General features: G+C 42.7%; 1 protein-coding gene and 1 pseudogene across 4 annotated transcripts; both read left to right on the forward strand.

Moving 5' to 3' along the window:
• Positions 1-1,205: 1,205 nt before the first annotated feature.
• Positions 1,206-2,139, forward strand: LOC113195073 (small ribosomal subunit protein eS4, X isoform-like; annotated as a pseudogene).
• A 4,658-nt stretch (positions 2,140-6,797) lies between these two features.
• Positions 6,798-117,123, forward strand: Ctdspl (CTD small phosphatase like). Of its 4 annotated transcripts, XM_077795661.1 has the most exons (9): positions 6,798-6,895; positions 82,361-82,515; positions 92,997-93,029; positions 99,758-99,859; positions 103,145-103,201; positions 106,617-106,709; positions 109,593-109,778; positions 113,461-113,582; positions 114,582-117,123. In XM_077795661.1, the coding sequence occupies exons 1-9, from the start codon at positions 6,817-6,819 to the stop codon at positions 114,646-114,648; spliced, it is 894 nt and encodes a 297-aa protein (XP_077651787.1). In that variant the 5' UTR covers positions 6,798-6,816; the 3' UTR covers positions 114,649-117,123. The 4 variants fall into 4 exon arrangements, with proteins under 4 accessions (XP_077651787.1, XP_077651788.1, XP_026262131.1 ...); XM_077795662.1 differs by lacking the exon at positions 92,997-93,029; XM_026406346.2 differs by lacking the exon at positions 114,582-117,123 and having other exon boundaries at positions 113,461-114,563.
• Positions 117,124-127,432: the final 10,309 nt, after the last annotated feature.

The raw sequence follows: 127,432 nt of genomic DNA on the forward strand, positions 1-127,432 counted from the left end.
GTGGATGACATCCTTGGTGATAAGGATAGGAGAAGATAAATAGGAAGCCCTAGGTGCCGTGGACATAGGCATTTGATTGAAAGAACCCGTATGTGATGGTGAGGGCTAGTATTGGTAAGGAAGGATAGGGATACTGAAGAAACAAGGTGTCAAGGGCAAAACAATAGCTGTTGGAGACCCCTTAGAGATGATGTCCTATAGAATATTGAGTGGGAAGACTAGGTATCTAGGTATCCGTCTGGTTTCCTAGCAACACTTCAATCTTCCTGGTCCAGCTGGAGTTAATTTCTCGCCCCTCACCCACCCACCAAGGACTACCACTTCCTTGTTTCAGGTATACTACTTCCAGACCATTCCAGCCTGGCATATAACCATTCTTTGGTGACATGAGCTAACAGCATCCCCACGGTTGCTTAACTGATTTGAGTTTTCACTTCAACCCACAGATCTGCTCTAGTTTCTTAAATGGTACCTGTTCTTTGATCAGGAAATCATCAGAGGCTCCATATTATGCAGGTTAAATTCTAAAGTCAACTGGATCTTTGGGACCCCAATCTCTTCCTTTATCATGTTGTACTGCTCCTTGATGCAGTCTTCTCTGTGGATCCTGGATGAAAAATTCATCTCACTGGGAAAATTGAGTCCTCTGAAAAGGACTTTTAGCATCATCTCTTCTATGGTGACTCCCTGAACTGCCAGAATAAATCAGCTCTACTCTACTGCCCACTGATTTTTTCCTCTGCCTACTCTATCCACTAAGCTGTGGGCCCCTTGAGTGCTTTGTGCACTGTATTTGACCCAAGCCTGGCATACTGAAGGCACCAGATGCATATCCCTCTGGGACTGACTGCAGACTCTGGGCCTAGTGCACAACAGGAAAGCAGGGTTGCTGTCTACAGAACCTCATTCATGTCCAAAAGTGACTCCAAAATAGAGACCTGTGGGCAGGATCTGTTGTGTATCCACTTGACTAACCACCAGGAGTCTCTGCCTAGATCTTACTTCCCTCCTTTCTCAGCAGGAGACCTGCTGCCTCCTCTTGAAAGGATCTGGGAAGACTAATCCAGCTAGTTAGTCTAGTAAAGCTAGTCCAGAGATCCAAAGACAGAGTAGCACACACAAAAAACAGAGAAGAGACAAAGCAGATCAAGAACAGCATGGAGCACACAGGAAGAAGGAGGCCTCTTTCTGTGCCTAGAGTAGCCATGGCTCATGGTCCCAAGAAGCATCTGAAGCAGTGGGTAGCAGCTCCAAAGTATTGGATGCTGGATTAAACTGACTGGTGTGTTTGCTTCTCATCCATCCACTGGTCCCCACAAGCTGAGAGAACATCTTCCTCTCATCATTTTTCTAAGGAACAGAGTTAAGTATGCCCTGACAGGAGATGAAGTAAGACAGATTTGCATTCAGCACTTCATTAAGATTGATGGCAAAGTCCAAACTGATATAACATACCACACCAGTTTTATAGATGTCATCAGCATTGATAAGACTGGAAAGAATTTCTGTCTGATCTGTGACACCAAGGGTCATTTTGCTGTTCATCTTATTACACCTGAGGAGGCCAAGTACACATTGTGCAAAGTGAGAAATTATCTTTGTGGGCACAAAAGGAATCCCTCTTCTAGTGACTCATGATGCTCGAACCATTTGCTACCCTGATCCCCTAATCAAAGTGAATGATACCATTCAGATTGATTTGGAGACTGGCAAGATTACCAATTTCATCAAGTTTGACACTGGTAACGTGTATGGTAACTGGAGGTGCTGATTTGGGAAGAATTGGTGTGACTGCTGAGAGAGAGAGAGAGAGAGAGAGAGAGAGAAGGGAGGGGGAGAGGGAGAGGGGGAGGAAGGAGGGAAGAAGGCAGGGGGGAGGGAGGAGGGGGGACGCAGGGAAGGAGAGAGAGATAGATAGACAGAGATATAGAGATAGATAAATAGATTGATCCTGGCTATTTTGATGTGGTTCATGTGAAAGATGCCAGTGGCAACAGCTTTGCCACCGGGCTCTCCAACGTTTTTGTTATTGGCAAAGGAAACAAACCATGGATTTCTCTTCCATGAGGAAAAGGAATCTGCCTTACTATTGCTGAAGAAAGAGACAAGAGACTGGCAACCAAGCAGAGCAGTGGCTGAAATAAATGATCTCTAGGTGATATGCCTTTGTACTTAATTAAAGAAAATATAGCAGGATGAGGGGAAAAAAACAACATGGAGGAGAAATTCAAGTATGGAGGGTAGTCAGGAGCAGTCTGGAAATGACAGATGCAGTGAGCATCTCAGAGGACCCTCAACTCTTTACCTGGGTGCCCAAGCCAGAAAGCAGGAAGCCATTTCCTCCTTGCTCATCCCTCATTCCTCAAACCCAATTGTAGGCAAGACTTGTTCATCTTCCCTCCAAAATATATCAGGAGTCTACCCAGCCCTTTCCATCCCCACAAATGTCATCATCTTCTTTATATATTAATGCAGCATCTTCTGTATGTTTCCCTGCCTCTTGCATTGTCCCAACACACTCTGTTAATCTGCAGGAATTTTCTAAACACTGTCTGATTATGTCACTTCCATCCCCCACTCCCTAAATCAAGCCCAGATGTGTTTCCTGGTGTAGAAGGCTTTGCTTGATCTGGGCTCTATCCATCACCAAAACCCTAAACCTAGCCATTTCAAATTTTGATCCCAATGTCCAGTGTTCTTTCCTCAGGGACAACCTCACTCACTGCTCACCCTAGTGTCCTTACAAGAGTCTTATATCTACTTTAATAGTTCACCTATCCCACCCATATCAGAGCTCTACTCTAGGGTTCTAACAGTCTCTAGTCCAGGATGCCATCACCAATATGTCTTACCTTCCTATCTGTTCCTATCTTTGGCCTCTTGGGACCAAGTTCACCAGCCCTAGCCTTATGTTCCCCTGTCCTTGGCATCCCAATCTCTTCTCTGTCACTCTTTGCAGCACTTTCTTTATAGGGTCATGGTCCTTCCTATGTTTTCTATTTGCCTTTTTTTTTTTAAATGTTATCTGCTAGTTTTCAGTTTGAAAATATACTTAAATAAAAATTAAGTTAAACATGACACCTGTTCTTGTACAAGTGGAGCAAGGTCACTGTATGATGGGAGTCTGGGAATTGTGACTTTCACCAACACTTTGGTGATCTTTCTAGAGCCCCTCAGACCCTTTTTACTGTTTCTGGGCATCCCTCTCTGGGGATTGTTATGTGTTGACTTCCAATGGCTGTCTTCTAGTTGCTGGGGCCACTTTGCTCAAATTCCCAGAGAGCCCTTAAATGGTTGGAGGCTTAAGCCCCCAAATGACCCTTAGCCATGATGACTGACTTGTGTGAGGGAATGAGCCCAACTCCTTAATTCTCACTTTGGACAATGCTAAGATTCTCAGTGCCTAGAACAGAACCTACCACACAGAAGGCACTCAATAAATGTTTATTGAATGAACAATTGTCAATCCTATCCTTTAAAATTTCTGGAATTTTTATCATTCTTGGGTCTTTCTCATCCAAGATCAAAAAGAATTTGCTGAAATCTATTTTGGTATATTTGCTAATTTTTATATTTAATTATTTGATTGATCTTGAATATACAGTAAGAACTAAAGTAACAACATATTTTCTCTTCATGGATAATCAAGTTGTTCCAATAAATTTTAAATGTTTCCTTCACATATAAAACCAAGATGTTGTGTTATTTAAGACCCTTTTAGTAAGGTGTTATCATTTATAATGACCTTTTAGTAAGGTGCAATCATTTATAATGACACTTAACCACGATTATGTCACCATATGGAAAAATGTAACCAAGAATTTTAAACACATTATAGCTACATAAAAATTTAGTCAGCATACAATTAAGGACAAGGGAAATGGAGGAAAATAAAGATAGATTTAAGGATAGGATAAGATTTTTCTTTGATTTCTATTAATATTTATAAAGTAAATAATAAATTGAAATTTTAAATGAAGCATATGGAAAGGAACAAGGGCTTTAAAAGACAGCTGTTTTCCTGCATGGGCCTGAGATGAAGGTTGAGAGGTGATCTCATGAAGGTGAGGATGGTGGAGGTTGCAGGTGAGGGAAAATTGTTACTAAAGTGTTCCAAGGAGTCACTGCTGCAGAAAAGGCCAAACCATACAGACTCCACAGGTGAAAATCACTTCCTGTGGCTCTGTACTCCTAAGGATTGTCGAGTTCCTTCCTACCCTTGGTAAAGTGAACAGAACTTTTGGAAGTACCTTCACCCTCCTGCTTCCAAAGGCATACCAGCCTTATCCACATGGACAGTGAGTCCCAGTGTTCCCATCAGCTGACTCTTGCTGATGGACTATTTGGGATGCCTCATCAACCAGAGAGCAGAGACACTGATCTCTGTGGAGATATACCCAAACTTGTAGAACTGTATCCCTAGAACCTCCCCAAACACCTATCTCTGTAAGGTCCCCTTCTGACTCCTTAGAATTCAGTAGTCTTTTTCAATTTAATTCAGAGAACATCTGAGTTCACCAGGCCACCAGTCACACCCTCAGAACATGAAGGGGCATCAAAAGCTGGGACAAAAGAAGTCCTGGGTGTCCTGCACCTAATTCAGTTTGTAATTGGGAAGGTTAGCGAGGTCATGCCCTCGAGCCTTGTCTACTTAAACCTAGGCTTCTCTTCCTAACCAAAAGGGCATTTCAATCTTCTTGGCTCAGCTGCCCCAGGTTACTCACTGGGATCCCAAAGTTGTCCTTAGAAGAACAGCTACTCATGGGTGAGCATACTTCAAGGGCAGTTGTCATCAGCCCTCCATCCCCACCTCCATGCAGTGCCAGAATGCCACTGTGGTCTTGGATTTGAGGGCAAAACACCCACCTCTTGACTAACAATTACATTTTACAGCAGGTCTGCTTAAGTGCTTTCCTACCTGCCTAATCTCTGCAGCCTTGTCCCAGGTCTCTCTCCAAAGAGGAGAGTGAGGTCTTTGGACTGACCTCTAGCAGAATCGCTTCAGGAAGTGTCTTGAAAACTTTGGGAAGGCTCACTGGTCCCCCGGGGGAAGCACATGACCGGACTGAGTCCAGATCCAGGCTTGCGGGAGGCGGAAAATTTGGAAAGGTCCCGTCTGCCTCGCCTGCTGAAAGTCCCGGGGCTCAGGCAGGACTTGCCCTCCAGGCCCAAAGCGCGCGCTCTAGGCGGCGAGCGGAGGCCTGGAGTTCTCTGCCAGGCCGCCCACTCAGCCCCGCCCAACTACGTCACGCTCCGCCGGCCCGCCCAAGCTCTCTTGATTGGTGGAGAGTGAGCGAGAGCGCACCCCCACCACACACCACCCGCCCTCCTGCGGCACTGCCCCGCCCACTGGCTTACTGGGCAGCGAATGTGGCCCGCAAGTTGGAACGAGAATGCGCTGATGCCTTAGGGATGAGACCCTCCGAGGCGGAGGGGGCGCTTTCTTGTCCTGTCCACTTTCTGGCCGTCGACCCAGGCCTGACTGTGGTCGGTTTCCCAGCACATGCACCTTCCTTGTCCAGCGCGGCCCACCAGAGGCCCCTTTCACTCTTGAGCCCTCAACAGGGCCCCCAGACCACCTAGCTGCGGATCACCCGGAAATGCCCATTGCCCAGGTTTTTTCGGTGTCGTAGATCCTCGAAGTCCTGCCGCCCCGCAAGCGGGCTTGGCTCGAGTGCTGATGCGGGTTCTGCCCGGGTCTACAGACTTCCCGGCGGGACATTTCTCGCCCTCGCATCCGGGGACCCTTCTACCACCCCACGTCACTCCCGGGTCTCACCGAAACTTTCCCGCATTCCCCTGATGCTCAGCGTCCCAGAGTCCCTCTCGCACCCCTCCGCGGGCCGCCCAGGTGTGAAGGACCACTGCCTTGCAGCCCGGGCCTCCGCGCCCACGCACCTGGCGGGTCGGTTGCAGTGCCAGGACGCCCCTCACCCAGCATCCCCTACCGACCCCAGATGTCTACGAGACTCTGGCCTTGTCCGGGTAAACACCCGGTCTCGGCTGCCCTCGCTCTTGCCTCCTCGAGATTCCGCCTCAGCCCCCGGGCCCCCACACCGCGCCGAATGCCACCCACACATCAGCGGGCCTCTGCCAGTCCATCCCCACGCCCCTCGTCCCACGCATCTGCCCCGGGCTCATCCCCCAGCCCTCACTCCATTCGTTTGCTCAGGTCTCCCGACACCCATCCCAGAACCCCTCTGACGCCCCCTCTCCCCAAGCCTGCGCCCCACCCATCTGCCCCAGACCCCACCCCCTGCGTGGGGACGCCCCCTCCCGCCTCCACTCACCGCCCGCGTCTCGGCCCCGCGCCCCTCTCCCCCCGGGCGGGCGGGCAGCGCCGGCGGCGGCGGCGGTGGAGGCCGGTCCCCGGGCCGGGATACACCCACCAGCCCGCCCGCCCTCCTTCCTTCCCTCCCTCCCTTCCTCCCTCATTCCCTCCCTCCCGCCCGCCCGCCCTCGCTCCTCGCTCCTCGCTCGCTCCTTCCCTCTCGCCCGCCCGCTCCCGCTTCCCGCGGCGCTGGGCCTCCCGCTCCGCCTCCTCGTGCGCGGCTCTCCCGGGCGCGGCTCCGGGGTTCATGGTGACGAGGCGGCGGCCGCTCAAGCCCAGCGGCGGCGGCGGCGGCGGCGGCGGCGGGAGCTGGGGCGCGGGCCCCGGCCGCCTCTTCCAGAGCGCGGGGCCGGGCGGCGGGCGCGCCCAGGCGGCGGCGGCGAGCGGCCCCCCGCGCCGCGCCCCCGCGCGCCCCCCGCGCCGCGCCCCCGTGCGCCTGGCTTGCGGGGGGCCGGGCCTGCGGGCGGCCGCCGCGCCGCGCACCCATGGACGGCCCGGCCATCATCACCCAGGTGACCAACCCCAAGGAGGACGAGGGCCGGGCGCCTGGCGCGGGCGAGAAAGGTGAGGAGGGGCGCGGGCAGCTGCGGTGGGGGGCGTGTGCACACCCGCGCTGCCGGAGTTCACTGTGTGCGCCGGCACCGGCCTGGGGGAGGGTGCACCCGGCCAGGAGGGTGCGTGGGTGTGGGATGCGCTTGGAGCAGAGTGTGCGTGTGCTGACTGAGCTAGTGTGCGTGTGCATGCGCTGGCAGAGAAGTTGTGATCAATCGTGTGTGTGCCCGGGTAGATTTCATGTGTGTACCTAACAGAACCATAGGCAAGGGTGTGTGTGCACTTAACAGAGAGGTTGTGGGTGTGCTGAGCATCTGACAGGTTGAGTGTGTGCACTTACATGTGTGTTTGCACATGCCGTAATAGAGATTGTAAGGATATGTGTGTGTGTGTGTGTGTGTGTGTGTCCGCGTGCATTCACGCGCGGGGGTGGGGTGGGGGGTGGGGGCTCGCACCTAACAGGTTTTAATGCATGTTTGCCTGACAGGCTGAGAGTTTGTGCATGTATCTTATGTAGAGGTTTGAATGTACTGGTCAAAGAGCTTGCGCAATGTGTGTTCAGTAGTGGGAGCCTACAGAGACATTGTATGTGTCTTCACTTCTGACAGAGTTTGTGTATGTGTGTGATTGTATGCCTGTACCACCCAACACTTGGCTAGCAGATTGAATGTGTTATGTCCCTTCACTGGGAGGGTGTGTATATCACTCATCCACAGTGAGGCTGTATATGCGTCTACATGCCTAACTATGAACCTGTGCATACAGATGTATGTGCACAACAGACAGGCCATGTGTCACTGTATATTTAGTTGGCTGTGGAAGTGTTAGAGTGTGTGGGGGGAGAAGGGGTAGTGCTGAGCCATACCTTCTTTTGGGCTCTTGTCTGGGGGCCACCAGTCTGTTGGGAGGATCTACAAGGCCTAACCCTCCCACAGTCCTTTATTGACCCAGCTCTAACAGGCACTTGGGGAGTCCTTAAGGTGCCAGAAGTATCCCCTCCCAGAGATCTGACCAAGGATTCAGCCAGTGCTGTGTTGCAGTATCTGGTTTGATTTTGGCCCCAGTCCCCCACTTCTGTTTTCTTCCTGCCTTTTTATATTTGTCTCTGCCTCTTTAGAGACTTGGTGCCCCCCCTCTCTCAAGTGCCTTGCTTACTGTCCCTCTGGTGTCCTGAGGCTTGGACATACTGTTTTGAAGGGCCAAGCAATCTGGCTTTTTTTGTCCTGTTGACTAAAGCTTGCCTCGCTCTTCCTGCCCTGTGCTGTGCAAACACCTGGACCCTCCAGGGCCCCTTGCCCTCTCCAGGGCTGACCTGGCCACAGCGGACTTTGGAAAAGAGTCAGATTTCTTTCCACATGCTTCCACCCTTTCTGTACCAGAGAGCTAGGAGAGTGTCTACTACTAGGAATCTGGGTGGGGGTGGGAGGAATGTTGAACTGCCTCTTCCCAAACAGAGGCCCCTAGACAAGCCACCAGAGAAATAGAAGGAATTATCAGAGATGCCCTCAGGATGGGGATTTGTCAATCCATTCGCACTTTTGTAGACTGTAAACAGATGTGTCTGCAGATTGGTGTTCTTTCCTACAAAATAAAGAATTAAAACTCTCCCAAGTAGTTTTCTATGTCTTAGAGATAGGCTAAAAATTTTGCAAGAAGGTGCTCTGGGTGAAGCCCATGTCTCCCTGGGGTCCATGTGGGTAGCACCTGGGTGGTCTGGCCTTCTGCCACAGGGGCTGTGTTGCGGAGAACCCAGGTGGGTGTTTCTCCCAGGAAAGGTTTGGCAGGATGCTTGCTGCCTGTGCTCCTTACTTGGTGTGGATTGAGTGCTTTGTGTGATGCTTTGCCAGAGGATCCTCAGGTCTTGTTGGGAGAGGTGTGCATTGTGCAGGGAAATATTTAGAACCTGAGCCCTGCTGCTGCCCCCACCTGACTCCAGGAGCAGGCGCTTTTGCCACATTTCCCTTTTCCTCTGACTGCTAAGATTTTTAAAGCAGAGTCAGTCAATCCAAACTCTATCGTGCTTGTTTTCAGCGTATTTACATTGTTTTTCATAACAATCTTTAAATATCTTTAATAGCCTATTTTTGTTTTCCAGGGTCAGACTGGTTGGTTGTTAACTGATTAGGGGAATTCCTTACCTGCTGTCCTAGGGTGGGATGGTTAGCTAAGTAGATACTTCTTGTTGAAGCATTAAAATTCTACTCAGCCGAAGAGGTAAAATTTTTACTTTCAAAAGTAGGTATAATTTTGGTTATATGTAGTGTGACAATAAACCTGAGTGAAATTTTGAAACAGTTTATTCAGATTAATAAGAACAGGCTCAGGGCTGGGGATGTGGCTCAAGCGCGCTCGCCTGGCATGCGTGCGGCCCGGGTTCCATCCTCAGCACCACATACCAACAAAGATGTTGTGTCCGCCGAGAACTAAAAAATAAAATATTAAAAAAATTCTCTCTCTCTCTCTCTCTCTCTCTCTCTCTTTAAAAAAAAAAAAAAAAAGAACAGGCTCAGCAATGTTTCTAGCTTAAGTATATTATATCTCCAGACAGGCATGATACATTTTATATCATTTTAAATGGAAGTAAACAATTATTTTATTTTAATATTAATATTTTTATTTAAATATTGGGCCTGGAATGTTTGGAAGTTTTATGGTAGGAAAGAAACAATTGGTTTGAAATCATTACTTTTATCATCTATTCTGTAAAATAGGAATAATAGTGACCATCTCTTGGGTTTCATGTGAGGGTCAAAAGAGATGTGTCCGTTGAGTATGGTGCCTATTTCACCAATATGTCACTATCCTATAAACCCTTCTGTCAGTGTAGATTTACAAAGGAAGTATGAAGTACAAGCTATAGTGTTTTGCATGAGTTGAATTTCTTCTTGACACTTTGCCACATGGTGGTGGCCCCGCTCAGAGATGACAGTCACTGTCAGCCTCGCCTGTCATGCAAGATTTATTTCTTACAGTCATGTTTGATTTGGCTGATAGAGTTAAAATGCAAAGATGAATTTCCCAAAAGTTTAACTCAGGGTATTTTGCTATCTGAAAATTTCCTGTTTAAATCAATGAGAAAAAGTCAAACAGTACAGTAGATAAGTAGACAAAAGATATGAAGGAAAAAAATAATGGGGGAGGAAATCTGAAAGGCCAATAAATATATGGCCTTCTGTTCATGTGAAATGTTTTTCATGTGTCAGCTTGGATAAACATTTAAACCTGTCATTGTTCAGTAGATAAAGGTTTGTGAAATAGGTACTCAATAAACGTTTGTGATAAAATAAAGCAAGTACAGACTTTTAAAAGAGTAATTTAGTTTTGAATTAGTTAGGAATGCATTTGGCTGCAAGTAATAGAAAGCCAGACTTAACTGTGGCTTAAACCAATAGTTGTTTCTTCCTTTCATATAATAAGCAGTCTAGAAGTAGGGTGCTGCTGGCTTTGGTTTAGCAGCTCATTGCTCTCAGGGCCAGTGTCACAGTGATTCTCTTTTGACTTTCCCTCAAGTTGTAACATGGCTGCAACCCCTCCAAACACTAGCCACCTTCAGGGCAGGGGAAAAGACAGTGCTAGTCATGTTTTTCCCTTTTTTCTGGAATGCAAAAAGATTTCTAGAGACTGCCCAGCAAATTTTTGTTCATGGATCACATGGCCTCCCCTGGCTGCAAGCAAAGTGAGGAAAGTGTTTCCAGCTTTCCCTTCCTTATAAGAGGCAGGAGAGAAAGTTAGAAATGGGAGGGAACAGTTGCAGGTTCAGCCAGTTGACAGAGTTGGCTATGCTTCGAAGCCCCAGTTCTCCTTCTAAGTTTCTCAGAGAAATAATCTCATTTTCACTGAAAGAAGTATGTGCAAGGATTTTCAATGATGACTGCATTGCTTAACAATAGCAAAAACTGGAACCATTCTGTGTCAACAGGCAAATAATTAGACCATGGTACCTCAGTTCTTCAGACTACTATGAGGCTGTTGGAAAGAATGAGGTAAATTAGATCTAAACATACTGACATGTGAATTTCCAAGACATTTTAAAGGGAGAGAAAGAATTTGAAGAATGATATAAACAATATGATCCTATCTGTAAAAAAAAAATCACTCATAACTGTATATATGTCAAGAAATACACAAAAATAATCTGGAAGGATATAAACTGACAACTACCATTATCTCTGGGGACAGAACTGGGCTGGGAAGTGATAGAACTTTGCCTTTTTATTTAAATATTAATGAAAATATACTTGTGTTTGACTTTTTATTTTTTTTAATTTTTTTTTTTTTTTTTTAGTTTAAAGAGGAAATTTCCATATTGGCTGCATCACTTTACCCAAAGGACTTAAAACAGCACACTACAGAGATGCAGCCACACCAATGTTTATAGCAGCACAATTCACAATAGCTAAATTGTGGAACCAACCTAGATGCCTTTCAATAGATGAGTAGATAAAGAAAATGTGGTCTATATACACAGTGGAATACTACTCAGCATTAAAAAAAAAGTCATGGTATTTGCAGCTAAATGGATGGAGTTGAAGAATATTATGCTAAGTGAAGTAAACCAATTCCAAAAAACCAAATGCCGTATGTTTTCTCTGATATGAGGATGCTGATCCATAATGGAGATGGGGAGGAGAGCATGGGAGGAATAGAGGAACTTTGGATAGGGAAAAGAGGAGGGAGGGGAGGGGGCATGGGGGTAAGAAAGATGGAATGAGATAGACATCATTACCCTAAGTACATGTATGAAGACACATGTGGTGTGATTCTACTTTGTGTACAACCAGAGACATGAAAAATTGTGCTCTATATGTGTAATATGGATTGCAATGCATTCTGCTGTCATGTATAACACATTAGAATGAATAAATAAATAAATAGGAAATTTCCCATAGCTCTTTGGAGAGAAATAGTTTGAGGGAATTGCACAATAATAAAACAAAGCCAAGAAACCTCAATTAGTATGCAATATTAGCAAGAACATATCAGTGCTCATTAAACAGCTAATTATTTGGTGAACTAATACATTTCCCTGATGAGATTTCTGCAGGCAAGTTTGTTTGATACATTGGTCCAATGTGGGAGGTACAAGCAAATGTTTGTAGCTCTTAACCTTAAACCAGAAACCTTTAACATCTGGATGCCAACAGAATTATAGCAAAGAGAAGACTCTTAGAAGTAAAAATTATTTCAGATGACAGAATAGATCTGAAGTAGGTTCAGTTTGATTTAACTTTTTAAAGTTGAACTTTTAATTTAGAGATCATGTGGATTCACATGCAGTTATAAGAGATCACACAGAGATTCCCCTATCCTCTCTACCCAGTTTCCCCCAGTGTTTCCGTCTTGCAGAACGATAGTTAACAGCATCACAGTCTGGATGTTGACATTCACATAGCCAAGACAGAAAAATTCCCCACCTGGAGGATCTTTCATGTTGCCCTTTCTAGCCAAACCTGGTCTCTTCCTGTCCCTAACCCCTTCCTAACCCACTTGCAACAATTATTCCGTTTTCCACTTCTGAAATGTTGTCATTTTAAGAATGTTGTTTAAGTGGAATCAAACAATATGCAGCCTTTTGGAATTGCTTTTTTTTTTTTTTTGCCTCAGCATGATTCTCTGGAGATTCATCTAGCTTGTTACTTGTATTAAGAATTTGTTCATTTTTTATTGCTAAGTAGTGTTCAGCAATATGGATATGCCACAATTTATTTGACTGTCACCCTTTGAAGGATATCTGTGTGTGTGTGTGTGTGTGTGTGTGTGTGTGTGTTTAATTTTCTAGATTTTGGATACTATGAATAAAACTGCTATAAACATTGGTAGAAACTTTTTTGTGTGAACCCCAGTCTTCATTTCTCTGAGGTAAAATGATCACAAGTGAGTACGGTTCAGTTACTGGGTCACATGGTGGCTGCATGTTTACTTTTTAAAGAAACCACCAAAATGTTTTCTTGGGTAAATGTACCATTCTGCTACCTAATAGATGTGTAGGGGTAGCTCATTATGGTTTTACTTTGCAATTCATTGATGACTAATGATGTTGAACATCTTTTTGTGTGCTTATTTTCCTTCTAAATATCGTCTTTGGTGAGATGGCCCCTCCTATCTTTTGCCTGTGTTCTAATTGGATTTTTCTTCTTTTTTTAACTGTCAAGTTTTGAGAATTCTTCACATATTCTAGATATTAGTCCTTAGATATATGGTTTGCAAACATTTCTCCTAATCTGTAGTTTGTCTTTCCTCCTCTTTCTTTTTTTTTTTTTTAAAGAGGGGGGGGGAGAGAGAGAGAGAGAGAGAGAGAATTCTAATATTTTATTTTTTAGTTCTCGGCGGACACAACATCTTTGTTGGTATGTGGTGCTGAGGATCGAACCCGGGCCGCATGCTTGCCAGGCGAGCGCGCTACCGCTGAGCCACATCTCCAGCCCCTTTCCTCCTCTTTCAAAGTCTTTTACAGAGCAAAAGTTTTAAAATTTGATATGGTGCAATTTATTGATTGTGCTTCTGGTGTCAAGTCTAAGAACTCTTTGCTTAGCACCAGATCCCAAAGATTTTTTTTACTGTTTTTTTTTTCTTTTTTTCCAAAAGTTTTGTAGTTTTACATTTTACATGTAAGCATATGATCCGTTTTGAGTCCATTTTGTTTGTTTAATTTACTTTGGTACTGGGGATTTAACCCAGGGTCACTTTGCAGCTGGACTATATCCCTAGCCCTTTGTATTTTATTATTTTTAATAAATATTTTGAGACAGGATTTTATTGAGTTGATTAGGGCCCCTTAAGTTAGAGACTGGCCTCAAACTTTCGATTCTCCTGTCTGAACCTCCAAGTCACTTCTTGGTCTGGTTTTTTTTTTTTTTTTTTTTTTTTTTTTTGCGGCAGGGGAGGGATACCAGGGATTGAACTCAGGGGCACTGGATCACTGAGCCACATCCCCAGCCCTATTTTATATTTTATTCAGAGACAGGGTCTCATTGAGTTGCTTAGCACCTTGTTTTTGCTGAGGCTGGCTTTGAACTCACAATCCTCCTGCCTCATCCTCCCAAGCCGTTGAGGTTACAGGCATGTGCCACCTCACCTGGCTTCTTAGTCTGTTTTTTAATAAGCTATGAAACTTAGGTTTAGTTTTTCCCCTTGTATTTCTAGTTGCTTCATCTGCATATCTGGAAAAACTGTCTATCTTTCCTCCTCTGAATTTTTTTGTATCTATGTCAAAAATCAATTGAGCGTATCTGTGTGGTTCTGTTTTGGGGTTTTTAAATTTTGCTTCACTGGTCTGTGTATCTATCCCTCTTTCTGTAGCATGCAATATTGATTACTGTAGCTAAGTAATAAGTTGTGAAATAGGGTAGACTGATCCCTCCAACTCCTGTTCTTTTTCAAAATTATTTTAGCTGTAAAAATTGCTTCATTTTCATACACCTTTTATAATAGACTTGTCTATACTTTAAAAAAGAGATTTTTATAAGAACTGAATTAAACCTGTATATTAGTTTGAGAAAAATTGATATCTTTATTATTTTATGTCTTCTAATCAATGAACACATCTCTTTATTCATTTATATCTTATTTGATTCTGTCATTAGGGTTGTATGGTTTTCATTAAACAAGTCCTGTTAATTTTTTTTGTTACATTTACATCTGGGATATGCACCCCAACAGTTATAAATTGTACTGTATTTTAAATTTTGATGTTCCATTATTCAGTGTTAATATGTAGAAATACAATAGATTTTTGTATACTTGTATTCTTGTGGAGCTCACTTACTAGTTATAAGAGGTTTTTTTTGTAGATTCCTTGGGAGTTTTATGTAGGCTAACATGTCATCAATAAGACCGATTGCATTGCTTCATTTCTGATTTGTATGCCTTGATTTTGTTTATTTTTTCTTTCTTTCACTAATTAGAATGTCCAGCAGTATATTGAATAATACTGGGAGAGTAGGCATCCATGTCTTGTTCCCAGTTTTAAGGGGAAATCGTTCAATCCTTTAAGTATAATGTCAACTTTAGGGTATTTTTAAATATCTTTACCAATTTGAGGAGGTTCTCTGTTTCAAGTTTTCAGAGAGTTTTATCAACAATGGATGTTGAATTTTATCATGCTTTTTTTTCTGCCTAAATAAGTATAATGTGATTTTTTCCCACTTCTTTAGTCTCTTAATATAATAGATTGAACTAATTTGTGGTTATCAAACCAGCCTTGCATTCCTGGAATAAGTCTTACTTGGTTGTGGTATATAATTCTTTCTACAAATTGGTGAACTCCATTTGTTAGTATTTTGTTAAAGGATTTTACATCTGTGGGTGGTATTGGTCAACGCTTTTCTTGTTTTGACTTTGTCTTTAACTGGTTTGATATCAGCCAGTTAAAGAGGAATTAAAGAGGACTTGTTCCCTCTTTTTTATTTTCTTGAAAAGATTTTGTAGAATTGGCATTAATTCTTCAGTGAAATCATCTTGGCCTGGGGAGAGTTTTAAAACTACAGATTTGAGGAGAGTTTTAAAACTACAGATTCAGTTTTCAGAATACTTATAGAGCTTTTCAAGTAATCTCTTTTATATTTTGTATATTGCAATAGTTTTTTTTTTGTACCAAATACTGATCTATATCAAAGATGCTTTACCACTGAGCTACATCCCCAGTCCTTTTTATTTTTTGAGAACTAGGTTGCTTAGTGTCTCACTAAGATGCTGAGGCTGTCCTTGAGCTTATGATCCTCCTATCTCAGCCTCCTAAGCCTCTGGGATTACAGACTTGCACCACTTTGACAGTCTTTATTTCTTGAGATGTGATCCATTTCATCAAAGTTGTCAAATTTGTATGTATAGAGTTGTTTGTGGTTTCATTAAGTAATTATTTTTTGAGGCATTTAGGACCTGTAGTAATAAGCCCATAGGTAATTTGTGTCTTCCACCTTTTTTTTTTTTTTTTTTTTTGGTCAGTCTTACTAGAAGCCTCTCTATTTTCTTTATCTTCATAACAAAATAGCTCTTTGTTTAATTATTATTTCTGTTTTAAATTTTATCGATTTGTTTATGTCTTTATTTTCTGCTGCTTGATTTGGGTTTGTTTTCTCCCCCCGCCAACCACACAGACACCTAGGTTCTTAGAGGAAAGCTTCCTCTGGTTCCTAATATATGCATTTAGTGCCTCAGATTTTTTAGTACTGCCATAGCTGGTGTCCCACAAATTTTGATACATTGTATTTTCATTTTCATTCAGTTCAGTGAATTTTTTAAAATAAACTTTATTTTTTAGAGCAGGTTAGGGTCACAGCCAAATTGAGCAGAAAGCAGGATTCATTGTTGCCCCTGACCCCACATCCACACAGCCTCCCCAACTCTCAACATCCTGTCCTGCATGGTACATTTATTACAGTTGATGAATCTACACTGACATCCAACATCCAAAAGTATTTATTAGGGCTTATTGTTGATGTTATACATTCTGTAATAACAAATGTATAATGACATATATCCACCCTTATAGAATCATACAGAATAATTTCAGAGAATTACCCATGTTCTACTTATTCATCCTTTTCTTCTCCCAACTCCCAGCAACCACTATTTTAGTACTAGGAATTGAACCTAGGGATTCTCTATCACTGAGCTACATTCCCAACCCATTTTTTTATTGTTGTTGTTTTGAGAACTCATATCACTTACTTAGGTAAGCCTCAAATTTTCAATCCTCCTGCCTTAACCTCCCAAGTAATTGAGATTATGGGTGTGCACCTTGGCACCCAGCTTGATTTTTCATTTTCTGGAATTATCATACAAACTGCAGTCATCCGGTATGTTGTTTTTTCAGATTAGCTTTCTTCATTTATATGCATTTCAGTTTCTTGTTTTTTCATGATTTGATAACTCATTTCTTTTTAATGCTAAATACTATCCCATTATATGGATGTACAACCATTTATTATACCTAAAGACATCTTGGTTGCTTTTAAGTTTTAATAAGTATAAATAAAGGTTCTGCTATTGAAATTTATCAGCAAATTTTGTGTAGTTATAAGTTTTCAACTCATATGGCTATATGCCAGGTAGCCCAGTTGTTGGATTACATGGTAAGAGTATTTTGTTTAGTTTTGGAAGAAATTGCTCTTGTTCAAATTGGGTAATTTCTGTTCTATCTTCAAGTTTGTTGATTTTTCTTTTTTTTTCCTGATTTTTTATTATTGCATTCATACCCTGAGATTTTTTAGTTCAATTAAAGTTCCAAATTTTCTATTTGTTTATTCTTGATGCCTTCTGCCTTACTAAAACTGTATCTTTGCTAAGACTTTCTATTTTCATTTGTTTTAAGAATGCTCCTGATTCCTTATTGAAGCATTTTTATCCTGGCTGCTTAAAAATCTTTGCTAGATAAGTGTAGTGTCTTTGTCATCTTAATATTGGCATCCATTGATTGTCCTTTCTTGTTCAGTTTGAGGTTTCCCCATTCTTGCTACAACAAGTGAATTACAATTGAGGCCTGGATATTTTTGTATCATGTCATGAGACTCTGGGGCTTATTTAAACCTTCTGTTTTTAGTTGGTTTTCTCTGACGTGGCTCCAGCAGAGAAAGGAAGCCCTGCCTTGTTGCTGTCAGGTAGAGATAGACCTCAAGGCCCCCCACTCCCACCCCCGACTTCTCTGACTTCTTGCTGGGTGGGCAAGGGAGTTCAGCCTCCATAAGGTTTCTACTAAAGTGCAGTGGTACTGATCTCATTGCCAATGGTGTTGCAAAAGCCCTGACTCTGCTTAGGCCTTCTCTGACACTATCTCAGTGGAATAGGGAACATGGTTACTGCCATGTGGGGGTAGAAGTCCAAGCTGGCCATACATTCTCCACTTAACACTGCTGCCAGAGGAGGGGGCTTGTCACCAGCCTGCTCTGACACCTAGACCTTCTTTGACAGCACTCCAGCAGGGGTGGTGGGATACCTTGTTGCACAGTGAGAAAGGTGGAATTCTTAGTACCCTTGAAGTGTTCGTTGGCTTGGGTCAGGATGGGCCTACAGTTCTGGGGTGGGGAAGTTGGTTGCAGCAGAGTGGTTATTATCAGAAAGATTTCAGTCTTGCTAGATTGCCCCTTGGTTATAGGGAGAAAGCTTTTTGTGTGCAACTGTTGGTTTTCCCTCATAGCCAACTTCTTCAACTCCAGGGCTCAGATCTACATTTGAGAAAACCCAGAGAAATCACTGTCATGTTGTTCCTTGGGCCACAGGTCCATAGCTGATCTGTCTTCTTCTCTTTACCTTTCAGAGTCTTGTTATGTTTGCTCAGTTTATAATGTCCAGGGTTCTTGGTTGCACTTAGTGGAAAGAATAAAAAGAAGTATGTCTGCTCCATTTTTTAAATCCCTTGGTTAATTTTTAGATCTATCCAAATTAAATATTTTAAAGACTAGGGCTGGAAAGTTGTCATTTTAAAGATTATTTAAAGATTATTTAAAGATTATTTAAATTATTAAATTATTTAAATTATTTAAATAATTATTTATTATTTAAATAAAGATTATTTAAAGATTATTTCAATATTGAGCTAATGACCAATGTAAAAATCAAAATCAGTTAATGCTTTGAGACTCTTGGTTATCTCCTCAAAAGAGAAATAATAGTGAAATCAAGTCTATATCAGTAGGGCTTCAGTGACAACTGTTATTTCACCAGTCTTAAAAGGATACACTCATAAGCTTTGGTCTTAACACCAAAGTTTTAGCTTCAAGTTCATAAGTATCCTAACTTAAATGCATTTTGATCTGTTATTCTGTTTGTTTGGCAAATATGTCCAACCTGATATCTTTCATTTTATTTCTCAGTTAGAAAACATCCATGTAAGTAAATACAAATGTTTTCTTGGGGTAAACAAAAGACCTTGTCTCTGGATTTAAACAGACAGGGCTTGCTGACCAGTGACTAGAAAGGCCTGCTTCTAGTCCGGACTGCCCTGGAAACACATCTGTGGGCTCCAGAAACCTATCCCAGGCTACACTTAACTAGAGCATCTCAGGATGGGGAGAAATCCTCTTCAGATAAGGCAGGGCAGCGTTTTTTAGAAAGGACAACACAACTTCAGGCTTAATCCAAGGCTCATTGGCTTTTTCTCTTTTGGTTCCCTGGGCAGTAGGGTGGAGGGAGGGAGTTACCTGATAATGCTCGTGGGTTCACTGGGCCTTTCTTTTTAGCCCTACCCTGGCAGAGAACAGGAAACACTCTGGCCACACATGATTCCAGAAACACGTACAGCGTCTGTAATTTTTTTCACCTCCTTTGGCAGTAATATCCTAAGGTCAGCAGCATCTAGCTTCAGAAAAAGCAAATGAAGGAATTCTCTTAGGTAATATTGAAGGGATAATGTATACTTTAGAACTTATTTTCCACATCTAAAATCCTAACTCTTCAGACATTTAAAAAGTTCAAGTTTTTTAAATGACCTGTCTTTCTTTTAAAATGTACTTTCTTCAAATAGTTCTCTCTTTGCTTTATCCCCTAACATACATTCTCTTGTTTTTTTTTAAGAAATGGAAATGCATATTCAGTGCTTTATTTAAAATAAAATTTAGCAACTGTTTGTCTTTATGGCTCTAAAATAACAGCACAGTGGAGCCAAGGCTCAGGAACTGCTTGTAGCACTGAATTGGCATGTGGACATTTTTGTATTTGGGATCAGGACTGGAAACACTGGTGGTATAGTCCTCTGAAACCAGGGCCTAATAAACAGTGGTCTTTATGGGTGCTAAGGATTATGTAATCACATAAGTAACAGTTCATGTTGATTCTAAGTAGCTGCTTCAAGTTAAAAACTGAAAGGTTTCTTTGTAATTATACTTTGTATTAAGGCTATTTGCCAAAATGTTCCAAAATCCTGGTACAAAATCACTTTAAAAATTTAAAAGAAGCAGCTTAACATTTGATGACTGATGCTATTCTTACTCTTCAAAATTAGAGTTTAACCTAAGCTTTCAGTGCTGCAGAGTATCTTGAACAAACTGCACCACTTTGTCAACATGGCTTGAATAAATATAGCCTTTTAGTACCAATAAGAATTAAGCCTGTGCTTTAAATTGTATATCTCTCTCTGTTCCGATCAAGATTTAGCTTTCATACTTAGCATATCATAAATTTGTTCTAAGTATTTGGCTCCTTGTGTGCAAGTCAAAAACCATGGACTTCAGTTCCAAAGACCTCAATCAGGGCCATATTTTCTTTCCCCTTTTTGAGGAAATAGCTGAACATATTTATTTTGTTTTTGTTACAGCAATATATTTCATAGCAGTCAACAAACAAGTGTAAAATCCTCAAATGTTTTGAATATATTTATTGAGATAGATTCAAAGTAAAAACTCACTCTTTTTGGTATAACCCAAGGTTACAAAATTTTGTGAGTTTTGACAAATTCACATGGCTGTATAACCACCAGCACAACTGAGATAGAATGTGTCTATCACCCGTAAGATATTCTCTGTGGCTCTCCATTTTGCATTTCTATCAGCCACTATGACAGTTCCAGCTGATCTGCATGCTTTTCAGAACTTAGTATTATCAGTTTTTTAAAACTATTTTAGACAAAAAAAAATTTTAGACATTCTAATGGCTGTCCAGTGGTATCTTGTCATGGTTTGTTTTGTTTGTTTTGGTTTTTTGTCTTTCCTAAACATCTGTTAGTGCCATGCCTCACCCCCCACCCCTGCTGGAGATTGAATCCAAGGTCTTGTGCATGCTAAGCGCACACTTTACCATTGAGCTCCACCCCAGGGCCCTGATGGTACTGAGATTCTTTTTATGTGCTGGTTTGCCATGCATACAACTTATTTGGTAAAAGTAAAAGAAAATTTTGATTGGATTGTTTGATCTCTTATTACTGAAAGTTTTTTAAAAATACATAATTCTGCTTACAAGTACTGTGTTGAATATATTTTGCAAATATTTTCTACCAAACTTTGATTTGTCTTTTTATTCTCTTAGCAATGTCTTTTTTTTTCTATTTTGTATTGTGATTAAAAAACACCTAAGATAAAACTTATTATCCTAACTATTATTAAGTTCACAGATTTTAAGTACATTTATACTATTGTGCAACCATCACCACCATCTAGCCCCCAAATTCTTTTGTATTGCAAAAATGAAGCTACCCATTGAACAATAACTCCCCCTTTCCCTTTTCCCCAGCCCTTGGCAGCCACCACCATACTCTGTTTCTGTGAATTCAACCACTATAGTTGCTTCATGTAAGTGGATTCATACAGTGTTTTTATGACTCCTTGTTTCACTTAGCATAATGCCCTCAAGCCTCATTCATGCTGTAGCATATGTCAGAATTTTCTTCCTTTTTAAAGCTGAATTGCATTCCTTTATATGTGTATACCACAATTTGCTTGTCCATCCATTGGTCAATGTTACTTCTACAGTTTAGCCTTTGTGAATTACGCAGCTATGAATATGGGCATCTGAGTCCCTGCTTTCAGTATTTTAGGGTCTATACCCATAGATAGAATTGCTGGACCTCATGGTAATTCTGATGGTAATGTTTTGAGGAACCTCCGTATTGTATTCCACAGCCTTGCCACTAACAGTATACAGAGGTTCCAGTGTCTCCACATCCTCACCACTCTCTTATTTCCTGGTTTTTTATGGTGTCCATCCTAATGCGTGTTAATAATATCTTTTGAAGAACAGAAATTTCTAATTTTGGTGTCCATTTTACCAGTTTTGTCTTTTATGGATCATGCTTATGGTTTTGTATCTAAGATATCTTTGCTAAACTAGGATTGCAAAGTTTTCTACTGTGTTTTCTTCTAGAAGCTTTTTTGGGAGAGGGAAAGGAGGTTTACATTTATTCCATTTTGGATTAAGTTTTGGTTAAGATAGGAGGTCAAGGTAAATTTGTTTGCACATGGATGTCCAATAAACACTACACTGTTCTTCATTGTATTGACTTTGAATCTTTGTTGAAAATCAATTGTCTATATATATGTGGATGTACTTATGAACTCTCTTCTCCAGTTATGGTTACCTTCCTTATTGTGTAGGGCTGTGAAACTTAATATTGTCCCAGCTTCCCCTCTTGAGTAAATTTTTGTTCATGATTTAAGCAGAAACAAAAACAAAGACATTTATAATCTGACAAGGCAGGTTTATTCATTTTGCAGTGAGGGGATTCTGAAAGGCAAGACCTAGGACTTTATCCATTCTTGGTTTTGAGAATTTACCCAAACAGATTTTGTAATAGTGTATTTTTTCAGGCTTAACATTGTGGCTGAGAATTTGTTCTAATCTCGAGTATCCTTCTGTAGAACATTAATACAAGAGTAAAAGATAAGATAAATAGGCACTTGAGTTTAAATATCGTTATACAATAGTACAAAAATAGTGACTGTCTTGATAGGGTCTAAGAGAAGGAAGGAATCAGATATCACTAGAACAGAAATAAATGTCTGAAACCCAGCTCTGCAGAGAGGGACTGGGCTCTTGAGGGCATGTGGGGCACCTTTCAGATTGTCCACAAAGGTCTGCAGGAGAAAAAAAAAAAAAAGTGGTTACATCACAGCCTGAAAGAAAAGGGAAGAACAAGAACCAGGCTCATCCTCTCCGTGGCTTGAGTTCTGGCACTACCAGGTATTTAAACCAGGTGAAACTTTCCTGAGAATGCACTCCTCAATCAGAAATGTGACCCAGTTTGTATGGAGCCACGATTTCTACCAGCTTTAAGACAGATGTTAAAAAATAACATAGAGACAGCCAGAATCTCTGAGATGGCAAAGACTCGGCAAATGGCTAACATTCTTTTCTACCTATCCTCCCACCTCATCATGGCTCTCATTCCTGTGGCTGCTGGCTGGGAATTTCTAAAGCATAGCTCTGATCATGCTGCTGTCTGACTAAAGCTGTTTCTCAGTGACCCCAAAATAAAAACATGCAGTTGCACAGTTCACCGACCAATAAACATTACATTGTTCTTCATTGTATTGACTAACCCAAGACCACCTGTCCAGCCTCCTGTCCTGGAATCTCCTTCCATGCCATAGTGAACACTTACTGAAACCAAACATACTGTGCTTCTTCACTCCACTCTATATGTACTGGTTCTTTTTCCTGGGATGCCTTTTTATTATGTGCTGATGGATTCTTAGTCATCCTCTAAGATCCAACTCCTGTCATCTTCTTTTGACACCTGCTGCCTCATCTATGCAGGACATGATGAGAAGAGCATAACATTTCCGGGCATGGGCTTGTATATGGATTCCATCCATCCATCACCTATGAGTTACATGAATTCTACAAGTTACTGAATCTCTATAGGCCTTAATTTCATAGCAGTAAATACCTTATATGGTTATTATTATGATTTATAATATATAATGCATATCAAAGCACATAAACACTTCCTATTACTATTATATAATATTAATTAGCTAATGTTAATTAATATTATCTCAAATTCAATTTTTCAGTAAACATTTGTTGAGCAACACATATCATTTGTACTAGATGCCTGGGATGCATATGAATGAGACCTGACCATTGCATTTGAAGTGCCTAAGCATGTTCTCTAAGGAAAGAACATTCTAAATGCCACAGGGGCTCTAATTTTATAACTATCATATGCCAAGTTTTTTACATGTGTATCTCATTTCATCCTTCACCTTAAGATGTTGGTGCTATTTAACCACATTGTACAGAGGAGGAAATTACATACCAGAGAGGTTAACTTGCCAATGATGTAGCTGCATGCCTACCAAATAGTAGAGCCAGGAGTTAAACCTAGTTTGTCTGTTACAAGGAAACTCAAGGAGTGTTTGGAGACTGTCACAAGCCCTTTCATATTTACATCTTGAAAGTTAGTAACTGCGTTTTCCCAAAGGATGCCTCTTTCTGTTTCTGCCATAGGCAATATATGTAACAGGAGATATTCTAGGGCATGTCCAAGATGACAGGCTACATTTTCTTACAATGCATGTTGTTCTGTTATTTATATAATAAATCCTGTTTCCTTGAGTCTTACTGTTAACTCTTGACACTCTTCATGCTCACTTTTATACTATGAATACTAGAAGTGAGAGAATTCAAAATTTCCCGCAAAAGTCAGGAATTCAGTAGCACTGAAAGATGTGCTAGGCCTCACTCTTCTCACTCACACACTATTTCTGGGTGTATAACTAAATAAAAGTGGAGCTTTAAAATGCTTTTAGAAGGGAAACATACTAAGGAGGCCCTTAAAGATGCTTGAATTCTGTTATATTGGTCAGGGTTCTTAGTTGAAAACCATGGAATCCACTTAACTATATTTTAGACAAAAAAAAAAAAAGTTTTTTCCGAAGATTTTTGGTATGACCAAAGTATCATACATGGCTATTCTACAGCCATAAAATATGCTCAGCTACACCATGGAACTATTCTAGTGAAATAGTTCAACTGGTTATGATTCAACTTAAAAGTATCTCCCTGTTAATCCTTATGTTATTAGAAGTGAAATAACTTAATTATTACAAATAAACAAAACTAATTCTTACAGGCTGACTTGATTGTCTTTAGGAATATGCTCTTTTGAAGGACTGAGTTGAGATCTACTTAGAATAAATCATATAAGAACAAAATCCTAAATAAATAAATTAAATCATGTCCAATGAAATTAAAGGAATAAATTAGAATCATGTCTGTTAACATGGCTAAAACTAAAACATGTAATGGTGAACCGAAAAACAAGTTCATCATGACACATAGATACCATACTTATAAAGTTTGAAAATATACAAAATATTTTCTATATAGCACATTTGCACCTTTAATGTTTGTTTTTTTTATGAGTTTTTCTTAAGACAAATAAAAAACAACATTAAAATTTGCTACAGCTAGGTGGTAGAATAGTCCAATACGTAGTTGTTAAATGTGTTGTCTATATTTCTCTGTATGTTTAAATATTTCATAATGAAAAATATGAGTTCTGGACTCTAGTTGAACATTAGCATAAATTTTAAAAAATATTTCCTCCTTTACATAGAGCTGAGTTTAAAAGTAGTAGTAAAATTGCAGTTGCTGCATTTAATTGGTTTTTCACCAATAGGAGAGTGTCCAGAAAGATAACAAAAATGCTAAGTAATGGAGCTTTCTAAAGGGCATTCAAGAGGTCCTTGGTGCTCATTAGGCTGTGCCAGGTGTGCAGGCTGGAGCCACATCAGGCCCCACTGTTGGTGTGCTTCTTCCAAGTGAACTTCTAAGGGTGGCTTGAAGGTTTAATCTGAAGCTAAATTGGCTTTGTACAGAGTACTAGCCACAAAATGGTTTTTAATGTCCTATTTACAAGTATGTAGTTAAATGGTACAGGTATCATCAGAGGAAATGGGTTTGCTTGATTTGCCAATTCTACCCTGTTATCATGGGAATTAATTTTGGGGATAAAGGAACTGAAATGTTTTAGTTCTTTATATTAATCAAAGTAAAATCATATTGGAAAGAGAACAAAGAAATATGTAAAATGCAGAATCAAGAGGAGTCATCTTAAAAGAAATCCAGCTGGAAAAGTGTTTGAAGGTGTGTGGCAACCCTAGCACAGAAGCCCCACTAAGGCTTCCACCTGGTGGGATTTCTGTTTGGATTGGAGCTCTGGTTCCCAGTGGTCTAGGCTGCCTCCAGCCCTGTGTATCTTTAACCTGGAGTTCACAGATTCCCTTAGTGGTCCATGAATATTATTCGGGAAGTCCATGAATTTGGACAGAAAAAAATATTGCATCTTAATTTTCATTAACCCCAGACTAAAATTTTAGCATTTTTCTCATTTTAAAGGTAGGCAACAACCAACTATAGTATTTAATAACCCCAGTAACTTTGTCATCATGTTCAAAAGAGACTGGCCTGAGATTTTCCTCTTTTTATGTCCTTATTGGGGTTTGGGGATATAGCTTAGAGAGCGAAAGGCCCTGGTTCTATCTATAGCACTACCAACAACAACAAAAATTCCTTGTGAAGTTTTGGTGTCAAGGCTATGCTGGCCTCAGATAACAAGTTGGGGGATTTAAGTGTCTGCAAAAATTTGTGTACAGTCAATGTTATTTCTTCCTTACACATTTAGTAGAATACATTGATGAAGCCCTTGGGGCCTAGAGTTTCATTGTGGAAAGATTTCTAAATAGACACTTAATTTACTTAATGAATACAAGATTGTTCAAGTCTTCTATTTCTTCTTGTATCAGTTTTGGCAAGTTTCTTCGCAGCAATTTATGCAGTTCATATGCATTTTAAAAATAATGGTGAAAATTGTTCAAAATGTCCTCTTATCTTTCCCATCTATAGAATCTGCTATCCTATTTTCTATTTAGGTTAAAACCATAAACATTAATAAATATCAGAGTTCTTAGGGGTTTAGGGAAATGGTAACCATTATAGGAGTCTAAATTAGTATAGCTTTTCTAGAAGACTCTTCTATAGTGTGTATCAAACATGAAATATGAGTGTATTTTGTCTAAACAACCTCTTTAAAGGAATTTTTCATAAATATTTATTTATCTCAGATGCAAAAATATTCAACACAGAGTAATCTACAGTAGGAAGAAATGGAAATCAATAGGGGACAAGGAAGTAATTTTGTTATTTATATTGATTTGAATAACTTGCAGTCACAAAATTTAACATATTGACATGAAAGAGCACTAGGGACTCCTTCTTGGTTACAAAATCAGGTCACAAAGTGCAGCCTCTTCTCTGTGAAATGGGATACATCCTCCACACAAATGTGCATGTAGAGGATGATTTGGAAGCATGATCACGATTCTCACAGCAGTTATCTGTGGTTGGTAGGATGTTGGGTAATGGTTATTTTCTTTTTGCTCTTCTGTATCATTTAAAGTGTTTGCATGAGCATGCATCATTCCTACAAAAATAGCAAAACTTTCTAAAGAGCTTGGCAAGAGCAAGAAGATGAGAGGGTGGTAGAGGAGGGGGGTGTCACACCATTTTTGTCACCTCGTGGGGAACAGTCAGGGAAGGAAAATTTGAAGCTGCAAGAAAGAAGAGATAATCAATTGAGTGAAGGCTTGAGAAAGAGGCGAGGGCCTGGAATCAGGCACCTAAGTCACCCTTAAAGGGGCAGGATACCATTTCTTTCCAGAAGGGAAATGATTGAAGATACAGGGATGTTCAGAGCTAGAGAGAAGGGGAAATGAGAGTACTTGCTTTTTTATCTATTGGTGAAAATCAGAGGTGTGATGATTTGCCAAGTGTGGGGACAGTGAGATTAGAACAGGATGCTGAGGATCTTCAATAGAACTGACAGACAGCAGGAAAGGAATTCAATGGGGTGTGGGCAGCTGAGCTGACCAGGGGGCTTTACTGGAACTGTAAACCTTGCATTTGTAAGGGAGCCCAACAACATAGCTGGGCAGCTTTTCTCTGAGGAAGAGCATGACTGGTTCTGGATTGCGGGTGGGGAGCACAGCAGGCTTAGCAGAGCTTCCAAGGATGAGAGAATCCAGGATACTGATGAGGGCAATTGAAATGATTGAATCAAAGATGTTTGGGATAAAAGTGAATTAGAGAGAGTGCCAAGGACTGGATAATTTTGTTAGGATATGCATATGTAAGAAGCCAAAGGTTAGGAGTTCGGGGTCAAAGTCAGAATTTGCCATGTTGTAGGAATCCTGGGGACGGGGGGACACCACGTCAGCTAGGAAGCAAAGGAGCAGTGATAGAAGTTGGGCAGGCCAGAGGCTCGAGATGCGGGAGGTTCAGTGTTCTTCCTCATGGATGGGAGCATTTTCCAGGTGACTGATAGATATCCTTTTGGAGAAGATTTTGAGGCAGATCCTAAGGGATTAGCTACAAAGATGAAAAGAAGCTTGACTTCTCAGAGAAGGCTTGATGAAGAGAACTGGTAGAGTGCTGGGCTACCACTCCCATATGTCCAAAGTCAGAGCTCTGGAAGAAATTTCCCCTTGACACCAAAGGGCAAAGCCAAGTTGTAGTCCAGGAGGCTGGAAGGAGGAATAGTCTAGAAAAAGAAGATGCTCTGCAGAACTCCTTAGCAAAGGGACAAAGATTGTGGGATGCAAATGAGTGGGGCAGGGAGGACTGAGGAGGTTCTAAATGGAAACAGACTGATGGTAGGAAGGTCTGCACAGTGCAGAGGGTAGAGATTTGTAATGCAGGTTTTCTAAAGGAAATGCTGAACCATATATTTATTTTTCTAATCACAAAGCAGTATCTGCTCACTACAGAGAAATTATAGATAAGCAAAAGCAAAAAGAAGTAAACACAAAAGCAGGAAGAATTCCCCACAATCCCATCCTGGAGGTTTTCCCACTGACATGTTCTTTCCCTCCAGCGTCCACTGCCATAACTTCAGGTTTAGAATAAGCCTTTCCTCCAGCTTACTAGCGTCTGTACCCAACTGGGAGGCCCACGTGCATGCCCCTTTCCCCATCCCAGGCTTCCTGTCATGTGTGGGTGGCCACAGTCATCTTCCCCAAACACCACTTTTCCTTTGTCACCCTTCTTAGTTTCTGTTGTATTCCAAGTCCCCTCCCTGGCTGCCTGGGCATCTGTAACCCGGAGCCTTCTTGCCTTCTCACTCTTGTTTCGAGCCTTTTTTTCCCACTTAGCTGTGCCTTCTCCTTTCCTTCCCAATTTACTTCTCCCACAGCCTCACAACAGTTTCTGTCCCCTTGCTAGGACATCCTCCCTAACGCCATGACCACCCCAGGGCAGACTCTCCCAGTTCCTCAAAGCCCTGTACCCACTTCCAGACCACTCCTTGATCTTCACCCTTCTGGGTATTCATCACTCCTGGGACTTTCATCACTTCTGTTCCAGTAAATGCTTGGGAGGCACAGGATTTAGAACTGAGAAGAACCTCATGTCCTGATCCCACTGATAGGAAGCCTGAGATTTGGAAAGGCTGAGGGACATTCTCAAAGTCAACCAGCAAGCTGTTAGTATTGCTGAGACCAGAACCCTGATTCTCAAACCTGAATGCTATTTATTGAATTGAAAATTACATTTATAATACATTTTTTTTTCTGATGCCTAGCTATGAAGCCCTAGAGTTCAGAGTATATAAGGATTACCTGAGGAGATTTCTACCAATCTAGGCCTAAACACAATAGAGAAGAGCCTTGATTCATAAAGTCTAAGGTGGGACCCAAGTATCTGCAAACAAAACAACTTCCCTGGATGATCCTCATATAGGGAGGTCTCAGATTAACCTTGGTTTCTGGTTCTGTTCACTGCCCTTGCAGACTCTGTTAAGGTTTTTGGAAGCATTCCCAGTGCATGGGGGCAGCTCTGGGTGACTCTGCCACCATATTCCCAAACAGATGAACAACCGAGTTGTACCTTCTCAGGCAAATTGGCCTGGGTCCACTCCTATCTTTGCCCGTTATTAGGGACTCTAGGAGCCAAATTACTTTTCAAAGTATTTTTAACCATACCAGAGCCAAGTGTTGAGTATAGTAGAGTTCTTGTTAGAAACCTCCCATTTATTCAGTTATATGTAAGCACCTTCTGAGGTGTGGGTGCCCCAGCCTTTGGTCTGCCAACTATCGCACTCTTGCATAGCCAAGTAAATCAGACCCAAATATGTGCCTCAAGCTCAAGTCCAGCAAAAGCAACCCTAACCAAGGGGAGGGGACATGGTTTGTGTTGTGATGGGGGTAAACTCTGGGGCCTACTCCCTGGGTTTGTATTCTAGTGCCCCCATTTCCAACAGCATGATCTTTGACCCTTTGCCTCTGTTTCCTCATTTATAAAATGAGGTTAAAAATTATAAAATAATTGTAGTTATATTATAAAAATAAAATAATTTCTATCTAGCAAGGTAGAATAGTAACTAATTAATGCAAATTAATGCCATTACTTGGCACATTGTAAGTGTTCCGTGAGGTCTTACTATTATAATTATTTCATGAAGACTGTGAGAAATGATGAGACTCTAAAGAGATGACTCACTGCACTACACAGGTACCCATCTAGAAATCATCAATCCCCTGCTTGTTGTGTGAGCATTCATCAGAGGAATGATGAGCAATGTAGTAATAGCTCTTCACAATGCTGCCTAGACCTCTGAGGACAAAAATGCTAGGCATTTGCCAGTGAGAAGGTCAAGCCTTGCATAATTTAAGACATATACAGCATTTCTGCATTTTGGTGCTTCGATAAGGTGGCAGTTACATAATAGGCTGCAACCACGCAGATCAGCAGAACCAAAGGTCGGGGAAAGGATGCTTTGAAACGCATGTTGGTGAAGGGTGTGATGGATGAGGGACAGACAGCAGCTACAGTCTTGGTAAAGTGTGGGTCTAGAAGATCCATGCGCGCCCCGTGCCATTAGACGTGTTGGCTTGGCAGGGAAGACATCTCCTGACATTTACTGTCAGGCAAATACCAAGGGGAGGGATGAAAGTGTGCTTATATTTGCCATATTACCAGTGTTTTCTTACTCACTGGTCATGTTTTTAAGCTACAGTTAAGATTGCCTCAGTCTTTAAAGTGACAGAAAGCTCAATTAATCTAATAAATTGAGTGTTTTATCAAACTCCTGTAAAGCACTCAACTTATGTGTCGCCAAAGCATCATCTTCCCATATCAAATTGCCAAATTAGCCTTCCTTGATGCCTCAGACTCAGTGATGCCAGCCTCCAGATTCCAAGGACTCTGGCTTTCAAGCCCTGGAAGGGTGTCAGGAAGCAGGCTCCCTTGGCTTATTTCGTTTTGGGGGTAGGAGATGCAAATCTGAGCACTTAGCTATAAGTGATCCTGTCTGCTGATCACTAAAATACTTAGACAGCCCTGTCTGAGTCATATAGTACCTCCTCAAAAAGAACCAACTGGTTTAAATAAACTGCATTATCGTCGCATAAGGCTCAAACTTTTAGAGAACAGAAAAGTGCTTTATTTCTGGAACAATCTTTAGGCCAAACATCATCTTCAACTCCGAGGAGTAGCTAGAACAGTCCAATTGTTGCTAAACCTTTTTGGAGGTGATTCTTAAGCTGGGGCCCTGTAAGCCAGGTGAGGAGGGTACTTAAGGGGATGGTGACCCACAGAGCTGGGCTGAAAGCTTTGGCTCTGCCCCAGCACTAGGAAACAGCCTGCCATTTGCCTTAGCAAGAAGCTGCTGTGGAATTAGTCTCTGGGAATGGATGGGGCCCAGAAAAGTCTTGTTGGATTGAAACCCATAATCTTACCTTTGGGTCTTATAAAATAAACAGTTTTTAGTATTTACAAATGAGAGCAAAATTCAGAATTAATATTTTCTTTTTCGTTGCTGCTTGTTGAAGCAGTGTGGGAGATCAGAGCACTCGATGGAAGGCTGGGTGGCAGGCAGTGGGTAGGCAACCTGAGCTCGCTGCAGGTTTTTATTTAATTCCAGACTGCCTCCTTAGTGTGGGGCATGGGCCACACTGTGCTGCAGAGAAAGGACAGTGACCATAACAGTCTGGCTGAGCACATGTATGCAGGGAATTAGTTTGAATATCAAACTGTTTGAATTATTCAGAATAACGTTTTTAAAAAGTGACAGCCAGGTTGGGGTTGTAGCTCAGTGGTAGAGGGCTTGTCTAACACATGTGGGACACTGGGTTCGATCCTCAGCACCACATAAAAGTGAATAAACAAAATAATAATAAATAAAATAAAAATTTACAAAAAAAAAAAAAAAGGTGACAGCATTTTTGAGAACAAGAAGGAAATCTTGAAAAATAAAGACTACAACTGACCAAAGAGTTTTAAAATGGTGGAAAGGCCAGAAAACAAAATCAGGGAATTTATAAAAGGTACAATGAAAAGCTGAAGAAATAAAAAAAAAATAGAGAAGAAATAATAAATAAAAAGCTTAAATAGCATATCCAGGAAGTTCAGTATCTGGGTAGTAGGATTCTAAGGAGAAAGAACACAGAAAATAGAGAAAAGAAAAATAATAAATAATACAAAAAATTTTTCAGAACTGAAAGTCAAGTCACTTTCTTTTGAAAAATGCTTTCAATCTAGAGCCCAATACAGTATACAAAAAAATAACCCATACCTAGGCATATTTGTGATTGACATTCAGAATTCTAGAAATAGTGAATTATAAAAGCATCTGAATTAGGGGAAACTTGTCACAAGCACAAAGGAAAACCAGAATGTTGTCAGGTTTCCAAACATCAGTACTGGAAACTGGAATATAGAATAAAATATATAAAATTCTGATGGAGAATTATTTTCCATCTATATGTATACTTTGTTGAAATTTCAATCAAGTGTGTAGATAGAAAAAACACATCTTTAAATGTGCAAGGACTCAAAATTTTTCTTTCTGTGGATCCTTTTCTAGGAAGTAACGGGAATAAGTACTTCAACAAAATGAAGAAATAAATCAACAAAGAGGGAGAAACAGAACCAGGAGGCAGGGAACAATCCTAGGAAAACAGCCAAAAGCAGCCCAGTGGTTTGTAAAATAGACCAGCTACTCTAAAATTTGCAGATGATCTGATATGCTTGGTGATTTGGGAAATTATATATATATATATTTTAGATATATAATATACGTAATAAGTATTTTATATATATATATATATATACATATATATATATAGACGTAGAATATTTGGAAATTTTGCATATAGGTCCTATGTTAGGCAAATAAAGAACAAGTGTTAATGCTAACAGAAAAAAATTATTCAAGGAAAAACAAAAGAAATTTTATTGGCTTTTTAGTGACCAGTTCTTAATTATAGCAATATAAGGGAAGAGAAATGTGGTAGATGAATAAACAAATAAAGAGTTAAAATGTAAACAAGTGTAACAGGAAGTTACAGATGAAGGATAAAATAGATAAATCAAGAAATGGTGACACCAGCATATTATTTGGTTAAAAATAGCTAAAATTGTTGAAAGTTTGCTTCAGGATAAGTTTTTTTTGAGCAATTTGATATAAACCATGTGATTTTATTTACTGAGATAAAAATGAAAATAATTTTTAAAATAAAAGATTAAAATTTGGCCCTAGAAAACTTAAGCCTAAATCATCCACAAAGTTTTCGCCACCACAGGCATCCCCTGCACAAAAAGTCTTGACCAGATCTAGGTTCTCTGTCTTGAGATTCTTTGTCATAAGGATGTTCCCTGTCCATTGAGAGGTGATTGGACTATCACCTGTTAGAGTCATATCACTATGGTATATGCTTCATAACAGGAAGGGAGGGAAGAGGAAGGAAGGAAAGAGAAAATTCCTTTCATAGATGGATTTAGAAAACAATTTGTCACTTTGTTATTGAGACAACTCCAGGGAAATTCTATCCAAAATGTGCCAACCAGCTGAATATAGCATCAGATGACAATGCCACTTCTTCACCATCCGAAACTTGCCTGATGTGACTTAATATGTATCTCTAGACCAGCTCCAGGAGTAGAGCTGACCATGAGCACATTGGAATCTCCCCTTTCTGCCCCTGTTGCAAGAGGGAATTGGATGTGGTCAACAATCAGTCTAAGAACATAGAATGTCCCAGGTTCCGCTCCATTCCTCCCCCTCCCCTAGGCTGGCCTTCTCTCCATTCGTCACTACTGCTGACTGCAGTGCCTTATCATGAGTTTTTGACCTATCCCAGATCAGGCTGATCTATGTCTGGGCTCACTGAGTCCAGTTATGATCAAACCTCCCCCTCCCAACCACAGGGCATTCAAGCAGCCCTTCGCATCTGTATCCCCTACGCCTGTTGACCTCACTGTCTGAAAGAAGTGATTGTAAAGGGAAGAGCTGCTCTACTCCTACGCACAGGTGTGCAGGGCAGTGGGCCAGCCACAAGCTAGGACACAGCTGTTTGTGGTAACGGCTGCATTAAAACCCAGACTGTCCTCTTCTCCAGGCATGGAGTGCCATTTTACAGTGGGAACTATCGTACCGAATTCCTACTGGGGGAGGACCCCCTGTACTGTCAGTTAGCTATTCAACTTCTTCATGGAAGCATTTTCCTTTGAAAAGAACATTCCTTTCTTTTTTCTTTCTTTTTCTTTTTAAGTAATGAATCACTTTAAAAATCTTGTTTATTACAGAAGGCATGCTTGTAACATATTGAAACAATACAAAAATGCATTTAAAGTACAGTATTAGGGTGGCCCTGCAGGTCCTGTCAATTGGACACATTTAAAAAAAAAATTCAGTTCATAGAGGAAAAGGATAGTGTGTCTATATGTCTGTGCAACTTTGTACAACATTTGAATGCAACATATGAATGCATACTGTGTACCTTCACAGATGTCTGTGATGATTCACAAGTTTAAAAATGATATCATGGCAACTTGTTTTCTCTGTTGACATAGATATTTTTTCGTATCAGAACTTACAGGTTGCCTCATTCTCAGGAATGTTCTTTATTCTTATGCATGTCAATTTGTCTAAATAGTCACTGTTATTGATGAGCATTTAGATTCCCCCAGAGCTTGATGTTAGTGTCATTGCTACAGTAACATGCTTACCTCTGAAGTCAGACTTAGTTCAGATTTTAGGCATTTCATTTATATACTTTGTGACCATTAGCAAGTTATTTAAACCCTCTGTGCCTCCGTTTCTTGATTTATAGAATGGGAATGAAATTGTTCTCACAGTGTGCCTAAGTGGAAAAAATCTAAGTGAGATAATACATATAATGCACTTAACATAATATATTAGTGATAACTGATATTTATTAGGTTCTCACTATCAACCAGTCATTATGTAGGTAAACATATAGCACCCTGTTTGTGATTTGGCCTTATAACATATTTCTTAATTTCTATAAAGACAAGGGCACCATCATCATTATTATTAAAATGGCTTTTGCTGTTCCTATGCATTTACTCTTCCAGGTTAAATTTTAAAATCAGCAGTGCACCAGGGCTGGGGTTGTGGCTCAGTGGTAGAGCATTTGCCTAGCATGTGTGAAGCACTATGTTTGATTCTCAGCACCGCATATAAATAAATGAATAAAATAAAGGTCCACGAACAACTAAAAAAAAATTGTTTAAAAAATCATCAGTACATCAACTTTATATCAATTGGACACATTTTTTTTTAAACTCCAGTTGGAATTGTGGATGGTATCTCTACTTTTGAAAGTTCCCAGTGTAGAAAGACCCTTGAACTTGAATTACAGAACTGGAGGCTCTCTTGGCATCCCTCCAAAGCCACATGGCTACAGACAGTTCATTTAAACACTGAGCCCTGAGGCTTTCCTACCTGTTGAATAGGAAGGCTGGTCCTTACAGGAGTGAGAGGATAGTGTAAGAAAACCCTGGAATAGTGCCTGACAGCTAGTAAATACTTAGTAAGCGTGCTTACTTCTGAGATGAGGGTTTTAACTCTGTTTTGTGGTCCTTCACCATCAGCACCATTTTCAGTGGCGTCTTTGGTGAAAAGCCTTAATATGAGAGCCAGAGCAGCAGTGAACGTGCAGGATGAAGTTTAAGGCCCCCACTTCCTGTGCAAGGCGAGCTGAACGTTTATGACCAGTGAAGAGTAGCCAAAAGGGAGGAAAGGGAATTGGGACAAACACAGACTGTTCCGTTGTACCGGCATGTGCCACCAACCGTGGAGTGGACTTCCTGCTGCAGGACACAGCTGACCTTTGGAGAGTCACTGTCTGGGTGAGGCTGCCCTTTCACAGGACAGAACACAGCTGTTGTTTAGATGTCAGGGGCTAGTTAATAACAGTTTGGCAGTCAATTCGGATGTTAACAGTTTGGAAAACAGTCTGCCTCTAGGTTTAAGGAAAGCCAGAAGAACAGTATGAAGGGAATCTTTGTGTTCCCAACAGGTTGTTTAGTAATCCTTCTTTGAACAAAAATTAACACTTAGCAGCAGCTTTAAAAAGTATTAAGAGAACTCATAAAGGCCAGAGCAGATGTGCAGGAGATCACACTTCCAGAGCTCTCAGGGGAGCTGTTCCTGGACCAACAAACATGTTAATTCAGGTTGAGATTTCTAATGCAAATATTGACTCAGTCTCAACTTTTACAGTTAATTCTCTGACTTCAACGTGTCTTTTCAGGACATCTTGGCCTCTCTGTTTTCTTTTATGTCTGGTCACTTGCCTTCCCTTTATTTTGAACTCTTAGCAGGTGGGCTTTTTAATGGTCAGTTCTACATTCTTTCTCTAGGCCTGAATAACATTTAGAGGAGGAATACAACTATTCCTTCATTTTCTTAACATGTAATTGCAGAAAAGAGGGGAGGAAAGAGGTAGTCAGGATAGTCTAGACCAGGAGACTTCAGCAGAATGTAAATGAGTCTCAGTCTTAGTTCAGATCACATCAAAGTAACTTCTTGCCCATATATTCACTATTAAAGAAAAAACTGAAGGCAGATTGTTGTGCTGATTTTTTTCCCCAGCCCACATATTTTTAGTTACCATCAATTTTAAAACATGTATTTTAAAGTTTGTTTGAATTGGTGTGCAAGCTGATGCTTGGCTAACCAACTTTTAGTATAAAAGTTTGACAAAAAGACACCATGAAGTATATTTACTTCACCTTCATTCTTTTTTAATTTTTTTTTAGCTGTAGATGGATACCATGCCTTTATTTATTTTTTTTTAATTTACTTATATGTGGTGCTGAGTGCCTCACAAACCCAGTGCCTCACACATGCTAGGCAAGTGCTGTATCACTGAGCTACAACCCTAGCCCTTCACCTTCATTCTTGAAGGATATTTTCACTAGATATACAATTTTGTTTGAAGATTTTTTAAATACTGTTTTCTGGCATCACTGGTTTCTGATGAGAAATTAATAGTCCCTGAAATCATTGTTGCCTTTATGATTTGTGTAATTTTTCTCTGGCTGCTTTCATGATTTTCTTCTCTTTAGTTTTTTTTTGTTTTGTTTTGTTTTGTTTTGTTTTTCATTGGTTTCATTGCATTTATCCTGCTTGGAGTTAATTGAGGTTCTTTATAAATTCATTGAGCTTCTTGATTCTGTAAACTTGAAGACTTCTCATCATTATTTCTTTGAATATTTTTCCATTCTGCTCCTGTTCCCTTCTTCTGGGACTGCACTTCTTCTTGGTAGACCTTTTGATGTTGCCCTACAGGTCTGAGGTGTTTTTATCTTTTTACCTCTCTGTTCTTCAGACAGGATAATTTCTCTTGGTCTACCTTCACATTCACTAAAGCTTTCATAATCATCTCTATCATGTTAAGCTTGCCTAATGATTTTTAAAAGTTTCCATATATTGTAATTTTTAATTATAGAGCTTGATTGGTTCTCTTTTATGGTTTATTTCTCTGCCAAAATTTCCTAGATGTTTCATGTACTCCTTTGTGCCACTGAATATAATTATAAAACTGCTTTAAGAATTCTTATCTGTTAATTGCAACATCTGAGTTATCTTGGGATCTCTATTGACTGTCCTTTTCTCTTGAAGATGGGTCTCATTTTCCTATTTACATATTGGATAATTTTGGATTATATTTTGGACATTGTGCATATCCTATTGTAGAGACTCTGAATTCTGTTTTATTTCTCTGAGGAGGTTTTTAGGGGGACTGAGATGTTGTATGTTCTAGGTATTAGCAATTAGCTTGGTGAAATGAAAACCACAAACCCTATCTCTTGGGCAGCACTCAGGCTGTTTTCTTATATAATATTTGCAATTTGTTTTGAGATACATTAGTGAGATTATGTGGATTGATTGATGGTAGAAGAATGGATGTGTGTATGGATAAGTGATAAAGCAGGTGCAGTAAATGTTAATGGTAGAGTCTAGGTGGCCTTAGGCATACTTTGTTGTATGTTTGAAATTTCTCATAAAAAGTGTTGAAAATAAATGAGGAAAAAGAGTGCTAGTTAATTCTGCGTACACAGAATCACTGAAATGCATTTGGTTGAAATGTCATTGGGATCTGCTTTTATAAATGGATAAGAAAAATGTGTCATGAATACATTTGTTCCTAGTTTCGTGGAACTACTATAAGCAATATAATAATATGAATCAAATATTTTCCTTGCCCTCTGGAAATCTGCAATCTTATGAAAGATATAAGACAAATATACAAATAACTGAATGTGGAGTGTGATTCGTCCACTCAGAAGTGCCAACAAGCTGATGTGTTGTTCAGGAGAGTAAGGGAATAGTAAAGGAACCATGGGCGCAGAGTGGAAGAGAGGGTGTTTTAGGGACTAGTGGGACAGAGGGCTTCAACAGGAGCAGAGCAGCTCAGGTGCAGAAAGGACTTGTGTAACTGAGGTAATGCAAAGTAGACCTAGAAAGGTGGGACCAGGGCCTTAAAAGACAGGTTCAGATTTTATTCACAAGTGAGGTGGGAGACATTGATGAATGCCTTTACATGCAGTTATTTTATTTATTTTTAAAATTTGTTCTAATTTGTAATACATACAGTTATTTACCTGAGACATAGAGATGCAGGAAGCACAGGAGGGAGACTGCTCTCATGCTGCTGTGAGGCTTTATTACAACACACCCTTTTGATGTGAGGCCTGGATGGCTATGATTTGAAGGAGCTGCCCCAGAGGGTCTCCAGGTCCTTCCAACAGCATTCTTTGATTGCTTGACTACTTAAAATTTCTTTCTCAGACATATAAAATATTTCCACTTGTAATATAGCTTCACTATTAGTTGGCTCCATAGTTGATCTGGAATTGCACTGTTGGATATATTGCAAAGTCCATATTCAGAGCAGAGCTCATGAGCCATCACTGGGCAGCTGTTGCTTTTCAGAGCTGTGCCACTTGAAACTGTAGAACCTTCCTCTATGAGAGAAAGGCTGCCTGTGTTGTTCATCTGGACAGGGGTTGTAGGGAAAGCTTATACCCTTTCTCTCATGCAGGACCTCTCAGTTCTGCACATGTCTTAGGTGAGTCTGAGTAATCCCTGCTTAAAGTGATGCTCAACACAAAATTCTTATAGTGTTCTGCCAATTCCCAAGTGCAAGGAAGTGGGGTCTTAAAATTGTACAGGAAAGCACCATTTCATTTTGGGAAAAGAAAAGCTCTTACTGTGTTTTATTAATGTTATTATCTGTAGTATAATAAATGTTTTGATCCTTGTCACAGAACTGTAAGTCCCAAAAATGTATTGAACCATTGGATAAGTAATGAAAAGTTAATTTTAGTTTTCATTTCTTAAGTATCAAGATCTAGGTGGACATGTGCTTGTGTCAAGAATGAAGGCAAGGCATTGGAAATACTGATATTTTCAGATCACTGGGTCATGCATCCCATGGGGAAGGAACAATATGCTGAAAAAATAGAAAGATTATGTGATGTGAAAACACAGAATCTTTGAGGGGAAATAGAAAGAAAAGTAGCCCAGAGCACTGCCATTAGTAAGTTTGCCATTACCACTCTGCTTCATGACTAGCTTAGACTCAGTTCGCATTTGGTGCTTTAAGGATTGTTGGTTATAAAGAAGAGAAATCCCTATTGTGGAAAAGACATTTGTCTTCACTTCCATTTGGTCTTCATCATACAAGACCACATAAAAACTTCACCTCTTTATTTTCTAAGAACTGGACAGAGATAGTCAATATTCATGTTCGTGGATTGGATGAGTCCACAGGGATTTCAGAAGCAGCAGAGTGTTTGGCAAAGAAAGTCTTTTCCTAGAAAACCCCAGAGGGAGGGGTCTCAGATCAAGGTGAGTTCAAACCACTAGCAGACCCCAGTTGGGGAAGAAGGCACATTACCTCTCTGAGAAAACAGAGGGCTGCATCAGAGGCTGCCTTCTATTTGAAAAATGTTGCACTGAATTGTGTGTGTGCTTCCTGGCTGGTAGCAGAAAGTGTGGTTTGAAGTCACACTGTCCAAACAGTAACAATATTGGGTTGAACCATATAAAATTGCTGTTTTATAGGTAAAGTTCAAATATTAATTGTATCATATGCCTCAACGCAACAATAGCAGTGGCCATATTATTACTGCTATTGAGTGCTTACTATATACCCCACGCCAAGAGCTTTACACAAATGCTTTCACTTATTCCAATTATGTTAAATATGTTTAATTACTGGCTTGACCCACATTCCATTTGGTCATTCAGCAGTAATTACTGAGGACCTGCTGTGTGCCAAATAATACACAACAAGTGGGACAGAGTTCTTGCTCTCATGGACTTCACTATTTAGTGGGGAGGGCAGATGATAGCAAATAAATAGAAATTTAATTAACTAATTAATTACAGATATAATTAGGTCTAGGAAAGCCATAAACCAGTAACTATGATAGATATTATTGTAGGCCCTCAGTCTTGCCTGGTGGTCAGGGAAGCCTCTTGGAGGGTTACCATTAAGGAGCATTCTAGGGCAGAGAAAACAGCAGGTGCTAAAGCCATGCAGTGGGAAAATACTTGGTGTGATCCAGGAGCCAATTCAATTCCAGTGAGTGAGTGAGTAGGAAAGTAACTTGAGGTGAACTTGGAGAGGTAGGCGGGGTCAGGTTTTTTTACAGAGGGCCATGCAGGCCTTTCTGTTTTACACACTTAGGGGTTGAGATGTCTGTGAGCCTTTCCGGGACAGGTGCTAAGTAGGCAGTGAAATTCTGGGCGGGAACCTGCAGGAGCAGTCTAGGCTGGGGATATGAACTTGAGGCCACCAGCACAGATGATATTTAAATTCACAGGAATGAAGACCCTCAAATAGGAGAGAGAGTAAACAGTCCTGAAGAATGCTGCCATTTAGATTGTAAAGTGAGTTTCCAAGCTTTCAGTAGCCCACTCCAAAGTTGGAGACCCTGCCCCTTAGGAAGTCAGTCCCTATGGACCAAGAGCCAGTGCTACAGTCTCTAGCCCAGAGCCCCCATCAGCCACCCACAGGGTCTGGTCCAAGGCGGATACCACCTGCAGGAGTTGCCAGCTCACAGCTTGAACTGTGACCATCCTGTGGTCTGGGCAAAAACAGAAAGAGTCAGGTTGCTTCCTCTGAAGTTTGGTCTTGAGATGCTGAAAGACTAGGCTTCAGGCATCTACTATGCTAGCACTTGGGCCTTGAGAAAAACGTGAGCCCAGAAAAAGGCAGAGGACAGGCACAAGCCAAAGACATGAGGATCACAGATGACAGTGGAAAAGAAAGTAAGGAAGCCAGGTCATCATAGGTGTGCCAGAAGAAGCAAAGACTCAGAGGGGGCCTTGCTTCCCAGAGACTCTCCAATTTTGGCACAGACCATGTGGGCAATTGAAATGAGATATTGCAAAGTAAGATTGTTAAAAGCATGGACTCTGGATTTACATTTTTTGAATGTTAACATTAGCTTTGCCACTTACTAAGTAACCTTGGGTGAATTACCTAATGTATTTGTACCTCAGTTTCCTCATCTATAAAATGGGGATAATAATAGTATTTACAGATTTATTTAATCAGTTGCTAACACACAGAAAATGCTCAAAAAGTGTTAGCTGTTTTTGTTCTTTAAATAACTTAAGGACTCTCTCTTCCTTACTGCCAGTGGGGAGACTGTGAGGTAGATCATATCCCCTCCACCTTGTCAGAAGTCTTAGATCAGATCAGGTGAAAAAACAGTATCAGCAGTTCTTCCAGTCAGCTTGGAAGTTTATGCTGTATTGAGATTAATAAGGGTCACTTTTGACAACATTTAGCTTCTATTGATATAAGCATATGAAGAGAGAAAAGGGAGTATGTTAATGACAAGTCATAACATTGCTAATTTATGAGGATTTTTTTGGTTATAAAAGGAACTATTGAAATATTATAAAATGTAGAAAAATGTTAAAAAAAAAACAGACATCCATGATAAAACAACTTAAAGATGTTAATCACCATTGGTTTTTAAAAGATTTTTTCTTCTCACCTTTTAATTTCTCTTATATATTTGTGTATGTGCATATAAGTGTCATAAAGCAATCATCAGAAATATGCCACAGATATTGATTATGATGCCATCTTTTTTTTGTTATTGTTGTTTTATTTTTGTGGTGCTGGGGATTGAACCCATGATCTTGTGCATGCTGAGCTTCACCCCCAGCTCCTCTACCAGCTATTTTATACATACCACGAGAATTTTCTCATATTATGGAAAATCTGTAGAGAACATCATATACAAAGATGTAATGTATCCCCTAAATTTTATAGACACAACATCACTTTTTCTAACAGTACCTCATTAGACATTTAGTTTGTTTTCATTGTTTTCCTCTTGTAAAAGTAGCAATATCTCTTGTTTCAGGTGACACACTTCTGTGCCTAGGAAGTGTGTGAGTTTGCCAGGGTATCTGATGCCCCTAACTGAACCTGGTTGGCCCCTTTTCATGGGCTCTGACTTTCTGTGCATTCTCTGAAGGGGCCTGAGACCAGGTAGAAGGAACAGGAAGGGAATATTCAGATCCACTGATCATGCCAGGGTTCACTCTGGCCTCTGGGTCTGCATGTTCTTCCCAGGAGGACAAGCAGGCTATGGGAATAGAAGTTTATCTCAAGGACAACCCCTCTGTTCCCAGGAACCCTGTTAAGCCAAAGGATCTAGCCCGCCCTTCTCTGTTTTCTCTTTCTGAAAGAGATAACACTTTCTGAGTTTGTATTTGTGGTATGTAAGGTGCTAAAACCGGAGTTTTAAGTGGCGTAGACCCTACTCGACCAAATGATGACAGTGGTAACAGGGATTAATATTTATTGAGCGTTCATGGAGATGTGCTTTACGTATAGCATCTTGTTCAATTTGCAGACCTTTTTGTTCTGAGAACAGGAGATAGTGTTGCCCTTAGAAATAAGGGAAGTGAGTGCTAGAGTTCTACAGACCTTCGATAGAGTTGCAGATCTGCTGTTTACCAGCAACTCTGTTGTATAGGCAGGTATTTGGATTAGCTGCAAAAATTAGAAAAACCAATGGAGTGGTATATGAGTTCATTTTCTTTTTACTATAATGAAATACATGAGGCAGGCTAATTATGTATAAAGTGTTTTTTTTTTTTTTTTTTTTTAGCTCACAGTTGTGGAGGTTGAAAGTCCAAGATCAGGCAGCCTCATTGGTTCTGCCTCTAGTGAGGCCCTCAGCAGATGCTGTCATGGTGGGAATACATGAAGGAACAAGAAATCACATCACCAGACAGGGAACCAGAAAGACTAGGGTCCCACAATCCCTTCTGAGGGAACATTCCCAATGATTAATGACCTCCCACTAGATTCTACCTCTTAAAGTTCCATCACCTCTCATACTGCTTCACTGAGGACCTACCCTACAGCACGTGAATCCTTGGGAACAAACCACATCCAAACCACAACAAGTGGCATAAACCAGTAGGCGGTTATCTTTATGACACAATGAGAATTCTGGAAGAAGCCAGGCCAGGGCTCATAGGAGACCCAATCTTTTATTTTCCTACCTGTATTGTCCTTGGCAGATGACTTTCATCTCCATGGTACAGGGTGGCTGGTGCATTCTGAGGCGTTTTTTCCGAATGGTCCAAGCTAAAAAGTAGGAAAGAGGGAAAGGGCAATCCCTGTTTCAGGAGAGCAAACACTGTTTTCAAAAGCCTCTTTGGCCAAAATCATGTCACATGGTCACCTGTAAGCCAGGGAGAGGTTTTAGCAGGGCATATTGCCATCCTTGAAGAAATCAGTTCTATCAGGAAGGGAGCAGAGGGAATGTGTGATGGGTTAGCAGTCTTCGGTGTCTGAATTAACAAGCCATTTCATCTCTTTGAAGCTCAATTTCCTCCAGTATAATCTCCCTATTCTAGCCAGGCTCTTGCAGCTTACCAGAAATATACCTCATTGGCCTCAGGGGATGGGAGCTCCTTGGGATGTGGGGAAACTAGAGTCTACATGGGTCTCTGTACTTCCTAGTGGGCCCATTGGTGTCTCGGTTCAGATGCTGGGAGCTCTGGGGACCCATCATCTTGCCATCATTTTAGAATAGGGCACCCATGGCTTCCCACCCTAGGGATTCTTCCAGGTATCTTTGCCCACTTCTTCCTCTTGTCTCACCCCAAATACTGTCTCTGCTGCCGCTACTGCATCTCATATTAAGACTTCCCAGAAAAGATTATGTCTAGGTTAGTCTGTAGCCACCATTGAGTAACAGTCAGGCAGAGGCTTACACCAGGCTGCCCATGGCCACAGGACACATTGTGAGTGCTCTCCATCATTGTTGCTGTAGAAAGTGCCTCCCCAGTGCATTACTGCAGAGTCTCAAGTGCATAGCATTGCACAACTTAAGCAATGCTTAAACTTAAACTGAGTGGTTTGTGCTTCAGGAAACACCATCCCCCTGAAGCTGAGCAATATGATGCTGCTGGTCCTCAGTGAGTCTGGGGTATTGGAGACTGAGATGGTGTTGGGCTTCTTCTTCTCTGACTGTTAGAGAGCCAAGCATAAGCCTGGGCCAACCAACTGGTCTACCAACCCCAGGCACAGTCAAAAGTGTGGGTTCTATGCAAAGATGGAGGAGAGAGCTTGGAAAGGGAGCAGAAAGAGCGCTGGCACTCCTGAGGCAGACCTTGTCATTAGAAAAGGAAGCTGCTGTTAGCATATCCTTCATTTCAAGCTGCTCAGAGGTAAGGTGCAAGTCGTTAGGACAAATGAGGGAATGTGTGCACACATACTTCCAAACAGTGACTCACTTGAGAGGCCTGCTTGTTGCTGTTATTACAGCTGCTGCTGCTGCTGCAAAATGGCTTTGAACCCTGAGGTATAAGGCTGACTTTTGAGGGGGTGAGGGAGAGTTTTTGGAACACAGATGTGAGAGCTTGCATTCAGTGACCAGGGAAGGGGACATAAGGAAGACTGATGCAGAATGCTCCTCTGTTTCTTCAGTAGTGGTTTTGGGTTATTTGTGCAATTTTTTATGCAGATAGCACATCTGGGCCCTCAGGGTCAAGTGCCAGCAGCAGGCAGAGGTGTCCTTGCTATCACAAGGGATATCACAATCCTGTAAAGGCAAACAGACTGAGCAAAGAAATGTCACAGCCTGACACACTCCACCAGACTCCTCTCAGTTTGGACTTTGAGGTGGCTTCATAGTACCAGGCACAAGCTCAGAGCCTCTCTGAGTGAAAGCTAGGTAGGCCCTCCTCTCGTCCACCTTGTGTTTATACTTCCCTCCAGAAAAACTGCAATGGGTCAGGATGCTGCCACTGCTGGGCAGAGTTCCTGCCTGCCTGTTCCATGTGCAGTTGCTTCTGGTTGGTTCCAGTCCCCAATGCAGCCTTCACTGCCACTTCCACTAGGTTACTGGTTTATTCAAACAGTCTTTGCAAGGGCTATAACAGGTTAAAGCAGAAAATAACTTTACAAGATCCCTGCCACATACTCCTATGCCTGTAGGACTCCTTCAACCTGTCTAGGGCTGGAGGCTGCAGAACAAATCTTATGGTGAAGAATGCTATAGAGTGAAGTTGACTCCTTGGGCTGGCTGCCTATTATACTACCAGCTGGACAGCCCTTCACTGAAACTTTGAACTTGATTATGTGACGTTTACAACTTAAGCAGAGAAAAAAAGCCTGATTACTGAGAAGCACCAAGTTGTTATGGAGTTTTTATTTATTTTGGTTGTTTAGGGCTAATTCCCTTTGGGGGAAGGTCTGCACTTCACCCCTTCTCAGGAAGCTAACACACCAGCAGAAGTAATGGATTACATCAGGATTTAGAGAAAAGGACCTAACCCTTATGGATAGAAAACCCCAGGGTACTGGTTTCGCCCCCACCGAGAAGGAACCTTACAGTATAAAGAGTTGTACAGAGGGGGAAATGGCTCCTCAGGAGGTGGTGACCTACCAGAGCAGAGACAGGGGGCCCTGCCATGCAAGATGTCCCCTTTCATCTCTAACCAGAGAACTACCACACCCCAGGTCCCCAAGCATAAGTACTGTGGGTACTATACTCCAAGACTAGAACCTGTGAATGACACAACTTCCTGTTGTCTTGACTTTCACCCAGTGGCTCTCTGCTCTGCCTCCTTGTTATGGAAAAAACACATTCATGGCCACAAATCCCTTTATTCCCATGTGTCTGGGACACATCTTCCTTCTGCCTTGTGAAAACCTGGTCCAAATCTCTGATTTGAGAAAATCCTTTTTGTGTGCATCCTCACATCCGAACTGCAACAGCCTCCTCAACAGGCTTCACCAGGCTTCCTACCTTTGGATCTCCTCATCATCCTGTAAAGTATAACTTGCCAAAACACGATGTGGTCTAATGACTCCTCTGTTCGGAAGCCGTCAGTGCCTCCTCACTGCCTACAGGAAACAGAAGAAGGTGGGAGAACCTTCCTTAGTGATTGGCCCCCGCTTGCCTTGCTAACTCGTTACTTTGTTCTGCCCGCAGTTCCAAGCACAGGGACTTGGGAAACATTTAAAGATGGAAAGAATTGAATATAAAAATTAGAAAGCTAAACAAGAATTCTCTGGTTTTTTGATTTTGTAGTTATAGAGCTGTCATGCTAATATCTGTATGAGATTAATCATCAATAGTTTTTTCAGAGTTTTCTTGACAAAAACCTGTTAACCAAAGAATTGGGAAATGTGCCTTACTTCATAAAGGGGGCAAGGTTGATAGAATTCATAAAGGAAATTGAGAATCAACATTTAGATATTTCATTTTGAATTTGTAGCTCAGATAATGCCTACAAAAAGGATCTCAATGAGTCGTTCTTTTTTTAGCCAGCCTGTTCTCCAGTCAAGTTTAAAAAGGCTTGGAAGAACATGTGATTTTTAAAATATCCTGGAGTATTTTTCCAGGCCTAGGCGACTCGCGGGTCAATGCACAGCTATTTCTGTATGTACATGGGGTGGGAGAGTGCCGTCAGTGCACTGAAGGTCAGGGGCCTGGTCTTCTGAGCTGGGTGGTTGGTTGGAAGTGTTCCTTGCTTCCTTTTTTTGCTGCAGCTGGGCTTCTCTGTAGAGCCACAGATGCATTCTCCAGACCCACGTGTGTTTACATACCTGTACTTCGTTCAGGTTTTGTTTTGTTTTTTTTGTCTTGAGTTGTATTCCCTTTAAACTGAGAGACTCTTGACTCCTGTGTCAAAAGCCTAGCACCTATATGTAAACCATGTAGGCATTTGGGGAGTCACTCAGGGGGAGTATAGACTGTACCATAGAGGAATAGCTTCAGAATGTACCATCCATAAAACAGAGTAATCTACAAAGTCTGGCTAACATGAAAGTCTATTTGTTAGTTTTCAAGGCTCCAATAGTGCGTATAGGAAAAGATATCCTTGCATCAAATGGAGAGGGGAAGAGTATGGACTGGCAGCCAGGAATTAAGTTCCCAGCCCAGTTCTGCAACTCTCCATTGATTTTCTGGGCCAGCATCCCGCCCCCCACCAACCCTCCCCTTGCCTTTCAAGTCAAGAGTTTGGTTTAGTTGGGTCTTATGCAGGATGTTTTCTGTTTGCCCCTCCAGGGTTCCTCCCAACTCTTCCCCACCCTCCCTGTGCCCTGGAAGCTGACCAGTAAGACTATATGAATGGGCTCCCTTGCTTCCTGGCCCCCTATTGTGCTCTTTGCCCAGTGGGGAGCATGGATCAGAAGAAGTATTGACTCTCCCGCTCCCACCCTTTGGCCTCACCAAAGGTCCTGTGCCCCTTCTTGGGGCACTGTGCTTCAGTGGCCTCTCCTCCCTCACCCCCTTGGGCCTAGGGGTGTGAGTGCATCACTGTTATTGCTCCCAGAGCACTGCGCTCTGGTCCCTCTATAAATGGTCCCCTTATTAAACTCTTCTCAAATTACCCATTTGGGGAGTGCCATCTGTTTCCTGCCAGAACCCTGGTGGACAAGGTTCCTCAGATCTTTTCCGTTCCAAAAAGAGATGACTGCACACAGAGGAGGAGCCAGCCCTCTGGGGCTCCCATTTTTCATCAGTGCCTCCCTGATCAGTGAACCCTGATGGTTCACCAAGATCCTGGGAGGGAGGGACTGTTAGAAATATGATCTTCAGAGCAAGAGTTCCTAGGACAGGAGCCCTGGTGCCCTGGTAGTCACAAATTGGCAGAATCTGATTTCCAAAGAAGGCTTAGAAAGGGTGCTGTCCACTGTGGTAAGGGGAGAGGGCAGGGACCATCCATCACACCGACTGAGGCTGGACTGTCGTCACTCCCACCCCCTTCTGAACTTGTGATTGTGAACAGGTCACTTCACCTTCTGAGCCTTACCTTCTTCCCTCCTGACCCAATGTGGGTAATACCCATCCTGCGCCATGCCCATTGGCCATGAGGGCTAGGTGAAGGTATGTGTAACTGCTTTGTTAATATGAAGCTTGTGTGGCTCTGTAAAATGAAGAGCATTTCATTTGCATTTGTGTAGTGCAAAATGAAGAACATTTCAGTCACAAGCACCCATATTATGGAGGGGTCACAGGGCATTTGGCTGAGTAAGGCCATTACCCCTGTACATACTCCTGCTAAAACACCTGCCTCCTTTCCTCTTCCCTGATATGTGCATTGCTAAGACATACATGGCTCCCACAGTGTCAATTTTAGGATCAAAGGATGACCTCAGAGAGATCAGATTACGAAATCATGACTTCGAATGGCAGTGAGGACTTTCTGACATCTCTGGAATTTAGATTTTGATCTTGAGGGTCTTAGGTGGCCATTTATGACCTTTCGGAAAGCAGCTGCTTCAAAGTAGGTCTAAGGGAGGATGAAGGAAACCAATGATTTCTTATTGATATGTTCTTAATTATTAAAGTTTGCACAGAGACTTCCTGACACAAAGAAAAAGACATTTTTAAAAATTACATGTTACATGAAATTTTCTCTTTAAAACAAAAATGAAGAATTTTAGTCCTCGTCATTTGATACTGTTAGGATTATGTTAGGCCATATGCAAATAGGGCGTGAGTGTTATGTGTGTAGGGTAAGTAGAGGCGCTAAAGGAGAAAACCGCAGAGTGACAGCCAGGCCTGGAAAGGATGTGGCCAGAGATGCCATGAATGATGCCCATCACAGGATATTTATTACACAGACATTAGGAATTATGCATATAGCAATTTGGGTCAATGTTGAAAACAGTGCTTAATGGAAAAAGTAAGAATAAGATGCACAAACTACTATTTTTGTAAGTTAAAAATAGGTGCTCATAAGAGTATACAGTGCACATTTTGTGAGCACTGGCACAAATATTTAAGCACATTATAAAGTTTTCCCATGGACTAAGTGGATGGAAGCAGGCTATAGGGATAAAAGGAAATGAAAAGCATATATACACATAGGGCTTCTGCCTAGATAGTGTCAGTGATATGCCAGGAACCATGGTAAATGCAGCCTCTATTCCTGAGGTGCAAAACCAACAAATAGAAAGTCCTCGAGTTTTTCTTAAGAAACCTGAAAGCTTCTACTGTTTGATTTGCATGGTAGTCCCCATAACCCTTAGAGTAGCAGCTAAACCAGAAGTGGTTAATGGAACAAAAGTACCCTTTGTAGGGTGGGAACACAAACAGCACAAATGCTGCCTAGAAACCGCATGAAAGAAGGGATGCTGTGAGCCGCCCTTCAGGCCTGCTTCTGGAAGCTCACCACCTGGGAGCACCCTCCAAGTGGGCGAATGTCCATCACAGCAGAGAGTATTTCAAATGCAGTTCTCTTTTGTTAAAAAAAACTGCCTGATAAAAGTGGAAGCTATGGCAAATGTTTGTAAACCTACAACAAGAGACTGTGTACAATATATTGAATGATATACTCTCTTTTCTCTCTTTTGTGTATTTTTTTCTAGTTTCTTGTGTAATTTTTTAAATAAATCACATGTCTACACTACATCACAAACCACATTTCTACACCCTTATCCCAATTATTCCTTCCCAATGTTGCAGCAAACTGCCTTTTTGTTTTTTGTTTTGCTTTGTAGATTCTACCACCATCATTTTTAATGTCTGAATAATATGCCCGCATTTATTAGCCATGCTCTCTCTGTATGACATTTAGACTGCTTTCTGCTTATCCTGCTTACAGGATAAGTAATGCACAGAGGAAGGTCCCCATGCTACATACAGCTTCTTCATATTTTAAATTAATCCCTTAGGATACTCAGGAAATTGAACTACTGGGTAAAGAAATATATAAAAGCATCTCTGACTCTTGGTACAGATTACTAAATTGCTTCTCAAAAGAATACTAGCAATTTAAACTTCCACTAGTAATCTGCTCTTGTACCAATGTTTTGTTTTATAAGTTCTTGTCATTATACTAGCTAATGGATGTTAATAGTATTTTTGCACTTCTTTGGGTTTTTAAAAATTTTTAAATTTCTCTCTAATATATGAAAACATAAAAAATTATGCATATTAATGGAAGCCATTTTCTGTCTCAGTACATGTATACCTTCTATAATGTTTATATCAGATGAAGCTTATCTTCTCAAACATTCATCCATTTTTTTTTTATGATGAAAACTTTCAAAATCCTTCTAGGTTTTGGAATATACCAGGACATTATTGTGATCTGTAGTGACCCTGCTGTGTTAGCACACCAGAACTTCTTATTCCTGTCTGTCTGTCACTTAGTACCCACTGATCTCCTTTCCCCATCCCTGCACATGCCCTCACTCTCCCCAGCCTCTGGCAGCCTCCATTCTACTCTTAGCTTCCATGAGATCAACTTCTTTAAACTCTAACATATATATGAGATTATTTTTGCATTTCTTTGATTTAAAATGAAGTGGAAATTTTTTCCACATTTGTTAGAGATTAGTATTTCTGTTGAAATTACTATTAGAGGGATTACTATTGGTTTTTCTTCGCAATTTATATGCAGACTTTATCCAGTATTGATATTTTGTCTTTGTCATAACTGCTACAACTACTTTATTTCTTTAAGAATTTTTGAAAATTTACATTGAGTTTTTCTTTATGGTGAAACAGATACCAATTCATTGGTGTGTCTATTTTGTTAGCAAAATAAAAGTCAAGATATCCCTTTGGATAAATTCAAGAAAGAAATTTTACAGTGTGGCATAATGAAAAATGCATCAAAATTAGGGGCTTTGGAGGTAGACATAGCCAGGTTCTACTCCCTGCTGCTGTGATGTCTTCACTGAGCAGATCATGTAAGTGCTCTGAGCCTTGCTGTCTGCATTTGTACCATGAAAGTTAAGATACCCAATATCCAGGTGTGGGACTGGGACCATGAGCAGACACTGACTTTAGTGGGTTTTCAGTAACCTGGAGGCTCTTTGCCTTCTCCAGCCTCGGGCTAAGCAGGGTGACTTAGTGGCTGGATAGGAGAAGCAGGCAGCAGTGCTCACCCCTCCTGCCTGTGGCCTGCCCAATGCTGCCCTGAGGCTGACCATTTCCTTCCAGGCAGGAGGCCCAGGGACAGGCAGTGACTGTGCCTCCTGCCAGTAGCTCCGAACAGTGGAGCTGTTGTTTGGGCCTATCTGGAAACCAGCTTCCTGTTTTTCCTGGTGTGGTGGTGTTCTTTTAATCAGCAGCAGGAGGGAGAGAAACAGTCCTGCATGGGCAGCCTCCGTTCCCTAATCCTCCCACTGCAAGAAAGTCTGCCCCTTTCTACCAGGGACTCTGCAGTTAAGGGGTTCTGTGACCTTGAGCAGGGCCACAACGCCAGGTCCTGCACATGGGGAGGGAGTGAAGGGACAGCACATCACCATTGCTTGCAATTCAAAACTAGTGGTGCCGATGAACTAACACTGATGGTATTTAAACATAATGCTGATTAAACATTAAACTTTTATTTCCCACAAAGTCAATATATCAGTCATTTCTGTTCTTTTCATGTTTTTGAAAGAGTAGTTACAATGGGGGTATAGACTGCCTGGGTTCACTTACCACCCCCACCACTTATTAGATAAGTGACTTTGAGCAAGTGACTTTAAACATTTCATGCTTCAGTTTTCTTATCTGTGAAATGGAGAGAATAATAGTAACTCCCTCACAGGGTTATTGTGAGGATTAAACAAGGTAATATGAGTAAAGTATTAACAAAGTTTTGAGCCCCATAGTAACCAACCACACAATTGTTAGCATGCACTCCAAGGTTTTACTTGATAAACTCCCTTCAAATCCATGGCTTTCAGAGGCTAACCTGCCTTTTTTGGATCAGATATCTGGAAAATTGATTTTAAAGATAATTGGATGAAATTCTCAGCTCATGAGAAGTACACAGTTATTGAATCTGCAAGAGCTTATTAGATGAATTTCTAAAAAGGTAGTTTTAAAATATAAAATAATATTTCTATCTGCTTTAGTTTTTAAAATTCAGGGGAAAAGTTGGCTTACTGGTAAAATAAATGTCCCTTTGTCCCAAGGAAGTACATAGAAGCTGACTTACTCCATTCCACAGGGTGGGGTCCAGGGATGAGGACACAAGGTTGTGAGCTCACCACACGTGAATGTGGTCCTTGCTCTCTGAGGGAGTGACATTTGACAGGTGACAGCTCTTCTCAAGTTCTGGCTGGTCTCAGAGTTGAGGCTCCTGCCCTGCTGTGGCAAATCAGACTATGGGCTTAGTTCATAACTGAACATGTTTGCTGGATGAAATGGTTGTCCCATGTCTTTCAAGGGTGCTAGCGGAGATTCAGAGCTTAGAGTAAGCAGGCACCATCATTGAAATCACTTCATGCCCTGGCTTCCTTCAGAATTCTTTCTCACAGAAGATTGATTGGGTTTACTGCTGTGCTCAGGAAGTCAAAGCAGGGGTGAGCCCTGGGTGCAGTTATAGTGGCTGCTGTGTTCACTTCTGTATGGCGCAGTTGGCCAAGGTGACTGAACATTGCATTATAGGATAGTATTCTGTAGATTTTACAGACTGGGGAAGATCACAACATTAAGTAGCAGTTTGTTTTTGAAACTTAAGAACTAAGTTGAAGCTGCAGAGGGATGACTTCCCTTTTGTTACTCTGAAAACAGGGAGAGGATTCAGAGCAGGGCCAGCAAGATCTGGGAGGAAAGAACCTTGCTGAAGTAAAGTCGCAGTGTTGATTGAACTTGGAAGACTGAGAGATGAGGGAATGATAGAAGACTGTCTCCAGAGTGCACTTTAGCTACTTCTGATTCCTCTGAACACCCAACAGGAAGACATGTAGGCAAAAAAACAAGAGATTTGTGGGAGAAAAATGTTTGTTTTGTTGGCTTTACATGGTAATGAATTTCTAAGACAGGTTTCAGATTTCTTACCTGGATGAGGAAGACAAGAGTAGTATCAAGAATCAGGAGGCAGCCCAGCACCTTCTTGAAGGGTGTAACCCTCTCTACAGAGAGAGGGAGGAGCAGGATTCTGATGTGCTTACAAGCCAAAAACTGTACAGGAAAACCTCTTCAGTTAATTACAGTTTAGCATATTCATCTGTGACTTCAAAAGCATCTTGATTTATGGTGTCTTCAGAGGGGGTGCGGGGACCTAACCTCCTTAATCAGCCCCCGTGATAGGGTTCTGAAGTGACTCCACTGTCCCAGTAGGGGGTGATTGAGAGTGGTGTGTCTCTCTTACTGGAAGGGAGGAAGCCAGCGCCTTCCTGCAGTCATCCCTGGCCACCATCTTTATTCCACACAGGTGTTTTAGACCTAATGCATAAGGTTTAGAATAGGCTTTGTAGAATCAAGCCTCTTGGTTTTGAGATCATTTCTTTATAGGCAAGTTTGAGTTAAGGAGTCAGGCTCATCAAACCAACTAGGGCTTCGCCCAGCTGCATATGACAATAAGAGACAGGTGGGAAGGGAGGGAAAGGATGTTAGTTGGGGCCAGTGGGGGGTGTGCGTGCAGTGGCAGGGACATGGGAGTAATCTCTCTCTTTAGTAATAATGGAGAGTAAAATATATATTAGGGATCCAGTTATCATTTTGAAGGTAGTCTAACACTTGAAACAAGGGGACCTTGACTCTTTTAGAGAGAGCGTGGTGAATTGACAACTTTCCATTCCACAAATATTTATTAAAGCCTCAACCACACATTAGTCACTATGCAATAAATCCAATAAGTCTAGTTCATTATTCCCATTATCCTGTCTTCCTCTTCATTGTAGCCCCACATTCAGCCCCAGTATGTTGTCCATAATGGCTTCCAGGTATTAAATAATTACTATGTGCCTGATACTGTCCTAAGTGCCTTGTAAGCATTGTTCCATTTAATCTTCACAGTAACTTTCCTCTTACAGATAAGGAAACTGAGACTTAGCTCATGTAATTTGGTTAGAAACATGCTAAACGTGCAAATGAAAAACAGTATTTGAAAACCAGTATTTGAAAACCTGGGGCTACCTGATTCATCTCTGCCTCACATGCCTTCCAAATGGGCAACCAAGGCAAGACTCAGCAGGTAGACCCTCTAGACTTAGGCTACCTGCAATATTTTGGGCTAAGATCTGTACATGGCAGGACACAGGGCCGAAATTCCTACTTTTCTTTTTTTTCCCTGGAAAATAGGGAACATTGATTGATTTCCTAGAAGACTGTCTTGCTTTGGGGTGAAAGTGAAAAATGGAGAGAACTTGCAATCTGTAAATGTTTATTAATCTGTTTAATTCTGATTTATAATCAGAATTCTGGTGAGCTAGTCCAAGTGCCTCATAGTAGAGATGAAGAAACCAAGGTCCAGAGGAGGGAAGAACCTTGCCGGGGATTTTGTAGAGAACTGAGGTGTTGCTCCAGCAGCAAACAGCTTGTACCTGAGTCAGTTTCTGGGCTTTCTGTTCTGTTCATTCTGTTGCTCTATTTGTCAGTTATTTTGCCAAAACAACAGTGTTGTAATTACTGTGACTCTGTGGTGAGTTTTATTAGACACTGGAATAAGTCTATTATTGGTCTTTTGTGCTTATTTCCACATATATTTTAAAATCAGTTTGTCTGCCCCAGTTTCCAGAAAAATGAACAAACAAAAACTGTTAGGATTTTCATTGAGATTATATAGAAACTGTAGACCAGTGTAGGGGGGAGAATAGACTTCTTTATAATATTGAATCTTCAAATTCATGAACTTCTTTATAATTTTGAATCTTCAAATTTATACCCCTTCATTTGTTTATAGACTTTTAAAACTTCTCCAAGTAACATTTAAAGTTTTTCTGTGTAAGAGATCTTGCATATCTTTTGCTTCCATTCTACATATTTTATATTTTGACATTCGTGTATATTACAACTTTAAAATGTTTTCCTTGTCTAGATATTTATTATATTTTCAAACTAATCTCATAGCTCCCAACTGATGGTTGATTCTAGAAAAATTTTTTTAAGATTTTTTAGTTGTCAATGGATCTTTTGTTTTATTTGTTTATATATGGTCCTAAGGATCAAACTTAGGGCCTCACACATGCCAGAAAGTGCTCTACCACTGAGCTACAACTCCAGGCCCTGATTCTAGAAATTCATATAAAGACTCTTTCAGATTTTCAATGTGCAGTATGAAAACATCTATGTATGTGTGGCTTCCTCCACTCTTTTATACCTCTTTTTCTCCAGCATGCTGTTGAAAACAGGCAAGGCCGTCTTCCTTGTCTTGTTCTTGATCTCAGTAGGAAGCCTTCACTATTTCACCAAGTATGATGAGTGTAGGAGTTATTTATAAATACCGTTTATCAGATTCAGGAAGCTCCTATCTAGTCCTACTTTGCAAGAAGTTATAAATGGATGTTGAATTTCATAAAATATTTTCCCTGAATCTATAAATATGATCATTTGATTCCCCCCTCATTCTGTTAATATAATAACTTCCATTCCTGCAACAAAACTGATTTGTTAACGATATATTATCATTTTTATATATTCTGGATTCGGTTTCCTAATATGTTGTATTTTACTCATGAAAAGGATTTTTTATTATAATTTTACTTTTGTGTAATGTCCTTGCTATGTTTTTAGATCATAGCTTTAAGTCAGAAAATGAGTTGGAAAGTACCTTCTATTTTGTTTTCTGGAAGAGTTTGTATAAAATTCATTACTTCTTTCTAAAGAATTTGTTTATCATTGGTAATATTCTTTAAATGTTTGGATATTTTCTTTATATTTTGGTAATATTTCAGTACCTTCTGACTTTTACTATTTTGATTAAGAAATCATTTGTTGATCTTATTGTTAATCCCATATACACACACTTCTTTTAACATTTTCTCTTTGTCTTTGTTTCTAAGCAGTTTGCCATGATGGGCCTAGATTTAGTTTTATTTCTATTTATTCTATGTGGGATTCACTCACTTAAATCTTGAATCTGTGCTTGGTGGTATTATTCAATTTTTTAAAATTCTTGGCTGCTGTTTCTTCTGCCCAGTTGTCTTTTCTCTCCTTTGACTGTAATTGCATATCTGTTACTCCTTCTCACTATGTCCTCTGTATCTCTTAGCCTCTCTTCTTTATTTTCTGTCCTTCTGTCTCTCTGAGTTTCAAACCATATATTTTCTTTATTTCTATCATTTAGTTCACTAATTTACCCTTGTAATTGTACTGAAACTGCTATTAAACCTATTGAATTCTTAATTTTAGTTTTTTTAAGCTCTAGAATTGTTGTATGTTCTTTTTGTTCTGTTCTGACTCTAGTTGCCTGAGAAACTTATTAATTTTATTTTTTACCTCTTCAAACTCTTTTTTTCCCCTTAATTTAGCATCTGATCACATTTATTTGTAGCCCTTATGAGCTGTTTCTGTTACCTGTTGTTTTACTTAGAGTACATTTGTATTGTTCTATATCCTCATATATTTAGTAATTTTTGATTAAGTGCCAGATATCATAGATGACAATTTATAAATATAACCTGAGGCCTTGATGAGGTTATCTTCCTTTAAGCAGAATTTATACTTTCTTCTGGCAGGCACCTAGGGTACCAGTAAACTGGTATGGCTATAATCTAGCCTTTCAATCTAGGGATTGAGAGGGCTTCTGTACCTGTGAGAACCAGTCTGCTTAGGGTATAGTCCTTTGGGAATAGGACTCCAGTTTTAGTCTGCCTGGCTTCACAAGTTGTTTGAAATGCCGTTCAGCTTCTTAGACTCAGCCATTCCTTCCAGAAGTGTCAGGCATTCCCGTGGGAACAGCATCTCCAAATATCAGACTCATGTCTCTGGATTTCTCTCTTCTCCTTAATCTTGGCCCCATTATTCCTTACTACCTGTTAATTCTTTATAACTAAAGAACTGTGTTCTTTAGTTATAAAGAATATAACTAGTTATATAGTTATAAACTGTGGGATTGAACTGTGTCCTCCAAGAAGATATGTAGAAGTCCTTTAAAAGGTGGCCTTGTCTGAAAGTAGGTTTGTTGCAGATGTAAGTGGTTAAGGTAGGATCATTTGGAAATAAGATGAGTCCTCAATCCCAGGTAACTTTTCAGTCCCTACAAAAAGAAGAGAAGAGGCACAGAAAACAGAGACACACAGGGGAAAAAAATGGCCCTTTGGTGATGGAGGCAGAGATTAGAGTGAAGTGCCTATAAGCCAAGGAATGGCAAGGATGGCAGACAAACACCAGAGGTTTGGAGAGACGAGGAAGAGGCCTGACCCTACCAACAGCTTCATTGCAGACTTATATCCTTTAGAACTACTGTCAGACAGTAAATTTAAGTCACTCATCTTGTGGTTCTTTGCTTGGCAAACCTAGGAAATTAATACAGTGCTTCTTAGTGTACAAAGTACTTTCTCATAGACCACTTTGTTTGTTCTGCACAAATATTCTGGCAGGAAAGCAAGAGGGCAGGGAGTGCTGGGTGAGATTGGAGTTAGAGAAATAGCCAGGTACTGTGGCACATGCCTGTAATCTCAGTGATTTAGGGGGCTAAGGCAGGAGGATTGTTCAAGGCCAGCCCAGGCAACTTAGTGAGACCCTATCTCAAAATAAAAAATAAAAAGGGCTGGGAATATAGTTGTAGAGCACCCTTGGGTTCACTTCCCAGTACCAAAAAGAGAGAAAAACAGAGGCTCAGAGAGGAGGCTTCAACACTCTGGTGCCATGAGCTGGCAAAGTCTGGATGTCTTGCTTCTTTCTGTACCACTGAGACACAATACTTTAGCTTTTAAGTTAAAATTTAGCAGAGTATGAACAACCTTCTAAATATAAAGTGATTTTTTTCTATGGTTTATATACAAATGAAAAGTAAGAAAGTATTTATATATCTGTTTAATATTTATGGCACATATTTTGCCCTAAAGTGTTAGAGACACTTTCATTGTAATTTTTTGGAAAATTATCTGCTGATCTGATGTTCTAAATTGTAGCCCAATATAGATGAATAAATTTAGACCTTATGAAGTTGATGTCATCTAAATTGAAAATGTAGCCTTACCAGCAAATGATATAATTTTACTATTAAATGTTTCCATTTAGTGCACAGTGTCACTCAGTCATCAAATTTTTATTTAGAACTTCCAGAGGGGTGTAAAGGCTGTTTCTCCCCTCAGCCTGACAAACTGTAAGCAATGAAGCCTTCATTCTTTAATTCATTCAACCTTAATTTAAGCATCCAAGCACTGGAGATATGGTGTTGAATAATACATGAATGAGTAAAGTATAAAATTCATTGCTGTTGTGTTTGACAGCAGATATTCAAGAAAAGAGCTCGATGAGCCAAGGGCCCAAGGGCATAATAGGAACTAGGGAAGAGAAGCATGGGGTGGGGTTTTCAGGGAGAAATTTCCAAGTTTCATAGCACTAGTTCTTAAGAGGGAAGAACAGGTGGGGGATCCAGGGAGGCCTGGGGGTGCTAATTGAGGGGATAAGGGGAGCAGATGCAGAGTCATGGAAGAACCCAGAAGTATACAGAAGAGTGCTCCAGGGGGGAACAGATGCTGATGTACTCAGTTACATGAATTCTTGCTCATTGAATAAAGAAACGTGCTTCAGTACCTGGATCCAAGTTATACTCAACTGTCTGCCTCTGATCAGCTCTGATACAGGGCAGCTTTCTTTGTTTGTCTATGCCTTTATTAAGAAACTCAAAAATCCACCTGGCATCAGAAAATGCCTCAAAGAGTAATTTATTGGAACTCCTTCTGCCCTGGTCCAGTCTGCCCCCGTTGCCATCAGTCAAGGCCTTTGCCACCTTCATAAGACCCTCTATCTGCTCCAGATAGCTGGGGTCCTTATGGCCTCATGTGAGATATTTCCAAGTCTTCTTGCATTTAGTATATTTCCTGGAGCCCTGGAGCCTACAAATGTTATCTGTCTTTAGGATTGTCATCTGGACTGACATTATTAGAGACACTCCCCTTTCATTCTGTCCTTCCAGTCACATTGTTTTAGTGTCAGTCAGTTCTCTTAATGGTTCTCTTACACTGCCTTACAGTAACTCTTAAGTCATTGTATTCGGGATAGGGTCTCACAGAGTTGCTCAGGTTGTCCTTGAACTTGTGGTCTCCCTGCCTCAACCTCCTTAGTCGGTATTGGGTAGTATTACAGGTGTGTACCACCATACCCTGTGGGGGTTGGTTTTTGTTTGTTTGCATTTAATATAGGCTTAAATAAAGGACAGTGGCTGCAGCTTGGAAACAAATCGATTCATTCGCCAATAAACATTAAGAACTGTCTGTGATCTGGGTTCTCTGTTCATAGTTAGGTCAGTCAGTGAAGCAGACACCATTCCCTGCCCCAAGGGAGTTCCTGCTTTACCCAGGGAGTTGGGCCCCATAGGATGATAAGAGAAGAACAGTAAGGGGGTCTGGGGTTGTAGCTCAGTGATAGAGTGCTCACCTAGCACGTGCAGTGCACTAAGTTTGATCCTCAGCACCACATAAAAATAAATAAAATAAGGGTATTGTGTCCATCTACAACTAAAAATAAATTTAGAAAAAAAAAGAAGAAAATATAAGGGACATTTTGGGGAGTAGCAGAGGCCTCCAACTATACTAGAATTTGCAGCAATGGGATCATTTACCATTAAAAAGATTACATGTAAAGTTTGAAAACTTCTTTCCTATTGCAGACACTTTGCTGTGGATTTCCTTGGGAAGTGGCCTTTAGGGATCTTGTGGGCAGAGGAACCTGCTTCCCAGGGGCTGTTCTGAGTTGAGAGCCCTCACTTCTGGACATACAGAATGATTTCCCCAACATAGAATTTAAGCTTTCTCTTCTCTGGGAAAACAGTATTAGAATTTTGCCTCAAGCTGATAATTAACACAACATGACAGGATAGATTCTCTGAATATATTTTCACCTCCATCTTTTTTAAAAATTCAAGTGTGAGATAGAAACCGGAATAGGAACTAGGTGGGGCAGGTGTTGGGAGCTGTTTCTGGACAGATTATTTAAGGAGACTGTTTCTAATACAAAGCTAGGTCCTAGAGAAGTCGAGGAATTGGTGGGAGCAGTGGTTGCAAGAGTTGGAGAATTAATTAGCAGGTCAGAGCCTGTAGCTGAAGAAGGATGAGCAGGGGTGAAATGGGAAAGGGAGCTAGGGCTCCCCTTACTCAAGAGAATGGAGTCTGTTTCTGGGGCCTCTCTTGGGTTCCAGGAACAGTGCTTGGCAGAGCCCTGGGGGAGACAGAGAAGGATGTTTGGTTTGCAAGCATGAACCCCATGCCTGCAGCTCAGTGGGAGAAGGGGGCTAGCTGGAGCAATCAGGGGTCCAGAAACTAATTTAAGAGGATGGGAAATTATGGAAGCCCTGTGGGTGAGTCTTCTCTCTTGCTGGGGCCTTAAATTTCCTCTGGCTATTAGAAAAAGACCACTACAAATTCAGTGACTTAAAAAAGCATAAATTTATCTTACAGTTCTAGAGGTTCAAAGTCAAAGCAGCCTTACTGAGTTAAAACTGAGATATGGGCAGGACCAGCTCTTTCTGGAGACTCCAGAAGAACCTTATTTCCTTACCTTTTACTCAGGTCTGGAGGCTGCCTGCATTCTTTGGCTCATGGCCTTCCTCCCATCACTTCACCCTTTTACTTCCATCTCACATCTCCTACTTTCCTTTTTGACCTTGGTTCCCATTTACAAGAACCCTTGTGATTACATTTAGGGCCCACTTAGATAATCCAGAATAATCTCCCCCTCTCAGAATCCTTAACCAAATCTCTAAGTTCTGTTTGCCATAGACAGCAACACTCACAGGTTCTGGGGATCAGGATGTAGCTGTCTTTGAGAGGAAGTGTTACTCAGCCTACCATCTGACAGAGGGGTTTAGTCTCCTAAAACTGTTCAAAGTAAAAATTTGTAGATGAAAGAGGGATTCATGATGTCTGCTTGAGCTCTTTGAGGCCATGCTAGGGTGCGCTGTCTTGGAGACTGAGCTGGCCTGTTGCCATTGGTCTCCAGACCTTCCTTCCGGCTGATGGACTGTTCTGTGGTGTGTACCAAGTCTTAGTGAGGCTGAGCATGTGGGTGCAGCTCCCTCCACAACTGGCTTGCCTGGGGCAGGGAGCAGGGGTGTGAGCTGCTAGAGCTGCTTAAAAAGGAAACTATTCTCCTCCTTTAATTGACAGCTCGGGTTGTTCTATAGGTCTGCTTCTGCTCCATCTAACCATATTTCTCCAGGCTGTGCAACAGCTGCCCTGATGGTTTCATACCAGGAGGGGGCTGGAGACTCCTGCCAGGTGCCCTGCAGGAGGTGTGAGGGAATCCCTTGCTTTCCCACCTGGGCTATGGATGGTGAACAGCCAGGTAGGTCCTAAGGGCATTTTCAATTTGAAACATAATCTTAAAGAGGAGTATTCTCAAAAAGTGACCTTCTGTTAGGGAAGAATAGCATCTGGTTTATCATGTTATATGCGCTTTGACCCTTTTACTGCAGAACTTTCAGAAACTCTAGGGGATTTAAGGTGGGTGCATTCCACTGGCTGTAGAGAGTGAGCAAACAAATGGTTTAGTCTTTTTAGTTCACTTAAGTGTAAGCTGATTTAATAACACAGTTCTTCCCTGCCTCCAAACCACCTGTGAGACCTACTTCCCTGGGCACTTCCTCAGCCCTGAGGGCCAGAGTCTGGCCATGCTGAGTCCTCTGTACCCGTCCTGGTGTTGAACCATTGGCTCCAGGGCCTGTGTGAGCCTCAGCAAGCCAGTGCCCTCAGGACAGCACAGGACAGGGGCAGCCAGGAGAGAAAGAGCAGAGCAGCCATCCTCCTCCACCCATGCCCATTATAGCTGTCCTAGTACTTTCTTACCCATTGTCTTACCATTTTCTTCCATCTTCTGGAGGTGGGCAGCCCATGGTCTTTTCTCCACCAGGTGACAGGTTAGCCTCTGACCAACTCAGCGACTTGCCTGAGGAAAAGGATGCTGGAGAGTACATGCTGTCCAGTTTCTTTCCCTATTCCCATCTGAGGAGGGGGCACCTCTAGCTGGGCCTAGTGACTTTCATAGCGTAGGGCACAGTGCCTGCACTGCCAGACTTCTTCAACCCACATCATGGTTAACACCCCCAAGTGAGAGGCTATCATAGGTCCTTGGATGTGTGTCAGTCTCCTTCCACTATTTTGGGGCCATGCTAGGGTGTTTACTGTTTTTAATCTCTCAGTGCCTAGGTCAACACCTGGCACATAGTAGGTGTGAGAATCCTCAGCCCTACCACCCTGCTTATACACATTCAGTGTGAGCAGCTTCTGTGTGATGCTGACCTTTTGTGACTTTTTAAGGTCTATGAGTCCTAACCCCTATGGTAAGGAGCAGACCTCCTATAGGGAAGGTTATTACCAATGCTGGTCATCTTGGGACAAGGACACAGACTGTTTGCTTTCCCTGGCTCCTGTTTTCTTGGCCCTTGCCTCCACAGTTGTGCTTGAGGACTTTGTCCCAGGTCATGGAAACGAAGGCTTCTGCTGTGGGGAGGAGAGGTCCACATGTCTAGCAGCCCCCATAAGTTACTCTCTGAGTTTGACTCCTGGATGCTGTCCTTCACCTAAAGGCTTGAAGTGCTATAGAGCCTGTAGGGCCTATTCCCAGATCTGGCCTGAATAGTCTGGGAAGTGGTGCCCTGAAGCCCTGAAAGCAGAGACAACAGTGATAGTAAGAGTCTTAAGGAATGGTGAATGACCAAGACCTTCTTCTGCTCTACCTCAGGGGAGATGCTCTGTCCTCTGTCCATGGTGGGAAGATGGGAGCATTATTTTATTAAAGGAGCTAGCAAGGTTTACGTGCAGCAGGTGCAAGATTAGTCTTTACTGAAGAGATTGCTGTTCCTTCTCCTTGCAAATATGGCTCTGTTGAGTTATGGGTTAATCAGCCCCTCTGGGCCAGCATGGCACCTCATTACTCTTTATCGCATGGTATTTATGGGAAATAGCATTCCAGGTTGCAAACAAGTGGTTGGCAAGCAAGGCTTATGAACACATTCTGCTCAGCCTGCAGTGCTAAGTATGTGTTTCTCTATGAGGGCTGCCTGCAAGGCTTCAGCCCGACTCCGCCTGGGCTTACACGCCTGGCAGGGATAATCAGGCCTGTGGATATTTGACAGGCCAGGGCAGCATTGCCACCATGTACAGTAAAGGGTAAGGTCACTAACCGTCCTTTCCCACCCTGTATGGTCCCATGACAACAGCCCAGCCCAAACCAAGGAGTTGAAAGCTGTTAAGGGAGCCAGCCACATTTGCTCTTCAGAAAACATTACTTTAGAAGAGTGGAGGAGACCTGCAATCAGACTGTTGAAAAGATCCCAGGGAGGGAGGGACTGCAGCATGGGCCAGGATGCCATAGAGCAGACTGGGAACAGAGCCTTGGCCTGGTGGCTGGCTGCTGGGGAGGCAGGAGGAAAAGCTGAGGTGGCATCCACACTCAGTGTTCTTGGAGTGACATTGAAGTTGTCAGCTGGAGAGAGGAATCTTGAGCTCTTCTTTTGGAAAATCCTGCAAATGCTTTGAAGACTTCCAGAGAACTGCCATCCCAACTGATAGTTCAAGTGTGTTCTTAAAATATCTGATCTCCTTGGCAGAGTGGGGCTCTGTGTAGGAAGAATCACGTGGTACTTCTTATGCCATGTTTGGTCCCAACGTGTGGTATCTATTTTGAAATATGTGGTTTATGCAATTTTATCTAGAGAGGTTTCTTGGGGTCATTTGTTAATATATTTTTCCATTTATAAAAGTATTACTTACTAGAAAATTCTTGCTTAAGAAACAAATGACTTTATAGCATTTCTTAAAATGTCATACTCTTATGAGAATCCAAATTATACAGATTAAAAACTATAGGCTGTTGGTGACATTTTAATGCATATTTCCATCTGAATTATTAGCCTGTTAGCTAGTTGATGTAAGCCTTCTAAGTATGTCTTAGAATACTTTTTCTGTTTTTTAAAATAAAACAACATACTTGTAAACCAACGCCACAAATATCCAAATAATATGAAATCACTCATTTAGTCTGTCAGAAAACTGTGATAAGCAGGAAGAAAAGGACACAAAGATATAATCCGATGACATTTTCAAAATTAACATCTTTGCAAATATCTATGCATATTCAAAAGAGGTGATGTCTATCTGAATTAGAATAAACTCTTCTACTCTTGTTGAAACAAAACATAACAGGGAAGTGTTTCTGTGTTTCAAAACTGGGAATAAAGACAACAGGCCTCCTGTCTTAGAGCATTCAAACTATTTCAAGGTGGGATTCCCTCCACCCCTATTCTGGAGATTGAACCTAGGGCCTGGTGCATGCTAGGCAAGAGGGTACCACTGAGCTGCATCCTTAATCCCCAAATGGGATTTTCTTTGTCTTAAAATTCTTGCTTTAAGAATTCAGAATTCATTATATTCTTAGTAAGGCTGTTTCTATAATTTGTCCTAAACAGAAAAGAGTACTGTGTGTCCTGTTTATATGATGAAAATAAATGTCTCTAGGCTTGCCATTTGCTCCTTTGTCCATTTTGGTTACTGTCCCATGATTGGAAGACTTGTTTATCCATGTAAAAAAGGAAATTGAGAGGTTTGTGGAGTCCAGAGGTGGTTGATATTTGAGAGCCTGGAAAACAGTAATTGCCAGCTTTCTCAACAAGGATGTGCAAGAGGAGACATAAGAAGTAATCCTGGTGGGTAACACATGAAGTACCCTGCAGTTCATGTTGATCTTCCTGCTTCTACAACTGGAAAATAATGACAAAAGTAAATATTTGGGGCCAGGTTTATTTTGGTCAGATAAGTTCCAGTCTGGTTTCTAAAATTAGAAATGCTGCGGGATGCACGTGGCTTGGGGCATCCTGCCGCAGAACTTTGTCTCAGAGATGTGCAGCTCTCTTCCTTGTTGTTGTTGTTGCTTGGAAATGTACAGCTGAACCCCCTCTGTGTCTGCTCATTGGTGCAGACCTGCTGCTGCTACTGGGAAGACTCTGCCTGGGTAACTCTGGTAGGCTTCCACCCCTGCCCTCACCAGATGATGAGGAGCTGAGCCCACCATCTGCCTTCAGATGCTGACTTCCAAGAGTACAACTCTCATCCTATTGCTGTTCCTCCTCAAAGAATTCACTGACTACGTCCCCCTATTGCCACCTTCAAGCCAAAGTTTCTCACTGCTGTGATCTCCCTGGGTGGTACACCACTTGCCAAAGTGGCCTCCTCATTGTCTCCTAAACACACTGTAACTTTCAATTTTTCCCTATATAACATCCTTCCCTATACCTACTGACAATCCTTCCAGGCTCAGCTGTAGTCCCATTTCCCTGGGGAGAGTGCCCAGCCCAAGGGAAGCCAGTATGAATATTTGCACTGTCCATCTGTTGTTTTCCCTCAATGCCCAGCACAAACAAGGTGCCTAGGAGACATTTCCCTTCAGCATCAGGTTCTTGTCCACATGCCCTCCCAGCATTGGTTCTTGGACTTGGCCTTTTCCTCTACTCAGATCATGCAGCCCTCTGTAGAATGTGGCAATGGCAGCTGATAGCCTCAATCTCCCACTGGGACTGGTTGGAGGAAGTGGGGCCTGCACACACAGGGCCTGGCCTTCACCTGCCTTCCCAGGTGGAGTAGGAACAAGCAGGGCTGGCTGTGTGGGCATGCCATGTGTGCTTTACACAGGGTCCCACCCTTGGTTTAATACTCTGCTTCTACTGTCCTGAAATTCTGCCTGCCTTTTTGGACCTACATTTTCATTCATGCTGAATCCCACAAATGAAACACTCAGTCCTGGGAACAGAGAAGGTGCTGGTGGGAGGGGTGAGAAATGTCACAGAAGGGATGCTGGGTGAAGTACATGTGGAGACCAATGGGGAGTGAGCAGCAGCCTCAGAGAAGACATGGAGGAGATGCACCTGTAGTGAAGCACATTCCTTGCAGGGGGGACATTTTTCTTGTGCTGAAAGCTGGGAGGGGAGGTTCCTCAGGGGTGGTGACTGCACAGGACCTGAGTTTAGCCCTAATCAGCCATGCCTGCCATCATAATCCTGCCTTATAGCACTATTCCAACAATCTTGTGTCACTTAGAAGAAAAACCAAGTCTTTCCAGTGGCCTGAAGGTCTTATCTGACCTGCTGCTGCTGTCCTCTTCTGCTATCACTGTCCCTTGATTATTCTGCTGCAGCCATACCAGCCCCCTTGCTGGTCTTGAACACAGCAGGAAAGCCCCACACAGGGCATATGCATCAGCTTCCTCTCAGCCTGGGTCACCCTTCCCCAGACAACCCACCCTCTCCTCCTTCCGGCCTTTCCTGAGATGTCACTTGTCAGTGTGGTTTTCCCTGAACACCCTATTTAAAACAACACACATACACATGCTAGAACCTCCTTCCTGCTATCCTTTGATCCAAACTTAGCACCACATAACATACTCTCATAACATTTTATGTTTTTATTTATCATTTCGCTTCAGTGGAATGTGAGCTTGGTGAGGACAGGGATATTTGTATGCTTGTTCAGTACCCTGATCCCCAGTACTGAGAACACTCCCTGACACACAGTAAACCCTAGATAAACAAGCACTGGAAGACTTCTCTGCTCTGTGGGAAGGAAAGTCCTGCCAATTGAGGTGACCAAAGGAGGGACAGTGGTAGCTGGGGAGGGGTCTGTGAGACCATGGGAAAGTCACAGAGGAGACAGCAGGCTGGCTGACAAGGGGAAATTGAAAGTCACCATACAAGTGAAGGCTAAACTAGGAGAGCCCAAATGAGCAGAGCAGCTGAGCAAGTTCGAGCCCTTAACCTAAGCCACACCAGGGAACCTGAGCAGCAGCTCTGGTGGATAAGATCATAGGGTTCCAGGCCTCACAAGGACCTCTGTGAGTTTTTTCACTCCTACCCCCACCATGGACCCCATGACAGTGCTAGCAAACAAACCATCAATTACAGAATTAATTTTATTTTTGGCCTAGGAGATGTCAGTCTTTGAGGAGGATTTATTGAGGATTTTTGAGACATTATTTGAGGCAGCTATTCCTTTTTTCAGTTCCCAATTTTTGGACCAGATAGAGAGCAGAACATAGCTAATGGCTGTATTTTTATCATGGTGCAACATGGAAGTAGAGTGCCCAGTTTCTTGATATACAGTTGGTTCCTGTTAGGTTCTGTGTTACAAATTGTAATATCTCATCTTTCCTGATTTCGTTTGTTAAAGTCTCCCTGCACTCTCTAGTTGAGATAGAGGTTTTCAATTTTGATGATCTTTTCAAAAAAGCTTGGTTTTATTGATTTTTTCCTATTGTTCTGTTTTCTCTGTTTCATTTGTTTCTACTCTGATGTTTATTTTGATGCCAAGTATTGAACCCACCACACATGCTAAGCACACCTCTACCACTGAGCTCCACCCCCAGCTTCCTAAGGCTTTATTACTTTCTTCCTTCTGCTATCTCTGGGCTTAGGTTGTCCTTTTTCTGCTTCCTAGAAATGCAGTTAGGTTGTTTATTTGAAATCTTCTAGTTTGACGCAGGCACTTATGGCTATAAAATTCCCCCCAGTAGTGGTTTTGCTGCGTCCGATAACTTTCAGTGTGTTGTGGGCTTGTGTTACTCTTTTAGGATATTTTAGAGTTATTTTGATTTTTTTTCTTTGGTTGTTCAAGAATGTGTTATTTAATTTCCACATATTTATGAATTTTCCAGGTTTGGTTTTGTTTTTGCTGTGGGTTACTAGTTTCATTCTATTATGGTCAAAAAAGATACTTGGTGTGTTTTCATTCTTAAATTCTTTACGGCTTATTTTGTGATGACATGTGATCTGTCCTGGAGAATGTTCTGCATGCATCCGAGAAGAACGCATAATCAGTATTGGTTGGAATGTCCTGTGTGTGTCTGTAAGTATTGCTCATGTCTTTGTTTCCTTATTTATGTTCTGTCTGAATGTTCTTTCCATTATCAAAAGTGAGGTTTTGAAATCTACTATTATTGTGTTGCTACTTCTCTCTTCACTTCTGTATTTGTTAGGTGCAAATATAATGGTTATATCCTCCCAGTGAATTTGTCCTTTTATCATCATATAATGTCCATTGTCAAATCTGTGTTGCCACCCTACTCTGGTTTGGAACTTTTTGCATGGAATACCTTTTCCCATTCTTTTGCTTTCAGCCTATGGGTGCCCTTATGTCTAAAGCAAGTCTCCTGTGGATAATTGGATCTTGTTTCCCCTCCATTTAGCCATTCAAATGTCTTTTGACTGGGGAGTTTAATCCATTTATGCTTAATGTAATTATTGGAAGAAAAAGACTTACTATTGCCATGTTGTTAATCGTTTTTTATCTATCTTACAGCTCTTTTGTTCCTGTTGCCTCTTTTTCTGTCTTGTGTTTGATTGATTTTTGTGTGTGTGTGTGATGACATGATTTAATTTCTCTCATTTTCTTTCATTTATCTTCTATGTGTGATTAGTATGGGGATTAAATAAAACGTTTTACAGTAATAATCACCTATTTTAGGTTGATATACAAGGCCACTCATCGTCTTTTTAAGCACAAGGTACAACAAATAGACTTTTTAAACTTTTTCACTTTCACCTTCATTTAATTATTTTAAATAGAACTAGCATTAGAAGATATATATTTTATGAGTTTGATGCAGCTAAATCCCAGTGGTATTAAAGAACTTAATGAAGTACCTTTAACATTAATCTGGATTCTGGAGGATTAGACTAGCCAAGAAATTTTTGAAAAAAAATAATAAAGGGGGACTAGAGATATGAAGTATAAAACAATATCTATAGTAGCAAAGCTTTGTTTTACTGGCACAAGCAGAAAATAGAATAGAATAGTGTAGAGTAGATGGAATGCCAAAATCAGTGTGTGAGGGTGAGTTGCTCAGTAAATACTAGGATTAATCTTTTGGAGAAAAAAAAATGGTAATTTGTGTATCCGAACAAATCCCAAACATAAAATATTCACATTAAAGATATTTACCAAAAGAAAATATAAGTATGTTAGGATAGAAAGAAACCATTTTTAAAAGATTGTTAGATTTGACTCCCTAAAAACTTCAAGCTTTTGTACATCCATAACCACTCTAAACAAAATTTAAAGCCTAAAATAGATACTATTCCCAGTGTACAGAACAGTCAAGGGATTATGCCTCTAATACATGACAAGGGAACCCTCACCATCAATGGGGAAAATAGGCAAAAAGGTCAGCATTAAAAGAAATAAAATTATGGCATTTGCAGGTAAATGGATGGAGTTGGAGAATATTATGCTAAGCGAAGTAAGCCAATCCCCCAAAAACTAAAGGCCGAATGTTTTCTCTGATTAGTGGATGCCGATCCATGGTGGAGGGAGTGCATGGGAAGAATGGAGGAACTTTGGATTGGGCAAAGAGGAAAGTGGAAAGGGGTTATGAAGGTAGGAAAGATGGTGGAATGAGATAGATATCATTACCCTAGGTACATGTATGATTGCACTAATGGTGCGTCTCTACATCATGTCCAACCAGATAATTGAAATGTTGCACTCCATTTGTATACGATGAATTAAAATGCATTCTGCTGTCATGTACAACTAAGTAGAACAAATTAAAAAAAAGAAAAAAAAAGATATAAGCACAGTTCTCAAAAGAAATAGAAATGGCCAAAAAAAGCCACAAGAGATTGTCGAAATTGGATGGCAATCAAAGAAATGTAAATTAAAACCACAGTGATCCAGGCACAGTGGCGCACACACCTGTAATCCCAGCAGCTGGGGAAGCTGAGATAGGAGGATCATGAGTTCAAAACCAGCATCAGCAAAGGCAAGGCACTAAGCAACTCAGTGAGACCCTGTCTCTAAATAAAATACAAAATAGGGATGGGGATGTGACTTAATGGTCGAGTGTCCCTGAGTTCAATCCCTGGTACCAAAAAAAAAAAAAAAAAAAAAAAAAAAAACCCACAGTGAGCCACTAGGTTCACCTTTCGATTTGTAGAGGCTGTCTGATCTCTGCATGGGTACTAGTGCTCCCATTGGGGTGCCTCTGGGAGGAGTATGCATTGGTACTGCCTGTCTGGGTGGAACGTTGCCCAAAGGCATCAAGAGACTTGACCTTTTATTCAAAGACTTTGGTCCCAGCCCTTGTATTCTAGGAATTTCTTTTTTAAAGAGATAATCTGACATGCACTGATAATCTGAAATAATCTGAAATGCACTGATGCTCATTGTAGTGTTATTTTTGGCATTTTGAATTTTCACTTGGTATAATGTATGACACCTGATACAGAATTATTATTTTGGCATGATGCAATACTATGCTTTCTAGGGATCATTTCTATAGTTTGTTAATACATGATACAAAATTCAAAAGATACGAAAGAGAATAGAGTGAAAAATCATTACCCATCCCAGTTCTGTCCTCTATTCCCCCCAGGTTCTCTCCCAGAAGGCATCTAGTTATTTATAAATCCTTCCAGAGATACTCTTTGTGTATATAAGAACACACATGCATGTGCTTTTTATTTATGTACTTAATTTTTGGTTTAGAAATGAATTGCAGCATGCTATATGCATCACTTATACCTTGCTTTTCTCACTTTTTTCCCTTGCTTTGCTCCATTATCAGTAAGCAATGCAAAGCAAGGCTGGGAACACAGACTACCTGGGTTTGAGCAAATTACTATTTATTACCTATGTCATCCTGGGCAAATTTCTTAACTTCTCTGTGTCTTAGTTTCTCCATCTAGAAAATGGGTAAAATAATAGTCCCTACCTCATAGGATTACTGTAAGTATTAAATGCGTCACTATGTGCAAAGTATATAAAATAGTACCTGGCACATCTTACCTGAGTGTTAGCTATTAGGAATACATGTGGAGCTTCAACTTTCATTTTAGGAGCTGTATAATATTCCAGGCTATGAATATATATTCTGCTTTGTATGATCAGTCCCATATTGATATACAACTATGTTGTTTGCAGCATTGCTAATATAAACAAAGTACAGTGTTTCTTATGACACATATTTTTGAAGGACACAGTGTAAACATCAGTAATTTAATTATGGCACAGTGCATATTTGTACAGTGGAACACAATGTATAAACTATCAAAATCAGGTTGTAGAAGGATGTCTAATGATAGGTGAAAATGTTCATATATATTTATGAAGTAGAAACTAACATTTTTAATAGAATTCTCTAGATTTTCTCCATGTAAGTGTGAAATAGATCCTACAATCTAGAGATAGCCACACTGAACAGGTTGATGTATTTTACATAATCTCTCCTTCTAAAAACTGGCACTAGTTATTTTACAGGAAGTGGCAGTTAATCATCTTTGCTAAAAGTATCAGGAGCTATGAGTTGGTTCTGCAGAGGAAAAATTGACCATATGTGGGTGGCACAGGTTAAAACTACTTGGAGAAGGAAGGTTTACGAGGGACGAGAGAGGTTCAAGGGGTGCAGTTTGTCCAAACTCTGTCTTCAGGGATTGCAGGAGCTAGACTGGTTAAATTAGTCATTTTCACTGTTCAGAGTTTCTCTTTATTCATTTATTCATTAAACATCTATTATGTTAGATCTGTGTTGTGCAAGCATGTTTATAGGTCCAGGGACACAGACATGAACAAGATAGGTAAAATCGCTTAGGAGCCCAGCTTCCATAATTTGTGAGATGCTTCATCTAATACAGACTACAGATACTGCCCTGTATGTCTTTATAAAAATGGCTCCTCCTGTCTGCATGGTACCCTGTCTGTTGCTATGCATTAATTTTATAAACCATTCCTATTCTATTGGACATTCAGATTGTTTATGTGAACACTTCATGGTCTTTGACATTTGATTGCCTTTTTTTCAAATGACTTGTTCTGGTTTAGGTTGACCAGAAACGTATGAATGAATAACCTGTGTCATCAAAGCCTAACCACCATTGGCTGTATGTTTTTATCATTTGTGTTCACCAAATGGGTACGAAACTGGGCTTTGTTGTTTAAACAGTCATTTATTTGGTTACTGTTGTACTTTAACCTTTACTTCCTCTGCAGTGCATTATCTGTTTGAATCCTTTTTTCCATTTCTTATTTTGACTCTTGGTGTGAAAAACGGTCTTAGTAGTGATGGTTTAGAGCTCTTGGACTCTAGACTCATACAGACATGGTTTGTAGCCAGCCCTGCTACTTAGGAGCTCTGTGACCTTGGCCACTGGGCTGAGAGAGTGCTGAGGAAAGGAAGGGCATTCCCAGCAGAGGGGCTGTCCTGGGAAGCTGTCACTGAGAGGCCTGTGGCCCCGAAACATGCAGAGTGCAGTGGTTCAACCCACTGTGTGGCTGCATGGTGAGATTGCCCTTGAGTATTACCTGTTCATTCTGGATTTTCAAATGTGTGGCATTTGGAGTGAAGGCAGGTGGCACAGAACCTCAGATTCCAGGATTCTCCCTGGAAATGAGACCTAAACCCGAAGAGTGTCGCGCAGAGCCCCGCAGGGAAGATGGCGATAAAGCAGAGTCGGCTGCTCTGACTTTGAAGCCCAGCACCCTGTGTGACTGCAGGAGGATGTACATACAGAGTCTGTTTTCTCATGGGAAAGTGGGGTGGTCATGTTAGCACTGCACACTGTGGAAACCAGAGATGATTTACATTAAGGGCCTCACACAAACGAGACACTCCACAGATGTGGGCTGTTAGGAACCAACAGTAGACAAGGTAACCCTGGAAGGAGGAGATCGCATTCCTCCTGCCCAGCCTTCCGCAGCCTTGCTCCAGCCATTCTCTGCCCTGCTGGAGCCGCTCCTGCCAAACTGCAGGGCATATGAGCTTTCAAGGGGTCATTGCTTTCAGAATGCCCCATAGAGTTCCTGGGGAAATTTATTGCATGGAAATGAAATAGGGACTGATTGGATATCTCAAAAGGTGACTCTTAGTAACTAAGTCTTTTTTCTAGGCAAAGAAGTTGTTTGGATTCTCAGCAGTCACGTCTGTTTTTGAACTCTGTGCGGTCTATGCCCTGGCTTCTCCCTACACCCAACACTCCCCTCTTATTCGAACAGAGGAAAGTTGTGTTTGTTGACCACTCTTTCAGGGTGGGAAAGGAATGTAATGTATGCATAGACTGCCCAGAATTTCCTGTTAGACACCCATTCCAAACCACTGCCCTGGGATACATTCCAGAGATAGGAGCCCAACTCTAGAAGAGAAGAAATGGTGCATTCATTTAAATGTTGGCCTCTGGGAAGAACACCCCTTTGCCCCTCTTTTTTAAGAAGGTGTTTAGCTTTTTCCATAATCATATAATTATGAATTCAGCTGTATGGTCTCTTTAGGGTTGTAATGCACTGAGGCAATTTTATTGTTCTGTTTTATAGTCTTAATGGTGTTGATGTCCCCATTGATGCTATGTACAGGATATGTTTTTGATGTTCTGCTGTAAGTACTTAAACAGTGTAAATCTGCTATAGATTGCTTTTAAAATTTTGCTTTTGTGACAAGAAAGAAGTGAATTTTGAGGGAAGGTTTTTGGAGCTTTGACAAATTGCCAGTAGACCTGGTGCATTGTTGAAGGAAACCAGTGCTGGACAGTAGTGAAAACAGCAAAAAAGGATTTTATTCGAGACCATTACAATAGAGGAAAAGATACCTCAGTCTAGAATCCGGCTCAATTCTGAATACATCATGGACAAGTGGGCATTTATAGCCAAGGAGCATGTTGGAGGTCAGTGGATAGAAACTTGGTGGGAGGAAACATCAGGAATAAGAGGCTGTTCCAGATAAACTGCCCAAACAGGGCTCTTGGTGAATTCAGGCCAGTGTGATGAGGCATTACCTGGGGGAAGAGGGAAAGTGAAGACCCAGCCATATCAGGAGTGATTACATAAAGAGAATGGGGATTCTTGCTAAACTAACCCAGATGGTCTAGAGTCCTAGAATTTGGAAATTTGGATTCTACAAGGAAGTATATAGATACACCTAAGAGAAGGTTCTGGAGCCCAACTGAAGTTTGGTTAAGCAAAAGGTGTTCTTCAATATCCTGAAAATCATACTGCACTGAGTCTTTGGTGATCTGGCTCCTGTGCTAGTGAGAAGTTCACTTTGTACCATGGAAAGGCAAATTTTTATAGAAGGCAAACTTTTTGTCTTCTGTAAAGTTAAGGGGCAATTTCTTCACTTGGGGAGGAATTTGAATGATTAGAGATGGATTTACAGTGAGGAGAAAACATTCCACCTATTTCCAGACAATCTGATCTTCGTCCTGAGTTACTTCTGGATTACACAGAGCTGTGGAGCCCTGGGAAATGGACTGAGACCAGAGGACAGAAGAAAGTGCTGGGGAGTGGAGGTGGGGGGCATGCTCAGGAAGGTGAGCTTGGAATCATGGCAGACCCCAGAGGTTTAGAATGGTTCCAGAGCCTCTATTATCTTGACTCTAAACCAGGTCAGAACAAAAGAATGTAAAAGGTCACTGGTTATGTGGCATGGGCAGTATCATACTAGTTAAGCAACATTGGCTGTTTAGGGATAACATTCAATTTTGAATGCTGAAAGAAAACAGTAAAGTCAGGAAGTACAACAGGATGACCAAAAATGCACCCGCCCCTCTATGCATGTGCCACTCCATTGTGGCTTCCATCTGCTGGCATCAGCATGTCTAGGAGCTCTGATCATGTGGTCTTTAGACTGGTCCTCTTGGGCCACTGAAGGACCGAACTCTGCTGTGGGCCTTGGTGGACTTTGCTGTGGGTGCTTTATGGTTACAATACTTCCTTTCTAACCATATTTAATACAAGATTTCCTAGAAGAGGCCTGATCCCTAGGGTTTAAATCTCACATGTGAGGCTGTGTTTTATTGGTTTAGTTTGTATCATTGTTATTATTGTTACACAGAGAAACCTTCACTGGATAGAAGGTAAAGTTGGAAAGAGCTACTCAATGTTCTAAGTTTAGGATTCACATAACCAAACCCAAATGGGTCTGCCTGCATGTGTTCTCCTAAAGGCAGGCTGAACCTAGATAGAAGCATTTCTGTGAGGATGGTTGTCTGGATACAAGCTAAATTCTCAGTGTTCCCAGAGAATTTAGAGACACTGCACTGTATCTAAACTGATTATAATTTTTTGTTATTATATTTTAAGATGCCTGTATGTTCTCTCTTATACAACATATGTGTTTTTGCTCCATCCATACAATTATCCAGTGGGGTATGTGTTAATATTCCCATGTTACTATTGCCAACTCACACCAGCTAACAAGTGTCAGGACTGGAACCTGAACACAAGTATAATCCCAAAGCCCGTTTTCTTTCCATGTAATTTATAAGTACTTTTAAAGTAGTTTTCTAAATAAGAAGTTCCATTCTAGGCTCATAAATGACTCACAGGTCTTATTTGCAAATATCCTGGATCTTGCTACAGGTTAATAACCTGAATTAGTCATAATTTAAAATTTAATCTCAAATTGGGTATGGTGGCACATGCCTGTAATCCCAGCTGAGGCAGGAGGATCATGAATTCAAGGCCACCTCAGCAATTTAGCAATGTCCTAAGTAACTCAGCCAGACCCTGTTCAAAATAAATAAAATAAAGGGCTGAGATGTAGCTCAGTGGTAAAGTACCCCCAGGGTTCAATCCTTGGTACAAAAAAAAAAAAATTAATCTCAGTAGTTGCAATCATAGGAGGAAACAATGATTTGTGGTACAAATCTTACTCTGTCACTCCCATTTTCATAAGATCAAATCCAAATTCTTTGGAGTGGTTCACAAGGCCCTCAGTCACTCCCATCTCACCCTTCTTGTCACTGCTTTGATTTCTCAAATTATTTCATGCTTTTTTTCACATCAGACCCTTTACATGTGGCTGGTTCTCTACTTTCATACTCTCCCTACAGCCCCACCTATTGGACAGACTCATCTTCCAGGAAGCCATGCCTGTACCTTCTGACCCCCCAGTGAGGACCATGTGCCCTTCTTTGGGCCTCAACAGGGCCAGGCATAGCCCCCTCAAAACAAGATTCATTTCCTCTCCAGATTACACGTTTCTAATGTCTGTTCCTCTAGACATGGGCCTCATGCAGTGGGGTCATGCCTGTGTTCTGCTCTGCCTAGCGTTGGAGCCTACAAAGAGAATTTGTGGTTTTACAGAACAAAAAATTCCAAAAAGTTCTGGTCTAAAAACCCTCTCTATTGCAGCTGCTTCTTTCTCTGCTTTGGCTCTTTCTCAGGTAGTTGCTTACCATTGGATGGCAAAGGTGGCCACTGCTGGCCCTAGTCTCACACCCTACCACTTTAGAAAACCTAGCAAAAAGAGGACATCTCCACGTCCTCCAGTGAATCCCAGGGCTGACTCTCCTTGGCCCAAGTTGGATCCCATGGCCAATCCTTGGTAAGCTGAAAGTCAGTGAGTGAGAGTGATTCCCCAGAGGAAAATTGAGGAACCTTTGCCAGAAAGGGTAATAGGATTTGGCAGCAGAAATGTCTTATATATACTTTATTCCCTATCTGCAACTGGTGCTCTAAAGATGCAGGCTCCTGCTACTGGGTCAACATTCTGCCCATAGGATCAGGGAGGTATTTCCCCTAGTGTCTTTAGGATCAAGGACTGATTTATTCTGAGAAGAAGGCAGTCATCAATGTGTCATTCATAGACTCTTCATAAGCCCAGTGCTGGGAGATGGGAAGTCCCTAGCCCTGGAGTAAGAAAAAGAGGGATGTACACAGGACTAGGAAATGGTCTGTATTTGCAGGACTGGGGTAACACCAGGTCCAGGAACCTAGATAGAAGCATTATCTCCAGGCATACCTAGGAAAACAGCCACTGCCAGTTTTTCCCTCAGTGTCATACTGTCCTTCCTGTGCACACAAGGACCACAGGTCAGTCTTTGTCTAACATCTCCAGGTGTTCACAATCATCCCCAGAATTTCTGCTCCACCCAGGTCTATTCAGGGAAATGGAGAAAGTTAAGCCTTTCTATCACTTCATCTGTCTCTGTCAATGATCTCATCCATTTACTCACCCTGCGGGGTATTTAGGCCCATGGCCCAACCATCTGTATGGAGAAAAGGGCAGCTGCTGGGGCCAGCCGTGGGCATGTCTTTATTGGCAGGGCTAAGGAAGAAAAAGCAGGTCCTGTCAGGCCTCATGTAAAGGCCCAGTAGGGGAACTGGCCAGGAGACCCTGGGTCAGCCAGCCTCCTTGGTGCTCTTTCCTGACGCACACCTTAGGGCTAGGAATGCCTGAGATCTGAGCAGAGCCCAGCAGAGGAGAGCTAAGTGCAGCCCCAGAGGGGAGTGAGTAAGGGGGTGGCGGAGCTTGGATGCCTCTCCCCAGGGCCAAGAGCATTGTTCTTTTCCTAAGTAAAGCAGCATCCAGCAGAGCTCATTTGGCTCTTGACCCCTCTCTTCTCCTTCCCCATCTCTGCATCCAATTTTTAGAGCAATTGAGTGGAATTATTTCCTAATATTTTTCTAGTTTTATTGCTTTTAAATTACAGTTTATATAACTAAAATCTGTTATGGTAAATATGACTTCCAGTGTCATATGCTAGGAGAAAAAAATCTGTGCCCATAGAATTCATCCCTGATCCAGGATTTGCTCACAGAACCCCTATTCCTTTACCAAGCAGAAGCTTTTAAGAGACTAATGATAATAAGAACTAACATTTATGGACTGCTTACCCTGTATGAGGCATTGTTCTGAGTAATTAGATAATTAGATAATTCTCACAACAGACTTGTAAGACGTGGCTGTCTCTTTTGTCCTCAGTTTGAAAATAAGGAAACTGAGACTCAGAGAGGTCGCCTAAATTATCCAGGTCCCATACTGTTTCTGGTTGAGCCAGCCTTCACCTCTTATAGGCTGGCTTCCTGAGAAGACATCTACAACCACTGCAGTCTGGTAACTTTGTGCAGCCTTTATCAGTGTCATGTTGAGAATTCATACAAAATGGGCAAGAGAGACAAGTCAGGAAGATATTGCAGTGGTCCCAGGACAAAGTGATGAGGGCCTCAGTATGGATAGGGCAGGGTCAAGGAGTTGCTGAGGAAAGATTGAAGAGCCACTTAGCATATCATACCCAGAATCTTAGAGAGAGGGTGAGGTGTTTTGACTAGGAGGTTGATGCTTCCCCTGGGTGAAGAGGAAGATGTTGAGTCCCATTTAGGCATGCCAAGGGGGAGGCACACAGGAAATAACCTGGCCTGAAAGGTAGGAAGGAGGTATGGGCTCAGGGATCACCCAGCACACGCATTTGGGAGTTCAGTGGCTGAGGAACAAATCACTTCCACTGGAGAGGTTATCTTTGATTCTACCCCTGCATAGCAGGGATGCTCCAGGAAGTGGACATGTGGAAGGAGGGAGGTTAGTGTGCTGAGGATGAGGAATCTGCGTGGAGGAAGCTGGAGTGAGGTGGGCAGGTGCTGGGTGTGGATAGGAACAGGAAGGTTATCAGGCATAGTGACAGAAAGCTTTGAAATGATTTTTGGTGATGATTTCTAAGTCTGATAAAGATGAAAGTCTTTATGAGATGATTTAGACTAATGTTCAGAGTTGCTATTCCTTTCTTCCTCTAAAATAATTCTTAAAGCCAATGTAACAGGGAGCTATATGCTTCATTAGTCTCTAATATCCTGAAAGACCTTGTTCCTGGATACCTGGGCCAACAGAACACCTCTCAGACACGTCTTACTAGTGGAATCGCTTAAAGGGGTGCCCAGGGAAAGGTGGCAAAAAGGCAGATTTTTAAAAACAGAAGCAGTGGGACCCATTTGTGTGGGTACGGGGAGGGCATGGGCAGGGTGCATTCTACTGGTAAAAGGACACTTCTTTGGTAACTGCTTGTCATGTGGCCTTCTCTGGTCTTGAGCTGCTCATTATGCTCTGTTTTGTTGGTGTCATAGACCAGCAGTTGATGCAGGCTACATGGACTTCTTACAAGGCTCAAAAAACTTCTTGCCTGGTTTGTTTGCCTCATAGACTTGGGCTGGAAAAGCACAGGATAAGTCTGAAGGTGAAGGTTTATGTGTTTTTTCTTGAGCTGCTCAGAGTTGCTAGAAAAGAAGTTTAATAAGACTATTAACTATTTCCCCCATTGTTTATGACCAATTACACAATTACCATAAAACATTTGGGAAATATAGAAAGAAGAAATGTAAAACACCCATAGTCTGATAACCACTGTTAATTTTTCCTGATTATAATCTTTTTTAGCTTGTTTTGTGTGATTATGATTAAATCCGATACTTATATAATTATAAGGCTAGTTTTTTTTAAATAATTTTTTAGTTGTAGTGGACACAATGCCTTTATTTTATTTGTTTTTATTTTTATGTGGGGCCAGTGGCTCTTACACGCTAGGCAAGGCTAATTTTTTTAAGCTAATGTTATAAACAGCTGTCCTAAAACTACAGATTTTAGTTTCAATTATCAGCCAAAACCCTTTTACCAGTTTATGAGCAAATCCAGGCCTTTCTGGATTACAGCTGGGTGAGAGGTAGGAGCAAGGTAGAAGGCAGTGGGATTCTGGACCCTGGCGGTCCATCTCGAGCCCTAGGAACAAGTGAATGCTGAGGGTGTGGGGGTCTTGTGTGGGTCCTGAGGAGCCCTTCCATTTCCCACCTAGTCTAATGTCCAGTGGCAGACCAGCCCAAGAATGATCAGAAATTTGCCCCTTGCCTCCTGGAGGTGCCCACACTGTAGATCTAGACTTATTTAACAGAAAGAGTCTATGCACCTCCCACAGTTGTGGAAGGGAGACCACTGTAGCTTCACTTCTTCATACAAAGGAGGAGGAATGTGCATGGGCTGCTCTTTGCCTGTCAGGGCATGGTGGCCTCCACGTGACTTGAACTCACTTACTGACTCCTGAAGCTCTGTTTGTACCTTCTCTACAGTACTGGATCATGTAGTGGAAATTTTAAGTTGCTTACTAGTTCTGAGTTTAGAATTTTTTTTTTTTAGTATATGTTAGTTTGTTAATTAGTTAGTTATGGGGAAGATTGTGTTATCCAAGAATGATGATCATGGAAGGTGCTTTTTTCAGACTGTTCAGTATCTCCAAGACATGAACAGTGTGTTTGCTTGCAGAGAAATGTGCTCTCAGCCAGGGAAAAGTCATTCTTTGCCCCTGGCTAAATTATGTGAGTGTGGTACAAAAATTAAAACACCCAAAGTAACAATGAAACAATTTACCAATCATTTGTATTAAATATGAGTTTATGCCAGTGCTTTTCTCTCCATTTGTTATGCTTCCTCCTTAATCTGATCCAAATTGTTCCATGATTGTTTTCAGCAGAACTGGGCACAGTGGTGCATGCCTGTAATCCCAGCAGCTAGGGAAGCCAAAAAAGGAGGACCAAAAGTTTGAGGCCAGTCTCAGCAACTTAGATTCTGTCTCAAAATTAAAAACAAAAAGAGCTAGAAATGTAGCCCATTGAACTCACCCCTTAGTTCAATCCTCAGTACAAAAAAAAAATGCCTTCAGTATAACATCCAGGGAAATCACACATTTTGGAAGCAGGCCCACTTGGGTTGGAAACCTGGCATTAGCAGTCACTGTAAAGTTTTCTCAGCAGTGAGATGTAAGCAGTGACATCTACTCCAGTGAGATGTAAGCATCTCCTTGGGCAGCCAGAAGATTGTGTGAGATGAGGTTTGTGAAGTATTGTTACCTAGAGGGTTGGGCCTTGGTCAGCAGCAGTCATTATCTCTTCCACCACTGCTTCCTGAAAGACCATCCTGTCTGGTGGTTCCAATGGCTTGGCCAAGCGTTTGTATCCTAAAATGAGACCACTAGCACTCTGTGATATGTACCCAAGGATTCATGTGGAAAATAGAAACAGCCAGCTTTCCCAAAGATTGAGGGTACTAAAGCACATCTTCAGGGGGATCTTAAATTCAAACTTCCTGGACCCTTTGGCCAAACCCTGGATAGAGACCACCCATATTTGTGGTGTTGCTTAAAAAAATAGTTTTTCAGAATTCCTACCTAAGCACTTTTGGTTTTGATGCTAGCAAGAGTACCCCCAAAACTTTCATCAGAGATTTTGTGGTCCCTTGGGAGGAAAGGTACTGCACAAATCACTCATAAGTGCACAAAAAAAGGAATCATGCCACAATTGCTTTTTGGTAGAGATAAGCCCCAAGAGTTATCTTGTGGACTCAAATCATTTCCTGCATTGTCAGTTTTCTCATTAACCCTCAACATGGTCCCTTGCCTGTGCCTCACTCAGAGCTCTGCTGACCCACCCAACCATGGTATGCAGTGGGACGGCCCTGGCTGCATTCCCCTGCAAAATGCTCCTGTCCCTCCAAGTTGTCAGTCCCCTGCCCTGAGGTGTGTTTTCCATCTACTCCATTTCTGACTTGTGGCAGCTTGTCTGGATCCCTGGATAAACTGAAAGCACCCACCACTCCCTCTGGTGTTTCAGTCCAGGACAGACCAGGGCACATTATTGCCCTGGATCTCACAAAGACGGGCTTTATCCTGTTCAGCCAAAGCACACATTGTCTATGCTGACTTTGTATTAAAGATAATGGAAATCTTCAGCCCTGAGCTTGGTGGGTCCAGGCCCCCAATAACTTCTGACAAATGGCTGAGTTTAAGAAGGGAATTCCTTTGAGCCCTTACATATTTTTCTTTTGTTCCTCCTGTGGTACTAAGGTTCAAACTCAGGGCCTCATACTCTACTACTGTGCTGCATCTCCAACCCTTTTTTTTTTTTAATACTTAGTTGTAGATGGACACAATATCTTTGTTTTTTTATTAATTTTTATGTTGTGCTTAGGATCGAACCCTGTGCCTCATATGTGTGAGGCAATGCTCTACCTCTGATCTACAACCCCATCCCCTCCAGCCCTTTTTAAATTTTTTTTTTATTATTTTGAGGCAGGGTCTCCCTACGTTCCTCAGGCTGGCCTCCAACTTGTGATCTTCTTGTCTCAGCCTCCCAAGTTGCTGGGATGACAGGTGTGCACCACCACATGATGTTATATTTCTTAATCCATGAAGTTGGTCATTTCCATAGTGAGCAGGGAGTGGCCAAGAAGCTAGTTTCAAAGTTGACACTTTTTAGTTTCTGGTAATGAAGAGATATTTCTCAGGAACTGTCAAGTCTAATGTGTATCTTAAAAGACATCTATTTTGAAGTAATACTTAATGCATAGTGAGAATCCTTCATCTGCTGGGCTCAGGAATTCAGATGGCAGTGACCCTGCAGATGGTCCAGCTAATGAGCAAGCAGCTCCTACTGGGCTGAGGTCAGAAGGATTTTGTCCAGTCAGTGGGATTGGACTGCAGGGGCCCCTCATCTCCTTATCCTGAGCAGAACCCCTGTAATCAGGGTCCTGGGGGGCAACCACAATTCCAGTATTCACATCTCATCAGTATGTGTTGCAGTTGGCCACAGTGTGCTCTATTTCTCTTTCCAGCTTCCCAGTGCAATGTCAGCTTAAAGAAGCAGAGGAACCGCAGCATCCTTAGCTCCTTTTTCTGTTGCTTCCGTGATTATAATGTGGAGACCCCTCCATCCAGCAGTCCCAGTGTGCTTCCGCCACTGGTGGAGGAGAATGGTGGGCTTCAGAAGGTCAGTACTGTTGGGGAACTACATGTGCAATAAAACTTCATTGGTGGCATATCTATCCTATCCTTGACAGATAGCCTTAGTAAGGGTATGTGTTCAGCCATTTACTTTAAGATTTTATATATATATATATTGAATGCATGAAATAGAGAGTTAAAGAACCAGTAGCAGACACAGAAATACAAAGACAAAAGGTGAGAGAGACATGAAAAAGAGCTGGCAATAAGTATAAATGAGTTAACTACCTTGTTTAATAATAGACAATATGCTTTATATATTCTTCTATAAGTTTAAATGTCATATTGTCACAATAGGTCAGGAGCCAAAATTCACCCAAATAAGGTCTAACAGACACATCTGAAACAAGTTAGAAGGATAAGCAAAGAGACATCGAATACAGGCAAAAACAGAGGTTATGCCAGGCATGGTGGCTCATACTTATAATCCCAGCAGCTCAGGAAGCTGAGGCAGGAGATCACATATTCAAAGCTAGCCTCAGGAACTTAGCAAGACTCTGTCTCAAAATAAAAAAAATAAAGTAAAAAAGGGCTGATGATGTGACTCAGTGGTTAAGTGCCTCATGTTCAATTCCCAGTACCAAAAAGAAAAAAGAAAAAAAAAAAGTTACAGTATTCATCTCAGTCAAAAGAGAATTTTTAGGTAAAAATCACCAAAAGAGACAGAGTAAAGACTAAGAATTCAAAAGTCATAAAACTTTATTTCCCCATTATCATGAGCAGAGGACATGAACACATAATTTACAATATAAGAAATACAGTATGTCAAACATGGAAAAAATTCAAAATACTTGAAGAAAAATGTTCAACATGTTAAATGATAATAATTTTAAAATAATAATAATTTTTAAAACAATGACATATCCCTTTCTAACAAATTGTCAAAGGTATCTTCAAAGATAATATTTGGCTTTGTCATGGGGTGGTAGGGAGGAAGGTATATTGAAGGAAAGTAGAGGAATTATATTGATTATTGGTGAGAATATGAATTATTACACCTTTCTATAGGAGCATTTGGCAGTATTATCCTACAATCTTAAAAATATGACATTTTAATATGCTGAAATCTAAGAAAAAATGTCATTTTGTTGACAAAAGCAATTTCACTTTATAGTGAAATTAATAATGATAAACATGTAAAAATTTAACCATAAGAGACTATCCATACTTGGGAATCAACCTAACAAAAGAGGTGAAAGATTTATACAAAGAAAACTACAGAACCCTAAAGAGAGAAATAGAAGAAGATCTTAGAAGATGGAAAAATATACCCTGTTCATGGATAGGCAGAACTAACATCATCAAAATGGCGATATTACCAAAAGTTCTCTATAGGTTTAATGCAATGCCAATCAAAATCCCAACGGCATTTCTTATAGAAATAGATAAAGCAATCATGAAATTCATATGGAAAAATAAAAGACCCAGAATAGCAAAAGCAACTCTAAGCAGGAAGTGTGAATCAGGCGGTATAGCGATACCAGATTTCAAAGTATATTACAGAGCAATAGTAACAAAAACAGCATGGTACTGGTACCAAAACAGGTGGGTGGACCAATGGTACAGAATAGAGGACACAGAGACTAATCCACAAAGTTACAACTATCTTATATTTGATAAAGGGGCTAAAAGCATGCAATGGAGGAAGGATAGCATCTTCAACAAATGGTGCTGGGAAAACTGGAAATCCATATGCAACAAAATGAAACTGAATCCCCTCCTCTTGCCATGCACAAAAGTTAACTCAAAATGGATCAAGGAGCTTGATATCAAATCAGAGACTCTGCGTCTGATAGAAGAAAAAGTTGGCTCCGATCTACATATGGTGGGGTCGGGCTCCAAATTCCTTAATAGGACACCCATAGCACAAGAGTTAATAACAAGAATCAACAGATGGGACTTACTTAAACTGAAAAGTTTTTTTCTCAGCAAGAAAAACAATAAGAGAAGTAAATAGGGAGCCTACATCCTGGGAACAAATCTTTACTCCTCACACTTCAGATACAGCCCTAATATTCAGAGTATACAAAGAACTCAAAAAATTAGACAATAAGATAACAAATAACCCAATCAACAAATGGGCCAAGGACCTGAACAGACACTTCTCAGAGGAGGACATACAATCAATCAACAAGTACATGAAAAAATGCTCACCATCGCTAGCAGTCAGAGAAATGCAAATCAAAACCACCCTAAGATACCATCTCACTCCAGTAAGATTGGCAGCCATTCTGAAGTCAAACAACAAGTGCTGTTGAGGATGTGGGGAAAAGGGTACACTTGTACATTGCTGGTGGGGCTACAAATTGGTGCGGCCAATTTGGAAAGCAGTATGGAGATTCCTGGGAAAGCTGGGAATGGAACCACCATTTGACCCAGCTATTCCCCTTCTCGGTCTATTCCCTAAAGACCTTAAAAGAGCATACTACAGGGATACTGCCACATCGATGTTCATAGCAGCACAATTCATAATAGCTAGACTGTGGAACCAACCCAGATGCCATTCAATAGATGAATGGATAAAAAAAAATGTGGCATTTATACACAATGGAGTACTATGCAGCACCAAAAAATGACAAAATCATGGAATTTGCAGGGAAATGGATGGCACTAGAGCAGATTATGCTAAGTGAAGCTAGCCAATCCCTAAAAAACAAATGCCAAATGTCTTCTTTGATATAATGAGAGCAACTAAGAACAGAACAGGGAGGAAGAGCTGGAGGAAAAGATCAACATTAAACAGAGACATGAGGTGGGAGGGAAAGGGAGAGAAAAGGGAAATTGCATGGAAATGGAAGGAGACCCTCATTGTTATACAAAATTACATACAAGAGGTTGTGAGGGGAATGGGAAAAAAAACAAGGAGGGAAATGAATTACAGTAGATGGGGTAGAGAGAGAAGATGGGAGGGGAGGGGAGGGGGGATAGTAGAGGATAGGAAAGGTAGCAGAATACAACAGTTACTAATATGGCATTATGTAAAAATGTGGATGTGTAACCGATGTGATTCTGCAATCTGTATTTGGGGTAAAAATGGGAGTTCATAACCCACTTGAATCTAATATATGAAATATGATATGTCAGGAGCTTTGTAATGTTTTGAACAACCAATAAAATAAAACATGAAATGAAGAAGCATCTCAGGAGTATATCTGTGTATATGTGTGTGTGTGTGCTTTTGTGTGTACATGTGTATCAATATACAAATATATGTATATATATATATATATATAAAAGAGACTATCCAACATAGATTGTAATACTGCATAATTGCAAGCAATCTGATGTTCGAGAATAAACAGTTGGTTAAAAGAATCTCAGAATAACCATACAAATAATATGTAGCCATTAAAAATCACATAGCCAAAAATGGCATGTCATAAATATCATTGACATAGAGAAATGTTTATACATTGACTAAATGTATCATTTAGTAAAAAAGCAGGCTGAAATATGGGAAGGGGGTATATTTTCAGAGCATATATCATCTCTCTTGCTTCCTCACACAAGCATTCTAAATCTAGAAGGATGTATGCCAAAATATGAAGAGGTGAGATTAGATATAGGATTTTCTCCTTTGCCTTTGTTTCCCCACAATTTTCATAAAATAATCTTAAGTTACTTTTTTTTATAAAGTGAATTTAGTTTTAAAGTACATCTGGATGTAAGAAAGGGAATTCTGGGGAAATGCCAGCCTATGAACATGGCTTTGATCATTAAAATTCCCTCTCAGCATAGACCCAGGTGGTCTTGCTGGTGGAGCCTGGAAAGTGCATCAAGACCCTCACATTTCCTGACGTCCCAGGGGAAAGAGCTGGCACAGGATTCATTCCTGGTATTCAGTGAGAAGCCAGGAATCACCAGCAGAGGAAAATGCTTGCCCTCCACTAGAGTCCTAGGACAGGGACTGGAAATGGACAGTCCCTGAGGTCAACCAGCCAGCGGGAGCCTATGGATCCCCTTGAAAAAGGCCTACATTGCCAGCCTGCTGTGCACGGGCCCTGAAGGGGCTGCACCTGTGAACGGGTGGCTTTCATTTTCTGTGCCCTGGATGAGCCAGTAGTATGAGGCTTTCTTCATCTCTTTGTGGTTTGTTAGCGTGGCCTCTGCTGGTCTGTGGAAACCACTCCTTGCTGGGCTTTGCAACCTTCCCCCATCTGCTGCCTCCCAGAGATCCCAGTGGACTGACCTGAAGGGACACTAGCGGAACACACAGCCTTGTACAAGGAAGGAAGAATGTTGCCTCAAATGAGAAAGTCCAAGTTGAAGAACTAGAATCAGATTCCTCCTGGGGAACAAGAAACAGAAGAAATAGAGGAGAGTTTAACAGACAGTGGAGGACATCAGTTATGAGTTACTTTTGGAACTTAAAATTTGACTTAAGGTTTCTAAATATAAAAATTCAGTAAACAAACTTGAAAAGGAGAACAAGAATAGCCCCTTCTGAGAACTGAATTAATGTTCTGGAAAAGCAAATGGAAGAAGTATCTTAGAATTCAGACCAGAAACAAAGATGGAAATTGTGAGGGGAGGAGAAAGGTGTCTAGGAGACCTAACATGCAAATAGAAGGAGCTCCAGAACAAGAAAAAAATAATAGAAGAAGTTTTTTCCTGAGCTGAAAAAGAATGTTTGAATCTACAGATTGAAGGTGGCTACCAAGTCCGTACCAGGATCAGAGTGGGCAGGAGATGGAGTGCATGCCTAGACATACACTACTGAAATTCTGCAATATAGAGAAAAAAATCTTGCAAGCCACCCGAACAAATTAATTTGAGAAAACCATTAGATTAGTATCAAATTTCTCATCAGCGACACTAAAGGCCAAAAGATTTTGAAAAATGTTTGCAGGCCACTGAGAGAAAAAAATTACAAAGCAAAAATCCCCTATGTGACCAAGCTAGTCTTTATCTATTGAGGCAAAAAAAAGTATGTTGTCAGACATGTCATAATTCAGAGAGGCCAGAAAATTAAAATCTGGATGAGACTGATATTCAGTTATCATAAAATTATAGAAAGTATAGGAATAAATATAATTATTGGGACTAGAACCGTAACAGGTAGCACAATTGGAAAATAGATCCTCAGAATTCACAGGAGAAATAAACAGAAATGTGGATAAGTTGTCAAAATTGAGGACAGGGAAGAACAAATAACAGATAAATAGTAAACATAGCATAAAGAATAGACATAAGACCAAGTTTAACAAACCAGTTTCTGCTACCAAAGATAAAGACTATATCAGAGATTGGTCTGAAAAATTCTGTTACATGCTATTTCCAAGAATATACCTGCATTCAGGAATGATTTTGGGAGCAAATTTAAAAAAAAAAAAACTTGATAAACAGTAGCTTACACAAACAGGATTATTTTCCCACATAAAAGGCCTGAGCTAGGCAGGAGTTGGGGCTAGGTGAAGATGCCATCAGGACCCAGACTCTTCCTGTTTTTTCTGTCTTCGAGTCTTTCTGCTCCTCTAACCTTAACATGCGTACCTTCATCCTCAAGCTTGTTAGGTATTCTCTCAAAATTGCAAGCTTCAGACATCAGATCCATAACCATCAGAACAAGAGGGGGATAGGTGTGTGTGTGTGTGTGTGTGTGTGTGTGTGTGTGTGTCCCTTTTATGGAAAGTCAGTGCTTTTTCAGAAACCCCAGGAGACTTTTGCTTTTGTCTTTTTGCCAGAACTCTGTCACATGGCTACACAACAGCAGCAAGGGGGCCCTGGAAGGGAAGAATCTAGCCCAGCATATTCCTGCTCTTAACAAAATCAGAGCTCTTTCACAAAGGAATAAAGAGGAATGACTAATGAGTAGAAGTGATAGTCAGTACAGGTTTAGTTATGTTGCAGTAACAACCTCAAAATCTAAGAGGCTTAAAACAATTTAAGTTTTTTTTCCCCATCTGCTACTTGATTATCATGGGCTGGCTCAGCTTTCTATGGCACTATCCAGTAGAAACATAACATGAATCACATATGTAAAATTTAATGTAATATTTAAACTTTTCTATTAGCCATATTTAAAATTTTTTTTCAATAAATGAAATTAATTTTAATAGTGTTTTATTTAATCTGATATATCCAAAATATTGTTTCAACATGTAATCAATATTAAAACTTGAGATAATTTACATTATTTTTATTAGTTCATCAAAATCAAATGTGTACTATGCACCTACAGCATGTCTTAATTTGGACTTGCCACATCTCATGTGCTCAGCAGCCATGTGTAGCTAGGAGCTACTGTATTGGCCAGCATAACCCATCCTTATTCATGGACCCAGACTGAGAAAAGCCCAATCTCTTTGCTTCCATGATTGTCTCAATAGGATAAAAGGTATATGATGAATCACAAAAGCTCTTATTAAAGTTTTCACCCAGAAGTAACACACCTCATTTCAACTTATTTTATTGGCCAGAGCAACCCACATGGTTATATCTAACTTCAAAAGCACAGAAGTGTAATCCTACCTTGTAATAAGTCCAGAAGGAAAACTGCAATTATTTAAAAATAGTACTCATAGCTATCATGGTAGGTGACTGATAACTTCCAACACAGCCTCTGAGATACCATGATAAAGGAAGGAAGAAAATGAAGAGATAGGCACAATGTGTAAAACAAATCAATCAGAAAGCAAGCGATAGTTTTTAATATCAAGGCAATATTAATACCAGTCTGAGCACAATTAAAGGTCGGAAGCATTAAACAAAAAGGGACATTTTAAATGATAAACGGTCTAATACATGAAGTATGTAATAATCCATAAGCCTTTGTGTATAATCAACAGTGCAGCCAGATACAAGAAGAAAACTGCTTAAATGAAATAAAAAGGTTTGTCTAAAATAACAGCAAACAACATAGGAAAATCATTGGTAGGTTTTTCGCTAATGGAATAAAACCAAAAGCTGAAACAATTGGTATAACTATGGAAAACATATTTGCAGATGACATGGTTATTTACATAGAAAACCTTAAAGGGTCTACAAAAAACTATTTAGAATCATTAAAAGATTTTGATATAGAAGCTTTTGTATACAGAGAAACTTGCTATGCTTCTGAATAGAGAAACTAAGTTCATAAAGAAGAAGAGTGCAAAGACCAACTGAGAAAAGTTTTGGAAAGAAAACCATGAGACAACTTGCCTGCCTGGACAGACATTAAGCTTTACTGTACATACATGTGGACAAATATATCAGTGGGGTATGCAGGGTGACCTGTGCCCCAGACCCAGATTCTGGGATCTCCTCTGAGTGTGCTCTCCACAAATCCCCCCTCAACTTAAAAATTATCAGGGTAGAGATTGCCCATAGTGAAGGGGAGATAGACTGTAGAAGAATGAAAAAAGAAGAATTCTGCTGTCATGGTAAAAATTAATTAAAAAGTAATATTGTCTAGATGAAATGACATGAGGAAATGATGTTGCACCCCAAAGTTTCCTGGAGTAGCCAGCTGTCTCTATCAGGGATAAACACTTTTAAAGGGACTTCCTTTGGCAGAGCTGAGCTCACTTGGGCTTAGTGTTCAGTCATGACTTCCTTCTATTAACATTTGTCAAAAAGGACTTTTTAAAGAATTAAGTTAATTTCAGTTAACAGTTAAATCTGAAAAGGGGGGGATCCATTATTTGCATAACATTCAACAAGCCCGTCTGTGAGAACAGGCCCCAAAGAACCATCATGTCAGAGGGGCAACTAATCCCCAGAGAAGGACCCTCTGCCCTTGCACTCAGCCTGATCAGCACCCAGAGAACACAAAGCCCAGGCCCAATAGATGTGGAAGAAATTCTAGGCCTGACTCTACTGCTACATCACATCCCCAGGCATCTTTGCCTCTTGGAACTCAGCATGCGAGAGGAAGAGGGAAGGCCATGGGCAGAATGGGACAGGTGACCTCAAGGGACCCAGACACCCTGCCCATTTACTTAGCCTTGGAGAGATGAAGATTTGGACCTTCTGGTTTCAAATTGCTTCTGCAGTTTGAAAGCGGCAACCATTGCTACTATTACTGCTGCATCCCGGACTTGCAGACTAGTAGCCTCTAGAGGCTTAAAGGAGTCCTTACCCAGAAGATGCCAATAGCAGAGACCATAAGGAAGGCCAGGACAGAGAAAAATGGATTTCTGTGCTCACAAGTATGTGCATACCTGATAGACACACACACATATGTGCATGGCATGCCAGCCTCTCAGGGAATCTCCAAGCCCAAGAACCTATCCCCATCAGCACCGTGCCTGCTTATCATTTTGTCTTGCCTCTCAGATGTGTTCTTGTGGTCTCTCTCATCACTGGTTTGCTCATCTCATCAGAAATGTGGTTCTGAAGCTGCTGCACCTCTTAGGAAGTATCTGTGGTCTCCCACTAAAGCTGTACTTTCTTCCTGCACCTAATAGAAGAAAATGCAGGCCCTTAGGAATTGACTTCCTCCACAAGACTCCTAAAGCACAAAAATTCAAGAATCAATAAATAGGATGGTATCAAACTAAAAAGCTTCTTCACAGCAAAGGAAGCAATCAAGAGTGTGAAGAGAGAACCTAAAGAATGGGAGAAAACCTTTGCTATGAGCACCTCAGATAGAGCATTAATCTCCAGAATATATAAAGAATTCAAAATATATAACACCAAAAAATAATAACCTAACCAATAAATGGGCTGAGAAACTGAACAGGTACTTCACAGAAGAAATATGAATGATAAATAAATATATGAAAAAAAATATTCAACATCTCTAGCAGTTAGAGAAATGCTAATTAAAATTACACTGCTATTTCATCTCACTCCAGTCAGAATGGCAATTGTCAAGAATACAAGTAATAATAAGGATGTTGAGGATATGGGGGAAAAGGTACACTCATATATTGTTGGTGGGACTGCAAATTGGTACAGCCACTCTGGAAAGCAGTATGGAGATTCCTCAGAAAACTTGGAATGGAACCACCATTTGACCCAGTTATCCCACTCCTTGGTAATATACCCAAATGACTCAATATCAGCATGCAGTGATGCAGCCACATCAATGTTTATAGCAGCTCAATTCACAATAGTTAAACTATGGAATCAACCTAGGTGCCTCTTAACAGATGAATGAAGAAAATGTGGCACATATACACAATGGAATATTACTCAGCCATAAAAAAGAATGACTTTATGACTTGCTGATAAATGGATGGAACTAGAGACAATCATGCTAAGTGAAATTAAGCCAATCCCAAAAAATCAAAGGTCAAATGTTCTCTCTGATGTACAAATGCAACACAAGAAGGGTGGGAAAAGGAAGAGTAGAAGTTCAGTGAATTAAACAAAAGGAAATGAAGGGAAGGGAGGGAGGATGGAAATAGGAAAAACAGTAGAATGAATTGGACATAACTTTCCCATGTTCATAAATGAATATACCAACAGTGAAACTCCATGCATGTATAATGTGGCAAAATACACTATAAATACAGTATTCTGTCATGTATATTTAAAAAGACCAAATTAAATAAATAAATAAATAAATAAAGCAGTACTCCTTAACTGAGGATGATTTTTCCCTCTGGAAACTTGATTGTCACAGCCCTGGGCAGTGCTATTGGCATCAAGTGAGTAGAGGCCCAGGAAGGTGCTCAGTGGTTCTTGGCCAGCCACCTGCCATTGCTGACCATCAAGGTTGACCTTCACGTAAGACCCTATCACTGGTGACCCCACCTCAGTAGCAATGGACACATCTTTTCACAAATCCTCAATGTCATGGCGTGAAGCAGAACATCTCCCTATAAGACCATCTGAAAAAGAAGCAACACAGAAAGTGGAGATGCTTCATGAAAATAAATTTGTTCTTTTATGAGCACTGCTAGTCTAAAATGAGGTGTTTCTGTGAACCAGGTTTGAAATGGCGGGCATGCCTGGCTGAGGAATATCTGAGGCCCTCCCCTGAACTTCCTTAACACTCTCCATGAATACCATTTCTGTTCCCTGTGTTAAAGGAGGAATTGTATGTGCATATGGCCTGGGAGGAAACTTCTTGTACTTGGCTTTGTCCCCTCTCCTGGTCTACCCCCTAGAGGAGGACCCGAGTAACCAGGAAGTTCCTTGTCAGCTGTGAAGTTGTCTCCCTTTCCTTGTACGTTATATTGACTTAGTCTTTTTAGGGGAAAACTTGCTTAAAACACGAAACTAACTAATTATTAGAGGAAATCAAGAATCAAAGTAAAGTATGAGTTTTCATTTTTATGTTTAAGTTAGGGGTTAATTTCCTGGGAGTAAGGGAGGCACTATTTAAATATACAAGGAGACTCTGTTCGGGGGAGGAGCGTCTGGTTGGTAGCATGGGGCCTGGTGCCCACTCTGTGAAAGGTCCTTGGGTTCCTTAAATACCACCAAGGTATGGAGAGTGGGAAGCTGTACTTGAGTGTTTGGAAGTTTCTTTTGATAATGTGATCTCTTTCTTTTCAAACTTGACAATGATTTTTTTTTTTCCTTTTTCCTCAGGGTGACCAGAGGCAGGTCATTCCCATACCAAGTGTATGTATATTTATCCAATTTTATTGAAACATTGGTAGATTCTTGGGGCTTTGGGCCTAGTAATATATAAAAAAATTAACTACTCTTATATTGTTGAGTTTTATCATGTGGTATAAACAACTTAGTTCTGTTAAGAAAAATGAATCCAGGTGCTATGGAGCAACCCTATAATCCCAGCAGTTCAGGAGGCTGAGGCAGGAGGATTGCAAGTTCAAAGCCAGTCTTAGCAATATAGTGAGGCGCTAAGCAACTTAGTAAGACCTTGTCTAAAAATAAAAAAGGGATGGGGATGTGGCTTAATGGTTGAGTGCCCCAGGTTCAATTCCTTTTACCAAAAAAAAAAAAAAAAAAAAAACAAAGGAAGAAGGAAAATGAAGCTATACTTTAAAACTGTGAGACAGTTTTCTTTCTTGGGAACCAGAAGCAGCCTTCTGTACTAACTAAATTCTCACCTTCCTTTCTCTCTGGAAAGGGCCTCTAGGCCTTTATAACCTGAGGTAGCCCGGAGCATCCCCCTCTTGTAGCTCTAACCCCATAAATTGTGGAGATTCCTAGGCCACCAGACTGTTCTACCTCTTTTGATAGTGTTGGTAGCTTGGCAGTTGCTCTGGTATCAGAGAAATTTTGCTACTTAGACTTCCTGAATTTGAAGGACTGGCCCCACCCCACAGGCCAGTTGAGCTGCTGCTCTGCCTCCATCGGGCACTTGAGGGCCACCCCAGTTCTGTTTTCAGCCCTGGAATTTGGGAGAGAAACTGTGCCAAGTGTTCTCAGCCAGCCACTGACCCAGCTGAGTCTTCTCCCCGCTGCTCAGCCAGCAGAGCATCCAGCCAGAGGCCATGCATCCAGTAGCTGCTGGGCCTGACTCCCAGAGGAACTTGAGTAGAAATATCCCTATCAAAGACCTTTCAAAAGATTCTGTATCCTCAGGGGAGGAGTTAGGTTTTCAGATAGGTCCATAAATGGCTATTTTACTTTGTGAAGATTATCTGGTTCAGATTACCTGGCTCAAATCTGTCCATCTCTTTCTGCTTGGACTTTGGAACATCCAAGAGACACATAATCCTACACTGTAAGGAGTGGATTTTGTGAGTTTCAGTTGACCAGAAGCTTAGGTAGTGCATGTCACTTAAACAACTGGCTCAAAAAGCATTTGATAATTTTTTTCTCAAAACTTTAATTCTCAGTGGCACACGCCTGTAATCCCAGCAGCCTGGGAGGCTGAGGCAGGAGTTTTGTGAGTTTAAAGCCAGCCTCAAGGTGCTAAGCAACTCAGTGAGACCCTATCTCTAAATAAAATACAAAATAGGGTTGGGGACATGGCTCAGTGATTGAGTGCCCCTGGTTTAAATCCCCAGTACCTCCCCCAAAACAAAACAAAGACCTTTAATTCTCTATAAACTAACAAGTTGTAAGAATTTGTGGAGTGATTATGCCAGCATGCCTGGGGGTTGGTCTTTGTTAGGGAAACTGGCTTTGCTCAAAAAGATTTATCAGGCACTGCATTATCTCACCCAAGTGTTTGCGGGAGATATCTAGTGGGGTTAATACCAGAGGACTTTCTTTGACATAGTAATTTCATATATTTTTCCTGAAAAAGTGCCTCCATTAAGGAGATTGTATGCATCATCCCTCATCCCTGCCTTCACTGTCACTATTGTCTTTTCTCAGTGTTAATTCAAGGCCATGTATAAAATTAAGTGCTACATGAAAGCAGTTGCCAGCTAGTTCAAACCCCACTAAAGAAACTGGCCCTTTTCCCACAGTTCCAAAATAAAACAGACAAGGAGAAGAAGGTTCCTTGTGTAATTATCTCAGTGTTAGATCCATAAACTACTACCATCTCCTAAATGTGAGACACTGGGTCAGGCTATATAAATCCTGGAACTGTCTTGCAGAAAAGCAGAGCCTTGCTAAAAGTAACTTACATCATTGAATGATAACCTGCAGAAAGCAGTTCTGCTGACAGGCACATATGATCTCCACTGCCTGCTTCGCATGCAGGACTGAGCTGAAGTCCATCTACTAACAGCTCAGCCCTGGGATTAAAGTCTTAGGGTCTCCAGCAAGATCTGCACCCACCTGCCAAGGCCCCAGATCACATGAGCAGAATGATCCCAGCCTTTCTGGACCAGAGTGGGACCTGGTCAGTGTGGGAACGCCCAAGAACTTCAGTGCTATACCATGGGATTGGAAATCCAGTCAGGTTGGTGCTGAGTCTCCACACCAGATTCCCGAGCCTCCTGATTGCTTTCTCAGGCCCCGAAGATGAAGGCTGCCTTGGAAATTGTGAGTGCCCAACACAGCTCAAGCCAGAGTCCCCCATCTCTGCTTCTTACTTCATACCTCTTTTTAATTCATTCACAAACCTAGGAACGTGGGTTTTTATCTTAAATCTTTTGCTAAATAATAATTCAGGTTCAATGTTTTTTTTAAAGGTGAAAGATTAGAAAGAGAAAATACCTCCCTCTCAATCCCACTACATTGAATAACCACTTTTAATATTTGTTATGTATCCTTCCAGAAATTCTCCAGACAAACATAAGCATATTTACACAAATGAAATTGTGTTGTACCCACCATTCTGCAAATTGCTTGCTGCTTTTAACAAGACACCTTGAATTTCCAAATATTAGTATGTATATATCTACCTCATTGTTTTACACATTATTGATTGCATTTACTTTGTTTCCACTTCTGTGCTATAACAAACACTCCTCTTAAGAATATCCTTGAGGGCTGGGATTGTGGCTTAGCGGTAGAGCGCTCACCTAGTATGGACAGAACCCGGGTTTGATCCTCAGCACCACATAAAAATAAAGACATTGTGTTGTGTCCATCTACACCTAAAAAATTAAATAAAATATTTAAAGAAAAAATGAATATCCCTGAACCTGTGCATATGTGGACTTTTGTGCTAGTCTTGTATGATCGCTTCTAACTAGAATTGCTAGGTCAAGGGCTAGTTCTATGTTGTGAGAACATTAAAGACAAATCCTCTTCCAAAAGCCCATGCTAATTTATATTCCCAGAAAGAGTCCTCATAATTGCCCAGTTCCTCTCCTGAAATGGTTACCAAATATTTTAACCTTTGCTGATCCAAAAGTAAAGAATGATGCAGGTTTATTGCTTTGATTTGCATTTCTTTGTGAATGAGAATGAACAGCTTTTCACAAGTTCAGTGGCCATATGTCTTTCCTCTGCCCTAGTAATTTCTTTTTTTTTTAATTTTTTTAAGTTTAAGGAAAGCAGTGCTTTCACCCCACTTTATGATATATCTTTTGGCCTTGTTTGTAATTATTTTGGCCAAAAATAAGTTTTAATTTTATACAGGGTAAATGTATTGATCTCATTCTTCATGGCTCCTGGATTTTATGCTTAAAATGGTCTCCCCATTCTATAGCTGTGACCCATATTTTCTTCTATATATTGATATTTTTCATCATTACACTTAGATCTTTAATCCTTTTGAAATAAATGTTCATGGAAGGCATGGGGTAGCAGTCCAACTTATTTACTTTCCAAGTGGTTACTCCAATGTCCCAGCACCATTTATTTATTAAGTAATCATCTTTGACTCACCTGTTGGAGGTGACCTCTTTACCTGGACTATTGAAAGTTCCAGCTATAGGCTGGGATTTAGAACCTTCCTCATGGGAAAGCTTCAGGAGGTATTTGGTTAAAGTCAGGTATTGAAGGGTAAGGAAATGAGGCAGAGGGATAGAAAGTGTCAACATTACTGAAGTTTGAATAGTCATGACTTGAGGTGAAGGCACAAAAGATGGCATTATCAGTAAGAAGTGCTGTAGGGGCTGCAGCCTGAGTCCTACTGTTCCCACACTTGCCTAAGTCACACACCACATGATGCTCACAAACTCAGGGTTGGCAATATAGCTGAGCCATGAACCTTCTGAGAAGGGAGGGGAGAGCAGAATTTATTTTAACAGGTTCCTGAGCTATTTGCCTAAGGCTTTTAATAAAGTGGGAGTACACTGTTTTCCACCAAACATTATGAAGAACATATAAGGAGGGTGACTGTGCTGGTTAAAACCAGCCTGGGCTTCCCCCTCTGCCTCAGGCCCTGAGATCTCTGCACAGAACTCTGTGGCTTGGGGAGCAGTGTGCAGACCCTGAGTCAAAGAAATCTTCAGTAAGAAAACAATATGTAATGTACTAAGAAGAGGTACTAACTCTGGAAGGTTTATGAGGATTTGTGGGGCAGGTACTCCACAGGAAATAACTTCAGTGTTAACTATTTATGGCTGCTAGGTTAGCGCCAGGGAGAGGAAGTTTCAGATTTACTCCCAGGAAGAGAACTGGAATGAACACCATTCCCAAACCTTGGGTGGTAAGCCATGGTACCTTCCTCTCCCCAACCCACACACACCATAGATTTCTGCCCCCCAACCCGCTGGCCATGCTCCCTACATGCATTTGCCAAGCAACTTTGTATAGAAAAGACCCTTCTTAATAAAACTTGTATTTTTCATTCTTGAGCCTCATGATGGCCTCAGAGAAAATTTGGCTGAAGACATCCTTGCTGTTCAGAACTCTCACCAGTGGACTGAGGAATTTGCGTTTATCTAACATCTGGCTCTCAGAAAAGCTGTGTGCATTTTGGAAATGGGCAGAGGATTAATAGAAAACTCCTTGCCCATTGCCCTCCAGCCTGGCCTTGTTCTCTGCAGCACAAACGCAAAATCAATAGCTTGCCTAATAGGAGTCTCATGCTTTCTGATCTTTTCTCTGTTGGACAGTACAGTTAGGGATGTCTTTTACTTACATTTAACTCAAAGAATGCTAGTAAAGTGTGGGTTAAATATGCTAAGAAAGTAATTTTTATTCTTGGGCTAGGAAAAAAACTGAACATCTTTTGGCAAATCTTTGATGTTTTCAGATATACCAGGGATAGAATTTCTATGTCCTTATTTTCCATGCTAGCAATTAAATTACTAAGTTAAAATGTTGTTTTGGTAGAACATAAATACATGGGGGAAGAACTGGATGGATAAATGCTAAACTAAAAAAGAAAGGACACAAACAAGAGAATAATTGTGTTTTACTGTCTTGTGTCTGTATTCTTTACAGAGAGAATGTGTTTTTCTAACTTAATTGTGTAATAAAAATTAAAATAAATTTTGTTCTGGTCATGCACATGCTTTTTGCTGTTGCCCAGAAAACAAATAATCCTAGCCCTCTCTGTTGTGGTCACTTGCAGAGCTTTAGAAAGATCACACCCAGCCTTTTAAAAACACTTTTTGATTAAGAACTTCTTGCAAGTTTCATTTTTAAAAAATAACCTACTGACTCACTAATGTATAGTGAGAGAGTCCTTTCTAGGTCCCCAAATTTCATGCCAGTCTCTAAGGCACATGCCACCTTTCTTTCCAGTACTGCCAAGGTCAGGAAGGACTGCTTGCCTGGCTTTACTTAGAGCCAAGAGAATGAGAAACATTAAAGACTTTTTCCTCTGGGTGATTGTGGAAAAGGATGCCGCAGTGCTTGGTCCCCACAGGTAGCCTCTTTCTTGCAAATTCACCTGCCCTGTTGACCGCCTGTTTACATTCACTATTGAACCAGCCAAAGTTCAAAATAAGCTCTTGATCATTGACTAATGTTCATTTAAACCAAAAAAAAAAAAAAAAGGGACCAGCCACTTAAAAGAGAATACCTCTTGATTTCATGTTTTCTTACTTGGTAATTTCTCCACTCTTCAGTGATTAGGGATATTTTCTTGTGTTTTGTTTTGCATCAAATATTAAACAGAGTTTGACCCTGCAGGACAGAAAATTAACCATTTAACATTGGACACCAAAAATGCCACCAAGTAGACTGAAATACTTCAAATAATTTCTGGAATGAGGCAAGGCCCAAAAAAATATGTACTCCAAACTGTGCGGGGTTGGCTGAAGATACCCAGATTTTATTAACACTCTGTGGCTTCTTTATTACAAGACAGCTACTACAGCGATATCTAAACCGATTCTGGTGAATACATAGCCTGTGGGTTGAAATGTAACCTTCAGAGAAAGAGACCCCAAGGGGCAAAAAATGTCACATTTGCTCAATATTATACCACAGTGGGGCAGGCACTGTATTTGGACCAGTTTTATTTGTTTCCTTGTCTTAAGGGTAACTTTAGGTTGAATTTTGCTGGTAATTCTCTTCATATATATGAAAATGTCAGTCACACACACAAAAAAAAAAAAGGAGGAGGAGGAGGAGGAGGAGGAGGAAAAAAAAACTGGATTCAACACAGGTCTTAAATGCCACAGTAAATTTCAGGCAAAATACATGTCGTCAGAGTAGCTGTTTTAATTAAATACTCATTCTTGTGTAATCTGTGTTAATAACAACAGTAGCCATATTACATTTACAGTCAAAATGTTGGGCATTTCACTGCCTTTATAACAATGACAGCAGCCTTTCACAGAAAGTATTATTATTCAAACTTATGGCCAAGAAAGTTCCTTGATGTTTAGACCCAGAGTTTTCTGGTGCCAAAGCCTTACAGTAGTTAGTCACATCATGGCAGTTGGGTTTGGTAAAACTCACCTTGTGGACTTCTTATTACTGTTGTTCTTAATAAAATTAAATTATATACTTGACCAGGCATATAAATATTTGCCTTCACTTATGCCCTCATTAACAAAGTATACTGCAAGAATAAGGGAACTGACTTTTCTCTTACATAGAAGTAATAATTGCAATTTTTGTTTTCCCTTTAGCCACCAGCTAAATACCTCCTTCCAGAGGTGACGGTGCTTGACTATGGAAAGAAATGTGTGGTCATTGATTTAGATGAAACCTTGGTGCACAGTTCATTTAAGGTAAATCAACATAAAAAAACCTTTTATGGTCTTTGTGATTTAGACACAATTGTATTGGAAAGGAAAAATAAAGAGAATGGAAGCTCGTGGTTGTTAGTGTATGACTTTATTCTTTCTCCAGAAATCCCAACAGCTGCTCACTAACTCAGGTAAACATTAGCTAAAGTAGTTGAATATTAACATCAGTAAGGAAAAGAAAGCACTGGGTTGCCAATACCACCAAGGCCTCCTTGTGCTTAGGAGGTTGGAGTTTTCCAACACTAACCCCTGCAAGAGTACTTTAAGGTGGCACAGGCAGTCAGCGCGTTGTGCCCCAGGATTCTAGACTCCTCAAGGTAACCAAGCGAGCGCTCTGCGTCATATTGGGAGGGATGTGGGAGGCACTCTTGCAAGCTGTCAGGTACCTTGCTCTCCTAGAATGCTCCTGGATCCATTCTTGAAAGATATCCAACTCTGAAGAAGCTCTTTTAAAGTTAACAGCCTCTGAACAAATTCAGCCATTTATTCTGACCATTTTCATGGCAGGAGGTTGCTAAGATTTGGAGGGTGGGCTAAATAAATGAGCACCCACCCTCATGAAGGGTGCAGAGCTGCAGTGATATCAAAATGGAGTGCAGAAAGTCTTTCTTGTTATCTTTCTCACTCTCCATCTCCCCAGCAAAAATGACAGTTCACCAAAAGGCCTCTATGCAGGATACTAGTGATTACCCTATTAAGAAATGAGATACCCAGCCAGGCATGGTGGCACATAGTGTAATCTCATTGACTTAGGAGGCTGAGGCAGGAGGATTGAAAGTTCAAGGCCAGCCTCAGCAACTTAGGAAGGCCGTGAGAAACTTAGCAAGACCCAGTCTCAAGAAGGGCTGGGGGATGTGGCTCAGTGGTTAAGTACCCCTAGTTCAATCCCTTATATTTAAAAAAAAAAAAAGAAAAGAAATTGTTTTTAAAAAGAGGCAAATGATGAAAAAAGTGAAGCAAGAAGTTGATGTGTTGAGAAGAAACAGCAGGTCTTTAAAGTTATGGTCCTTTTTGCCTTGGGTTATTTCTGGCAAAGGAACTGCTCTTTTGGTGGCCAGTGCAACTCCATTTCTCTTCTTGCCCCCAGCCTGGGACTCCCTTTACTTTGCTGAGAGATATGAAAGGCACCATCTACAAGAGGCTTCATATCTCACATGAGCTGTTGTTGGTCCTGGCAGGTTGTATGGCAAGCAGAAGAGCCATCAAATTTTGCCTGAACATCTTCCTGCCAGAAACATTCATCCTTCTGCCTGTTTCTCATGTGATAGATTGGACAAGGCCAGAAGGTTGTCTTTGAGTCCTTCAGAGAGTGGAGGAAGGACCACACTGGCTTCTAGCAGTGAGAAATGGCCTCCTTCTGGCAAGTGGCACATGCAGGGACCTCCTCATTCTACAGCACCCTGAGGGCTGGGGCCTGGGTTGGTTCTGGGGCCACCGTGGCCTTGAGTCCCAGCTGTGCTCTGAACATCAGTGGAAGCATTTTCTCCCCTGTGGGCATGTTCAGGACTTTTCAGTCCCTCTGGGGAAAAGCCCTTCAGAGCAGGGGTCAGTTACTGTGGCACCACAGAGAGCATCTTCCCAAGCAGCTCTGGGAGTGGGGTAACACTGATCAGACTGTCCCAGGTTCCTGAGGGTTCTGGGCTCCTGAGGCAGAGCCTTGGCAGCCCCTGGCGTCCCCAGAGCTTGCCCAGAGGGCTTTGATAACCACCAGCTGTAGTCAGCATTTCCTGGTTCTTCGTCCTCAGGCTGCCTTTTTATTTGCAAGCAGCATGTTCTTTAGCATAAAGTTTTTAACATTTTGGGTGGATCAGAGACTTTTTTAGAATCTGAAAGCTGTGAGCCCCTCCCTAGAAAATAGACAACAATAGAAAATGTGACACACAGACTCTGGACCCCAGATAAGAGCCCTGGCTTTATGGCTCCCTTTACACCAGTGCTTAGAGATTAAGGACCATGCTTGTCCGGGCTGGGAATGGGTTGCCTCATTTTTATATGTTCTGTGAAATAGGCTTTCACATCCAATTCCTTATGAGAGTTTTTTCCTTGTCTTTTTGGTGTTTTAGTATAATTCTGTACTTCAGTTGTGAAATTATAAAATACCGTGCTCATCCTTGGCCTTGTAACCGGGAGTAAACTGTGATCTTAAGTTTCAGTAGCACTCTGAACAACTGCATGCTTATTAATGGTGCTACAACCAAGCATTTTTCACATTTTTTTTCAATTTACAAATCAAAATGTTTATGTGTACAGTGATGGACTTAAAGGCAGACCTCAGTTCAGGCTCTATGAGAGTCTTCATACCCTGCACCCCATCCAGCAACCACCCCATACACCTTCCCCTTCCCTCTGTCTCGTCTTGTCCTAAGAGTCTGTTGGCTGAGGATTCTTTTGGCCTCTTCATTTCTACCTAATTTGTGGAATTCCATTTAGAACTGTGTATAAGTTCATCATTGAGAATGTAATGACTGCTGAAGAGTTGTATTTGATTTTTAAGTGTTATTAGTATTGTCCAAGAGTTATATTAAATATCTAGAAGTTTGTGGATATGCTGGGTATTGTGTTCCTTAGAACAACAGAGGGAGGGCTGCCCTCACTTCTACCCCCAGGACAGGAGACTGAGCCAGACTACCAGGCAGGGCCTGAGATCACTGATTCTCAGGACTGGATGGAGCCTCAGTTATTCATCAAACCTGTCACTATAGCTATGGAAGAGAGGAGACACTGAAGTCCAGAGAGGGGAAGAACCTGCCCAAGGTTGTGGTTTGTGGCCTCTGACTTTTCCCCGCATGTCCCTGGCCCTGTTGTGGGTCTGTATGCTGAACATCTCCTGTCTAGCCACTCAGCACTGTGGGTCTTAAGTCCAAGTTGTTTCCCTGGTGGCCCTGGCTACTGGCCGTCGGGCTCTCATCTTCTCCCCCTGGTGGCCATCAGTGGTCCCCTCATCCTGGCAGGGCTCTGGGCAAGGGCTGGAGTTTCTGAGGAACCCCATTCTCTCGCCAGGCTGTGCCACCCTTTGTGGTTGAGGCCAGGCAGGTGATCCAGAGGTTGGACCAGGATGCTGGAAACGTCACGACATTCAGAACAGAAAAGAATGTGCTTTCCTGCTTGTGCTTATTTCAAGGAACCAAGGCATACTTCAACATCCTTCTCCTGAACTGTTTTTTCCAATTATCAAAACGTTGGTCCAGGCAAGCTTTTTTCTTGCTAAAATTTCCAATTTTATCTTGTTCTTTCAGACATATTAATTATAGTCTCTTTTCTCTCTAGCCTATTAGTAATGCTGATTTTATTGTTCCGGTTGAAATCGATGGAACTATACATCAGGTAAGAAAATCAGAGCTAAATTTGAGTTTCAGTGAGCATTTCTTTTAATTATATTCCCTATGAACTTTATTTCTTAATTTCTATTTCAGTGGTAATATTATTCAATACAAAACAAACAGACTTTGAATAATAAATACAATGATTTTTCTGCTTTTCTTTCCTACTCACTTGAATTTGTTTATACCGATTTATAAGGAAAACTGTATCTATTTCATAAATATTTGATGTGCCTGCAAGTTCAAATAGTTCTTTGATTTGATGCAGACTTTCAGAAGTTTCCATCTCCCCCACTGGCCTAGCTTGATAATCTAATTAACTTCCTCATATAATTGCTTTTGGCTACTCTCCTAGCAGGCAACAGGAAAATCACCAGGTACCCACTGACAGTGAATTCTTGGGGAAATGTGTTCTTTTCCAATACCAGATGCTCCAGACTGATCTTGTCACTCCTGCATTCTCCAGTGGATCTTTAGCAAATACCCAACCCTAAAGAAAAAGGGAGAAGGTTTTTGGATCAGCAGGCTGCTGTGAATAAAGATGCCATAGTCAGTTGGCATGCATGTCATCTTCATTCTTTGTAATTTTTTCCCTTATTTGCATAAAGCTCTTCCGGAAATAGCTTCATTTATGAACATATTGGAAACATTGCAGGAAAACTGGCCTTGAAGGTTGAAGGGGGTGGCTTTTGTCAGGTTTTCTACAGGGATGATCTGACCATCTTCCTTGCGAGCTCCAGGGTCTTAAAGGGAGAGTTTCTGGCCTCGTATTGCAGGAAGGAAAATCTCTCTTGGTACCTGGGCCACAGGCCACAACAGGATGTCTTTCCTTAACAATGTCAGTGCTCTCCGGCTCTCAAGTGCAGGTATTAAAACTGTTGCAGCCTTGGAAACCAGCTGGTCCAGCCACCTCATTGCCCAGATGGGGAGATTGAGACTTAGCCAAGGAGAATGTTGGTTCAAGGTTATATGCAATGGGAAGAACTAAAATGAGAATTCCAGTCTCCTGCCTCCTGGCCCAGCGTTCTTGCCTCATACTCAGGTTCCCCTCCCCTCCCCACCCACTCCTTGCTTTCTGGCCTGTTCTCCAGGAGATCCTGCCAGGAAACAATCCCTGGGAAGGGTGGATAGGGACTGCCTCTACACTTCATGCTTGTAAAAGTCATCATGGGGCCAAAACTGCAAGCACCTGGGCATTTAACATTTGCAAAAAAAAAAAAAAATCAACTGAATTAACTCAGCATCTGAGAAGCAATTAAGACTTCTGCATCTTGGCTCGTGTTGCAGAGTGCTCGTGATGAGACAGACAAAGGAGAGCTGCCCAATGGCATGCAAGCTTTAGGAGAGGAATTAATCCTTCACACCATGTGACTGTGAGCATGCCTGACCTACAGGAGCCACCTCTAGCCTCCCTCCTGTCCGTGCTTTGACTTGCTTGGCAGTAGACACCCCAGGGTCCCTAGGCTGGGGTCAGAAACTCTCCTGAGGGAAGGAAGCCACAGGCGCCAAGAGCAGGAGGACCAAGGCCTTGGCGAAGGCCGTGGCCTCGTTCAAGTAATCCAGGATAGGCTGTGCAGGTCCCAATGGGCCTATTCTTGGTTACTTGCACAGGGACGCGAGCCTGGACGCCGGCATCCAGGCCCAGGACCCTCCTCTCTGCCAGAGGCACCAACGCCAGAGTTCCCAAATCAATCCTTTTCATGTAACACAGCTTGCTGTTCAAGCAGTACTCCCGAGGACACAGAACCACAGGCTGCAGTCTGTCGCTGGCACTGGTACCAAGGAATCTCCTGGGCACTGTGGGGCATGGATCACTACAGCCACAAGCCCTGTCCTCAACTCTCACCCCAGCCTCCCAGCTCCTCAGAGCTGTGTTGGCACCCTGTGTCTAGGCCACCCTGTTCCTCTGTGCCCTGCTGTGACCCTGAGCCACAGACCCGTGTCCACCCTACTGTGTTAGTCATGAGTTTCCCATCAAGTCCTGGTCCTCCCCAGTCCCTGTATCTGGCATATTGAAAGTTACTCGGTTCTAGGTAGAGTGGAGTACAGAGCCCCCCTGCCTCACCTCTGCTACATCTGCAGTTTATCCACCCTGTTCCATCTGTCATTTAAGGCCTTACATGTGCTGTGACCTGCCTCTCAGTCTTCAGCCACCTCCTGCCCACTTCCCCGTCTTCTCTCATAACCTCGCTGAGCTGGGCATCATCTGACACATTAAGTATTTCAGGTCTCTGGCTTATACTTTCCTCTGCCTGAAAACTTGCTTCTTCTCATTCTTACAGGCCTGGTGAATGCATATTCATCCTTCAGGATCTGGGCCAAATGTTGCCTTCTGTGATTCCCTCCCCTGAATGGGGAGTTAACTCTCTCTAATTTATCCCCCTGCTGTGACTTTCATTATGCCATGTTTTCTTTTATACTTTTGCATGCATCTGCTGTAGACTGTGAGCCCTTCAAGGGCAAGGCCTGTGTTTGATTCGTCTTTGTAACCACATCAAGCTGAGCACAGAGCTGCAGCTCGGTAAATATGTTGAATTGAATTTTGAAGAGTTTGATTTATTTAGTGAAGTGGCTAATTTCAAAAGAAATTTATTCAGGTTTTAATGGGTTCCTCCCTTCTCCCATTTCCTTTGTCCTCTCACCAGCTTGGCCTTCTCTCCCATCTCCCAATTTCTTCTGATTTCTTCAGGCTCCCTAGTCCAGAGCCCATGTGTAAGCTGAAGCCTCGCTGCTGTGCAGCCCTGCCCAGCCTGCCTGGCCAAAAGGCTGCACAGAGCCCAGCCATTCTAGAAAAGGCTACTCTTTACTCAGAGACCCCCAAAGTGGCTTGTTTATGAGTCCCTGAAGCTGGCTTCACATCTCCCAAAATGTATTTCTATATCACGCCCAGCAGAGCAACCCTGTGGTTTCAAGTAGGCAGCTCGCATGCTGATAAGGAAGACCCTTTTTGCCCCTTACCTTCTATTGAGGGGAAGTGTTCTCTTCAGAGTAAGGTGGCAGCTGGAGCAATCCTAGATCTGCTATTCGTTTCCAAAAGGACAGCACCCAGACCATGGCCTTTATCCACATGGGGCCTATCCCACAACAGGTGCCAAAAACACATGTGAAATGAATGAGTGGTTTACACAGACATGGGACCTGCATTCTACTCACTGGCTCTGAAAAATCCCCAAGCCCCTCCATTCTATGGTCAGCTTCCCTTTCCCCCTTAAGAGGGTCATCTACAATGAACTTAGACCTAGACCCCCACCTGGGGAGTGTGCCCTCTGATGCTGTAGTCTGGGCCTCTGCAGGCCACACATGGACATGGTGATGGGAGGCAGACACCCTTGGGGCAGTTCTTCCTACAGTGGGCGCTTGGGCCCAGGCATCCCAGCAGCTGCCATGACTGACCAGCTTGCTGTTTCCTGCCGTTGCAGGTGTACGTGCTGAAGCGGCCACATGTGGACGAATTCCTCCAGAGGATGGGGCAGCTCTTTGAGTGTGTGCTCTTTACTGCCAGCTTGGCCAAGGTGCGTCCTATTCCTCACCCAACTCCCAGCCCCAGCTTTCCACTCCCCTCCCCCACCTCTAACTCTGATCTGTCACAAGCCTTTGTTAAGGTGGGGAAAGCTGTTTTTATGGTGACAGGTTCCCACCCAGATGGGACAGACACAGGCCATGTGCACACCGCCAGGCTGAAAGGCTTCTGGTTACCATGGTAACAGGGAGCACTTAGAACAAATGCTCCATGAAGTTGCTGTACACAGCCGCCTGAAGCTGGTTGTCCACGGATGAGAAAATCACAAATGTCCAGTGTGGCTGTGAAAGGATGGCCGCCTGCTGCAGGCACATTGCTGCCTTCTCGTCCACTGACTGGCATCCAAATGATAGAGAACCTACACCTTGAGTTTGGGTTACACTGGCTTAGGGGAGGGACAAATGAGAGAGACATGTGGACAGTCACCCAGAGACATGGGCTGGTGAAAGTTCTGGCTCTGCCCTAAGTTGCTGTGTGATCTCAGGTAAGTCACTTCACTTTTGGCATCTTGGTTTCCTCCTCTGTAAGTGGGGATAATTCCTTCTGCCTCATAGGGAGGATTAAATTAAACTGCCTGTGTAAAGGGCTTAGCAGGGCACCTGACATGCTGGGCAAGTACTCAGCAAGCACTTGGCTGGGCTCCATGTACTATGCTGGTCATTGTCACAGTGTGGTGCTCCTGATGGTCAGTATTTAGCATCATAAGTGTTAATGGTGATAAAATCATTCAGACATATTTTGATCTTACAACTTAGTTTGAATCTCTTACCCATCAGCTACCCTCATCTGACCAAAGAGGTTTCTTTGTCCTCTTCCACTATTGAAGGAATTAAATAGGTTCTCAAGACCCCCTTTCAGGTTTCAATTCCCCCTTCACAGATGAAACAAGGTGCTGTGCTGTTTCTAGGGCAGGCAGGGTGGGCCCTTGCTCCTCCTCCAAGGTCCTTACCTTGACCATCTTTCAAACCCTGATTCTCATGAGACCAGTGCCATCCACTTGGTGGCACCACCAGTGTCTTCCTGGGGACTCTTGAGTGTCCCCAAAGATGCGTTTTGTGGGGCCTAGGTTAGCCATCTGCCTGTGTGCAGACCTGCTCCAGGAAACACACACAGTAGCTTGCCCCAGTGTGGCCAGCCTCTGGATGGCTCCCCGTACCCTGGTGCCCATGCTCCTACTCTGTGTGTTGGAGCTTCTGACTCTGGATCCTGGGCACTCTGCTTTGCCAGCCTAGGCATTCCTGGCCGGGTCCATCTCTGTGCTGAGCGAGGTAAGAGAGAGCCCCACCTGTACAGCATTCTGCCAGTCTCATCCCAGCACAGAGCCTGCACCTCTGGAGAAGGAATCTAAAACGTGGGCTTTAGTTTTGCATACCAAGAAGAGAGCGAGGCCTCGGGGAAGGCAAAGTCTTCCCTAGTGGGTAATCTTTCAGATGAGAGGTACCAAGACTAATTGCATCTGCAGCTTCGATGGCTCTTCTGACAGTGCTCTGGGGTGCTGAGGAACCTGAAGTAATAATCACAGAAATAACAAACAGGAAGCTTGCACCAATGCCCTGGACCAGGAGTTGTTTTTTTCTTTGGCAAAATTGAAAACATTTCCTTGGCATTGTCCCCAGTATTTGCTTAAACATCCTTGTTGGGCTTCTCTTCCTGCCCCTCCATCTGTCTCTCCAGTCCTTTTGTCGCTGCTACTCCAGGCTGGCTGAGCGGAATCAGTTCCCAAGGGCATCCTTACAGCTTCTTTCCTCCCTGATGTCCAAGTTCCACTATGGTGGTCATTGCTTCAGCTCTGGGCTCTGGGCTCAGCTCAGCTCCCTGCTGGAAGCATTGGTGTACAGCCTCAGAGGCCCCCCACTGGCTGTCAGTGCCCTCTAGGACCCGCATCCTTGTCACACAACCATTTATTCCCCCAGTGCATATATACTCAGTACTTATTTATGCCAAACAGTACTAGGCACTGTGAATGTAGCAAAGAACAAGGAGACACAGTCCCTGACCTCCTGAGACCTACATTCTTCACATTCATCTCTCAGGCCTGTGGTCCCCGGATTCATTCACTTCCCTGAAAGATGAGTGCCAACACCATCAGCAGCAATGATTATGAGGCAGTTAACCATCTTTTCCCATCCAGAGCCAACCCCTAGTAGTCCACCCACTGATGCTTGTTTGGCCGCATTGGAACAATGCGCTGAACTCTCACCCCACTTGGTTAGTAAGAGATAGAGCTGTTCCTGGACTCTGCCTCCCTCAGGGTGTCTTGGAGAGGAAAAGACTTGCCCATGGACTCAGATGCTATGCCTCTCACTGCTGGCCTTCCCAACAGCTGCAGGTACTCCAGTGTCCCTGGCAAAGTTACAGATCCCCAGCAATGCCTGGCTGTGCCCTCACTTTGGTCTTGATGGTGAGGCCTGTCCTCACATCATCCTAGAGGACATGGGCCTCACTCCAGGAGGTGCAGCAATAGACAGTGGAGAATGCTAAGCAAGGGGCTGATGTGATGGGAAGTATGTTTTCCATTGACCATTCTAACAGCTTTGAGGTAAATGGGCTAGGAAGGGAGGTCCAGCAGGAAAAACATCTCCCAGGCCAGAGAGTAGAGCCTGGCCTAGGGTGGTAGCAGTAAAACTAGAGAGATGCAGGTGGAGTCCGGATATTTTTGAAGGTAAAACTGCTAAAGATATTCTGTGGATTAGATATAAGAAATGGAAGAGTCCAATGCATCTTAATACATGGAGAGAAAAATAACCGGGATCCTAAAACACTTCCAATTATTAAATCATCTTTAAAAAAAAAATAGTGTGGGTATTGCTGCAGTAGGCCAGGGTCTCTGGCTCTTCTGGGCACCCAGCTTTAATTCGCGATACCTTCTTTCTAGTATGCAGACCCTGTGGCTGACCTCCTAGACCGCTGGGGTGTGTTCCGGGCCCGGCTCTTCAGAGAGTCCTGTGTTTTCCATCGTGGGAACTACGTGAAGGACCTGAGTCGCCTGGGTCGGGAGCTGAGCAAAGTGATCATCGTGGACAATTCTCCTGCCTCCTACATCTTCCATCCTGAGAATGCAGTAAGTAGCCCTAGAGAACAAGATGGCAGGGCTGCATCTGAGCTGTCTTGGCAGGCGAGCACCCCCCACGAGAAGGTCTTGGAGCCTTTTCTTAGTTAAATCGCAGCTCAGCCTCTTAGCAGTTGAAGGACATCAGTCAAGTTATCTCACCTCACTGAGCCTCAGTTGCATCACCTGTCAAGTGGGAATTATGGGAATGCCGATCTTGTAAGGTTGATAGGGGATTTGGTGGGCAGTAGGTGAAACGCAGTGGCTAGAGCAGGGCTTGCCCTGGTAAGCACTCCACCTACCCGTTTCTCCTTAGTACTCCGGGGAGGGTACTTGTGGAGGGTTGTTTGCTATTAACCTCATGCAGCTGGCTGCTGCCCAGCACTTTGTGACCTCTGCAGCAGATTCAACAGGCTGGGTGACTCCTAAAGCACAAGTATACCTTAAACAAGAATGAATAAAACACTTCAATAAGGTCTTCAGATAAGACTGTCGGCTTATACCTCATAATGATGTCTGAGAAGCACCCCGTGGGAACAGTTCTTACATAAACCCCCTGGAGCACGGCAGCTCCCAGTGCCTCCTCAGTAGGGGACAGCCTCCCTTCACCCGCCCAGTGCTCTTCCAGAGGAACAGAAATCAGCCACTGCAGAACAACCAGCCGTTCTGCACACACACACACACACACACACACACACACGCCTCTCAGACTCATCCAGGCTTACAGAGGTCCCCTCCTCAGGTCCAGAACTCTAGCCACACTTAGTAACAAAAAAAAATTCAAATGATTCACTTAGTTGGTGTGATATTGTTGTTTGAATACTTACTCAAAACGTATTGTTTTACATATAATACTTTAACAAGTAAATCAAATTCAACATAGTACATTTGGTTATGACAGATAAGGGATAAAAGATAGATTTTGAAAAGAGATAATAGATAAGATTTTTTTAAAGGCATTTTTTTTTCTTCTTTGAGTACGGGGATGGACAGAGCTGCATCTCCAGCCCTTTTTATTTTTATTTTGAGGCAGGGTCTTGCTAAGTTTCCCAGGCTGGCCTTCAACTTGTGATCCAACACAGTAGCTTCTTACATTATCTACTATTCACACTATATTCATTGTGTCCCATCATCACAAAATGTTTTCTTTCATCTGAATTGTTTGAATCAGGATCCAAAAAAGGCCCATGCATTGCATTGGTTAATTCTTTTGTAATTTGAACATCTCTTCCTTTCTGTCTCATTCTCCTATGCCATTGGTTTGTTGAAGGTTTGGTTATTTTTCTTATAGAAATTTTCTACATTCTGAGTCTGCCTATTTGCTGTGGTTTGGTGGTGTTAAGTATATTTTCCCAGCTGCCCTATATCCTTTAAACAAGAAGATAGATCTCTGTATAGTATTTGGTTAGATTCAGGCTCATTTCTTTTCTCTCTCTTTTTTTTTTTGTCCACAAATACAAATACATCATAGGTGATATTGCATACTTCCTATGAAATCATACCAGGAGGCATATAATGTCAGATTGCCCCTAAAGATTTAAAGTTGGTCATTGGGTTCATCCATTATAAAGTTCCCTATTAATCTTTCACCTCATAATCATAGCAGTTGTTGTGTAAATCCACTATTTCATTAAGAATTGCAAAATGTTTGATTTCTAAATCTTAGCATTCCTTATGCCTTTTTTGGCCAGACATCTTCTAAAAAAATAAAATAGAACTGGCCATGTTGTCTGTTTGCTTTCCCTAAAATACAGTTTGAATGTTTGAATAGGGAAAGCAGTATAAAGTCTTAGTTTTTTTCCTTTAATTTTGCAGTTTTAGGCTAATAAGTTTATGTGTGTATGTGCACACACACACGTGTGTATGTATTAGAGTAATGAGCTCTAACAATCTCCAGAAGTAGCCAGTGAATTTTAGTATTATATGTGCTCATAGATTTTTTTTTATTGTTTCAGTCCAATCTGTTTATTATTATTTTGGATGCTCACATTTTTGCCTTTGACCAACGGAGACTCCTCCAAATAACAATAATATTTGATAGCCTGCTTTGCTTTCTGATACCAGACGTTCCAGGCCAGGGACTGGGAGTGTAGTTCTTTAGTAGATTGTGTACTTAACATTCACAAGGCTCTGGGTTCCATCCCCAGCACAAAAAGAAGAAGAAGAGACGTTCCAGGCTGTTCTTGAACATTTCTTAGTTCAGTCTTGAAATCAGCCAGTTTTCTGTGAATCTTGGTCCCCGTTAGTGGAAATGGTGTTTAGAGGTCACAATTGGGATGGCATGTCCTTTACTTTTAATCATACTACAAATCGGAGCTTTAAAAAAAAAAAAAAAAGAACCAAAATACTTATTTCTTAGAAAGAAAAATAAATTATAAATTCGTACTGGTTTTTCCAATTCAACGTTAAGATTACAGAACTTTTATTTTATTTCTTTGTTTTTGTATGTGAATCTCTCTCATGCTGAAATGCTTGATTTCTAAGGATATTAACATAATTACATGTTTGATTTTTTTCTATACTATATATTTAAGTCAAAATAGCAGTTCTGATATTAATTACGGATAGTAAAAATTGAATGCAGCTTAGGGGTTTTGGGAGAAATGTACAGTCAGACACCATGTTTGAAATCACTGGGATATACTCAGTAGTAGGACACTCTCCTGGCATCTACAAGGCTCTGCAGTTGATCCCCAGCACTTGGGGAACAAAAAAAATCACTTGAAGTAATTCTCTGTGTGATCATGTCACCCACTAGCCTTATATAACTTAGGTTCATTTGTTAATTGCCTTTCTCCTAATGGTTTGATTTTCTTTTAATTATGTAACACATTTACATGATTCTGTCATCAAAACTATCAGTGAAGATCTAGAGAATCTTCCATTTAAAGAAGTCGTTTTTTCTGCCCTCCTCCGTTCTCTCTCTTCCTCCTAGAAGTGTTCATTTTTCTATTAATTCTTATATTTTTTTTTCAAAATTACATGAATTTTTATGTTTCTGTTTATAAAATTTGATTTGTAAAAAGGTTAAAATGTGGCTTGTACACCTTTTCAGTTTTCTTAAATTTCTTTTTAAATCTTTTCTCTACACCCCTGGCTGCCACCAACCACTACCCCCCTCTACTTCTCAGCCTAAAATTAAGGAGAAATCCTGCCTTTGCCCATCCTTCAGAATGCCCTGGAATCTTATGCTTCCACTTTTACCTTTTCATTGCTAAGCATGGGGGAAATGCACCCTTGTCTTTGCCATGCAGCACAGCACAACTTCAAGTAGAAGCCTCCTGTGCTTGGACAGCGCCTCCTGGTTTCAGGAATTGGCACATCACCTCTGGATCCGCTTGCTCCCAGGTGCAAGGAGCTGATTTGGTGCCATATAAAGAGCTTTATGAAACTGCAAGTAGCAAGCCTAGTGCTTTGGCAGCCTCTCCTGTGGCAGGAGAATAAAACAGGCAAATGCACACGGACTGGGTACACTTTGCCTCTTGAGTGATCCTGAAGCCACATAGCTCTGGACTGACCTTGTTTAGAACAGGGGAACAAGCAGAATGATGGTCATGAAGTTGATGATGATGATTTCTAGATACTAATCCTCTTTACCAAAAAATATGATAAAAGTCTGGGGACCCAGTCGGGTTGGGAGCAGCCCCAGCCCCTGGGTACAGTTGTGCTACCTGCCCCACCCACTGTCTTCCAGGTGCCTGTGCAGTCCTGGTTCGATGACATGACGGACACGGAGCTGCTGGACCTCATCCCCTTCTTCGAGGGCCTGAGCCGTGAGGACGACGTGTACAGCATGCTGCAGAGGCTCTGCAATAGGTAGCCCCGGCCTCGGCCCGCCTCCTGCCTCTGCACTCTGGAACCTCTGGCCTCAGGGGACCTGCCTGGCCTCAGCTCCCTGGAGCTGAAAGTGAGGACTCCATGCTCCAGGCCACAGGGTGAATGTGGCCACGCCTACCTGTTTGTTTTTTAAGAACAGAAACAACTATTTTAAAAAGAACTCTTTTAACAAATTTCATAAAGCAACATGCATTTTACTGGATTTGCTTTTCTTAAAACATACCAAAAAGAAAAAAAAATGGGGGGTAAAAAAGCTTGATATCTATCAGACTTCCTTTCAACTGTTCTCCCCTCCAAACAGACAACCTGTCCCCTTCTGTCCCAGCTCAGAGCAGCTGACCCAACTCAGAATCTCTTTCCTACAGGATGAAGTGCCTTTTTGAATGTTATTTTAAGCTGAGAGTTAATTTTTCTACACAAACATATTTCCAGACATCTTTTAGCCTTTTATTGTCTTAGATACTCTGAGAAGATGAACATGACGATTTTCTAGAACCTGGTAGTGTGTGTATAATGGGGTGGGGGGTGAGGGAGGGAGAGTCATTGATGCCTGTTTCCCAACAGGTGTGACTTTGCTCTGATGACCCGTGGCATGCTGCAGGGTCAGGCTCCCATTGACAGGAGTTTTTTGTGACTATGTCATTGTCTCCACTCATTTCTGACCCAGTTTGGAATGTATCTGCAATTGTGTGGCTCAACATTTTAGGAAACAATATTCTTTTATATTATGATTTCTGATGATGACAAATTTTGTCTTGAGGTTACATTTTCCCCTTGAAAAGTGACATCACACCCTTGAAAAGTGACATCACGTCACTTCTGCTTTCACACTACTGCCATATCTTCTGTGTGTTTTTTGCTGTTCTGCTGTTATCGGTTTTGGTAGAACAGTTACGAGAAACTCTGAAACCCTTGGATACAAAAAAAAAAAAAAAAAAAGCCTGTTTATTGAATTTTAATTCCTTTCCTTTCCAAAAGCTGGATATACATGGAGCTGTTTGGGAATTTTCTTTGCTGCTACCGTGCTGCCACCAAATGGAATTGACCAGCGGCTGTTACACTGTTCTTTGCCACTGTGCCTATGCTCAGAACATGCTCACTGCTAAGCTGCAAACTTGGACAGGGTCAAAAACGGGTGTCCCACCCCATGGCAGACTGCACCAACTGTGTTCCTTCCCTGGCACTGGCCGCCAGGAATACAGAAGTGTACAGAGGCACAAGGGCCAGAGCACCACACAGCTGTAACATTTAACTTTGAACTGCAGTCAACATCAGGTCCTCTGATGAGCTGACTGTTTTCACTGGAGAACCAGGGGCCTCAACCAGCCACCAGTTTTATGTGGCCCGAGTCCATCTCTTGGTCTCCTTGGAAGCACAGCTATTTTGAGCCAAAAGTGGGGAAGCCTGTCTAGCTGGGAGACCCACTCCAAACCAGGGAGAAGAAGGGCTCCTCCTCTGAGCCAGGCTCTCTTCTCAGCCTCTCCCAGTTTGGTGTTTAAGCAGTGCCATGTTCCTTGTTTGACAACAAGATAGTCTATAAAGTATTGCTTTTCAAAGTAATTAAAAAGAACCCTTTTGTTTTGGCACCATTGCCTTAGTCCTCTGTGGGTTGTCCTCAGCCAGAGTACTGGTGGGAGTGACTGGCTCTAGCAAGGTGCAAAACTAGGGGTCTGAGTAAGATTCTTCTTGTGCTTTCCACTCAGAAAATAATGAAGCCAGCTGCCAGTCGTATCCTCCCCACAGCACTTTGGTCTGTTGAGTGCTGTGCATTCAGGAGAAAATATTCAGGGGCAACCGGGTCTCCTGACATTCAAAGTGTTCCAAACCCAGTAATCCATATGCCAATTAAAATAGAAACAGCCCCTTGCTAGACATTGCCACAGATAATGACAGTTACATGGCAGGTCTGTCCATGTCATAAACCTTCATTTAGAAAAACAGTCATTAAATGACCCCACTGCCTTAAATGTCTTGAATGTTCCAGTCAAGTGTCTGTCAGGTGTTGATATCCACCCAGAACTAGGCCCTAAGGAGCCTTAGCCCTCCACCATGCCCCCTTCCATGTTGGCAGCACAGGGCCTCACTTAGAAGAGGGGCAGAGAGGATTAAAATTCCAGAATATTTCAGGGGAGTGCTCCCCTTCTGGCAAGTGGAGTTAAACACATGTCAGGCTTGAGCCAAACCCTTCACCTCCCAGCTCCTGCACCTGGGAGCGCAGTTCATGCCATTGCACTAATCCAGTGTGGAGCTATTGGGAAGGGAGCCCAGTTCCTGCCACCACAGACCCAGAATGTCATGAGTGGGCGACCAAAACCTCTGAGGGTTCTGGAATCTGTGCACCTTATTTGACCACACTCCAAAATTCCGTTTTTATTTTAATCCTTGATTCTGCTCTGTGTACATAATCAAATTATCTATATCTATATATATATTTTTAATCATCTACCTGTAAATGAAGCAATAGAATTCTAACAAGGCCAAGAAATGAGGCAAATGGGGTTTATGGTTTTTAAAGGTAAATACGGGTATTGTTTTTAATTATTACCTTTTATTAAATTGTGGGCTTTAAAACCTAATGAAACCTATTATCTACTTCTCTGTGCCATATATTTCCCACGTTACCAAATGTTCAGACTTTTTTTAGCTACAATGAAGTCTGACCTCCAGTTTCCATGGTCCTCTCAGTACCAGATTACAATGTAGCCTCCTGGGCAAGTATTTTTTACATTAAGATCTGGGACAGGATTCCTTGGGTTTGTGGACTCCCGCCCACTATGATGTTACGACATCTCTGGCCAGGCCTAGAGCTGGGGGTGCCCAGGCACTCCTGATAACGTTAAGGCTCCGTCTTCCATTGCTCTGGAATCCTATGTGTTGGTCTGTGGTTTCACACACTAGCTGTTTTTAAACAATGCATTTGTATACTAATAATAAACACCACCTGTCATGGTTGATGATTGGTGGGGAATCTCCTTTGACATGGTGCAATTTTGATGAGATGACTTTGGGGACATGGTGCCCCAATGACACTGACTTGTCACGGTTGCAGCATTTGAACTTTGGGTGTAAAGGAGAAGTCTGTAAGTCTATGTATTGGCAACAATTTACAACCCTGTTGTAAAGATGGCTTTCTAATAAAATCCAGAAACACACAGCCCTATGGTCAAACACTCGTGACGTTTATGCCTCTGCTTCTAAAGGTGCTGTGCTGGACAGTTGGCATGCCAGGGGTTGAGAAGAACAGATGGCTTGATGCATTTGCAGTTACCTGTACAAAATGGACTGGCTGCCTCTGTTCCTATTTTACTGTAAATCTGATGGTGTCTGTTCCAGGTCCATTCTCCCAGGAGCTTCTCTGCAGACTAACCCCCCACCCCCGCAAGCAGCAGAGATGTTGGTGTCTGGGTAGTCATGGGTTTCTGATGGACATTTGAACGTGATGAACAATCCAGCATTACTTTGGACTGTGCACATTTCCAGGGGCGAGTGTTGTCAGTCAAGAGGTTTGCAATGATTTCCTTCCTGCCAAAAATAAACATGTGAAACTACACTCTCTTGTGGATGGACTCCTTCTCCAGTGGCAGCACCTCTCCTCCCTCCATGCTGCCCCCTGCACAGCCTCATGCCAGCACCTTGAGTCTCCTAGTGTCACCACTTCTGGAGAGCAGGGTAGATGGGAGCCAGGCTGCAAGACCCCAGGAAACCACAGGCCTTGACCCCAGGGGGAGCTAGAAAACCAAATTGTCTGTCATCCAAAAAGTGACAGCTGTTTGGCCCCCTGGCTTCCTCTCCCCAGATGGAAGCAGTCTGGCTCACCATCCTCCCACAAGGACTCCAGCCCCACCGAGAGGCTTCTAGATACAGCATGAGAGAATCGTAGTCCCCCACCCAGTGCCAAAAGAGCCACAGGTGTTGTATATACACATACTCCTCAAGGACACTAGCTGAGATACTGTGCTTACTAGAAGAAGAACGGCATGGAGTCAGAAAAGCAGGGATGTAGCAGACAATTTGCTCACAGTGAGACATCCTGCAGATATTACCCTCAGCCCAGCCCTTCTCTGTGTGAAGGTGAGAGAAGCAGCAAGGGCCTCTGTCTCTCTCAGGACTCCTGGCGTGGCCTCATCACTCTCAGGACCTTGTTTCTTCATAATGATATTTAATTCAGAAAACAACACCAGTGTCCACCATCTCATCAGAGAAGCCACTGAGACAAAGGTCGGCAGTCTCTGCTCTGTCACAGGATACTAGGTTCTGCCAGACACATCTAGTCAGCCCTCACAACCATGGGGTGTTGTATCCTCTTTCAGCCGACCAGACATCAGAAAGATTCAGAAAACTGCATCAGTATGGAACCTGTACAGGTGTCATGATTTCCTAAATAACAACTATTTACATAGCATTTATATTAGGTGTAATCAAGGGATGATTTAAAGTATACACAAGGATGTGCATAGGTTACTTGCAAAAATTCCACTTTATTTAAGGGGCTTGATTTGGGTACCCAAGGGGAGTCCTAAAACCAATCCCCTGCAGAGAGATGGCTCTCTTCATCCCTGACAACCCAGGCACAGTATGTGTGCAGCTTTCTCTCTCTGGAACAGAGTACCTGAGAAAAAAGAAAGGAGAAAAAATTTATTTTGGCTCATGGTTTCAGTGGTTTCAGTCTGTGGTCACTGGCTTCATTGCTTTGGGCTGAATGGAGGCAGAACATCATGGCCAGAGGGCTTTGGCAGAGGAAAGGCTGCTTACCTCATACCAGGAAGCAGAGATGAAGGAGCTGGGGACAAGATACAGTCCCCAAGAGCACTCCCTAGGTTCAACTCCCTTCCACCTTCTGCAGTTCCCACTACCTCTCAGTAGTCCATTCCCATTATGAGTCCCTCACTGGGTTCATCCACGGAGGAAGTCAGAGCCCTCATGATCCACCACTGCACACTGCTGCACTGGGGACCAAGCCCTCAACACATGAGCCTTTGAGGACATCCAGATCTAGACCATACCAGTGTGTGTCAGGTCCAGGAGACAATCCAGTATGTTCCTAGAGACTCTACGGCAAATATCCCACTGCTAGTCTGTGCTGTGTCCTACTTCAGTCTTCGCAGCGGGGCAGCCAGAGAGAAGTCACTTCTGGTTACAACTCCTTGACTGGGTCCCTTGTCCTATGTCTTTCCTTCACTCTGCTCCCTAGCCTTCTCTTTCCCTCCTCTCGACTTCTCTGCCATCAGCTCCATCCCCAGGGTGGCTTCATGACTTAGCATGCAAGCAGATAAATGGCTGAGAGTGGTGGCAGCCCCAGGCTGCATGTCCTAGTAAGCATCAAAGGTCACCAAGAGGGCACTTATTTGGCACTGGGGCACACTGAGATGTCCCCTCCTGAAATTTTCCAGACTAAACACGACTCATCTGTAATATAGGACCAAGGAATGAGAGGAAGCTGGGGAGGATGGAAAAGAGCCACTGGGAAAAGACAAGAGCCGTGACATCAGGTTAGCTGAGCAACAGTCTGTTGAACCTACGGATAAGTAATGCACTGGGGCTAGTGGCAGAGCTCCCAGGTTCATCAGGAATGCTTGTGTGGTAAATCCCGTGCCATAGACAGCTGTGGATCAACAGGCCGCTGGAGGCCCAGGGCCACCCACTGGTACAGCCAGACAGCCTGATCTCAGAACAGACTGGACCCCAAGCTGTCAGATGGAGGACAAATGGAAATGGGCCCCAGAGCTTTCCACCCAAACCTCCTTTAAAGCTCTAGCTCTGGCTGCATGTTAGAATCGCCAGACGGTGGGTTCCATCCCTAGCATCTCTCTCTCTCTCTCTCTCTCTCTCTCTCTCTCTCTCTCTCTCTCTCTCTCTCTCTCACACACACACACACACACACACACACACACACAATATCACTGGAGCTCTTAAAGATTCAGATCCCAACCACTTAAATTCAAATTTCTGAAGGCCAGCACTTGCACTGTGCTTATTTTAAGCCCCTCAGAGGACCAGATCATGCATCCAGAGTTGCAGTAATGCTATGGAGGAAAAGCAAGTTGCCTAAAACTTCCAGGCCTGATGCCCAGCTTTGGCAAAGGATCTATGGGCGTGGAGAACGGCCTGGGTGGCTTTCCCTAAAAGGTCACACGTGTTCATTGCTAAGAATTAGGGAAATCCAGAAAAGTAGAGGAAGCCTCACCTGGGCACCGGGAGCTTCTCCCAAAGTGAGAATGAGGAAGGGGCCTGATGAGAGCCCTGGTTCTGACAGCACTGTGCTGTCACACGAGATGGATAGCAGGGCAGATTTCCACTGCACATCTGAGCCCTGGTCACACTGCCCAGGAACAGAACCCAGCTGTGGAACCTCCTGCACAAGGGCGGGTGACTGTTCTGACCCAAGCCTGTCTGTTGGGTGTGCTGCCAGGCAATACCACACACCCCTTGTCACAGGGGCAAGTGAGTGACACCCCCTTGCAGCGGCCAAGGGCCAGCCTTTGGTCTGTTCTGAACACCCTGGGATTCCCACAGTATTGCTCCTTGGTGGTCCCACTCTGGGGACTGAGTCCCTGCTCCTCCCACAACCTGCAGCCCCCCCTCCCTCGGGCCCCTTGCTGCTCCACTGCAGAGCCAGGGCCCAGGAGGTCTGCAGGCAGCCGGCTCCAGAACCCCAGTCAGCAGTTCCCGCTCCCCCTCCCTGTCTCTCAGGAGGAAGTACCTTGGAAGGGCTGGGATAAGACCAGGCCACCACTAGGGAGTGGGACCCAGGGTACCTGAGGGAGGCTGGGAGGGGTGGGTTTTCCCAGGACCACTCCCCCACCTGGGTCAATATTGACACAGAGCAGGTTGGACTTGGCAGGGACAAAGTAGCTCTGGGAACCTGCCAGGTGAGGTTGGTGGTAGATCCCTTAGCACCATAGACAGGAAGAGGTCGGGAGACTAGGTACTCAGCGCCAGTTCATTTCCATAGGGGAGGTTGGGATAGGGGAGGTTGTCCGGTGGGACGGTAAGCAAGCAGGGGGAAGAGCGGTAGGACCCTCTTCTTCCTCTGGGAAAGGAAAAAGGGAGAGGCTGGCCCCGTCCCTCTCATTCTGCCTGTGAGCCTTCTCTGAGTCTCAGTTTTCCCCTCTGTGCCAAGGTGTGATGGAGACAGAGATGACTCCGGGCAGACACAAAAGACCAGGCCCTCTGCCCTCCTGCTGTCTGTCCTGGGCTGGGATCACAGGTGGTCTACTGATGTGATTCTGGGATGGGGTAGGTCTGCCCAGGCGGTGTCCCCTGGGTCCCAGGGTCCAGATAATTCTGAGGGGAGGGGACTTGGAGAGGTCCTAGTGCCTTCCTTAAGCTGCTGGGACTATGCAAGGTGGGGTGTCCTGCCCAGAATAGGGTTTGCAGTGGTGTCATCTCTGTGGCCTCTCAGAGGAGGAAATAGCTCAAAGAGTCTGAGAAATCAGTCTCCAAAGTCACTTGGACAGTAGGTGCCAGGGCAGGGACAGGAGCCCGACTGCAGAGAGGACTCCACATCACAGCTCTGACTCAACTGTAGGCCCTGCTGCAGGCTGGAGCCCCACAAAGTGCACACACGCACGCACACACACGCACACTCACGCACACACTGGGCCACACAAACCACAGGAACATGGCAACAGTCATTTACTAAGCACACATCTGGCGGTCATAGATTCCACAATCTAGGGAGTCAACCAACCCTGGACAGAAAATAATTGAGAAAAAACAATTTTTTGTACTGAACTTGTACAGGCCTTTTTCTTGTCATTATTCTGTAAACCATATAGGATAACAAGTGTTTCCGAGATGTTGACATTACATGAGATATAAGTAGTCTAGAGACACGGAAATTACATGGGAAGACTGTGCAGGTTATGGGCAGCTATGACTGCATTTTACCTAAGGGTTTTAAGCCTCCACAGGTTATGGTATTCCCATTGAATCCAGGAGCAATCTTCCTGTGGATACCAAGGAATGACTTATTTTACCATAATTTTTATAAGTCTGGAAAAAAACATCCCCCTGGCTACTGTGAGACAATGAACATCATGCCAGGGGGGACAGAAACAGAGAGGGCAGCTCGTGCTACCTATTGGTGGAGGCTGGCTCCTGGAACAGGGTCGGAGTCTTGAGAGGGCTGGCCAGGATCCATGCAGAACCAGCTACCGACGGTCCAGGGGCTGCCCTATGGGTGGGTGTGAGGGAAAAGAACCCTGGGACAGCTCCAGGTTTGGGGCTGAACCACCCTCTGGATGTCCATTGAACATGTTCCTCAGGCTCAGCGAAGGTAGGTCTGAGAGGCCTGGGGTCTCTGTGCCCGAGAGATGTGACTGAACAGGGGCTGGGAGGAGGGTGGGGGAGAGGAGGAGGAGGGGGAGAGGAGAGACACCAGTGTTGCCATGGTATTTACCACCTGGCGACTGCAAGTAGAAAGAGACAGGAGCTACGGCTGGAGCTCTGTGCCCCCTGACATTTAGAAGCCCAAAGGAAAGAGATGGAATGAGAGGGAGGGGGCGATGGTGACAGGACCAGCCACCACTGGTGATCTAGGGAAGAGTCACTTCCAGGGAATGTGGGAACAGAGACCAATAGGGTATCAAGGAGGAATCAGGAGACGGGGAAGTGGGGAAGAGTGAGGACACGGAATTTTGCTAAAACCAAGGACAGGTAGTCAGGTATGGACAGATGGGGCCAAAAGCTCACTGTCAGGTCCAGGGACAGACAGGCATATTGTCACATGTGGGTATTAAACAGACACACTGAGAAACAGGGACCACCCTGTGACATAGGCATCCTTCACACATAGGGACCCAGGGATGCTGCATTTGTTAAACTCAGGCCTGCTCTGGATGTGGTCCTACTAGGCACAGACTGGCCCAGAGTTCCTGGATTCCCTCACCACTATGTCAGGAACCTTAGTAGGATGAAGAGTGGGCACAGGAAACCTGTCTTGGGGCCAGTGCATGTCCTTGAAGGGGCTGCCTACACTGGCGGGGCCTTGGCCTGTAGCCTCAGGTAAGGGTAGGTTGGGCCTTAGGAGCTTCTGGAAGGCACTATTTCCAGCACCTCCTGCACCCCACCATCAGTGGGAAAGCAGGGGAGGTGTGGCCTGAGGTATGGGAGAGCCGACTTCTCTGCACGGGCTGGAATGGCCTCTCCCACGATGGGTATCAGATTCCCTGGGGAGGGCTGTGCCGGGCAGCCAGCCCAAATTCAGAGATGGGGGTGGAGAGAACAGAGATACCTAGAGGGAGCTGTGGCCCCCTGCCCCATCTCCCGCAGTGACCTGGATCTCACAGAACCTAACCCACCACTCCTGGCCTAAGTTCTATTTCCTTCTAAAGTTTGCTTCAGTGTCCTAGCCCAAGAGGAGCCCATCTGGGCTCCAGAGAAGGAAATCACAGTATATTCCACCTCTCAGCCTAGCTCTGAGGTCTAGGTCTAGGTCTCCATTCCCCTACTTTCTCAGGCCCCTGGTACCCAGGAGGTGAGTCTGCCAGGCCTTGGGGAGGGGGTTGGCTCCCAGACAACTCGGTCAATATTTGTGGACTGACTAACTGATTAAGTTTGAATGCCCAGCCCTCTGAGGACTGAGTGGTCGGGTGTGTCCTGCAGGGCGGGAGCTGGGATTGAGTTACCGTGGGGGAGGTGGGGCAGTGGGCAGAGCCTGGCCCCTTGCCAGACCAGCACTGCCCACAGGCAGGGAGGAGGTGGGAGCACTTCCAGCAGGTAGGCCTGGGCCGAGGGGCACCGACCGGGTGGAGAGGGGTTGCTGCTAGCCCAGGTGGAGGGCATGGAGTCCCAGAGCAAAGGCCAGCAGAACTGAGGGAGCGGCCACCAGCCCAGCAGGTGAGATCACCCAGGGGGCAGGGCAACTGTGGCCAGGCCGTCCAGAGGGAGGAGAGCGGCAGATTCTGTGGGTGAGGGGGGTCTCTGACACCCATCATGGGTCTGCCTAAGACCCCTCCCCTCCCCCTGGCCAGGCCCCCCTGTCCTCCTCCAGCAGGCAGTGCCCCTCCCCCTTCCTGGAAGGACGCACCTGGGGGAGAATAAAGGGCACTGGAAGGGGGGGAGCGCCTGGAGGGAGAAAGGGGAAGTCAGGGGAAGGAGGGGGCACTGTGAGGGAGAAGGGGGTGTCTGGAGGAGGAAGGGAGTGGGGGTGGGTGACCCAGGGCAGAGAAGAGGAGGACAGCAGGGAGGCGCTGCGGGAAGAGGGCACCTTGGGAAAGGAGGAAAGGTGAGAAAGGGACCCTAGATGAGAATGGGGCACCCAGAGAGAAAGGGGGCCCTGAGTAGAGGGGGCACCCCAGGAAGAGAAGGGAGCTTCCTGGAAGGAGGAGAGGACACGGGGGTGCAGGGGGGTTCCCAACCACAGGATGTGGTAGAAAGGAGTCGTACAGGGAGAGGTAAAGTACACGAGTGGGGGTCTTGTGGGACTGGGGACCTCGCCCTGGGGAGGGAGCCGTCCCCTGAGGAGAAAGAGACAGCCTGGATGAAAGAAGAGGGTATTGGGGAGAGAGGGAACCCCCCACCTCTTAAGCATCCCTTCCTCCTATCTCCCCCAGAAACCAGTTGAAAGATGGTGAACACTGGTGACCTGGGTTGGGGCCTCGGCCCTGGCAGCCTGAGAGTCTGGCTCCCCAGGCTGAACTCCACCTTGGGCATCCTCCCAGCCACCCTGGGAGTAATGCTGCCCCCTGCTCCCATGAAACCAGCCGAGTCCCAATCTTCTGGCTGCTTGTCTATCTTTCCTGTCTCACATGTAGCCTTCCTGTCCCTCCAAGGCTGCCGTACTATTAGGTGAACTACATCCCGTAGGTCCTAGACTTCTGCTTATTGCTTGCTTAGGTCCCTGGTCACTGTCACTGATCACTATTTCTGCCTGTCACTCAAGAGTCCTGCTGCAGGTCACCATTGCACATAACTATGTACTCTAGTTTCACATTTTCAGTTGCTCAAAATCACCATTTCATGGCCACTGTGTCTGTCTGTCACACATGTCATTGTCACACCAACAGGCCATCACCTACAACAGGGGTTAGGGACATCTAGGGACAGTTAGACTTACAGGTGACTCTCTTCTGCATCCACATTCACTCAGTCACCACTAGCAACACTCTTCATTCTTTACCACCCGTTAGCTGGGCACCTGCTGGGCGCCAGGCAGCTGGGATTCTGTGGTACCTAAGAGGACAAGCCCCTGCCTTCAGGAGTCTTCCTCCGCTCCTGTGTGGGAGGCCAAAGCCAACAGCATGCCTGGTTTCCATGGGGTGCTAGGAGGGGCTGTGTGGGATGAACACAGCTCTTACCCCCTGGCTGACTGCTGACTGACAGCCCTGGGCAGTCCCCATCTCCCTTCCCACGGCCACCTTGCACGGTGCACTGTGAGCACACCAGGGCCTAAGCTGCCCTCGGAGGCCCTGGACACCACAGTAGAGTGAGAGCCACTCTGCCAGTAGCTCTGTGCCTCTGCCCTCGCTCACCCTTGCTCTGCCAGGGAGGAGTGCAGGGGCCAGAGTAGCAGAGTCGCTATCACACCAGGGGCCCAAGGGAGAGACTCAGAAAGAAGTGACTTGGGTGTCTATTCAGCAAAGCAGCAGCAAGGAGAGAAAGCTGCAGCTGGCAGGGTTTAAGTTAAATGCACAAAGACTTCCATGCAGGAGAGAATGACCAAACCTCACACACACATTTCTGAAGGAGTTGTGCAGGGGAGCCCCAGCGGGTCGATGGCAATCTGCTGAGATGTAAGAAAATCAACAGAACAGAGAGCCTGCCTTCCTCCAATACTTCATGTTGCTCTCCCTCCTCTGCACACTCAGAACCCACAGAGTCCAAACCTGAGTGACCCAGGTCAGTTTGCAGAGTCTCTGTGTTAGAGGTCAGCCCAGTTTCAAGAATCTGTCAAGAGTGCTTATGCCTCATTTGCCCAACACTTAGGCCAGCTGAGCTTGTCACTTGCTGCACTCTGTCACAGTCTTCAGAGACAGTTCTTGTGTGCACTCTGTCTTGGATTTATAGAACTTTGTCTCTCTGCAGAGCCTGGTTTTGCCTGAAGCCTCTGTTTTCAGACTCTGGGGCTCTTTCAACAGTGGGTCCCTGTTTCCCTGGGCATAAGATTTGCTTTCCCTGCAGAAGCTGTTGTGCATGCTCAGCTCATCCCTGTCTGCAGAACTTGTCTGGTGCCTTTGTCTGGGACACATTTTTGTACATAAAGACATTGCCCCTGTTTGCAAAGCTTTGTCTGTTCAAGCAGCACCTGTCCCCCTTAGCAGAAACAGTTCCCTCCACGTGAGTGTCTCGATCTCAGACTGTGTCCCTGATGACAGAGCCTCTTTCTATTTTGGGCCTGGGTTCTTTCTGTGGTCTATGGGTAGCATCTTTGGCATTTGTCAGGACTTGTGCCTGTTAGCCCAGCCTATCTGAATTTCTCTGGGTAGAAACTGTCTTTTTGTAGGATTTGTTCTGACGAAGTTTAACTTGCTGGGGGGTGGGAGGGCTCTGTCTGGGAGCATAGGTGTCTTTCTGCAAAGCACACTCCTATCTTCAGAGCCTTTATCTGCAAAACTCTATTCCTATTTCCATGTGTACCTGTTAGAGACCCTTTCCCTATTTACAGAACATTTACCTGTCTCAAAACTGATCTTCTTCTGTAAAGCCCAACCCATTTGCAGGGCACAGGGCTTAGGGCCCTCCACAGAACCCAGCCCTGCTTCAGTCTTGCCTACATGTGGAGTAGATGTGCTGGCACACAAAGCTGACTCCTGCCACTCCTTCGGCAGCTCCTCCTTCTCTGGAGGAACCACCACTGTTTACAGAACCTGTCTGTCTGAAGACCCTGTGTTGGCTTGTAAAATCTCTTATCTGCAAATCACATCTCTGGATTTTCTGTTTACAGGGCCTGAGTCTTTTTTCAGAGCCTGATCTCTTTTTAGAGCTTATGATTATTTTCCTGGCCTATTCCCATCTCCCTGTAAGTAGGAATTGAGTCTGTTTGCAGAGGCTACCCTGCATACAGAGCACGCTCATGCCAAAGAGAGCCTGCCTCCATCTGCGAGGCCTTTCTCTGGCCAAAAATGGACACCTGTTTGCAGAGCCTTGCCCATCTATGAACTTGTCCATGTCTGCAGAGTCTGTCCCTTATTCAAAGAGTCCCTGTCTTGAGGCTTGTCCCCATCCACGTTGGCAGAGCCTTTCCCAGTGTGCAAAGCTCCCACATGCCTGCAACACCCATAACTGTTTGTAAAGCCTTTGTCAGTGTTCACAGTCATGCTGGTTTGAGCAGCCTGTCTCAGTTGTCCTGGGCTGTGCCTGTGTCTGATGCACAGGCCATCCTTGCACACGCACACCATCATTTCCATCAAGAGAACCGGAGACTTTGCAACCCTTTCTTCAGTCTGAGAAAACTGTCCCTGCTTGCAAAGCCTTCGCCTGTTTGCAAGCCTTTTTCTGTCCACAGAGCCTGTCACCGAGTAGGTCCCTGCTGTTGGCATAGCCTGATCCTAACTTTGCCTGGAAAACCTGTGTCTATTTGTAGCTCGATTGTGTGCGGAGCCTGTCTTTGTCTACAGGATTGAGTTCTATTTCAAGAGCCTGTCCCTGTTGGCCGTCTGTCCCCGCCTGTTGAATCTGTTCCTACTGGCAGACCTTTTGCCTGATTGTAGAACCTACCATTCTCTGCAGCAAGTGCCCCTGAAAGCAGATCCTGCATCTGTCTGCATAGCCTGTTTCTAACTCCCTATTTGCAGCGGTTGCTGGCTTCAAAGCCTGCCCCTGCCCAGAGAGCTCAGCCCTGTTCTAAGAGCACCCAGGTCTCTGTTTGCAAAGTCTCCATATACTGG

The sequence above is a fragment of the Urocitellus parryii genome, chromosome 3 (genome assembly GCF_045843805.1).
Source record: "Urocitellus parryii isolate mUroPar1 chromosome 3, mUroPar1.hap1, whole genome shotgun sequence".
Taxonomy (NCBI): Eukaryota; Metazoa; Chordata; class Mammalia; order Rodentia; family Sciuridae; genus Urocitellus; species Urocitellus parryii.

What these genes read in the sequence shown, in the direction of transcription:
- Ctdspl (XM_077795661.1), top strand. Translation starts at nt 6,817, where the DNA reads ATGGACGGCCCGGCCATCATCACCCAGGTGACCAACCCCAAGGAGGAC. An exon ending in TCTTCCATCCTGAGAATGCA is followed by an intron (nt 109,779 to 113,460) that starts GTAAGTAGCCCT and finishes ACTGTCTTCCAG; the next exon opens with GTGCCTGTGCAGTCCTGGTT. An exon ending in CTGCAGAGGCTCTGCAATAG is followed by an intron (nt 113,583 to 114,581) that starts GTAGCCCCGGCC and finishes CCTTTCCAAAAG; the next exon opens with CTGGATATACATGGAGCTGT.